The 140,809-nt window shown below is 43.1% G+C and overlaps 11 protein-coding genes across 18 annotated transcripts in view; 7 read left to right on the top strand and 4 right to left on the bottom strand.

Moving 5' to 3' along the window:
• prkacaa (protein kinase, cAMP-dependent, catalytic, alpha-a) overlaps positions 1–15,260 on the top strand; it is a 16,688-nt gene extending 1,428 nt beyond the window's left edge. Inside the window, exons 1-10 of one of the 2 annotated variants that reach the window (XM_083978181.1) lie at positions 4,090–4,521; positions 7,830–7,891; positions 8,412–8,540; positions 9,380–9,478; positions 9,573–9,655; positions 9,741–9,867; positions 9,972–10,067; positions 10,243–10,365; positions 11,080–11,244; positions 13,895–15,260. In XM_083978181.1, the coding sequence (XP_083834307.1) occupies positions 4,401–4,521; positions 7,830–7,891; positions 8,412–8,540; positions 9,380–9,478; positions 9,573–9,655; positions 9,741–9,867; positions 9,972–10,067; positions 10,243–10,365; positions 11,080–11,244; positions 13,895–14,020 (1,131 nt within the window). In that variant the 5' untranslated portion in view covers positions 4,090–4,400 and the 3' untranslated portion in view covers positions 14,021–15,260. Of the gene's footprint in view, positions 1–4,089; positions 4,522–7,829; positions 7,892–8,411; positions 8,541–9,379; positions 9,479–9,572; positions 9,656–9,740; positions 9,868–9,971; positions 10,068–10,242; positions 10,366–11,079; positions 11,245–13,894 lie in introns of those variants that run through there. The other variant, XM_083978182.1, reaches the window with a different exon arrangement.
• Positions 15,261–18,532: 3,272 nt separating this feature from the next.
• Positions 18,533–27,479, top strand: samd1a (sterile alpha motif domain containing 1a). Its single transcript, XM_083976850.1, has 7 exons — positions 18,533–18,965; positions 22,239–22,593; positions 22,977–23,116; positions 23,250–23,310; positions 25,120–25,195; positions 26,289–26,403; positions 26,637–27,479. Exons 1-7 carry the CDS (start codon positions 18,573–18,575, stop codon positions 26,781–26,783), a joined length of 1,287 nt encoding a protein of 428 aa, XP_083832976.1. The 5' UTR covers positions 18,533–18,572; the 3' UTR covers positions 26,784–27,479.
• A 533-nt stretch (positions 27,480–28,012) lies between these two features.
• On the bottom strand, positions 28,013–33,783 carry tecra (trans-2,3-enoyl-CoA reductase a). Its single transcript, XM_083977524.1, has 11 exons — positions 33,170–33,783; positions 32,354–32,405; positions 32,209–32,253; positions 32,009–32,112; positions 30,684–30,799; positions 30,328–30,433; positions 30,140–30,212; positions 30,007–30,050; positions 29,828–29,885; positions 29,668–29,756; positions 28,013–29,390 (listed from the first exon to the last, which is right to left on the bottom strand). The coding sequence occupies exons 1-11, from the start codon at positions 33,335–33,337 to the stop codon at positions 29,217–29,219; spliced, it is 1,029 nt and encodes a 342-aa protein (XP_083833650.1). The 5' UTR covers positions 33,338–33,783; the 3' UTR covers positions 28,013–29,216.
• A 2,515-nt stretch (positions 33,784–36,298) lies between these two features.
• Positions 36,299–39,599, top strand: dnajb1a (DnaJ heat shock protein family (Hsp40) member B1a). Its single transcript, XM_083977307.1, has 3 exons — positions 36,299–36,929; positions 38,011–38,615; positions 39,323–39,599. The coding sequence occupies exons 1-3, from the start codon at positions 36,719–36,721 to the stop codon at positions 39,551–39,553; spliced, it is 1,047 nt and encodes a 348-aa protein (XP_083833433.1). The 5' UTR covers positions 36,299–36,718; the 3' UTR covers positions 39,554–39,599.
• A 3,252-nt stretch (positions 39,600–42,851) lies between these two features.
• On the top strand, positions 42,852–47,506 carry gipc1 (GIPC PDZ domain containing family, member 1). Its single transcript, XM_083977195.1, has 7 exons — positions 42,852–43,103; positions 43,559–44,126; positions 44,552–44,737; positions 44,934–45,114; positions 45,654–45,766; positions 45,875–45,956; positions 46,651–47,506. The coding sequence occupies exons 2-7, from the start codon at positions 43,827–43,829 to the stop codon at positions 46,800–46,802; spliced, it is 1,014 nt and encodes a 337-aa protein (XP_083833321.1). The 5' UTR covers positions 42,852–43,103; positions 43,559–43,826; the 3' UTR covers positions 46,803–47,506.
• Positions 47,507–49,267: 1,761 nt separating this feature from the next.
• Positions 49,268–51,797, top strand: LOC310989603 (E3 ubiquitin-protein ligase TRIM39-like; the record flags this gene model as incomplete). The annotated part of the gene is made up of 6 exons (XM_083976711.1): positions 49,268–49,792; positions 49,990–50,085; positions 50,618–50,848; positions 50,935–50,957; positions 51,028–51,149; positions 51,238–51,797. The coding sequence occupies 6 exons, from the start codon at positions 49,268–49,270 to the stop codon at positions 51,795–51,797; spliced, it is 1,557 nt and encodes a 518-aa protein (XP_083832837.1).
• A 4,557-nt stretch (positions 51,798–56,354) lies between these two features.
• Positions 56,355–92,548, bottom strand: kcnt2b (potassium sodium-activated channel subfamily T member 2b; the record flags this gene model as incomplete). Its single annotated transcript, XM_083976380.1, has 30 exons — positions 56,355–56,472; positions 56,574–56,658; positions 57,327–57,672; positions 59,602–59,730; positions 59,824–59,907; positions 60,034–60,135; positions 60,868–60,979; positions 61,092–61,226; positions 61,416–61,487; positions 62,074–62,246; positions 62,888–62,993; positions 63,072–63,393; positions 63,843–64,096; positions 64,193–64,345; positions 65,423–65,479; positions 65,608–65,716; positions 70,293–70,401; positions 71,510–71,573; positions 72,138–72,274; positions 73,715–73,879; positions 76,739–76,919; positions 77,530–77,624; positions 77,966–78,049; positions 78,357–78,431; positions 79,208–79,267; positions 79,803–79,851; positions 80,737–80,799; positions 81,135–81,237; positions 82,146–82,225; positions 92,460–92,548. The coding sequence occupies 30 exons, from the start codon at positions 92,546–92,548 to the stop codon at positions 56,355–56,357; spliced, it is 3,711 nt and encodes a 1,236-aa protein (XP_083832506.1).
• Positions 92,549–94,400: 1,852 nt separating this feature from the next.
• On the bottom strand, positions 94,401–98,089 carry qtrt1 (queuine tRNA-ribosyltransferase 1; the record flags this gene model as incomplete). The annotated part of the gene is made up of 9 exons (XM_083978138.1): positions 94,401–95,059; positions 95,878–95,962; positions 96,153–96,262; positions 96,372–96,447; positions 96,555–96,693; positions 97,068–97,262; positions 97,358–97,496; positions 97,624–97,692; positions 97,802–98,089. The coding sequence occupies 9 exons, from the start codon at positions 98,087–98,089 to the stop codon at positions 94,907–94,909; spliced, it is 1,254 nt and encodes a 417-aa protein (XP_083834264.1). The 3' UTR covers positions 94,401–94,906.
• A 214-nt stretch (positions 98,090–98,303) lies between these two features.
• On the top strand, positions 98,304–125,719 carry dnm2a (dynamin 2a). 6 transcript variants are annotated; one of them, XM_083977550.1, is made up of 22 exons: positions 98,304–98,800; positions 105,137–105,210; positions 105,466–105,615; positions 106,656–106,859; positions 107,023–107,121; positions 107,207–107,367; positions 108,005–108,147; positions 108,615–108,750; positions 108,928–108,995; positions 109,707–109,845; positions 111,935–112,021; positions 113,272–113,342; positions 114,337–114,390; positions 114,681–114,732; positions 115,932–115,964; positions 118,091–118,201; positions 120,087–120,196; positions 120,341–120,452; positions 120,643–120,807; positions 121,731–121,954; positions 122,540–122,803; positions 123,084–125,719. In XM_083977550.1, the coding sequence occupies exons 1-22, from the start codon at positions 98,640–98,642 to the stop codon at positions 123,154–123,156; spliced, it is 2,691 nt and encodes an 896-aa protein (XP_083833676.1). In that variant the 5' UTR covers positions 98,304–98,639; the 3' UTR covers positions 123,157–125,719. The 6 variants fall into 6 exon arrangements, with proteins under 6 accessions (XP_083833676.1, XP_083833680.1, XP_083833678.1 ...); XM_083977554.1 differs by lacking the exons at positions 109,707–109,845; positions 115,932–115,964 and adding exons at positions 110,517–110,655; positions 115,712–115,723 and having other exon boundaries at positions 108,928–109,004; XM_083977552.1 differs by lacking the exon at positions 114,337–114,390.
• A 1,423-nt stretch (positions 125,720–127,142) lies between these two features.
• Positions 127,143–129,566, bottom strand: LOC310990253 (transmembrane emp24 domain-containing protein 1-like). The gene is made up of 4 exons (XM_083977558.1): positions 129,331–129,566; positions 128,210–128,307; positions 127,857–128,043; positions 127,143–127,725 (listed from the first exon to the last, which is right to left on the bottom strand). Exons 1-4 carry the CDS (start codon positions 129,529–129,531, stop codon positions 127,507–127,509), a joined length of 705 nt encoding a protein of 234 aa, XP_083833684.1. The 5' UTR covers positions 129,532–129,566; the 3' UTR covers positions 127,143–127,506.
• A 59-nt stretch (positions 129,567–129,625) lies between these two features.
• tnfsf14 (TNF superfamily member 14) lies at positions 129,626–134,495 on the top strand. Of its 2 annotated transcripts, none has more exons than XM_083977559.1 (5): positions 129,626–129,766; positions 131,299–131,509; positions 132,807–132,840; positions 132,934–133,005; positions 133,161–134,494. In XM_083977559.1, exons 2-5 carry the CDS (start codon positions 131,315–131,317, stop codon positions 133,550–133,552), a joined length of 693 nt encoding a protein of 230 aa, XP_083833685.1. In that variant the 5' UTR covers positions 129,626–129,766; positions 131,299–131,314; the 3' UTR covers positions 133,553–134,494. The 2 variants fall into 2 exon arrangements, with proteins under 2 accessions (XP_083833685.1, XP_083833686.1); XM_083977560.1 differs by lacking the exon at positions 129,626–129,766 and adding an exon at positions 129,789–131,165 and having other exon boundaries at positions 133,161–134,495.
• The last annotated feature ends 6,314 nt before the right edge of the window (positions 134,496–140,809 follow it).

The raw sequence follows: 140,809 nt of genomic DNA, 5'->3' as shown, positions 1-140,809 counted from the left end.
GTTTAGAAAGGCTGCAGCAACACTGGAAACCTAAAACCTGGTGTTGAGTTGTTTTCTTGTGCAGTTTTGAGTAACCCTCTGACTACAGGACAAAACATTTCTCTGCTTATAAACATATGCAATGTTCATGAGTAATTCAGAAAAAAGGGGTAGAGATACACATATTATTACAAGTGCTTAGTGCTTAGTTGAGTGTTAATCCAATGTGGACCAGAGCACTGAGGCTCACAGACTGCGTTTGACAGTGAGTAGAGGGAGTCGGTTGTTATCAGTGAAGGGAAAAAGCCACCAGGACAGGGTCATATGATGCATGAGGGTGATCCTCTCCAGGCAGAAACTTGGAGTTGAGGAGTCTCTTGAACATCATGTGATGAGCAGCATTTAGAACAAGGGCACTTGTATGTGTCACCCAGTACGTGTGCGCAAATGTTTGTGTGCGTAACATAGAGCAAGTGATGCTCTGCTCTTGCTTAACTGTTTTCGTGTACTCAAGTTCTCCCCACGACTTTTCATTTTGTCAATGAGCTCCTCGGAGGAAAACGGAAATGAGACATTTAACTAATTAAATTACTAATTTCTGTGTTAACTGCAAAACCAGGACACATTTTCATTTTATTTCTTCATATAAAAAAACGCTTGTTAACTCAAAGTGCAAGCATTGGGGTTGCCCTTTTTCCAGTCAGTATCACTGTCCTTGGAGAAGCCATGGGCGAACACGGTTTTATGTTTTAATCCATGATGCCATAAATAACGCTCAAGTGTGCAAAGTCTGAACAGGTATCTGCAAAATGAGTGTCAGCTCCTTGTTGCTGGTGGAGAGTAGGTGTGAAGAATGGCCTCCAGTCTCTCTGTAACTTTAACCCATAGCTGGTAACCCGTATAACAAGGCCCATGACTTTCAGGTGTTAAAGCTCAAGGCTGTGTGTGTGTATATGCCTTTTTTAATGCTTTCAAAGTAGTTGAAATTGTGGGATTAGTGGGTTAAAAAGCGAGGACATAGGAGGCCCTGCCAGTGGGAGGTTTGTTAACATGCCATGCTTCACATCCTTATCAGCCTGATCACACTGGACCCACCCTGATCCCCAGAGACAGGTGCAGACCAGGGGTCCGCAGCCCACACCCAGGAGCGTAGTTTTCCACTGCGCAGCAACATGGCAGCTCATTTTGGTTTCTATGTAAAATGGAAAGAGAGCGCCGAGGGTTGTTTCAGGTGCGCAAGGTCCGTTTCCTCTGAACTTTCCAGGCTGGAGAAGACGAGCGGAGAGAGCGTTGCCGCTGTTAGTAGACAAAAGCTGATTCTGGCCCACAGGAAGAAGCAGGGCGGACAGATACTGTGAACTGCAGCAGGAAGTGAAGGAGCAAGGAAGGTCCAGCCCAGGCTCTGCACAGTTGGTCATCGTCTCCATGAACAAAAACACAAGGCAGCTAGGATAGCTTTAAGTTTGGGCCTTAAAGACGCTGTTGTCGGCATCACATATTCTGGATTTTCCCGCTTGTTAGAGCATCTGGACGTACCGCAGTGCTGAGACGCTACACTCACAGGCCGTCAGCTGGCTTCCTCCGGCCTTTTAGGATGTATGCTATTCAGAGGCTGGCAGGAAGGCTGTTACACCGAGCCGGGCCCTGTTTAGGGGACACAGGCAGTGGCGAAGGCAGATATGACCAACCACAGGAGGAGCTAGAGGCTTGCTACTGGAGTGAGTCTTCATTCTGGAGCCCGACAGGAGCAATGGGGGTTAGGGGTGGAGCTGTGGTTCATGCTATGTTATGTCCCACCAGCTTAACCAGTCACACGCTGTGCTCACACTCATTTGTGCAACAGATAATCAAGCTGTTATCTTTTTTTTTCTTGATAATGTTTGTTACTAAATTCATCTCATGATGACCTGGTGAGTTAAGTGTCTATTGGCTTTGGTGGAGCGATCTTTTATGCTGGCTGACTTAGGTTGAAACGTGTGTGCGTCTGCATGCATATGTTGATGTATATAAACACACACACACGCACACAGATAGCAGCTTTTTGTCTATCTCTCTTTCTCCTCTGATAGCCATTGTTTTCTAGTTTCAGTTCAAAGGAAAACATGTCTCAGTTATTGTTAAAGTGTCTGTCAGTCACCATGGTGTACAGTATAACGCAGTCAGCCCTAAACTGTTAACGCAGTGCGATGATGAACCTCTCCAAACACACAGAGACTTTATTATTGTTACACTGCTCTTATGTCATCGTACGTCTCACTTGTGCGGCTACTGTATGTCTGCCTGATTGTGTTATTGTTTTATAGCTTGAAAATATTTTTTATTATTTCACACACTTCAACATCTGATTAAGCCAGTCCCCACAACCAGTATTAACACAAGGGATGACTGTATCGAATCTTGTACGTTTTGGATTTGGCCATATAATGAGGTGGCACCCTGTCAAAGTGCAACTCCCTCAGTCTATAAATAACCTACGGTTCATGTCCTGCCCCTGCTCTGCACGCAGCTGGTTTGTGTAACAGGGCAGGTTTGTGTTTGGATCGCTCATCACTTCCTGTCGCCAGTAAAAGGGGCTTTGTTATAAGCCTACACTGATTACCAGTGGACCTTACGCTTGAAATGCCAATCAGCCACCTCAGATAAGCTTACAGCACTGTTGGCAAGCTAACATGCTGCCTTGGAACAATCCTGAGATTGAAAATCCACCAGTGAGCGAGGCAAAACCCAGGAACACTAGTTTCCTTTTTGATTCTCACCTCAACTGGTCGTAGTGTGTATCCTCGTGTCTTTTCTGTTCAATCTTCTATAAAGCTGTGGCCACACAGGTGGCGCTATTAAAATAAGTCGTCTGTCCTAAATATAGCAAAGTATGTTATAATGTCATGATGGAGAACTGCAGAAACGTTATGAAACAATCTTTGTTGACAAAGTAGACGCAGTGTGAAATAGCTTTTAGCCTACCATCAAAATAGTTAGGCAGTTAGTTGAGAACAAACTAGATCTGTAAAGGTGGAAAAAACAATGTTATGTTGAGCTGAGCTCTGCTGAACCGGCTCTGCTTCAGGTCAGCACATTCATAAAGCTTCAGTCATATTTGTTGTGTTATGTTTACTCTTTAGTCATATGACTGTTTGAAAACCACTCTAGACAGTCACAACGTTTGACTTTTTCAACCTAGGTGTCAGTGTGATATACCAATTTAAGTAACTAATCATTATACAGTAATACAGGTATACATAAGCCCTTTACTGGTCCTAAGCCTGCATTTGAATAGCTGTGAGTGGACCATGCAAGTGCACAATGACTCGGTTACATACAACAGTTGTATACAAAACCACTTCTCACTGGTGGTGTAATCAAGAGATGCCTGCTCACCAGTCACAGTGAAATGTTAATCGACAGTTTTTAGCTGATGGCCACCATTTGTTTCCCACGTTTACACGTACATAATCACCTTTCTAGTTCAAATCCATCACTGGCTGTTTTTCTTATGTGGCACATGCGATCTCGGCAAGGCCTGGGTGTAGATCGGGGACTTGATTTGGCGCGCTTTGCGGTTAAATGTCGGTCAGCTCGCCCCAATATAACCCTTCTGTTCCTGCGTCAGAGTGGGGCAGTGAGGCCCAGGGGAGAGATGTAGGATTGATTTTTTTGGAGGATCAATTCAGCACTGGCACTACACAGACTCTCTGGTGCATTTGGGCAGGGAGAAAAAAGTTTCACAGTGGTTTGCGCGCTCCTGCTTTTGCTCGTGTCTCCGGAGAGAGCTACTTTTTATGTTTCTGAAAACACCCAGATCAGCCCCTGAAAGTTTTTCATTGCAGATGTGACATCTGATTGGTTCTGCTAATTAGGGAAAGTTTCAGTTGCATCTAGATGTGTCTCGTTCATCTCAAGGGTCTTCACTTAGGCCTAGTTTTCCATAGGACTTTCTCTCTGGGTTGGATAAATATACCAGCTAGTGTTTTATGCCCCTCCCCCGGATGATTATGCCCCTGTTTAGATCAATATATAGCCTCTGTGTGTGCATGTGTGTGTGTGTGTGCTTGTGTGTTGTTCTATGTGTGGTTGACATGAGAGGGAACAGCAGAGAGGACTTTGTGTGCAGAATAAATATTGATACAAACCAAGCAAGGGTCCAATTGATCTGTGTAAGTATAACGGGAGCGCTGCTCTCCATGCTATGTCTGACTGCTCGGCGGAGGTGGATGCGACTTTCTGAATTGGGTCTCCAGCGCAGCGACAGTCACGGGAAAGACTGAAGACATCCCTCTGGCAAGGACACTTAACTGGTTTCTGTGGATGACCGGGGCAGCTGATCTGACCAGAGCGCTCTCAGAGAGGGAGGATAGGTCATGAGTCAGTGGCTGTGAGGGGGGAAGAGGCCAAGGAAGAAGAACCGGGGAGACTTTACAGGGCTAATGTGTGACAGGAAGAGCTCCAGAAGGCATGCTGGGAAGAGGGAGTCATCCTCGCGCTCAAGTGAATCCGGGTCGCGCTCAGCAGACGCAGCACCAGAGGTACCAATAGTCATCCCAGATGGTAAGGAATTTGGGCTCAGAGGAGAGAGAGTCAGGGCGTTGAACATTAGCTTATCACCTGATCCTCCCCTGGGTAGTCATGGTGGCCTTGTAAATCTAAACAGAGAGAGAGTCTGAGTGAAGATCATGATATTTCCTTTAAGACAGCTGTTGATTCGGCCACTTAGCTCGCAGCTACTTTTGCAGCAGCAGCAGCACCCACGTCTTTCTTCTCAGCGGCTCCAAGTGATGACAGGAATAGCTCCATTTGTGGCTCATTGTGCTTGGAAGTGGGAGTTGAGCGAGTTTCACGGGAAATGTTTTCTCCCTGGCGACCGGTCTGCTTCCACTTGCTCTCTGTGGGAGCAGCAGCACTCTAGACATGTTTATGCGAACTTTGGTCTTTGCCGTCCTCGCTGGCTTTCTCCCATCCTATTGTTGGAGCTGCCGGTCTTTGGAGAATTTGCAGGAAATCACATTAGCTAAATGAGGATTAAGCTTCATTTAGTTTTGAATGTATGTGTGCAAGAGATGCAGAAATGTTCTCATGAGAAATCTACATGCAGATAGTTGAATGTATCACTGCAGAAGCCCATTACTGTAAATATTCATACCAGAAAGTTGATGAATAAATTGCTATGCGCTTCCACTATTGACAGCTGACTGGCTTTATTTAAACTGTGCCCGAGGCTGGTTTGCATCGATTACCTTGACAGATAGACATTCCACATTATCCAGAGATGTTTTGTGTTTCCACAATTTTAAATCGGTATAAATATATATATTTTTGTATTATTGTAATAATTCTTCCTTTTACTTTGAATTCAAATCAATATTGGTAAAAAGTCTTTTGTCCAAACAGAAGTTGTTTTTCCAGTAGTTCTACATCTACAACCACAGTCACATGAGTTGAAATGGCATCGCCTCGTCAGCTGCAAGGGAGGTGAGGGTCCTTAGAGCGGGTGCACAGACAGTAAGGAGGAATGAGGAAGAACTGGTTATCAACATGTTCCCACAGACCTCGGTGATTAACCTCATAAAGATAAGGACAAGAAAAGTGAACTCGTCCATATGACACCATGTGTGCCAAGCTGTCAAAATGTGTTCACAGGCATGTAGCCTATTGGCCTGCAACAACACGCATGTGTGTACATGCAAACTGTTGCATGTGTGTTTTCGCAACATTGCCAAGTCATAACCTGTGTTCACCATGTGCAGATTTTCTTCTGAAGGCGTTGTAGGCTCATGCTAAACCGCACTCGAGTTTATTATTCCAGATCAATGTCTTTCTTCCACAGTGGTTCACTGATAATCGGAGAACCCTTGACTTCAGAGCTAACAGCCCGTTTCTGAGGACGTGTTCCTCTTGTGTGGGCCTAATGAGAGTGGACAGTGTCAAACCACAGAATATTTTGACCATATATGTAAAAAGATGGGGAAAAAAGAATTTTGTTTACTAATAGAGGTCAACTTTAACCTGGCGCACCAGATGGTTTATTACATAGACCCATCTGGGAGAGCTTTGTAGGAAACCCAGTGGAAAAGAGGCAGGCACTATCAAAAAACAAAACAATAAAAAACATTATGGCATTGGCTGAACCATCTGTCTATCATAGGCTGACTTCAACCAATTATATTCTGCATCCTTGCTATTTTTTTCTTACAAGCACAGCCGGTTTGTAAATCAAACTCTTGTGGCTACCTGTCAGGTGAGGAGTGAAAACATGTTTTCCACCAAAACAAAAAGCCTCAAGTGCTGTAGTCAGCTTTCCTGTCCACAAAGAAACTCTCTGTAGTTGAGATATAACCGAGGCTATAGCAGCATCTGTGCTTATCTTTGTAGGAGCCGCCATCATTGTAACCAACAGTCACTTCTTGGTGTCGTCACACCCAAGACAAGCCTGTAGCTGCCACAAGACACTGATTGGTCTTAATCATTGGTTCTTGGAGCCTGAGAAACTTGTAAGAAATCCAGCCACCTCCTAATTTCAGATCAACTTGGAATCTCAGGAAAAGGATCACAGTTTCATTTTTTGTCATGATGCACAAGCATGGTGTTTTGTAGCATGAAAGCAGTGAGTCTAAAGCATATGCGCTCCTCATGTCGTATTTGCAGAGCTGCTCAGGTTTTTCTTTTTTTTTAGGACATTTTATTGAATATCAAGCTCCACAAATTTTAGAGAAGATTTATTTAAGGTCTACATGCTGACGTGGCCACTTCAGGATGTTTAAGACTTTATGTTTAGCTTTGAATGTTGGTGCCTCTCTTGAAAGTGAGTCAGAGTCACAGATTCATTGAAGGTTGTCTTGCAGGATTTCTGTGTATTTTTTTTTTCGCTGCATCCAGTTTATCTCATAAGCCTTTCCTGCCACGGAGACGTTTCCCCACGTCATGGTGCTGCCACTGTTTTGGTCTGACTGAACTTAGCATTTAGAGTGATGGTTAAAAAGCGTGATTTGTTTAAAAAAAATTGTAACACTCCACTGAACCTCTGCACTTTGTCTCCCACATACTTACTGGTAAACACCTAGCTAAGATGCCACACAAGTGGATTTCTCTTTGCCACTCTATTACAATGCTGCGACCTGTGAAGCACCCAGCTAACTGTCACACACATGAGGTTTTCCATCTCAGCCATGAGACCCAGAAGCTTCTTCAGCCTGTGAGCTGGAGAAAATCCTGCACAACACAAATTGATAACTGTGTGTCTTATTAAGCCGTGTTTTTTTTTTTTTTGGGGGGGGGGGAGAATTTGAATGTTCTTTTGTCTTCATTTATTGTAGTTTATGCAAGGAAATTGACTCACCAGTTGTTGGACCTCACAGTTTCAGGTGTATTTAATCTTAAACACTTCGACTTAATTTCGGCATCTTCATATCTTTATTTTTTTTTTTACTTGCGTGCCTTTTTAAACAATTCTCTGCACTAGATGATTTAAGTGGGCCAAAGGAAAGGAGGGGGTTAATATGAAGTAATTTGTTCTATGTAGAAATGTTTTAGGCTTTTTTTTTTCTTTTTTCTTTTTTTTACCTTTTTGAGCCTTTAAATTAACTGTTAGGCTACTACAGTCGCATGTTTGCAATAGAAGCAGTAATCTTGATCCCGCCATCAGAGGACGCCGACGTTGACAAATGCAGACTGATCAGCTGATGTTTTTTATGCTATGGCTGGAATGTGTAGAAAATTCCTCCACATGAGTGTAAGACGCAAATGTTGTGGTATTCTCTGGGTCCTGGTGATTAGGTGTGAGGTCAGAGTCTGGACTTTGTGGTTTTCAAAACAGAAAATATTTTCCTCCTAATGAATGTGCAATTTGTTTCTAATTACAGTGAAGGAGTTTCTTGCCAAAGCCAAAGAAGATTTCTTGAAGAAATGGGAGAATCCAGCACAGGTGAGAGACAGACTGTGAATTATTTCTCTTTTTCTGTCTAATCATCATCAATTTAATAGTTTTATCATTAGTATTCTATGTTTTGCAGTTTTCTTTTAATGTACTTGTGCTTATATTGTGTGTTGTGATACCCGAGTGTTGTAACGCACCTTTATGATGCAGCTTGAATGAAACAGATGATGTTTTGTGTTTTTTTTTCACCTGCTTCTTCACTCTCAGTGGACTCATGGGAGTCGCCCCGCCCATGATCAAATTAATTCCAATATATTTTAAAGGCGTATTGCACCCTCTGCTGGGCTAATCTGGATACATATTTATTTCTACAATGGCTGCACTCCTAATATCAGCTCAATGAACTTAATGGCATGTTTAATTCAGCTCATTTGGTTCACATTAAAACAACAGGAATAACACTTGTTACTGATATGATACATTTTAGCTGGGCTATAATTTTGCTGTGTTCTTCATGGTATGTAAAATGATATGCGGCCTACTGACATCTTCTTCTTCTGTCCCTCAGCAAACTGCGGCATTGGACCACTTTGAGCGTTTGAAGACCTTAGGCACTGGTTCATTTGGTCGAGTCATGCTGGTTAAACACAAAGAGACGGGCCAGCATTTTGCCATGAAAATACTTGACAAACAGAAGGTACAGTGTTTAAAGCAGGATATTCAAGAGGAGTACGACTTAGTAAACCAGAATGCTTTACTTGGCTACTCCATCATGTAATGTATGACTAATGCAATGATGATATGACGATATTATAATTGTATTTGATAAGCGATATTATCATTTCTTAAGTACATCTGTTCTGATCTTAGAAATTGTACGTCACTGTCGACGTTAATGTCACTGTTAGCCCATTCAGATATACTTCGCTGGCTGAACGAGGCTTGAGGAATGAATAAAGAAAGGACAAGTGATTGTGATCTAGCGCTGCCAAAGATGATCATCCTTGAGTGAAATCAGCGAAGCCACAGCCAATGCTGATCACTTTTAATTGATTGATAGAATAAATTCCTTTATTGTCATTTAACAAGGTACAATGAAATGCCAATAAGTAAGAGAGGTAAAAGGATACTTGAAAGAAAAACATATGAAAAAACTGTATTTTGACCTAAAACAGAAGGCTCAACTTTAGACTCAGACTGCTACACTGCAGATAAAGTACAAAGGTTTGCAGAGGCATGCAGTACAGATGGTGTACATTATTCGTAATGAAAACCAGCTGATAATGATCATTGGTCAGTCAATCAGGGCATCCCTACTCTGATCTGCTGTTTTCTAGCACTGCAGGTGTTGTGTTTTAATCCTACCATACCGTCTGTAATCACTTAAAAGGAGCCTTAATTAAAAATGTCAGTGTTACAGATCATAAGAAACAAACTCGAGTAAGGCAACAATCCTCTTTTGTTCTAAATACGTCTGTTGAATCACTTTGATAACCTGTGTTTCCTGAATAAGCTTCCAACCTCTTCCCCCTCCAGGTAGTCAAGCTGAAGCAGATAGAGCACACACTGAATGAGAAACGTATCCTGCAAGCTGTCAGCTTCCCCTTTCTGGTGCGACTGGAGCACTCTTTTAAGGTATATATTACAGAGTTTATCTTGTAAGCATGTTTACCTCTTGTCTATGTGTTTTGCGTGTCAAAGTGGAACCTCTTCTCATTTCTCTCTACAGGACAACAGTAATCTGTATATGATAATGGAGTATGTACCTGGGGGTGAAATGTTCTCGCACTTAAGGAGAATCGGTAGATTCAGGTAAAGCGACCTTTACGTTACTCATCCTAAATATTTCCATCTGCTGCAGGTTGACTGTAAATATTATGGCTGATCTGTTTTGCAGTGAACCACACGCCCGCTTCTACGCAGCCCAGATTGTACTGACCTTTGAATACCTTCACTCACTGGACCTCATCTATCGAGATCTGAAGCCGGAGAACCTGCTTATCGACCAGCAAGGTTACATACAGGCAAGGATTGCACGTTTTGCTACTATTAGCCATCGACAGTTATTGTTTGTTTGGCATCTGTTTGTGTGTGGTTAGCACTGAGAGCTGTGCCCTTGTTTCCTCAGGTAACAGATTTTGGATTTGCGAAAAGGGTGAAGGGCCGAACCTGGACGCTGTGCGGGACCCCGGAGTACCTGGCACCAGAGATCATCCTCAGTAAGGTCAGTGTTCAGCTAGGACTGTGGCGAGCAGCATTGGTTTTTATGTTCTGAAATCTACATGAGGTTTGGTACTCTGGTACAATATGCTACCTACTCTCTATTTTTAGCATTGTGCTGTGTGAGTTTTCTTTGAGGTCATACCTGACTGCCCTTTATTCCCTTTTGTGTTCTCCAGGGTTACAATAAAGCAGTGGATTGGTGGGCTCTGGGAGTGCTAATATATGAGATGGCTGCTGGTTATCCCCCCTTCTTTGCAGACCAGCCTATTCAGATTTATGAGAAGATTGTATCAGGGAAGGTGAGTTTTGGGAAGCTTACCTAAATAATCCCTTTTTTATCTCGCTTTCACTCTTTTTTAGTCGTATGTTATCATCTCTTATTTAGACAGTAAGTGGATATCTTTGTAGGGAATGTTGCCATAGAAATAAACCGCTACCTTATCACAGGTGTTCAGGTAATCTCAGCCCGTAAACACAGATGTGCTACTTTGTCAGATGCATACACCAGTTGTCATATAGATTGTTCGCCTCAGCAAGTCTTTTGTGGTGTGACTACAGTAAATGGTACACATCAGGCAGTAAGTTTTCATTAATGCACTGGAATTAAACACGTGCCCTCGGAGTCTTTGAACATAGCGCCATAGTTTGTGTCCGGCGGGTCTGCTGCTCCAAGCACCTCCCAACTGGCTGCCGTCTCTGGCAATTGTGCACAAACTACTAGTGGTAAGCGATCCTGTGGACAAAAATGGCTCATACCATCGGAGAGGTCAAAGGAAAAGCGGAGTGGCGCAAACAAGCAGTCGTGCCAGAACCAGGCAGATCGCATCCAAAATCAGCATTACTGGGCACACGGTCATTTAAACAGCACCACTCACAACACTACGCGCCACTCATTGGCTTGCACTAACGCACAGCTGTAGGCCAGGCGCCAGCAGTCTATTTAAAAATCCTAGCATCAGGTATAAAACACTTGGCTGATGAACGCGCACTCACACCACTTTTACTGTTTGCAGGTTCGCTTTCCCTCCCACTTCAGCTCAGACCTGAAGGATCTGTTGAGGAATTTGCTGCAGGTGGATCTGACCAAGCGCTTTGGCAACCTCAGGAACGGAGTCAATGATATCAAAGGCCACAAGTGGTTCGCCACCACTGATTGGATTGCCATCTACCAGAGGAAGGTGAGAGACCGGCCTCCATATGGCATTAATATGTACAAATACAGTCCACTTACCGTTTTTGAACTACAAAGGACAAAAGAAAGGCGATGCTGACGGGAGGATAGTTTGAATGAGACTTTGGTCAGTGGGAGGGCCTTTAGTCTACATCTGTGGTTATGGGCAATTTCACACCATCTGTGCTTCCTCCTCACAGATGATGTCACATTAGAGGCTAATGGAAAAATGTCTAAAACGCACAAAACATGTATTACCCTCCATTTTCACTGCAGTACTGAAGCACAATTTAGATTGAACTAAAAGTAGAATTCCTTCATTTCACAAAAGCCCCAGATGTTTATTTGAAAACTGTGCCTGTAAACCAGACTTTGTACAAAATATTTCACAAAGGTCACCCAATTTAAGAAGAAAGAAAAGGAAAAAAAAAAAAAAAAACATAGACTTTGAAATGAGGCCTTCCTTTACATTGGAAAGCAGAGAGCGGACCCCCGCCCCCTCACAGGGCAGCCAGGCTCATAATCTGTGCTGACAGTGTGTATACAAAGGTTAAATGTTAACAAGACAGACCTCAAGCACAATACACAGAGTAAACACTATCATAACATGTCATTAGAAAAAATAACGAAAGAGGTTTTGTTCTGCTTTGTATCTGTTTATTTTAACAGACCCTGCATTGAGCCCTTTGTTTTGATCTCAGAAATACTTTTCTGTGTACAGTATGTGTGATGCATGTGAATTCAGAAAATCGTTTTTTAATTATTATTTGTTTGTTTTCCTGGTCTTAAAATTCATTCTTAGAAGTCTAAGAAATTACCAGTAGAATCAGAAATAGAAGACTTGGCTTCAGGAAAAAGCAAATGACAACATGTGATCACCAGAAATTAGTCCTGCAGTTTGACCACAGACAAAATGTTAAAGGAAGTGCCGTTTTTTACAACCTTGACTTTATTTCTGGCATAAAATACGGTTGTTTACTCACCCATATAACCCATATAACTTTAAGATTCCTTCAGATGATATTTGGATCCATTTGAGAGCCGCATATATCCATATACTGGGAGTGATCGGGGCACCGAAATGCAGCCTCTAAATAATGCATTATCTGCCACAAAATGTTTTCATTTTACCAATATTTTGTTATGATTCGCTAGTGCTATTCCACAAGAACACCACCAGTTACCATCTATTCGCTGACATGCAGTAGTTTCTTCTCTGGCCAGCTGTTCCTCTTTCTGCCTCCACATCCTCCTGTAAAAGCTCCTCATCTGTATACCCTGGCTCAAAACAGTAAGGACGTCCATCATATTCAAAGTCATCGTCCATAACCTCAAAATCTGACAAATATTCAGCCATGTTGCACAAAGCTAGCAGTAGCAAATTCCAGGTAAAGAAGCTGAACGTCGCAAAAAAAAAAAAGCCAACTGTCACAGAGCGAGTTTTTTTCTTTCTTTTTTTAAAATTGCTTTATTAACAATTGTTTCGTCGTGCTGCGGCTGCACATGACACTATCCAGTTCAAAGGTTAGTAGGTCAATCTACAGACCCTGGATGATGACAATGGGTAACTCAGGACTCAAAGGGGAGTAGCAATAGCGAATCATAACAAAATATTGGAGTTTCGTGGCAGATAATGTCTTATTTAGAGGCTGCATTCTCGGTGCCCCGATCACTCCCAGTATATGGATATACGTGGCTCTCGAATGGATCTAAATATCGTCTGAAGGACTCCTAATGACACCAAAGTTATTTGGGGAGTAAATGACCGTAATTTATGCTAGAAATAAAGTCCATGTTGTAAAAAACGGCACTTGTCCTTTAAAGTGACATTTCAACATTTTGGCAAATTCGCCATTACCTTTAATTGTCAGTGCAAGCTGTTTTTAGATCCATGGGGGAAAAGGATGTAAGCTCTGCAGGCGCGTGATATTTCTGGGTTTCCCTCATCAAACTCATCAAATACACAATCCAACAAATCCAAAACACTCTCATGGACAAGATGGGACCTGCACATTCACCGCGCTATGAAATGATAATGGAACGTTACAAGATGGAGTTGTTTTCGAGGAAAATGCTTAACCGGAATTACATTGCCAACACGGCTGCAGGGCGGAGTGACTTCAGAAGCAAAAGTAGTTTAGAGTATTTGCTTCATGTGTCGTAATGTTACATAATTACACAATAATTTCATAGCGCATTGAATGTGCAGGTCACAACTTGTCCACAAGAGCGTTTTGGGGTTGTTGAATTTAGTTTGATGAGGGAAATGTAAATACCATGAGCCTCTGTTGCGTTAGCTGAGCAGTTCGTGTCTCTGCCCCGCCTATCTAAAAACAGTTTGCACCGACAATTAAAGGTAATGAACCTACCCCTAAGACTATAGCAATTACAGCAATAGGTGAATTTGCCAAAATGTTGAAATATCCCTTTAAAGCATGATTTCTACATTGTATAACACATTTTACTCCATGTTTAATCTTCTTAACCTTCTTTGTACAACTATGAATGAATATAAATCTGTTTTTAATTGTCTTCCCATCTCCTGGGACCTATTCCAATGTCATCCAGTAGTTTATTGAGCGTGCTGTGCCTTTTGGTTCTCAATATTAGACCACACTGCATCATTCTCAGCAACATGATTGTCCTGTGTGTTCCAGGTGGAAGCTCCCTTTATTCCTAAGTGCAAAGGCCCCGGTGACACGAGCAACTTTGATGACTACGAGGAAGAGGAAATCCGAGTCTCCTTCACAGAGAAGTGTGCAAAGGAGTTTGCTGAGTTCTAGATTCCAGCCATGAGTAGTGGAAAGAGAGAGAAAGAAAGAAAGAGAGAGAGACAGGGATTAAGAAAAGTCAACGGGGGTCTGAAGACAGGAAGCGCTAGGGTGGACTGCTAACTTGCTTATTTGTAATGACGACAACAATGTAAAATCCCCCCAGTGGACAGGTAGGCAAGGTGAAGAAAGATCCAACAGAACCAGCAGTGTTGCCTTTTCTGATTGTTTCTCAACTGTTACCTATTCATTTTATTTATCCCTCTTGTGTTTGTGGCAGGGGCTTGAGGAGAACAGGCCTCGATTGTGGCTGTTCAGCTAGACTTGTATCTCTCTGATGGTGTAATGACACATTTTCAGTCTTTGCAGGTTGAGGCATTGATTTTATGTTAAGGTACCAAATCTGCTAGGCTCCTTTTTTTTCTTGAATGGGCCCTCTCTACAAGCTTCTCAAAGAGTGATTGTTGTATCTTGTCAACCTGGTCCCCCCACCACACACACACACACACACACTCACACGCACACACTCTCCATGTCTCCATCATGAATCTGTCCAAGCAATACCAAGTCCAACAGATGTGCCTATCATAATGCCAACTGGTTGGAAAACTGTGTCGAAACTGGTGCAGAGCTTTGGCTGTGGTGACATCGGCCCGTGTGACCGTTTCTTTGGTTGAAAGCTTGAAAACCTCTCTGCGCCTGCCTTTGTCTGCTCAGTGTGGCATGATTATTGGGTAAATGACTCGCTCACTGCCTGCAGTTGAAGCGGCGGTGACTTTCTTTGATCAGAGTGAAAAATGATTTATCACAGTAAACTTCATCTAGGTCTTATTGCTTTTGGGGACCTGTAAGAAATGGTAACCATGAGGTCTGCATTTAAGTCTGTCTTTCTCTTAGCTGAATTTATTAGAGCATTTTAAAAAAAGAAAATCCTATCGGTGATCATTTTGTCCTTTTATGTCAATCTCTGTGCTTGTGTGTTATTTAGTGCTCAAGGGTGGGTTAAAAAGCTGTGATTTAGCAGCAACTAACATTGTGGTCACACTCCTGACTATTGTTTATTTAATTCATAGTACATTTATATATGTATATTGATATTATCTATCATATATATGAGATATATGATATGATATATATATGATAGAGAAAGTGAAATATCCATCTTTTTTCAACATTGTCTCATAGCTGTGAAACTGAATTAAGATTTCATAAATAAACGAATATAAATTCTTTCAAATTTGCAAACTGAGAACACTGCAAAGTTTTCTGTATGTAACTATGATGGTGGTGGATTTTAATACGCAAAAAAAAAAAAAAAGTAGCAAAATGTTTCAGCAAAATGTGCATGTTATTTTTGTACAATAACACTTTTAAAGATGGCGGAGCATTAATTGCTTTATTCGTGCTGAGGTACCCGAGATCATGGATAACATGCTTAACTATTTAAATGGACTCTCGGCTGCTCGATTTTGAAGACGGAACAAGACCCAGATAAAATGTCAAAAAGCTCTTCTGGCCTTTGTCCGTTGTCCAGCTGTAGGTCAACAGTTTGCTGATAATTGTCACTGAACTTCTCACCTTGATGATTGTTTTTTTTCCTCCTTCCTTCTTCTCTTGTATATACCTTTACATTTAACACCTTCACATAGATTTGCGGTCCAACCAATTTTTTTTTTTTTTTTTTTTTTTCGGACTGTGGAGATTGGATTGTTTTGTTTCCCGTTTTTCCAGCTTTCTATGTAACAAATTAAACTAAGGAAGCTATCCTAAAGCTGTCCCCTTTTGCCAAGTTTATTTCTGTGGATGCAAGACAATCACAGACCAAATCTTATTGCTGGTTTGTTGACTGAACACATTGTTTTGGTTTGATGAAGGATGTTTGCTTTCACCCACCCCCCACCAAACCCTCCTACCCCCCCTGCCCACCACCACCACCACCACCACCTTCCATAAAGGCCCCTAGGTGCTAGACTTTGTCCATCTCACTGAAAAGCTTCTGTGAATTGTTTCATGTGCATCAAAAATCGATCTGTCAAGTCTTGTAACCTGACATTTTTGAGAATGTTTTTCGATGACTAAATGATTTTGGTAGGCTTGGGTAATTATTCTTTTTGGGGAGTCTCTTAATGTAATTGAGCTCAAACGCCAGGATAATTTTTTTTTTTTGAATGTCTTGAGCTGTCTGATTGAGATGCTTCAATGCTATTTGGAAACATGAGGCGAGATTCTTTATAATACGTGCATCTCTGGTGAGCTTGGTTGTTCTTGCATGTGGTGAAGCAACCCAACGGCAAGACGTCCACTGGACCCCGAGACATGTCGGAGAACCGGTGGTCTCCGCGGCCGACAGCCTCGTCACCATTTAACCTTTTTGATTCATGAGCATCACATTCAACAGCGCAGTGGGTCGCCGACCAACTTGTCCAAGTCTTTTTGCAAATAGTGAAGCACATGCCACACCTTTTTCAAATGTCCTATTTAATTGATTTGTGCAAAACACTTAATGCTTTTGAAGAGAGCACATGTAATATCTTTGATGTTTATGTTCTGATAAATGACAAAATCAGAGTTGGTGGGGTAGAAGGCAACGCCATTTGGTCCACTACAGACACTATAAGGCCGTCACAATGCTTTTGTTTTTGTTTTTTTGCTTCCCATCCAAAACTTGTTGTCAACTGTCTAATTCTTTTTCTATCAGCTAAACACTATCAACTGATCTGTGCTCGTTTTGAGTTTTTCCTGTGTTTGCCTTCTATTTTCATCAAGTTTTCACACTCTTCATTCAGACATAACACTTTTTACATCTGAGATGTTTTGCGTTCATATTTTCTAATTGTATTTTCAAAAAAAAAGAGAAAAAAAATTGCAAAAACAGAACATTAATCTTTTCCTCATGACCTGGGTACAGTGATTGTGTAGTCTATTGTACCTTTTGGGAAACAATACTGTATATCCTTGCCTTTGACAGTCTTAACTATCTTAGCCTCTGGAGAACTTGACAGATACCCTTAGAACACAATGAATATGTTAAAAAAATATACATAAAGTAATATTTTGCAAAATGTATCATTCCAATAAAGTTTTACTTGTTAAGACTAATATGTCTGAGTTCTATATAAATTCCGACTTTACCCTGCATGATGTCACACTCAAACATGTTTTTCTTTTTTTCACTGTAAATGAAAACATGAATGGTGATAGTTGCAGTTTCAGGTCGCTCCCATGGTGGAGATAAAGGAGCAAAATTGTTGGTAGGTGTTATTTTCACTGTCCTGACTGTTATTGTGAATGTTTTAAGAGGCTGGCAGGTGCGATTGAATAATGCAGTGTTATGTTCATCCTGTCACAGTACAGGATCAATTACCAGCCAGCTTTTCAGCACCCTCTCTCCAAATGTATGTACACCCTCGGAGCACTCTTTTTGAGGATTGCATCAATCTGCATCACTTGTATGTGAAGGACCCAGATGGTTCCAAAGCAATTAAGATAAAGTGACAGACCACATAAAAAATAGACCCATTGAAGGATTAAGTAATTAATTGATAAAAACAAATTAACAATGAACGAGACATAAAAAGGATACAAATGAGTAAAGCAATCAAAGAAAGATGTAATGAAATGTTGAAGCATATTAAGGCAGATTCTTAAAAGGCCCACTAATCTCTGGACTGCATACATTACTGATATATTTACATACACTTGAAAAGTCAATATATAAGTATAACCTGTTTTCACAGTTGATAATTGAGAAGGTGGGGTAATAATAATACAATTATTATAATAACAGCATCCCCAAACAATTATTTACATACAGTAGCCTACAGCTGTACAATGTAAACCGCTGCTTTGGGTCCTTCATTTAGTAGGCTAATCACTGCAGGTTCATATATTTTAGTTTAAAGAATGTGTAACCAAGATAGCAAATGGTTCAATTTGAGAAGAAGACCCCAGATTTAAAATGCACAATCAACAGCGACGTTTTTTGAATTGTATTCATTAAAGCAGTATGCTGTTTCTCTAAATAATCTATGTTAGCCTAATACTTCTTGACTATGTGATTAATTCATTCTTCCTCAGTTTAATCTTAGATTGGGGAAGCACATGGGCTGTGATTTGTAAAACTACATAAAAATAGACCACATGCGAACTAGCCTCAGTTACTTCATCAAGTGTTGAGCCCAGATGTTCGTTCGTACTAGCTCCACTACTTTCATTTTATGTAAAATACCACCTTAAGCATCCATTAGGGACGCACATGGGGCCAAGTGCGCGCGCACACGCTCCCCGTCCAGCCAGGACTGCCAATTCCACCTTAAAACAACCCCTCTCAAGTGAAACTTTTCGCTGAGAAACACGTCGGTCCACCTTAAGCGCACACGCAAACGCAGGAGGCGTTCAGCGAGGTTTCCGCTTCTCAGTTGGGCTCGAACCGCGGCTCACGAAAAAACGCCGTGCAAACGTGCAAGGTTGACGCACTAAAGGTGAGGAAAGGGGGGAAGAAAAAAAGAGGAAAAAAACAAACAAACGAAGCAACCGAGCAAAAAAAAAAGAAGAAAAAAAAAAGATGTCTGAATCCAAGTACCGCGAGTGGATCCTGGACACTATCGACTCGCTGCGGTCGCGGAAAGCCCGGCCGGACTTGGAGAGGATTTGCCGAATGGTCCGGAGACGACACGGGTCCGAACCCGACCGAACCTGCGCAGAACTGGAGAAACTGATCCAGGAACAGACCGTGTTGAAAGTTAACTACAAGGGCTCTATCTCGTACCGAAACGCCGCCAAGGTTCAGCGGAGAAGCAGAAAAAAAGACGATGTAACGTTAGTAACGACGTCTGCTCCTGCTTCTTCTGCTGCTGGTGCTGCTGCTGCCGCTGCTTCTGCTGCTGCGAGAAGGAGCGCGGCGGTGGAAGAAGCCAGTCATTCCGACCTGAGCAACGATTTGGATTTGGATTTGGAGGTATGTGGTGGTGGTGGTGGAGGAGGTTGATGCTGGGGGAGAGGGAGGAGAGGGAGAGGGAGAGGGGGGGGAGACATGTTTTAATTTAACGAGCTCTCATCTCATTGTCACATCACGTCATAGCAAATTAACAGGTGGAGGTAAAAGAAAAGAAAAGGAGAAGAAAGAAAGAAAGGAAGAAACACGTTGCGGGCTGTGGCTGTGTGGCTTGCCATTATTATTATAAACGTGTTTTTTTTTGTTGTTGTTGAGTGTCTTGTACACGGGGAGTGGTGGTGGTGGTGGAGGTGGTGAGAGGGGAGTGATTTGCAAGTGCACCCAAAAAAAAAAAAAAAAAAAAAAACTGCCGCAGACGGGGAGCGGCGGTTGTTGGACCTCGCATGAGCGCTGTGTGCCGAGAGGTGGAGGAAGAAGAAGAAGAAGAAGAAAAGGAGAGAAAGAAAAAACAGAAGGTGCGCGTGTCTACTCCTCGGAGTGTGGTGGCATATTTGACGTAACGTGAGCCGCCGGTTGGAGAGAACGCGAAGAGAGATTTAAAATTTAAAAAAAAAAGAACTCTTTCAACGGCCGATGCGCGGACGAGTCGAGCCGAGCGGAAGACGTTGAAAAGTTGCACCGTCCTGTCCGCCCGCAACAGCCCCGACCGAGCCTCCATTATCAGCAGCAGAAAGCGCTTTTCAAGCCCCAAACTCGGCGTTGAGCGAAGAGGGAGGAGGGAGGAGGAGGAGGAGGTGGGGAGGGAGGGAGGGAGCGAGGGGGCTCTCGGTGTCAAACTCACGAGAAACGAGGAGTCTGACACCGGAAGTGGGGCTGAGGTGCTTTCCAAAATAAGAGCATCGCGCTTCGCTTTTTGTTAATGATGGTTTTATTATGAAAGCCCGCGGCTGGAAAGACGTGTTTCCATTTTCAGGTACTTGTCGATGTGGGAGTGGGTGAAGAGGTGGGGGGAGGAAAAAAAAGTCTCAAACACCGCGGATGTAGCAGGAGCCTGATGGGGGGACTGCTGGGACATTGTTGGGTTGTTGTTGTTGATTGTGTTATTTTCTTAGCAGCCATCCGAGGCGACAGTGTAAATGTCACCAGAACCATGCCTAGACATAGGCTACATGTACCTATCATCTGCCCGCCCGTGACGAGATGTAACCCCCCACTCCCCCCCACCCCTTCCTCCTTCCCGTCTGGACTTTAAAAAATAAGCCCATCACTATGTTTCGCCCCGTCAAACAGCGAGCAAATCGATCATTATCGATGCCAAAGTTCCTCCGGTGATCGCACATCCAGTTCATTTGTGCAAACTGCGCCTGTTTCTCGAGCGATGTGCGATTGCCGACGCAGTGCATAAAGTCAAAACCCCTGGATCCATTGTCGGACACGGAGCCAGCCAAGCCCGGTCACGTCTAATGCTTGGTGCTGTTAGCTGTTTTTGTTATGGCCTCTCTCTCTCTTTCTCTTGTGTCCCGTGCAGCAGCAGCAGCGGTTTGCTTTCCTTCCCCGTGTGTGTGTCCTGTCCACTGTTTAGGCTAGTTGTCAGTATTTTTTTTATTTTATTTTTTTTACGATGGGTCGTCGTAGTGCTGCAAAGTAATGAGACACAGGAGCCGGTAAAAGCGCGTGAGAGCTGAAGTAACGTAAAGCGACCGCAAACTGTCCGTCCAGCAGCAGCAGCAGCAGCAGCAGCTCTTATACCTACTAGATGGCGGATGCGCCTGTGTCCGATTTGGGTTAAGCTGCGATCAAATTGACTTTGTTCCCTCACTGAAAGGCGTGTGTATGTGTGTGTGTGTCGCTACAAAAAAAAGCGGACGCTCGGTTACTTTGGAGCGACCGCTTGTTATTATCCAGCAGCTTTTAAACCGACTATGAGGGTCAAATGTAGACAGTGACGTGTCCGATAAAGGACTCATTTTGCTTTACTCTTTCTGTTCCGTCTCTTTTTTTTTTTTTTTTTTTACTACAAATCGTTGACCCGGTGCAAAGTCAAAGTGGACTATAATCGAAGCGGGTGGTGCTGCTCTCTGTGCTGCGTTCATCTTCCTGTCGAGTTAAAGCTTGTGTGTGTTTTCTTTTTTTTTTTTGCGATCTGCTTTGCCGCGGCTCGGCTCAGCCCCGGGAAGCGCTCCGGTAAAAGAGCAGCACTGTAGTGTAGACACAATGGCGAGGTCTTTTACCGCGGCTCCACAACTCCATGCGCACTTTGGAGGAAATTTGAGGGAGAGAAAAAAAAAAGAAAAGAAAAGAAAAACGCCTCCCATCGGCTCTGGTCGTGTGTTACAATGATCAGTCGTGAGGCCCAGGCAGCTCTCTCTAAAGACCGGGCGCACCGAGCAAATACCGGCTACAGTGTGTTGCGTTGTGTTGTGTTTGTGTTTGTGTTTGTGTGAACCGAGATGAGGAGGATCATGATGGATTGAGATCCTCCGGGGTTGGGCTGCGTGTGTGCGTGCGTGTCTTTTCTTTTGCGACCGTGTCTCGGTGAAAGTTATGTGAAACGCAGCGCGATGGGGTGAATGCCTTACAAGCGGCTCCTCTCTCTCTCTCTCTCAGTCAGGAGCGGGGCGGGCTTTAGTGCGCTCTTGTGCTCGACTGCTGGGTCTTGGACACGCAGTCGCACACACACAAGGTAATTTTTCACTCAGGGCGCCGTCGACAGTGAAAAAAAAAAAGAAACCCTCTAACAAAAGGATCGAGTGCGTAACGTTGAAACTAGTAGTACGCCGCCTGATAACGTTATACAGTACAGCCCTGCTATTGTTGAATCCCGTGGCAGCTCATTTGGAGGTGGCGAGCAGGCAAAGGCTCTCAGTCAGACTGTCTGCGGAGTACACACACACACACACACACACACTGCACCGCGGAAAGGGACGGAGGCATCCAAAGGCAATAATTTACCACCATAGCGGTCAAATTGCGACATCTGTACGAGCGTGTTTTTCACGTGACACGTTCAGCCTGCAATTAGCGCTCAGTTATGACAACAACCTCTTGTACCCTCCTCGGGATGCACCGGCCCTTTTCTTTCTTTTTCTTTTTTTTTGAAGTTTCTGTTCAATTTTGAACTTAAATCTTTATATATAAAAAAAATCAGCCACTGAATTCAGTCTTGCTCATACACACCAGAAGCTCACTCTCCAGGGGTCCCAGCTAAGATAAAGGCATACTTGATGTATGTTTGTTTAATTCTGCACCCACCTTTTGATGGTTTTAAATCATACATCATGTAATTATCTCATAGTTCATGCGGTGGGATGAAATTATATGCTTCTGTTTTTGCAGGCTGACACCTCCATGGCTATGGACACAGACAGTAATGCAGATGAGGAGGGGGCCGACGAGAGCCGGGATGGGCAGGACGGCCCCTCTCCACCCCGCACGTATGAAGATGCTGTGGTGCACTGTGCCTCCGCACGAGCCGCCTCTGCCCCCTGCTCTCCCTCTGGCGCTCGGCCTGGCCCGGGCCCTGGCTGCAGCCCTGGCTCGGGGTTGGACTCGGTCTCTTTCCAGAAAGCTGGTGAGAGGCCCAGCTCCTTGCCCCCCTCCAGCCCCAGGGCCCTCGCACACAATGACTGGGCTTATGATTCTGCTGTCTGCCCAACGGAGCGCCAGCACCCAGGAATGCAGAGAGACAAAGGTATTCACACTGCTAGACACAGCCTAATATGCACACGGGGCATTATGGAGCTCTACAATATTGTTTTATGTGCATGCTGTATGCACAGTCCTCTGGATATGAGATAGGGACGGGAGTCGGGATAATTAATTGTTGGGTTGACAGTAGACGTGCCTCAGTTAATGTATGCTAGACACACTGATGTTGGAGAAAATAAAGCATTTCCGAAGCTTAGCAGCACCTTCCTGCAATTAGAAGGCAATAATCCATTGGCTTGTTTGCATTAGTTATTGAGGTTTAAAGAGCGAATGTCAAAAACATGTAAAGTAATCATTCAGGTGAATTTAAATCAGTATGGATGAGTTTAATACCTGACTTTGAAATGTTTCACTCTCTGTTTGCAGCAGTCACAAAGCCAGCAAACAACTCTGTAACCAGCAGCCCCTGTGCTTTAAAGAACAATGTGAAGAAAGAAGATGGAGGCAAGGTGGAGGATAGCAGCCTTTCGTCTGACCAGTTGGTACCAGACTATGCAGTGCGACCGGTAATTGGCCCGTTTTTCCCTTTGGTGACAAACGGCACCAACCTGTATGCCTCTCACGCTTTGATCCCCGCTGCTTTCTACCTGACATTTTCATGTTTTTATTTGTTGTCGTTGTGTTTTGTTTGGGCAACAGGATGAAACCAAGAATGTAGTCGACGGAAGACCACAGACACTGTCTCTGCCACCTGAAAACTGTGAGTTACATAGCCTCCCATTGTTATTTTATAAAGATGCTGTGTAGTCTCCCATCTGTTCTGCAAAAAACAGACGCTCTCTCATTCTAGAAAATGGTTTCCAATATAAAAACACACACACACACACATGTTAAAGGTATTATCTGGTGATTGTTTATGTTTAAAAGACCATCCTGGTTAGTGTTTGTAGCAGGGGTGCCTGGAGGCTCACTCAAGATTTTTCGAATGCTTCACAAACTTGTCTCCCGCTCGGATCCATCCAGGTGGTGCTCACTCGTATTGCGAAGAGTCGTCACTTTAAACATGCTGCCCTCGTGCAGCGCTGCACCATTACAGCCAGTGGCTTGTAGAGGTGGAAATCTGCAGACTTGATACAGTTTTATTCAGTCTTGAAGCTGATGCATCTTGATATCCAGTCAAAAAGAATCACTAGTATGACGAACAGAAAGCTGCAGAGGGGTTCTGGAGCTACTTGTCTTTTAGAGCTGCTTGGTTGAACATACTATATGTATCCCTACAGATGATACTCAATAATTGTGAATGGGTCAGTTTATATTGGTAAATATTTGTTTGATACTGACTTGATGAAGTCATACATACATTTTCCATGCACCACCTCACAGATTCAGGGGTTGATACCTACTTGGTCTCCTCTACCTGGTTTGTTTGACAGTCATAACTATTTGTTGTGTTTGGAGGTGGAGGTCTGCAGAATTTGTTTCTTTGTTGAGTCTGAAATGAAACAATGCTAACTTTAATACCAAGTGAAGTGGTTATAGATTTTCCCTCCTTGGTGAGACATTAACAAGAGACTGAATGACTTGTGCAGCATAACAGAAAGAAACATCACATTTTCACCACTGCACACAGGATCCATGTGTCTGTTTGCTTTATCCATGAAGATGTAGTTTGGTTGAGACGAATCCCCATGTTATAATACAAATGGTGGTTTTCATGCTTGTAATGTGTTACATGTATGAGAAAGAGTCCTGGCAGCATCCTGTCTGTGAAAGTGGACGGGTGGACTAGAGTAAGGCTGCTGTATTAATACTCAGCCGCTGTACCGTCACTGTTCTGAACCGTGAACAAAGTCTAATAGAAAAACATAGTGTGCCGTGACAGTTAGAGGTCTCACTGTGGAATATCGGTGCCACGGGAAAAGCATCATTTCCATTTTATCAGAACTCTGCTGCTGTTTGTTCAACATCACACCAGTGAGTGTCGCGGTAGAGAGGCGGCTGATATGGAACTCAGAAAAGATTATTTGTTTTTAATGCAGTATTTACCAAATGTGTTGATTTGGCAAAAATTAATCCTCCTCTTTGCTCTCACACTGAGTCTTATGAATTGGGCACCCCCTTTTTTTTTGGGGGGGGGGGGGGGTGCATTGGAGTAGGTTGTGTTTTTATGATGTTTTATGAATGATGTGAGACCTCTGGATAGACATGTGGCTGTGGCGCTGGTCGTTGCATGTGTCATATTGTTATGACAAATACAAATGGATGGATATTGCTGTGAGAACTAACAAGTGCAGAGGACTCAGACAGCAAGGAAATAGTAATGTTCCCTGGAAAGCACCGTTATGTTCTCTCTCTCGCTCTCTCTGTTGGGCCAGGCAGAATACTGATGTGTTTCTCTCTCAAACTGTCACTGTCATACAAAGTGAAATCAACTCGGTATTATGATCCTTAAAGAAATACAGTCAGTAATTAAGATTTTCCCCTAGAGCTTGTTATAATATCCATTAATTCAATGCTTTTATTGTCATACATTTTTCATATTTAATATTTTCTTTCATTCTGGTTACAGGTACATTGAAAAAGAAGATCGATATATTGCCCTTTACTGAGGATGGTCTTCTGATCGGTGGGAAAGTGGATGACATGTGAGTATCTTGTCATTCAACAAGTCTTTACATTAATAGCATTACTTTACCTTGATGACTACTAATTTCTGAGGGACAGTGCTTTGAAGTCTGTGTAAAGTGAAACTAGATTCATTTATTAATCACATCACAGACATATGTCTTATAAACCATCATTCCAAATTTGAATGCTAGAAAATTTTATTTAGTATGTGAAATTAGGTTTTCATGACAAAATCAAGTCGTTCTCTCAGCTCTGGAAGCTGGGGGCGTGTCTGCTGCAGGGACTGAAGCCCCGCCCATTTGCCAAGCTTCGTCAAATTTCAACTGTCAATCAAATACCACCCAACATTAATGCTAACTGTCACATCATACCCAAGCAGAGACTGAGTCCAGCTCTGATTCTGAATGTTTTGGATACACACACTTAGCAGCGAAAAAAAAGTAAATACAGTCTGAGTGAGGCGCTCGAGCCGCCACCATTAGCACGGGAGTCTCCACTAGCCCTGATAGTGCGACTTAGCAGCTATCAGGGCTAGCGGGGCCTGTTGACGGCTCCACCAGCCCCGATGGTGCAGCTATCAGGGCTAGCGGAGACTCCCTGATGGCGGCGGCCCTCATAATCGTCACGGCATAGCCCTCAAGGCTCCTGTTGCTAGTGGTGGTCAGCTATGGGCCCAACGCTCCACCGCCTCACCCAGGCTGTGTGTCCTTTCCTCGACTGCTAAGTTTGTATCCGCTGCTAAGTTTTCTATGCGCATTAGTGCTTAAATGGTGCTGGAGTCAAGCCGTAAGGGGTGGGGTCACAGCTAGCTGGACGCTTAATAACATCATTTGGCATCCTCTTAGTCCCGCCCAAAAAAGCTGAGAAATCTGTGTCCTCAGAAACAGTTTTGCCCTCAAACTCTACAGTTCAGTAGAATAGTAGTATATTTACGATTTTTTTCCACTTGTTTTCAGCAACCATACTGATTACACACATTATTTCATGTTTCCAATAAAATCTCAGATTTCACTTGACACAGTCTTTAAATGATTAAATTATAAGATGTTGAAGTTAGAAATAATGTGCTGACTGAACGCTGTTGTGTGGTCGTTGTTTTTATTATTTTAGCTCTGTGAAGAAGGAGAAGATGAGCCAGAACCTGTTGCAGTGGACAGTGGCAGATGTGGCCAGTTACTTCTCAGCTGCAGGCTTCCCAGAGCAGGCGGTGGCGTTTCGGACGCAGGTTAGTGCACCAACCACCAGCTGGCCACAGAGGGCGCCACATGTATGCTAAGATCCAAACAATAACATCCCATCAACTTAAGCATAGTTTGAGGCAGGTGATTGGGGAAAATACACCTCCACATGATATCAGGGGTTTAGTAGCTAATAGTATTCATAAGAAACATTGAACAGCCCTTTAGAAACTGAAGTGTGGCACTTAACTGAGACGCATTTTCTTTCTCTCACCAACAGGAAATAGATGGGAAGTCCCTTCTACTTATGCAGCGCAGTGATGTGTTGACCGGTTTGTCCATCCGACTGGGCCCCGCCCTCAAAATCTACGAGCGCCACGTAAAGGTGCTGCAGAGGACCCACTTCCTGGAATATGAAGACCTCTGAGGTGTGGGGGGGTTCACGTGGCAGAATGAAAAAATGCTGCATTGACCCAAACATGCATGCAGTGCCCTCTTCCATCTGGATCCTACCACCCACCTTCATATACAGAATATGTAGAGGGTGAGTGGAGGGGGAAAGGCTGCGGTGGAATGAACTTTCACTGTGAGAATGACCAGAAACTGAAAGACAGTCATCCTACCTCTCATTACGGTCTTTGGTTTTCAAGTACTTGTCATTTCTCCCATGTGTGAACTGAAGAGACTGCTCCACTCGGAGCGTGCTGTAAAGTGGAGGAGCAGTGACCTCTCTGCAGGAGTAAAAGATGGGTAATGCAGCCAGAGACGAGGACTCAACTTTGCACCAAGTGCACCACCTATGGGCTACTATAGTCACACAGACCAGGCTGCATAGTCCTGTAGCAAAGTCTTGTCACAATTTTTGGGGTCCACAAGAAAATGTTGGTTTGTTGCAGTTCTTAAATCCCTCCTGGTGTCCTCCCTCTACCTACCAGAGCACTTTCTGTCAATCTAGAAACAGGTTTGTAACTCACACAGATAATAACACAAAGCACACCTGTTGTGTGTTTTTCCTTTTACTCATAAAATGAGTTAATTTAAATGTCATCAAAGTGCTGGGGAAGTCAGACTATCTACATATCTGCATCCAAAGCCAACAGTCTGATTCCTGACTTATCATGTCACCAATAGCTGCTGATGTTGGATTATATCCTCAGTGTCTGTAACACTGAGATAGTATAACCAATATGATATACTACTACTTGCTGGCAAGGCAATATAGTGTGTATGTGTGTTGTTGTTTTTTTCTTTTTGTTTTATCTTGTTTGGGCCAACTTAACACAGTTGCATTCTGGGGAACAATTTCAGAACGACATGACCAGAAAATGTGCAGCCTGGTGGAATTTGCTTTTATACATAAGCAAAATAAAGTAATGTCATTGTGATAATGAATATATTTGTTTTAAATTCAATCCAGCTGCTCAGTGCCTGTTTACAGAGCGGATATGTTGATCAAATGCAATATTTTATGTTGTCATCCATTTATAATTTTGTCTTGTTTTTTCCGTGTTTTTCGATCCAAGCCAGCCACTTGAATTGTAACATTCCATATGATGTAGTCTACATCTGCAATGTATCTCCTCCCCCCTTTTTATCTGTAACACTGACACTTCTTCCAGAGTCACAAATAAAGCTCGTGTCTCTCTGTTCAGCCGCTTGTTTTTGTGACACAGTTTATTATCTTCGTATCAACAGTTAATCCTAAAAGCAGTTGTTTCAGCAGGACGGTCCCTGGTGGCCCTTTCACACTCAAATATTGTAAACAAACTTTGCGCCGCAGGTAAAAATTCCTGCTCGAGACTGAACGCTCTCCTCACACATGAAGATTGCAGCAGGAGTATTTTCAATAACACCAAAATCCCCCAATTACTCTGAAGGTTTAGTTGACGCAGCCTTCTGTGAAATACACGTTTGGTGAAAATGGAATAGTAATGATGAATTAACTTGTCTTTTTGTGTTTTGCCGATGTCCTGTATCCAATCTTTTTAAGCACCAAACATATTCCTACTTGTTTTGTCACAGCATAAATTGTCGGATTGGAAAAAGCATTGACTGCACAAAAATGTACAAAAACACAATGATAATGGTTTGATGACTGAAACTTGGTCTTTTGGCTTTTTCAGAGGAAACCCTTCTGCGGTACAATCATCTTTGTGTAAATAAGAGGTGTATTCTTTTTTATAGGACGCATATCTGTGCATGCAGTTTTCCCTCTATTATTTTCCCTGTGCCAAAAATACCCTCGATCCATTTAAAGGCAAAAACAAAAGAGTTCTTCTCACCCGTGGTGGAAAACATGGGAATCGGAAAACGATTTCCGATCCAGATCTTATAGCGCCACCGTAGAACAAAGGTCACCTGGATCAGTCAGATCAGTCGTGAGCTGAATGAGGCTGCACAGTTGTCAGCTCCAGGCTGCATACCTTGACAATGCAGATTAGCCTCTTTATTTCCCAGCTCTGTGGGTGGCTTCACTCACGAGTCTGCCAAAAGCTATGAAAATATTTAAATTTTTAAAGACTCTACATTGAATATTTTACATCTTATGAAAGTAGCACAATAAAAAGAACATTTTTTCAACTTTCTCCTCAAGATCATATACAACGTTGAATTAAGACTTTGCTGTATTTCACTCTGAAGGCTTCCCTTGCCAGTATCAGTCCTGCATCCACCAGTCCTGTAACTGCCACTCCTTTGATATGCAAGAAAAATGTCAAAGGGACTCCATATGACCAAAACGTATCCATGCTGTCAACCTCAGCGCACACTCACACTGACATCCAGATGGATGGAGGGGCCCTTGAAAAAAAAAAGGTTACCCACTCAGTGAGGGGTTGGATGTGTGTAGCACTGCCGGGCTCTACAGGATGAAGGGGAGAATGGAGGCACGGAGGGTTGGATAATCTCTGAACTCCTTTAAATAGCTTCGGTGTTTGCCTCTGGCCCACACAGTCATCTGGATGAAGGCGACCACAGTGAAGAAAGCCACCGGCACACACTGGGTCATCACCGTGAAGCCGATCCAGGAGCCCACCTGTGAAAGGAACACACACACACACACACACACACATTGAGGGATTGGAGGACTTCAGTGTCACCAGTAGATGGCAGCAAAAGTGCATCTTTTCATTTCTGACTCTAACCCAACAGATTTGTATTCATAAATACAAATTATTGACAAAACAATAAATAAAATAATCATTTATTCATAATATGTCCCTTCACCTTTGGTTAAATCTTTATTAGAACATGTTTTTTAAACAAATCTAAAACTGTGTATGAGTGTGTTTGTGTTTGTGTTTTCTGCTCACCTCATATGTGTAGTTGGGACAAGACACCAGCCAAAAAATCCATGTGAATGGATTTTTCGTTGGGTAAGGGATCTTCTTGGTTTTCGAACCTGAGATGAAAGAGAAACAGCAGTGAAACTTTGCTCAGAAACACCATCTATCACTGTTCCAAAACGCTCACCTGGAGGTTTGAGGTTACGAAGAGCAATATGGATGGAAAAATTCCCCAATTGGCAGAACTGTGAGAGTAAAGACATCCAAAGGTGAGCATCCATAAGATATCTTAATATATGGTATATATAGAAAAGTATTTTACTGACCGAGTCAGCAGAATACAACTTGTGCATATCTCAAACTCACCAAGAAGATGTAAAGTCCTATATTGATTTGCTGCTGCCCGTAAACTGTTGATGTTTTCAAAGAAAAACAGATTAAGATGGAGACTGACTGCAACTGATGAGTTAAAGAGAGAATTGCAGTGGTCAGCACTTACAGGGTGGGGTGTAGAGAGGGTGGTTAATGTAGTATGCCATCCAAGCAGCAGAGCACCAGTAATAGCCACAGTTCTGGAATAGAAAGTGGGCTGTCACAATAAGGTCGCGCGTGCGTTTGATTTAGATTTCTGAGAATGACAAATGACGAATACCGTGTCCAGAAGGTCAAAGTATGCAACGCACTCACCTTAAATATGTTTCTGAGAGGCATGGTCCCGTGGGAGATACGATGGACAAACAGTGTCTCCAAAATCCTCTTTGCGTAGTGAAAGGAGTGACACATGCAGGCCAAACTGCAACAAGAAACACACACAAAACACACTTAGACATTTAGCTGTGATTCATACATTGCCCCCTCTGGGTGGCCATTACACTTGGCCTCTGACTCAGTATCAACACAGCAGCAGAATAAGCTGCACAACTGTTTGTCATGTTGAGGGGTGGACAGGAGGAGAGAGGTGCGGGGCATCTGTGCAAAGCCTTGGATTGTGTGATTCACACTGCAGCCACATCGCAAACAGATCCCTGCAAGCTGACACTCACTGTACGACCCACTGCTTGCTGCTGGTGAAGTCATACTTCGGGGAGTAGATGAAGGGGAGGCGGAAGTAGAACATTAAATAGATGACCAGTGGACCTACACACTCTGACAGGAACACCTGGAGCGAGCAAAGAGAAATACACAAAGGGCTTTAAATCATGTTTTTCTTTTTTTTTTCTTGATTTGCAGCCAGATGCATGAGACGTGCAAAACTTTCAAATGGTAAATACAATAACCAGTGAAATTCCCATAGTCTAGAGCTCTAGAGCTCTAGAGCATCCAACTGGCACCAGTATCTAACTGTTTAACTGCCTCTCTTAAGCACTGACAACCGGTGAGTGAAGCAATAATACTTTTGAAGATGTGTCAGTGGAGCGAATGAGAAACCAAGACGGATTGTAATACCAGCTTTGCACAAATGATGCGATCGAGTGAAGCCGCAGTTGACAGTGAAATCGATCCCTGAATCAGCACAGTGAGCAGAGACCCCTGCTCAGCGTGCCTGACCAATAGCTACTGGTGATCTCAGCTGGGATGCCTTTATGCCCCCCTCCTCTGCCCCCCACACTGGCATAAAGCCTGGCAGAGGGGAGGGGGGGGTTCTGTCAGGGTTGGTAAGGACAGGGTATGCGGAGAGAGGTAGTGAAAGGCAAGTGAGAGGTCATGGGGATAAACACCTTGGGGAGAAATGGGGCCACGAGATTAGATATCCTGAGACAGAGGACAGGCCGAGCGGGAGGTGGGAGAAAAACGAACCGCTGCAAATCACCTCTATCTGTCACAGTGCAACGACATTTATATTCAAGAGTTATTGAGTGGGTGAGAGAGCGTGTGTTTATATTTAAGAACACAAGCACATGTACTTGGATCCAAACTCAAAGACCATACCAGTGGTTTTGCATGCTTTTAATCCTCTGAATGCAAATCACACTCCGCAGAGCATTTTGAAAGGCAATCCTCTTTCCCTGCCAGTCATCTGATAATAAAAACAAACAAAAAAAACACTGAGCTAGTTTGTTGTAGCCAGATCATACCCAGAAAGCAAACATGCAAAACAGGAGGACCATGGGTAATCACAGTTTCTTGCAATGTAATTGTTGATGTTTAGAGGATTGAATCTTGAATGCCGAGGCGTCCTCTATCAAAACTGATTTACCACACTCAGATCTTGGCAAGGCCCAGTGGATCTGTACCGCTGCCGGATACCAAAGTGAGGTGTGAATAAATCTAAAACACTGATAGTATATTTAGAAAATAGCTCACAGTAATGTCAAACATCAGCTTTAACATGTAACACTCTAAAGGTCCTAAAATAAACTGTACTCACGGTTCCCCATGTGAGCTGGGGTCCCAGGTCGGTGAAGTAAAAGCTGGCTGTGGTGCCCACAGGAAGTGTCTGGAGAATGTCCTCATCCCTGAGAGGATTGGCCTCTGAAGAACACGACACATGAGACCAGACAACATGACAGATTATCAATGAACCAGGTTATTGTCACTGAAGAGAGTTAAGGTGAAAATTGCACATACTGGGATCCAAACGCAGGCACTGTCTGGCAGGATACCATTTTGGATCTGTCAAAATTGAGAAGGACTTTACTTATGGGTTTCATTTGGTTTAATTGGCTTTCATTTTGAATAACAATGACTGTCTAAATTCCTAAGAGTTACTTACATGACTTATGAAACAACGCTTTAATATCCAAAATAGTGGCAGTTGGCTCCACCTGAAAACAAATTGTAAAAAAGAAAAAAAGAAAAAAAAAAAAGCCAACTCAGCAACAGAAGACTCCCACACTGACATTTACAAGTCAATCCACAAGATGCCGGGAACTAAAAATACAAACACATAAGTCACCAGTAGTGCACGCTTTCCAGCAGAAGTTTTCATTTGTTTTGGAATTTGTCAGACTCACATTGAGCCACTTTCATCTGCAACACGATCCCTCTCGTTTTTTGACACGACTCTGAGCATTTGCACAAGCTGCTAATCATATGTATGCCCGGCTGCCTCGGCCTGTTGGCCCTGGTGCGGCACATGGCACGTACTTTAGCTGGAACAGAAAATTCCTGCCAGATGAAGAGGGATTTCTCACCTCCTAACAGCACCCATCGCTCAATAGGAACGTAACTGATAATGGCTGCACTTGACCAGGGCTGCGTGTGAAGTAGATTATTATCTGTAAAATTACCCTTCTGCTGACAGTGATGACTCTGTGGTTCCTGAGCTAAAACAAACACGTTTTCCTCTGACATCACTGCAAAGTGATCAGCTGTGTTTTTTCCTCATGCTACTTTTAGCACACACACACACACTATGTTTGAATCCTGAAACTGGGAGGTGAGAAAATCATGAAATCTCAGAGAATAAAGGGCTATTGTGACTTGTGTATAAGATTACAATATCTACGATCATAAGGTATTGTTAGTCTTCTAAAAATCATTATGGTCAATATAAAAGGTGAGTGTAATCAGAGACGCTGACGCTCACCTTATCCAGCAGTAAGAGTTTCTCCTTGGTCTTTTTGTCCAGGATCTCCACCTCAAAATAAACAGTCCTTTTGGCCTTTTTGGGAGGTTTTGGTTTTGGCCTCGGTGTGGATTTCTTCTCCTGTTCTGGTCCAGTCCCAGTCTTCGCCTCTAAGGCCAGAACATCCATGATAACGTTTGATCCTGCCCCTCAGTAGCCTGTTGAAATAATCTGTGTCCTGTGTCCTCCGCTGGTGGTCAAACGCAGCAGCTCCCTGCTCTCCCCTCAACAGAAGTGACAGTCCAGCTGAAGTGTGTCTTCTTCGGTGTCTTTTGGGCTCTCGGAATAGCACTCCAGTTCCACAGGAAGAGTGACGGAAATATGTGAGACCATAAACACTTTCTTTCACCCCCTCCCCAGGATGGATGTGTATGTGTATGTATGTATGTCAGACAGAATGGTGTGATGGAAAGTGACAGTGAGAAGGTAGCAGCAGGAGAGATCGAACGTGAAGTGAACCTGCTCCTCACCTGAATGGCAGCCTCTTCATGATCCACAACCCCCACCCGCAAGCCCCTCATGCAACAAAACGCACCGAAGACGAAACTGGAGAGCCCTAAGACATAATCCATAGAGCGCCATTTGCAAGGCTAAATATAAGTCGCCTGATTTGCTCTGCAGTGGGCTTGGTAACCTTGGGAAGCCACATACAGCCCTACCCAGTGTCAGATGCCAGTGTGCTCTCATTAGACCCTATAAGACACATCTCCTGTCCTGTCCTGTCCACTCTGCTGCTCCTCACTTGGTTACACACTGACGGGCCCCCATTAAAAGCCAGATCCACGGGATGAAAGACCTCCACATGCCAACACCTCCCACCCACCTCTCACCACCACCACCCTCCCTCCGGCCAGACCACCTGTGAGGCTGGTATTCTTTTCCCTTCCTGACCTCCACAACAAAGGCAAACATGTTTATTTCAGTTGCCCGCGCGTGGTGGTTCAAGGTTTGTGCGCTGAGTGAGCAACATCTCTTCCAAAATACTTTGGGGAAGGTTTGTGGTGAGAGGAGGAGGAGGAGGGTGTAGAACAGGCTGATTGGGAGAAGATCAGAAATGCCTTTCATCATGGCAAAGGGTCAACTCAATCATTGCACACAGCCAACTGCATATCTATACTCTGTGGTCTATTTATAACTGGTAGCCCAAGCCGGCACCGAGCAGTGGTAGGCTATCACTGAGATCGTCTTTTTTACTCTTGCATGACAAAAATACCTCTGCTAATGCTAATCCTTTTTCATACAGATTATCAGAAACATTAACGTGCATGCATAAATACATCTGAAACATATGCTGAACTGCACCTGCTTCTGTGTCAGAGCTTGTAACCCTTAAATCTGACATGAGGGGAATGCTATAACATGGAGCTCCATGGGATCAGTGATCCTCAGGGTGTTGTGGTCAGACTTTTTACTCTTCAGTGGAAATGTACATGAGCCTTTAAAATACCCTGTCATTCCTGCTGTGCTTAGATATTTGGCATTAAGAGAATATATAAATGTGGGCTAATTAAGTAAATTTTTGCACATTCACAGATAAGTTTGAAGTATAAAACAGATCTGAATAATTTCTAGTCATTCATTGTAGGCTATTTATTATTTGTTTGCTTTAGCTACATGATATTAATCCAACATGTTTTATCTTAGAGAAATGTTTGTTCTGTTTTTGCTGAAACTGTGTCACAGAGCTTTTGATTTAGGCCTAATTCGAATGTTAAATCTGAAAGTTATGAAAAGATTAAGTTTATAGATTTGATTAAAAAACACGATGATGTCAACCTTCCCACCCCTGCAGCACTTGTGGACATCCTGAGTCATAACAACAGGCTACATCAATCTCACCCTGGTCATAACTTTGTTTATTCATTATTTCACCATGTCGCCTCCCGTGGGCGCTATAGAGCACTTTGGTCCATTAGTTTTTGTTGAGTTTAATTTTCTTACTTTCAGATTGCTTTTCTACGGGCCACAGTGAAGCCACGTCATGCTCGCTCATTTATTTTAACTTCATTAAGTTTTTTATTATTATTTTTCGAGCAAGAAAGAGACTGTTTAGACTCGTGCTTGGATGTTCATGGGGAGATGTGAACACCACCTTCCCGGGGAATAGGGTTTTTCTGAGTTTTTCTAACTTTATTGCAAAGAAGTGAATGTACCAGTAAGGCAAATAGTAGCCTACACTTCTGCAAAAATAAAAACAAAAAAAATCAACAAGAACAGACAGAATAAATCCAGAGGCCTATACAAAACATAAGATATAAGGGAATGAAATAAAACAAACACTAAATAAGAAATAACAGACAAAAAAGAAAGTAGGCTACATACACTTAAAGTAAAGTAAATAAATTAGAATTAAAAGGTTGATGGAAGAGTGACACTGTTGAAAATAAATAAAAGGCCCAGATGGCATAGTGCCAGTGAATTGTTTGTTTCTGCACTCCAAACCGTCCTGAGAAACATCGTGTGTAAGTTCATCTGCCGTTTAAATGATTCTGACAATAAAATTGTTTTGGTAATATAATTATTGGGTAGCCTACAGTGCCACAGGCTAGATACATTGAGCTATGGAGGCACTGGTACAAATGCCTTTTAAGTATGAATTTATCTTTTTACTGTGCTCTTTTTGTTTTGTATTTTGTTAAATCTTTGTCTTGTGTGTTTTTATATAGTGACCCCGAGTCTGGAATAAAGTTTATCTACCGGTATCTATCTAGTGATGGAATAGTGGATTGTGCTTTGCCGTATCGGCCCTAAACGCAGCAAGCAAGAGCCAACGCACTTGCGCATGCGTACTCGAATCGAATCAAAATTGATTAGATGGGTCAGCAGCGGACAGCTGATATTGCCCTTTAATTATCTTTTATTTTACACAACCAGACTGGAGTTATCGCAATCAGAGATGCGTCTCCTCTCCTTGGCAATTAAAAAAAAAAAAAAAAAAATTTAAACACAGACCTGAGTGAGCACTTCTTCTCGGTGTGGAAACCACTGAGCGGTGGCGGTGTGGTGGAAACCGGAAGTAGCGGAGGGTGAGTGCTCTCGGCGCGGCAGTGATGATGACACACAGCAGCAGCAGCAGCAGCAGCAGCCGCAGCTTCTTCCAGAAGTTTCCTCGCCTGGTTTTGCAGCTCGGCGGCGGCGGCGGCATCGCCCGGAGGACACTATAACGTTACTCCCTGTACGAACAAGTTAATAGTGGCGATGTGGATTAAGTTAAAGAGTTAAGCCAGTTTATTTAATTCCCTTGTCGTCGAGTAGAAAGTAAAAAAAAAGTAGAAAGTGTGAGAGGCTAACGGTAAGTTAGCTAGCCGAGCCGCAGCTACAGCTACAAGCCGCCGCAGTGACAGCTGTGTGGAGGAGCGTGTGTGTGTGTGTGTGTGTGTGTGTAACCTGTCCCGCACAGGACAGGACACACTGGATGTGAACGAGCAGAAACTGAAAACGACTTGTGAGAATAATGCTTTTGTAAATAAAAGCCGAGTATAGGACAGTGAATCGGTCATTGTAACAATAATGGGTAAAGATTACTACAAAGTGTTAGGGATAGCCAAAGGTGCGTCCGAAGATGAGATAAAAAAGGCGTACAGAAAGCAGGCCCTGCGCTACCATCCCGATAAGAACAAGTCTCCCGGAGCGGAGGATAAATTCAAGGAGATCGCAGAAGCCTATGATGTCCTCAGTGATGCCAAGAAGAAGGACATCTATGATCGCTTTGGAGAAGAAGGTAACTCACTAACTCTACTCTCTCTCTGTGTGTGTGTGCACCGTCCTGTGTCACTCACTGTTACTTTTCGTGCAACTCCTGGTTGTTATTTTGTACTTTTATTTTTCAGCAAACCCCTCAGTTTTGGGTTTGCATTGCAATCTCTGAATGTGTTGCATCTGGTGGTGCATCCTCCTAATCGCTCATTGCTGCGTCTGGTTATCTTTCTTTCTTTTTTTTTAACACCCCAGTGACCGCACAATGAAGAGGGGTGTGTGTAGTGTGTGTGTCTGTGTGTGTACAATAGGAGTAGCTGCTAGCTGGAGAATTTACTGGAAAGTACTAGTTCTTGCCTGACCTTTCAGACTGCCACTGGAGTGATTATGAATCCTGTTGAACAGGTCCAGAAAGGCACAGATTATCCTCCAGGGCTGTGACAGAGACCTGACACAGATTTGACTTTTGGAGGTTTAAAAGCTTGAAAAAAATAAATTGTAACTTTCCTCCTTTGCATCATGGCCAAGTCATTAATATTTTCATTAGCAGTTTATAAATTGAAATTCTGTGGAGATGACTGGTCAAATTAAGCATGGGTGTTACTATTAGCACTTGTGATATTCTGTTTCAAAATGTTAATAATTATGCTGTAATTGTTTGATAAATGATTTTTTAAAAAGAAAACAGCAGCAAACAAACATGATTGAGGAAACACTCTGCACCCTGATCCATTATTTCAGCACTGTGCTGCTGAGTATTTAATTGCTTCATTTGTGAAAGCTTTTGGTGGTTCCACAGAGACGTTTATTGATTTCTAACTTGAGCTCAACTCATAATGGATTTTTAATACTGGTGTTTGTATTGAAATCCAAAAGTCTGAAGGGTCAGGGAAAACCATTTATCAGCTTGTGTGTGTTTGTTTGTTTTTTCTCAGAGATATCGAATAAAGTATTGTGTTAATAATCTTTCTGTCAGAGGCGAAGCACTTTATTTTCTTTGTATCATAATAGTTGATATTATACAGTGATATTGATATCAAGATATAACAACATTGAAAATGATATTAAGGATCCCAGCGATGTTTCTCTGTGTCTTTTCTGTTTAGGATTAAAGGGTTCAACTGGTGGTGGTGGAGGTGGAGGACACAGCGGCCAAAGCTTCAACTACACCTTCCATGGAGACCCTCACGCGATGTTCGCCGAGTTCTTCGGCGGCCGCGGTCCGTTCGATCACTTCTTCGCGCAAAATGGGGAGGACGACATGGACATCCAAGACCCCTTCTCAGCGTTCGGCATGGGAGGGATGGGAGGGATGGGAGGGATGGGCGGCATGGGCGGGTTCCAGCGGTCCTTTAAATCCCACCCAGGAGGCCCCCGCAGAGCGCACGAGAAGAAGAAGGATCCGCCCGTGGTGCACGAGCTGAAGGTGAGCCTCGAGGAGGTTTACTCGGGTTGCACCAAGAAGATGAAGATCTCCCGCAAGAGACTCAACCCGGACGGCTGCACCATGCGCAACGAAGACAAGATTTTAACGGTGGACATCAAGCGTGGCTGGAAGGAGGGGACGAAAATCACCTTCCCCAGGGAGGGGGACGAGACTCCCACCAACATTCCTGCAGATGTGGTGTTTGTGGTCAAAGATAAACCCCACCCAGTGTTCAGAAGAGAAGGATCCGATATAATTTACCCTGCAAAAATATCACTCAGAGAAGTAAGTGAACGAGGATATCAGGACTTAACTTAAAGGGATAGTTCACCCAAAATTAAAATTTCACTCATTATCTACTCACCATCATGTCGACTAAGGGCTGGGAGAAGTTTCAGGGTTCTCCGTGGCTTCTCTGAGTTACAGGGGGTCTCGGCGTAGCAGTGCATGTCCATATAACGGTTGCAAATGGATACCAACTGTCTTCGTAACAAAAAGACACCAAAAAACATCCAAATACCTCCATACTGCTCGTGTGTAATGTCCGTCCGAACCGGGAAGAGGAGCTTCCGCTACAAACAAGCTTGAAATATAGACTTATTTAATTTTTTTCGGAACAATTTCACATTTCAGGGCTTCAATACAAGACGGACATTACATACGAGCAGCATGGAGGTATTTGGATGTTTTTTGGTGTGTCTTTTTGTTACGAAGACAATTTTGGTATCCATTTGCAACCGTTATATGGACATGCACTGCTATGCCGAGACCCCCTGTAACTCAGAGAAGCCACAGATAACTCTGAAACTTCTCCCAGCCCTTAGTCGACATGAGGGTGAGTAGATAATGAGTGGAATTTCAATTTTGGGTGAACTATCCCTTTTAACTTAACTTACTGTTTCAGAAACATTTTGAGCAAAGAATTTGATTATCACAACTTTCTCACTCTCATTTACCTTGTCTATTCTCTCTCTCTCTCTCCATCTCTCCAGGCGTTGTGTGGATGCACTGTCAACGCCCGGACACTAGATGGCCGGACCATCACTGTGACCTCCAGAGACGTTGTTAAACCTGGAATGAAAAAGCGCATAGCCGGAGAAGGACTGCCGCTTTCCAAGTGCCCCGAAAAGAGGGGCGACATGATCCTGGACTTCACTGTGAAATTCCCTGACAAACTAGACCAAAGCACACGTGACGCACTCAAGCAGATCCTTCCACCGTGACCATGAGACGATGACACAAAAAAACATAACAAAAAACATAAGGCAAGGTAACATTTCCGATGACACTCTCCTAGGCAGATTTGGGTTGCGGCTGGGTTTAGTTTTACTGTCTCTGATCACAGAACCCATATTCCTTACCAAGTATCCAGTCAGTTTAATGAGTGTCTTGAGACTTGGAGACTGACAGGACAGCTGACTTTTGGCTTTGTGTGTGCGCATTCAGCTGAGGTTGAGTAACAGTGTTTAGCAACGGCCTGTGAAAATGTCAAATCCTCAAGATAAACAGTAGGAAGTATAATGGTATGTATATAGGTAATCATACAGTGTGTCAAGTCATAGGTTTGACTGCAAGAAGGAGAGTGGGAGTATTTTTTTAATACTTCACTGAATTCTACCACTTAAAATAATTTCAATCAGCAACTAAGGATTTGGTTTCACCGCAGCAGTATTTGGAAGTGGTTTAACAGAGCAGGGAGCGAGCTATGTAACTATTACCTCAGGTTCACTCACGCATGCTTGAATGTAGCTATAACTACATTAATTTAACAGGATATGATTTTGGTTAAAACTGAGGTTTAAATACTGTGTGTGTGGGGTCCTGAGAGGTGAAAACATTGGGGCTGTCAGATAGGAATACACAGATTTAGTCATTAGCATCGGCACTAATATTAAACATAGTGAAACCCCATCAGCATTAGCGGGATGGACAGATAGATCGTCTTTGTCAGTGTCATAATACAACTAAGTGTTTAGTTACCCCTATTTGTAGGGCTGCACCTAATCCCTAACCCAAGCCTACAAATACTGGGGCGCAGACATCTCCAGTTATAATTAAGACGTGTAAAGTTTCAGTGACGTAACCTCGCGTATGAACGATCCCACTGAGTTCCCCGCAGTGATAAAGCATTATAGAGGTTTTTAAATATAGGACAGACAGAGCACTTGTATCAGATCAGCATTACGTCAGAGGATGTCTGAGTTAATGGATTGAAAAAGAAGCTGCATCCCCTGTGTTTAAAGATGGCACTTGTTGCGAAATGTTTACTTTTACTATCTCTCATACTACATCACTTTATGTAAGATATTCGACTTCCTGTGCCAAATAATAGTCCCTATGTATTATAGTATTATGTATGTGCGACGTGTGTCTAAAAGTATGTCGAGAGCATGTGCGTGTCCTGTCACGTGTGTGTGACCACCACCACCACCACATTACCAAAATCTTATCCTCTGAATCGTACCCTTCTGAAGATACACAATGTGTATATGATATTTTAGTTATTATCATATATTGTTCCTTTAGTCTGTTGACTGATTATTTCATCTAAAGCCAGTCTGTGTTCTATGTTGTTGTTTTTTTCTTGTATAACCCTGGTGAATTATTAATGGTACCAGGGTCACTCTTTTCAGAGATAGAGATGTGAAAACAAGTTTAAGCCCCTGATTTAAAGGCCTAAATATATTTTTGTTTGATTACTCCGTCTTATATTATTATGCCTTCTCTTATCGCTCATTACCTGACAGCTTTCGCACCAGTGTTTGGAAGTATGACGAAGTTACACAGTTCAATGTTGAACTCTGTCACATTAAGCCCTGTGCAGCTTCGACTGTCGTGAAGATGAAAGCTGGTTAACCACTTGGTTCATTTGCACATTTGATTTTTTTTTTCTTTTTCTTTTCGTTTTTGTTGATGTGATTGTCAAAGGAGACGAAGCAAACCTCATGACGATCATTACTTGCCTCATCCTACTCCTGGTGGAGTTTTAAGTTTCAAACACAAACATGTGGTTTAACATGAATGTAGAGATGTGTAATCTCTGTAATGTTTTACTTTTTTTGTTTTAAAAAAGAATATTTTATTTCTTAATGTCTTCCTTTTTAAGGAAAAAAAAGTGTAAGCATTATTTCTGTTTACCTATTGTTTATGTAGTTATGAAATTCTTCAGGGTGGGATTCAGGATGATTTTTCACAATAAAGCTTTTATGAATTGATAATGGGATGAAAACTTTTAATAGATCTTTCCTAAGCTGTGATGATTTACATTTCCACATTAATTAAAGAAACTGGCAAATATCTCATTGATTATAGCCTGTATGTTTTAATTATTGAGGACATTTTAACAATTAAAGTGTTTCTCCCAAAATCTCTATCTTGTCTCGGTATTGTTGATCTATTACTTTTTTTAAAAATTCTTATTTTCATCTTCATTCAATAGTTTGTCACATAAAAAGAACTTCAATTATCTCTCAAAAGATAATAGACATGTAGGATTCACCACTTAGACAAACACAGTCTGCATTAGTAGTTGTGTGGAAACAAAATTGTAGTGACATCTTTGTGCTGTTGACTACACACTCATGACTTCAGCAGTGGCTGAAAAGAGACAGTTTGAGACTTATGCATATACGTATATATATATTTTCTCTTTAATGAACAAAGTGTATATGAAGTGCACATATCCACAATATGAACGTTACAGTACAACATATCACACTGAATTCATAAATTCCCTTCCCTGTTTCTACAATGATTATTTTTAACTCCATTAATCAAACGCAGTTTGATATTTAGCACCACTGGCTGTAGTTGCACCCTGTGGCCACCGGAGGGCAGTATATACTCACCACTACTGCAGAGGTTAGCATACAGTCGACTAATGGGTTGTACATTGGATTTTCAGAAGGGGAAGTCAATAGCCCACGACACACAATTACAAGTTTTTTTTTTTTTACCCCACTTTGTTTTAAGTCACATTTACCACTAGCCTATTAGTTAAGATTTTAAGATATGATGTGATGAGGTCAATCAATGAACTTGTTGACAGAAAAAATAGGGGTGTCTATTTTGATCATAAAATGTAAAGATTTTCTTCCTTTTCTTTTGATTGATGCTTTTGTAATTAACCAGTCAACCACTGATTGAACTAAAATAAGAAAGAAAGAAAAAAAAGTCAGAGGCCAAAAGTACAACGACAAAACAATAATTTAAAAGTTTGCTTGCTGGATTGACAGCAGACAAACTAATCCAGCCAAAAACTGCAGCATGTGATTTACTGACAGCATGTTATACAGATTATAGGCCTATTCCCCTGTATTTCCATCACCTGGTGGTGAATTGTGTCATTTAAGGCAATAGAGTAGGTGTAATAGAGTATTTGTACAGTACAATATTTGCACTTTTACCTCAGTAAAGGGCCTGAATACTTTTTACACCACTGTTACCGCTTGGAAACAATCGCTCCACTGAGAAGTGCGGTTTTTACGAGGGACCCTGAAGGCGTCACAGTGACCAACCACCCCTGCTGGGCAGACAGAGATAAATCTACCCCTGCATACCGATACAGACACACTCAATTTACCCTACTACAAATCTGCCCGCTGGATGAGCCGGCCTGTCCCGCAGCGGAGCAACAAAAACACACAGGACTTCTTCCTTTTCTGCGGCCTGACGTTGTTATTTTTTCACAACAACTCCCAGCAGCAGCTCCGTTAGCAGGCTAAGCTAGCAGGAAGAGGTGGCTAACGACACTTGGCTAAAACTCCTGCTCCGGTAAGAAAACAACCGGCCTGTACTGTGTTTTACTCCACTGTCTGGCCAACATTCACAGATTTTAGGTAATCTGGCTAACTAATCTCCATATGTCAGGTAAAGAGTAAAGCGATAATTTCACTACGGGGATAAACAAGTCACTGATTTAGCTTCCGTTTTCAGTGGCTAAATGCTAAGTTGGTGGCTACATGAGATGAGTTGTGTCTGTGTTGCTGCTAGAAGTGAAAGATTAAGAAGTGTGTCAGCACTACCTGCTAACATTAGCAAGGTGCAGTATTAAGAAAGAGCTATGCTTACTTAATTATAATTTGTCATAGGGTTAGCACTAGTACATGCTGCTTTGAGGGGATACATGCACCTGCACAGGGTCTAAGCTACGAGCTGCTGCGTTCATGAAGATGTCATTGCTGTGGTAAATGTATGAGTATTAACCAGTGTGTGTTTGTGTGTTACAGCTGAAGACCTCCCTCTGCAGGGTGCTGGACCTCTCAGACAGACAGACAGTTATGTGAACTGCTCTGATGTGTGCATGTGTAAATCCTCACAGTGCCTGGCTGAGACAGCTCTGTAGCTGGTCTGAAACATCCCAGCAGACAAACCTGCAGCTGCTTCGGCTGAACAGGTGTATGGTGGCCTGGATTGTAGCATAACTCCCTCCCCAGAGCAGCCTCCCTCCCCTCCTACCCACCGCCCCCACCCCCACCTCTCTGCAGGACTACTACTATGCCTCTGGGTTTGGGAAGAAGGAAGAAGGCGTCCCCGTTAGTGGAGAACGAGGAAGCAGAGCCCATCCGTGCAGGTCTCAATGTGCCAGGTATGGATGGCCTAGATGGAGGTGTCATCGGGCTGGGAGAAGGCGCCACCTCCGAGGGTCTGCCTCCTCCACCCAGCAGCATGCGCCCTCGCCTCATCTTCCACACCCAGCTCGCTCACGGTAGCCCCACCGGCCGCATCGAGGGCTTCAGCAACGTCCGGGAACTCTATGCCAAGATTGGTGAGGCCTTTGGGATACCTCCATCTGAGGTGAGTCAGCCTGTTGACCAGGACTGGATCAATTAATCGCAGTTTTAATAATTCATTGGAAAAATAAAGAAAAATGCTCCAGATTCTTTGGTCCCAGCCTCACAAATGACGGCTTTCTGTTTCTCTTTGCTTCACTGTGAATCACGGTTAACTCTACATCTTTGGGTTTTCTTTTGGGACCCTTTAAATATTTCAGCTTGAACTTTGCTTAGCTGTGATTGGCACAATCTTTCCACCATTCCTCTGTGTTTTATTGACTAAACAATCAATCAATAAATAGGTAAAATAACTCAATCTATAAATAATCATCAGCTGCAGCCCCACTGCTGCATGTGGTGGATGTGAGAATCAATAGGTGTGCTGCGGTCGATTGAAGCCGAAAACATCATTTGTAAATGCCATTTGTCTGTTGTGTCCCTCCACAGGTTATGTTTTGCACACTAAACACTCACAAGGTGGACATGGACAAACTGTTGGGAGGTCAGATTGGACTAGAGGACTTTATTTTTGCCCACATTAAAGGCCAGAAGAAGGAAATAGAAGTGTACAAAGGGGAGGATGCACTAGGGTTGACGATCACCGATAATGGAGCTGGCTATGCCTTCATCAAGGTGAGGAACATTAAGATGTCCTAGAAAATTGATTTGTTTTGACTCAAGTATCCACAGGGGGGGAACATGACCCTGGACTAAACTTAGAAAATAACCGCTGCACTTTAAAAAAAGAATAGATTGCATGTATTTATGGGAAACAACAAGCTGTGTTAGTAGCTCACTGAATTATTCAATTGATGTTTACCGCTGACAGAGAATCCGCGAGGGGAGCGTCATCCACCAGATCCAGGTCATTAACGTGGGCGACATGATCGAGTCTATCAACGGCCATCGCCTGATCGGCTGTCGACACTACGAGGTGGCCAAGATGCTGAAGGAGCTGCCCAAAGGGAAGGACTTCACCATCAAGCTGGTGGAGCCTCTCAAAGCCTTCGGTGTGTGTGGGAGGGAGAAACAGTTTAAGTTTAATTGTGACATTTGGAAGACAGTGGTGTGGTGTTTTCAGCCTCATTTACACACCCTGAAACAACCATTATGCTCTCTGAGGTAATGGAGTAGCCTAACAATCCACTAATGGCCAGTAATATTGTCACACTTGTGGCTGTGAAAGCTTCAGTTTAGATTTTATTCTACAATCTTATCACAGAAAATCATTAGACAGAAGCCAAACCTAATGAAATAAGTGCTCTTGCTGCTCATAGTAAAACACAGGAGCAATTAAGCCATTTTCAACAATTAAAATGTGCAACAGCCTGAAAATAATTTTATATAAGTTGGAATATGAGAGAAGATGAAAGTATGATATAGTCAAATGTTTAGTTTAGTTTAGTTTAGTTTAAACCTTTATTCAGAACTTGGGGCCAATTCACAATTAACCAGTGGTCAGCACTGTAAAACAACAGCTGTAAAGTAAAGAAGGAAGCATTTTTTCCCAGTCTTTATAAAGAGGTGTGATTTTTTTTTTTTGGTGTAGATATGATCAGCCAGCGGTCTGGAGGGTCCCGGTCGGCATCGGGGGTTCAGCTGGGGACCGGCAGGGGAACTCTACGACTGAGGTCTAAAGGTCCTGCTACTGTTGAAGAACTGGTGAGTGTGTTTACAGCACCTGTTGGTTCAGAACAGGTTTCTGTGCTGCTCGGGAATGTGTATGTTGTTCTCTCCTGAGTTTGTGTGTTGTGTTTATTTTCCCTCCAGCCTTCTGCATTTGAGGAAAAGGCCATTGAGAAAGTCGACGACCTACTTGAGAGTTACATGGGCATCAGAGACAGCGAGCTTGGTAAGTGTGTGTGTGTGTGTGTGTGTGTGTGTATGTATGTGTGTGTTCTGGCTCTACTGGTGTCATAAGTAGTTAGTGTTATTCAACAACGCCTGGAGGAAAATTCTTCAAATTTGGCTTTGCTGTGCATGTGCACTCCAGGATGACCTGGTTAGAGTTTTGTGGTCAAAGGGAAAAAGGTGGAAGCCACAGCAACCACAAATTATTTATTACCTCCTAATAATCTGATAATAGATCAGTCTCACAGGACACAGAGGCCTCAATAGCAGCCTGCAGTGACCACTGAAAACAAAACAAGATTTTAGCTCTGGAGTTCGAAAAAGGAAATCCAGTTTATGATGATCACAACACAATAAGAGTAAAAGAACAAACCGAATAACAGCTATGTGGTGAGCCATCACAAGAGGCATCAGTGTCACAGGAAAACTATGAAGGACATTTTTTATTTCTTTAATGGCTCCGTGCTCTCGACAGCTCGAGCCTGAGGCAGAGTGTTTTTAACTTGTCTGTACTGGTCACTGTAATCTCAAGAATTCATGCACTAATTGCAATAAAATACTCAAACCTTTTATTAAATTCCTACATCTCCAATATAAAGAGTATTACACTTGGACAGACGTGGTTGTGAAGGACAACTTGACTACAACTATGTTCACTAAATGTTCTCTAACCCCTCTCTCTCTCTCTGTCCCAGCTGCGACCATGGTGGAGTTGGGAAAGGACAAAAAGAACCCTGATGAGTTTGCCGAGGCTTTAGACGAAACCCTGGGAGACTTCGCCTTCCCTGATGAGTTTGTTTTCGACGTCTGGGGTGCCATCGGCGACGCTAAGGTTGGGCGGGTGTAGCCGCAGAAGCGGGACGAAGCGGAACGACTTCTGCGCGCGACGCCCTCAACATTAAGCACTACTAGGAAACACAACACTACCGTCATGAGTTTGTTTTTATTCCAGTGTATACTCCTACTATTTTTTAATTTAAAGTGTACCCATATGGGGAGACTCCTGCCTGACAAAGAGGATAACGCCAGTTAATGGAAGAAGAACGCGACTGTGATGACTTCCCAAGTGCTTTTATTCATCTTCCGGCTTTATCCAGACACTACGAGCACGCCGATGAGCATTCCCTGTGACCGCCGCATCACACGAACCTGCATGTCATTGTTGTAGTTGCTGGCAGTGGAAGTACAGCACAAGTCTTTAAATATGGGAGAAGTGAGAGACAACGGCTAACACTAAGTAGATATTTGATACTTAGCAAAGAAAAAGGAAAAACAAAAAACTGAGTTTTCTTTTTCCACATTGCACTGTGTCGCACCGCGCTGTAAACCAACTATAGGAGTGAACAGAGATTGCACTGTACCTGGTGAGCGGCACAGTTAATGCACAGTACAAGGCGTCGGCCTCCCTGCAGTGTCATCCTGAACCACTCGATGTTACTGTTACAGATCCGTTTTACAAGCATGTGCTGTTCTGTTTTTATCCTCCATGAATTTCTGCTGGTTTAAATTTTTTTTTTGTTTTTTTGTTTTTTTGTTAATTTTCTTTTTTTTATGGTAAAAGGAAACAATGCGATTGCAGCAAGGTCATTGTAAACTGTAGCTCCTGACTTAAATATCAGTGGTGTTTACTCACTGTTGACACGCTCCATGCTGTAATGACGTCAACTGTGCAGAGGGCAACACATTCCAGTCTCGCTTCCATACATTTGACAGTGTTAAGAGAGAACCAGTGTTAAATTGAACTTTTTACTGAAGGTTAGTTTGTTGGAACGAGAAGCAGATTCATGGATTGTGTCCTTTTTTTTTTTTTTTTATAGTTCGTGTTTTTATATATGAAGTGATGTGCTGTCTATTTTAAAACAAGGTGTGTGTGTGTAACAGATGAAGAATTTGTGTTGGAACTACTTACTTGTTTTCAAGCATTACAGAGAGCAGTATTAAAGTAAAGAGAGATGGAGTAGTTGTGAAAGAGGAAGAAGAAGAAGAAAAAAAGAAAAGAAAATGGGTCCACTGAGAACAAAATGCCTTTATTTTATTTTTTTCTCATTTCATGCATTTTATACATTTTGTTAGAAGAAGTATGGTTTCTGATGCATGGTGCTGAAAAATGAATTATCTACTGTCACTGGAGCAGAATGATACCAAACTACTTCCATCATGTGTCACAGTGACTTCAGAGAGAAGCAGGCAGTGTCGCACCAACTACACAGTGTAGGAAAACACGTGTCTTACAAAAAAAAAAGAGAAAGAGAGAAACCTTTGGTGTTAACCTTTTCAGTATATCCAAATGTATGAAGCTATTTTGTAGTTTTGTTTCATTCTTTACAGTTAATGAGTATCTAAATGGGATTATGTAATGAAACTGATGCTAGAACACTGTAACACTGAGAAGAACACATTATTTTGATGGCTTTGTATTACACTGTTGTCATTGTCCAATTATAATGCAATAATAACATTGACATGGCACTTTTCTCTCTGTTTGGTCTTTGACACACACATACACATTGCACCATGGTTAAGAGATGAAGCTGTTTTTCTGTTGTTGAGAATAAGGAGAGATGTTCTCCAGTATTATCCTCTCCTGGTGTGTGTGTGTGTGTTTCTGCTCCCTCCTGTGTCCTGAAATATAAATGACATTTAACTCGACAGCAAAATCACTGTGTGAGTGTCAGCAGGCTGTCGGAGGTAATGAAATAAGAGCTCCCCTGGTAAACTTGATAGTGCTGGTTAAGCTCAGCGGGGTCATTCTCAGGCCTCACACCTAAATCAGAAGAAGGTGGCAAAGTGAAGATCTCTGTCCCAGTCCAACACCAAATCCACTTGGTAGTACGATCAGACTATAAATGTGTACAGTAACAGCAATGTTTTGTTCAGCTGTTCTGAATTCTGTTCACCTTATAAAACCAACAGCACCCCTCTGTACACAGCTTCTACCTCCTGCATTTGCTGTTCTTGTCACTTAAACAAAATAGACGAAAATCTTCCCGAGTGCTCTCAGCAGCCCATGTTCTTTCTTCTGTGTAGAAGAATAACATCCCTTCTGACTCAGCTGGAGTCTGTCCTGCATCACAGAGCACCGGTGAGGCCGGCAGATGAGGGGTGATGACATGTCCTGTATTTACTACAAGTGAACCAAACCTGTTCTGCGGGTCCCAGTTGATCTATAACCCTGGTTGCCCATGAACGGGCTCCAGATTACTCTGTGGACTGCAGTCAGAGAGGAGTGGTGCTTCTTTTGTAACAGAGAGCACTTTCCGTAACAACACAGCCACAGCTGTAAAAGCAGACGCCTGCCAACAGGAACCTGCCATGTCGCTGCGCCCACGAGCTTCCTCTCAACCTGGGAAACTTTCTTTCCTCCAGAGTCCCAAGGTAGCTCTGGCCCTTCGGCCGCGGGCTGCTTCCTCGCGCTCTGGCTCCGTGCTGGAGGACGAGCTGTCCTGTCCTGTTTGCTGTGAGATCTTCAAGGAACCCGTGGTGCTCAAGTGCAGCCACAGCTTCTGCCGGGCCTGCCTGCAGCAGTTCTGGAACAAGAAGAAAGCCAGGCGAGAGTGTCCCGTCTGCAGGAGGAAATGCTCCCTGACGGAGCCCACGGTCAGCCTGGCCCTGAAGAATGTGGCCGACTCCTTCCTGAGGGAGCAGGAGAGCAAGACGGCCACGACGGGTGCAGGAGAGGATGCGGGGACTGTGGAGGTGAAGTGCACCACACACGGGGAGGTTCTCAAGCTCTTCTGTCTAGATGACTTTGAAGCTTTGTGCTGTGTGTGTCACACCTCCAAGAAGCACCAGGGACATCAAGTGTGTCCCTTAGAGGAAGGAGCTCAGGACCTCAAGGTGATGTGCTCTCCTTTATCAGCAGTTTGTTTTTGGTTATAAACAGACTATGAAGCACTTAGGAGTTAAAATGCCAAAACTGAAAGTCTCAAGTCCTTACTCTTCATAAATAACTGCCAGGAACATGAGCATGATCAATTTTTAACATCGGATGGGCGATTTTCTGTCATCCTGACACTTTCTCTAACCCCCTCCAGGCAGAACTGAAGAAAGAGCTGATTCCTTTGAAGAAAAACCTGCGTCACCTGTATGAGGCCAAGCAGGAGTGTGATGACACAACTGTCCACATCAAGGTATCAATAAACACAAAGATCCACGAAACACTGGGGGACCTGCATGATCGCTGAAGCTGTTGGTGTGTAAACACATCGACCGTGGCATTAAAGAAGCCACCTAGTTTTCCTTCAGGGAGGCTCTAAGGTCACAGTTTGGGTGGAGTTGGGTGGCTTTGGACAGTCTTAATTTGTTTTTTTGGTAGAAAAAATGAACTGAACCCAAGAAATATATCATAGTGATTGCTCTAAGGGAGAAAAAACAGAAACAGAAGATTACTATTGGGGTTGTATTAGGGTTATGATTGTTTTCTTTAAGGCCTGGGAATTCAATTAATCAAGGTTTCAAGACCATTTTGAATAAAAAAGCTGTGACTCGTGATCTCCTATTGCTCTTATATTGACAAAGGACAAGCTGTATAGTAGATCAATAGAAGATATGAGTCATGACACAGATGAGGCTTGTTTCTACCATCTAAGAGATTAAGACTGCACAGCTACGACTCGGCATCAGCGCCATTGAGTGTGTTTTCTTGTTGACCACCTGTGCTAGAACCAGACCCAGGTCACGGAGAAGGAGATCAAGGAGGAGTTTGAGCAGCTCCGTGAGTTCCTGCAGAAGGAGGAGGAGGCGCGACTGGCCGCTCTGCAGGAGGAGGACGAGGAGAAGAGGGAGCTGGTGAAGAAGAAGTCGGACGGCATCACCAGAGACATCCTCACCTTCTCCCACGCCGTCATCGCCATCGAGAACGAGATCGCGTCCAGTGATAGCCTCTTCCTTCAGGTGAGAGAATTCGAAGTGTTACCACTCCACTGAATTTGTCTGACCTCGCAAACCAGTATTTGTAACACTTCTTCTCTTCATTTCAGAATTATGCCAACACAAAGAAAAGGTGAGAAACATTTACTCCTGTGCCGTATCTGTTTATAGCAGATTACTGACTTGTTATCTTTCTTTCTCAGGGCACAGATCCCACACAAGGACCCAGGGAAAGTGTCAGCAGGTGCTCTCATAAATGTGGCCAAGCACGTCAGCTCCCTCAAGTACCACGTGTGGGAGAGGATGGTGGAGCTGGTTCAGTACAGTAAGTGACCTGGATGCTGGCCTTCAATTCTGAGAGGAAGTCGTCCCCTCGATCCTCTTCATCTGTTTCTTCTCTCGTCCTTTTTCAGCGCCCATCACCCTGGATCCAAACACCTCCTACTCCTTGCTGTCCCTCTCCTCAGACCTGACCAGCGTGGCCAACAGTGGATCCCTGAGGCAGCTCCCGGACAACCCCGAACGCTTCGGCCACTTTGTGTTCGTGCTGGGTTCGGAGGGCTTCACCTCGGGCCGCCACGCCTGGGAGGTGGAGGTGGGAGACAAGGCGGACTGGATGCTCGGCGTGGTCAAGGAGTCCATCGACAGGAAAGGCCGCATCTCGGGCTGTCCCGAAGGCGGCTTTTGGATGATCTCGCACTACGAGGGCGAGTACTCGGCCATGACGAGGCCCAGCACCCCGCTTCACCTGAAGGGGGATCTGACCCGGGTCAGGGTGCAGCTGGACTACGACTCCGGGGAGGTCACCTTCTCCAACCCCATCAGCATGATGCCCATCTACACGTTCAGCGACTTCTTCACCGAGAAGATGTACCCCTTCTTCTGCCCCGGCGCCAACATCAACGGGAGTAACCCCAAGCCCCTTAAGATCTGCCCCGTCAAGGTGGCTGTGTGGAACAGTGCGTCGTGGTGATTGGACACAACAACACCCTCACAGAGAACATAAACACTGGAGTGTGTATCAAATCATTTAAGCGGAGTGATTAGAACAACAATTGGATTAGTTCACTGGGGTTCATTTAGTGATTAACTGCAGTTAGCGGAGCTCAGAGCAGCTGTTTAAAGCCGCCAGGGGACGGACCTGTCCTGATAATCCGCCATTCTTCTTCTCAGTGAGAGAGGCCATTAAGCCCAGCATCCTCTGCACACACTCCTCTGAACATACATGTCCCCCTAGTGGTCACAAACATGAAAGTACTGCACAGGACTTGAATTTGTCTCACTCAGACCAGTCACAGACTCTAATACACAGTTATGTTAAGAATCTAAATGATAATGATACGCATGGTTCAAATCTGGCTGTTTACAAACAACCTTGGGAGGGAGGAAAAAATGAATTTGATAAATGGTTTGAAACCCATTAAAAGCCAGGAGAATTTTAAAGGCTTAAAACAAAGTTCAAATTACTACTTGACTAAAACTGTGTGGGATCATCCATTTTTACAAAGATCAATACAGTATATAATGCATTATGTGTTCTGTGATCCTGGTGAGCTGGGTTTTAATCTGTGCAACAAACTTTCAAATTCATTTCTTGGTAACACTTTACAATAAGGGTCCCTTAATTAACTTTAGTTAACATAACATTATTAAGTATTAATAAATAAACTAATGTGTTAATTAATTCTGAGTAATGCATACATAATGATAACTAATTACATTATTCAACTTTTTTAATTAACTGCTTACTAATAGGCTACATTAATTAATGTGTTTCCTAATCCTAAGTAATACATAATGATTGTTAATATATCTGTAAACAGTTAATTAATGCTTAATAATGTAGGCTAACTAACGTTAATTAAGGGACCCTTATTGTAAAGTGTTACCCATTTCTTTATGACTGACTCTGGCAGATTCATCACAGTTGTTTCTTTGCTATCTTCAGGAATCAAACAGTCACTGCAAAAAACCTTCAGCCATTGTACGTGAAATGTGAAATCATGCAACACCATGTCAATATTGTGCTTCTCATTTAATAAAGTAAACATTCAGATTCAACTGCGGTTCCTCCACATTGTTTCGCTGTACTGTATATACTTCAGGGATGAACCAGTGAGGTCAGTGGAAACTTGCTGACTCACCTCCTGCCTATGCTACTCAGTGTGTGCGTACGTGGCCAGGGCGCAGCACAGAAAACAGGATCTCGTCCTTCTTCGGCCCAAGAGCGTCAGTGCGTACAAACCTTCCTGCGAGCAGAGGAGTGGGAGGAAAATGGGAGGCAGTGGAGAAAAGAACAGAGACTGAGCAGCTCCCCCTGAGGAGTAGCAGGTCACAGTGATAGCAGGCTGTCACGAACATCTTCTAAGGTGATGGGAGATGGTGGAGATAGTAGATGCATGAGTGCTATACTGATAAACCCAGAAATGAGAGGATGCAAGAGGCTGCTTTGTTGCTGCTGGACAACGTGGTACCTCACTGGGCTTTGCTGGTGCACGAAGGTCAGACAGGAACTCCCAAAGATGACCACGGGGAGGAGGAGAGGAAGCCAGAAAACTTTCTCGTAATAGTGATGTGGCACCACCCTATTTCCTTTTTTATTTTGAAAAAAAAAGCACTACTATTAGTTGGTCCTCCCTTTTCCTCACTTTGGTGCATGACTTTGGTGTTGCCTGTCCTCGGTGCAGCTGCCCAGGCACCCTGCATTGTTAATCAACAGGGTGAGACCCCCCCTGTCCTGACTGGAAAGCCCACCTGCTGGGTAAACTGTTTTATGCTACAAAGGTCAGTGGCGTCTGACAGAGAGAGAAAGAAAGTGGAGCATCAGCAGCGGTCAATGGCAGACAGTCAGATAAATATCAGAGACTGGCCTCTACTCACAGAGCGAGGACAGAGCGTGCCTGGATGTGGGGGACGGAGGGTTTGGATAAACAGAGCACAGCTCATACCCAGACGGATGGTGCAGATGATGCTTTCTTTGCCAGTGTTTGCATTACCTGTAAACACAGAGAAAAACAGGTCTGGTCAATTGTCACCCAGGAAATGCAAAGATAAATCTTGCAACACTTTTATCGATGCAGGATTTGTTCTCTTGTAAATCACTGCAACAATGCCAGGGGAACAAACTCTCACCTCAGCTCTGTGTCCATGTGTTCCTGCAACAGGCAAACAGATTTCTCACTGGATGTGGGTTGGTGGTGGGTATTCATGTGGCTCAGTGTTGTTCAGTGACAGAGTGTGAAGATGAATTTCCTTTATGGGACAATAAGGCATTTTATCTATCTATCTATCTATCTATCTATCTATCTATCTATCTATCTATCTATCTATCTATCTATCTATCTATCTATCTATCTATATTTCTACCCATCACCAGGTCCGGGCCTCTGCTTCATTTTACACATCTTCCTTTACATTCAGCCTCTGTTTGGTGTCCAGTCTCGTCTCGTCTCTAGCCTGAACACTCCCGTGCTTTCACATCATGTGGTGTGTTTATTATGTCTTCTGCTCTACTTCACAAATGTAATTTAGATGTTATGTAGAGGCAGCTAACATAAAGAGCTAGATGAAGCCTTTTCATAAATCGTCCAGGAATCACAAGCATTAGCTCGCAGCAAATGTATGATGATGACGATAATGTTTAGACATGCTCAACAAGAGAGGATGTGTGGGTCTTGTTCAGTTTTTCCAAGCTCTGAGAAAAACAACGTAAAGCACAAACAGCAAAGGAAATGTCCCGTGACTTCGATCTTGTTAGACGTAATTAAACTCACACATGTAACATGTGTGATCTTGGGGGGAAGTAGGGGGCAGCACAATAAATGAATTAGAGCCATTTAGTGGGAGTCACACCCAACTGTTGGAAGCCAAAATAGCTCATGAACGTGAACTAGAGGCACTGGTTCAAACAGTCAGCTGATTTTTTTTTGGAAAAGGAAATAACATGACTTTCTTCAAGTAGTTTCACATGTGTCGATCTGTACATGAAGCTATGGACCTCATGACTGAAGCTGTGTGAGGAGATCCTGCTTCAACGACAGCTGCACAAACTGACACTGAACCAGTAAATAAAGCAATGCCAAGCTATAATGACTGACTTTAATATGTACATATTTCCATCTGTTTTAATGGCACTGGAGCTACAGCAGTGGTGTTTCGGTGGGAGGTGTCTGCCTGTTGGCCCACTCCCACCGCAATGGCTGCACTGTGTGAAATGGCACCTTCAGGACTTCTGACAAAGGATTTACAGAGGCTTTTGCAAAAATCCTTGGTAAACCAGTGGCATAAATGTCCACCCTAACAAGTGATTGACTCAATAATACTGAAACATAGTGAGATCTCATGTTTCTTTATGCAACTGAAAATCTATTACATAAATACTATATAAACAAGCAAAGTAGTCTCACTCGACTAGCACATTTTTCTCATTTTCTATTTCGAAAAACAAGATTTTTTTAATCGAAACCCAAATGATATGATATATTTCTACAGTAATTACTTGTTAAAGTGGATATTTATGACAGTGCACAATAAATACTGCAAATGTGTAACTTGTAAAGCCTATAATAGTTTGGCAGTGGGTCAACACCTCTCACAAAACGGTTAAATTATAAGCTTTACAAAGGTTGTACTGTAATTATTGCAGGGCGATAATGTCATGATAGGTTTTTCTATTATTTTGTCACATTCCCTGTAGCTCTAACATGCATGTCAGCAAAAGCAAGCTGGTGATGGCTCATACCGACTGGCAGCAGCAGAGGGAAGGGGACTGTTTTAAGAAAAAATGCCCTGCATTTGACTATGTGTGCTCACTGTCTGATTTATGTCCATCAATGCTCTTTGGGTTCCTCCGCTGCTGGTGAGCGTAAAAACAAATCAAATGAGTGCAGTTGAGGGTGTAAGAGACAGTTAGAAAGTTCCCAAAAGGCTTCATGAAGATAAAATAAAAAAAAAAGAAAAGAAAACCTCACAGGGTGTCTGCACTGTAGCGTCACTTTCAGATACGTCAAACAACATTAAGTGTGACGAAACACGCCTACGACACAGAGAAGGACACAAAAAAATACACCCCCCCGACTTTCGTTTGGCAGCAGATTCCTTTGGCCGTCCGGGTTGAATTGGCAGTGTCTCGCTTTTGTTCCAGTAGCACACGTACACACTCGTTCGCGCAGGTACACGCATACACGCCGCAAAGTACATGATGCAGTAACATGCACATACACAGATATAAATACATACAGTTTTTTTCATTAAATGCACTTCTGTGTCCGCAGCTCTCTGCTTTGAAAATAGGAAGGTGCATAAATAAAACATTCCCATCGTTATAGAAAAGGTCCATGCATGTCCGGCACCTCTGAGTTCAACTAGACTGAATGTGGAGAAAATGTGAGGGCCATGTGCCATCCGGCTGCAACCCACTCCGTCTTGATTTCTGTTCCTCCCTGTGTCTCCTCCTTTCTCTGGCAGTGGTTTGACAGTGTGACAGTATGGTAGTCTTTTTTTTTTTTTTTTTTCCTTTTTTTTGTGTCTCTCACAGATGAGTGCTGTCCTGCATATCGAACCTGTGGCTCTCCGAGAGCCCGGCGTTGCACTTCCTGTTGCTCCCCTGGTTAGGAACCAGAGAGAGGGGATCTGGTCTGATCAGGTACCTGCAGAGAAGGGGAAATGGTATCCTGTATCATTTCGCAGTTTTCACGCTGTGTGTTCATTTTTACAGCGCTAACAATTACTGTTGCCTTTGTGTACTCACACGACATCATGGAGCTCCAGTCTGGTATCTGGAGAGGGGTTGATAAGGATGTACGACAGTCTGTTCCCTTGGTCTGTCATCCCATCTGACACAGGAAGAGAAGAGGTGAGTGGGGCAGGAAATAAAATAGGCACAGGATATACAGCAGGCTGTGCTGCATCCGTACTACACACACACAGAATGGAGGCTACTTTACAGTGACTCACGAGACAGGAAGACAGATTCAGATAAAAATGGACACCGGCAGAATACATAGAGAGTAACAGACGGTAAATAAACAGTGGAGGAACAAGAACTCGAGTCCTTCACTTAGATGAAAGCACCAATACAACAATGTAGAAATACTCCATTACAAAGTTCCACATTTATTCTGCAGAAAAAGTCTGTTACTATATATAGCATTATTAGATTATTAGTGCCAATAGACTAATGTCCACCTAGCATTTTATTATTAAAGTAGGTCCACATGGAGCTTTAACTAATTTATAGACAATAATAATAAAAAAAAAGATGAAACTGCTGGGATGCACCTATAATTCAATGCTTTAAACTTCAAAGTCAGGTTCATCACCTTTTCCTGGATACCCTTCTTTGGTGTGGACAGACTTTGCAGCATGTTTGCCTTGAATTTCAGGGCCACTGTACAAAAAGGTTTGGAATTGCTGGTCTAATTTTTGATGTACTTCATGAGCTCATCATTTGTGTAGTAAACCAGTAACAGCAGATGTGCACTGTGGAGTGACTCAGACTCACTGAATCCAGTCGGAGAAAGGCCCAAATGTTTCATCCTCGTTCGCACCAGAGCGTTGAGTTCCTGCCTCTCCGAGCGCCTGAACAAGGTCAGCCTCTGCTGGCTGATCCGCTCCGCTGCGCTGCCCGGACCCCCCTTGGCCCCGCTGGAGCTCCGACCCCCCTTCCTGCTCAGCCGCCGTGCCCACTGCATGCTCTTCCTCCTGAGCAGCGGGTGGTCCGAGGAGTGGGACGAGGTGGAGATGGGCTCCGAGGAGGTGGAGTTACGGTGCGCCCCGGTCCGGGACAGCAGGGGCTCTCTGGGTTCTCTGGTGTCCTCGTAGTCCTCCACCGTGATGGACACCTGGGACTGAATCGTGCAGACATAACCACATGTTCACATCCACAAACCTTTCATTTCCTCACAGTGTAATCAACCTGTTATCACACAGGTTTTATTAAATCAGTTCTCCCAGCCCTGCCTCTGATTTCTCACAATGAAGAGGAATTAATACTTTCTTATCATGGTAGAAATGAATGATGAACAAGATACACTCTGCTGCATATATTGCACAGTCCAACAGTCTTTAAGTATCTTATGTGCCACCGAAAGAAGCGTCATGCCAGAGGTTTTTTCTTAAAAGAAATTATTAGAAAATTCACTGCTGGAAAACTGACAACTCTGCACCATGCTTAATATATACCATGACTTCTGCCTGACTTATGTGCATTTATTTATTTATTTTTCACTAATTCCGCAAAGACGTGACTGTGTCTTCATAGCAAAGCAATGGCAAAGCATGGACAAGTCATATTAGCATTATGTAGAATCTAAATGACTGTAGCAACCAAAAACGTAATAACGGCCAATAACGTAATAACAGCCAATAACGTAATAATTTTGGCCATTTTAAATGTAATAAAGCCAATAATGTAATAAAACTTTTGAGCCAATAACGTAATAACATTTTGCCAATAATGTAATAAGTGATTACATTATTGGCTGGTTATTACGTTATTGACCTAGTATTAAAAAAACCTTTGACAATGTAATAACTGGTGCCGATAATGTAATAATACATAGATATGACTGCAGTTCTTGGAAATAAAAGGCAGTTTTGTGCAGTTTGCTAATCAAAAATAGGTATAGTGGATGACATAGTCGTCATATTTATTCATCCAAGATGTACCATCTTTCACCTCTCTCTCTCTCTCTCTCTCTCTCTCTCTCTCTCTCTCTCTCTCTCTCTCTCTCTCTCTCTCTCTCTCTCTCTCTCTCTCTCTCTCTCTCTCTCTCTCTCTCTCTCTCTCTCTCTCACTTCTACCATGCTTAATGATATGTTTGCAAACGGAAGAAGTAAGCATTGTAGGCTATCAACAACCTCCAAAACATAACCAAACTTGTGTATTGAATGGTGTCTGCCAGCCAGTTTATGTTTCAGTCATGTATAACTTCCTGCCTCAGACAAACCATTGGGAATAGGTAATGTTAAATGTGATAATCCCAGCATGGCTCGGAGGAGCAATGGCGTTGATTTGATTTTACCATTGATTTTTTTTTAATTAACATATTTAGCCATCATTTGTCCAAGGGTTAGGGTTATAGGGTAGTCATCCACTTACCTATTTTTGATTAGCAAACTGCACAAAAACTGCAAAAAAACCTTTTATTTCCAAGAACTGCAGTCATATTTATGTATTATTACATTATCGACACCAGTTATTACCAGCCAATAATGTAATAACTTATTACATTATTGGCAAAATGTTATTACGTTATTGGCTCAAAAGTTTTATTACATTATTGGCACGTTATTACATTATTGGCTTTATTACATTTAAAATGGCCAAAATTATTACATTATTGGCTGTTATTACGTTATTGGCCGTTATTACGTTTTTGGTTGCTACAATGACCCTTACAGACATTTGGTTGTCAATGAGTGAAACAGAAACATTTTACTAACTGAGAGCAAGAGTGTGAATTTTTTTTTGCAGCTGAGAAAATATAGAACCTAGAAGGTGTTTTTAATTGTGTTTAACAAAGGAAGACATCTGTGTGTATAGTATCTCATACTCTATGAAATATCAGTCATCTTTTTTGTCCTTGTACTCTAACTCCTTTTTGTGGGTGTAATGAACATTATATCCTCTAGGGGTCTACTAGGGCTTCAAAGTTGAGATGCTCAGTTATCTCTGCAAGTCCACTGATTTAAATCGCTGGATTTTTGGCCACAGTTCTAAAATAAAAAATAAAATAAAAAATAAAAATAGAAATTGGATGACAGGAGCGGCTGACCTCAGAGACCGGAAGCTTGTGGGCCTCGGTCCGGTAGATGCCTATGGGTATGTCTCCAGTGGAGGAGCAGAGTTTCTGGTAGAGCCTGCCGTAGGTGCGGATCCACAAGTCATCCTCTGTGATTTTCATCTCGAAAAACAAACAAAAGCAATCATCAGCCTCAGAGGCACTCAACCGTTTGCAGCACAGACCAAATTTGTGTTAGAGCTATAGTATACTCACTGCACAGAGGAAACCTGAGCCAGGCATGGAGTCCAAACCGAGCAGCAGCCTGGTGATGGAGATCATGTAGTCCTTCACAAATGACTGTAGGGACAGCACAGCAAAACAAGTCGGCAAGAATAGACCACATTTGGTGTTTGGGTAAACACTACAGAGAAGTGTTTCTTTTTGTGTGTGTGTGTGTGTGTGTTACTCAGTGAGAGGAGATACCTGGTAGAGCAGAGTGTCCAACATGCTGACACTGAACACCTTCCCCGCAGCGAAGGGCAGGCGGAACATAAACACCAGGTTGGACCCCTTATCCCTTTCCTTCTGCAGAGCAATCACACACACACCCATACAGTATACACACACACGGATTACACTAGCCCCTGAAGAGATAAGATGATGTAACAGAGATAGTAGAGATGATGATGTGTTGTGAGCTCAATCAATAATTCATTTTTTCATCTTAGAATTTACTTACAAAGCCAATGGATCGTGTTTTCCCAGCATACACTGGGCAACTTTTCCTCTAACATCTTGACACTACATCTCTACATGTGTGTGTTTTTGTAATAGCTGTGATTGCACATGAAATGAGGAAAAGGCTGAAAATCTAACAAAGGTCCCTCCTGCTGTGAGGAAACGCTGCCAGAAATTTAAAAACAGTCTCTTCATGATAATGCTAAAGTCAAGAGAGATTAAAATTCATTCTAAGCAGCGGTGTCAAGCAGAGACTAATTTACAGAATTGTTGATAAATGTTATTGATGCCCAGGGGGCGGGGGTTCATTAGCCGCCACACAGTGAGCAACAGTTGTTTAAAAAAAGCCAAGTTTTCAAAGGGTAAAGAACATAGAGGCTGTATCAGTCACCAGTGTACTGTAAAAACTTTATTTTCATTCTGAGATGAAAGATTTCTGCTGCTTATCAGTTTAATAGATGTTTCTCAATGCGATCTGAATGTTGAATGAATGGCTTTAAGAATGTAATACAGTTTCTCCTCATTGTTCTGTCATTGTAACCATAAAAAGTGGAGTTTCTGCGAGTGTGAAGCTTTTACCTTTTCTAATCTGGACAGCGCCAGAGAGTAATGGTCTTTGACTTTGAACTGCATGAAGCGCATGTTCGCTGGGTGTGTGAGCTCCGTGATGATGCTGAGAGCAGGGAACAGTCTGAGAGGAAGAGGATGCACACAGGTAATGAGTTACAAAATCAAAAAAACACTACTACACTATGAGTCAGCGTGTGTGTGTGTGTGAGAGAGCAAGTTGTGGCCAAGCAGACCTGAAGAGAGTCTGGACATTGACAATAGTCTTTGCATCGGCCATGTAGTCCTCCTCTGCGATCATGGAGCTCTCCTTGTCCACCACCACCATGGTGTCGGCGAACGTCACCCCACAGCGAAGCAAACTGTCCAGACTGAAGAGAGAGTGAGAGACAAGAAAGAATAGGATCAAGTTGAAGGGCGGGAAGGAGAACCTAAAGAGCATCCATGTCATTTGAGAGGCGAAGAAGCAATAGAGATGACAGAGACACTGTAGTAGAAGACGATGAAGAAGAGGAAGATGAATAATAGAAACGGCCCGTGGCTTTGGTGGTTTGTCTTACTTGTCGATGGAGCCTACTGTGTAGAAAACCATGGGGAACCAACAGATCGCCTCCAGGAAGTCCGCTTCAGGTCTGAACCAATCAAAACACAAATAGACTTCAGATTCCCACCAGTGGAGAATGCATACACACACACCATGATGAAGAGCTACACACACACACACAAGAGAGAGAGAAAGACAAGCCACCCTCATCCCCTTCCTCGCACAGCCTGAGAAATACAACACAACCAAACTGCCTTCAGAGAAAGCTGAAAATAACAGCACTACACTTGAGTGACTCAGCATTTTATTGCTTTTTTATTGGATTCCACTCTCATTTGGACTGACTTGCGCTTGTATACCAGCTTACAAAAAAAAAAAAAAATAAAGAAAAAGAAAAAAGAAACGATAAATGGTGGGTTTTTTGAAAGTTTTGAGCTTGTTGTCCTGAAAGTATTCAACATTTCACAAATCTTTTTACTGTGACCTCAAATAGCAGAGCCTTTCTCCTGCACTGGCTATTTCAGGACTAACCTGTTGTACCTTTTGTGTTTTCACAATTTTCAACAATTTTGCCCACGCTGCTTGCTGCCTTTCTGTTCACAGTCAGCTGGGGTTCACAATCACGGCCACCACATCTCCCCAAATAACCTAAATGTGTACAGTAGGCTACTTACACACTCTCCAGCAGCAGCACAATGGGGTTGAGCTCCTTCCTGGGCCGGTAGTAGGCCCGGAGAGGCACGATGAAGTTGTAGAGACCGTTCCCTGCGCTCTCTGCAGACACGATGATCAGTTTGTTTTTGAAGCCGTAGGAGCGGGCGTCCTCGAAAGGGATGTGGTGACAAGGCTAAGAGAGACAGACAGCAGAGGATGATGATGATGATGTGTAATTTGTGAATTAAAGATGGTTTTCAATACGTGGAAGAGAAATCAGAGCTGCATGAAACAATCTAATTCGGACAACCACTGGCTCTGCTTCATTTATTTGACGACCCATTCAAATTATACTCTGTTTGTACTGTTTGTTTAGATTTACTATTTATTTCTTTATTTATTTACTTTTGGGGTGGGAATTCTGTTCTTGGTGTTTTTGTATGTCCTTGTTTTGTTCGGAAAAAGCTAAATAAATATGTTGTGCTGGTTTTTTAAAGAGGAGATCTATGCTCTCGCTACATTCATTGATGGAGCTTGGAAATTGAGACAGGAAGGATTATATCCCACATAAAATCATGGTAGTCTGTCTGTTTGTTTCTTATTTATTGTGCTCTGTTTGTTTTTTTTTGTTTTTTTATTCTCCTTTCTTTTCCTTTAAGACGACACACTATAGCCACTCTTGAATGTATGCATTTAAATGTTTAGTGTCCTATAAGCCCATGTGGGCTGGGCACAAATAAATGTGCATGACACTTAAATAAAACAATAAATCAAAAATAAACAAAGCTTTAAAAAAAGAAGAAAAAAAGTTGGTTTTCAATTTGAATCCAATACCTTGTCCATACGCAGGCAGCAAAAAGGCATCTTCTCTTGGAGGAGGTGGCACAGCGCCGGAGAGCTGCCGATGTACGGTGAGTTGAGTGGATACCCCTTCACCCACCTGCGGCGCAAACCCACAGTTAGCTCTACTGTACGTCAGTTCACACGTCAACATACAAACAGCGTCCTCTCTGCTTACTCGCACTGTCGGCCCCACCAGTGGGCGCTCTCGTCCCTGTCGCTGTCCTCCTTGCCCTCCTCTCCGCCCTCGTCCTCCGACTGGTCTCCCAGCAGGTCAAAGGTCGTTGTGCTGACCCCGTCTACCAGCTCCAGGACGGGGGCGATGCTGTGCCGTCGCTCCTCGGCTGAGTCTCCCATGGCGGGCAGAGCCAAGGTGTTGGCACCTCCCATCTCCGTCCTGGAGCTGCTCCTGCTTCCTCTTCCACCCAAACCCGCGCTCCCCGGGTCCTGGCCTTCTGGGCTGCTGTCGCTGGAGTCCTGCAGGTCGATGGCCACCGTGCCTGAAAGACACACACACACACACACACACACACACACCAACACCCATCAAAGTTCAAACTCATATTTCTGCACAGAAAAAAAAACACAGGGTGCTGAGAGCTTTGAAAAGCAGTGAGAGAACAAACACTTTCATTGTTATCCAGCAGGTGGTGTGTTTGTAAAACCACCACATGTGACATTTCAGTTTGGCAGGCGCGGTGGTCAACTTGGCAGTTGCTCTTATCAAGGTGACTTATAATCAGATACATGATAATTCCTCTGTAAAGCCATGAATATTTTTAGTCACCTGGATGGATTATTATGAATGTGAGAACAGCATATTTCTGGCACCTGCTGCGTAGGACTGTTTAATGAGAGGTTTCCGTGTTTGACAAACACAGAAAATGGCAGAAAGAAGGTCAGTGTGTAAATGTTACACAGTATTTGTGCCCGTGCCCATCTGACTGACCCATGCTGGCGATGATGCTGTGGACCGGCAGGCGAGTGAGCCCGTGGTAGATGGTTTGGGGCACTCCCCTGGCGTTTCCTCCCGTGCCACCCCATGACGGCTCTCTCTGGCCTCTGACGAACGCTGAGTTCTCCTCTTTGGAGATGTTGATGTAAAAGCAAATGTCCGAACCCCCCATGATGTGGCAGGGCCCGGGGTTCAGCAGGATGTTGGTGTTGTCCAGCCTGCGCACTCCGATCAAACACACTCCATACCTGTGACCGCAGAGGAGATAGCAGATTGGCTCAGAGAGACACGCAGGTTGGTGTGTGGTGTGTGTTCTCCTTAACTCGCTTCATATTATGACTTACTTTTTGTGAGCGTGGAAGGAGGCGAAGGTGAAACTCTTGCCCTGGTATTCCCCAAAGAATTTACTCTCCTCCAGGCGGATGTGATGCACCTCATTGGCTGAGCAGCGGCGGTAGGTGCGATGCCACTGGTCCGCCGAGCATGCGCCACCCTCCCTGAGACATGAAGAGGATTGATTGGCTAATATGTGGCCATTGACATTTGACAAAACACACAACTCAAGGTTTCAGAAGTAACATCTGAGAGCTGTTGATCAATACTTCAATCAGTACACAGATGCAGGCAAGGACACCCCAGCTTGCGCGAACAGATGCACGCCGCATTCATACGGTTAAGTAGACAACAGCTCTCTCCGGGGGATAAGTCTTTAGACGTGGAGGCTAAAGGAGGTGACAACAGGAAACAAGGTTGTGGGGGCAGTGTGAGTGTGGGTGGCCCGGCGACAAAGACTGCATTATATAAACAAGTGTTAGAGCGAATTTGCACTTTTGCAGGAGCTAAGCGCAAGGCAGGGGAGGACGACAGATCCTAGCCACGTAGCGTTGTCACAGCCAATAAACCAAATGACACCAGGTCCAGATATAGCACCGTACTTATGAAACACCCTGCATTTAAATGTTGAACTTATTAGCCAGTGACTCTAAAGTCTTTCATTTAGTATCATTTGCACACATCTTAAGAGATTCACAAATACCAAAAAGCTGTTCTACTCTATTGAGATCTAATTTAAATAGGTGTTTAATAAGAGGTTATTTCTGCTATAATGGTGAAACGGGGTAACTGGCCGTGGTTATGGCCACGAAGAAACTGAAACTGAACTGAAACTTGTAAATGCCCCGGCAAATAAAACAGGGTCTGACTCACATTTAATCTTTAGCCTCTCTGGCACGGATCCGTGTAAAGCTTCACAAACATGACATGCTGTCGGCAGTTTACCAATGTCACATGCCCTCATTTTCATGCAGTTCGTGTATTTTTTGAAAATATAATTTCAAACAAGTTGCGTTGCTCGTTTGAGCTTTGCCATTTTCATCAGCATAAATGAATCTTCAAACCGCATTTCCAAAATAACAAGCTTCTTTTTTTTAATTTTGACAATAAATGCTGCACACACAGTCACAGAGGCCAGCATGCAAACTGTGGCAGCTGACAGGGGATTTTGGGGGAGTGTACATTGAGCATAAATGTGGCACAGAAGTCCTGAGTGTGAATACAGATGAGATGCTTTCTACCTGTTGAGGGCTTGAAAGGCTCCTACACGTTGCTTGAAGGCTTCTTGGGGTGCCGTTCTGAAAAAAGACCCCCCCCCAAAAAGAGCAGAGTGATGGAAAAGGAAAGAAATGAAAAGATGCAGTCTGTTCTGTTCACTTCAACGTTTGGATATAAAGAGAATGAGAAAGGGAGGGAGAGCACTCACTGTCCTCTAGAGGAGTGGATCAATAGAGTGATGAGTGTGGAGGTACCCGGGCACACACAGTTTAAAGCCAGCATGGCGTATTTAAACTCCTCTTCACATACAACGTGATCTGCAGACACAGGAAACAGAGAAGAGGGTCACAGGGAGCGAGGTCACGCACGCCTCCGCAAAACACAAAGAGTCACATGCTCTATAAAAGTTTCAACTATGAACCCGAACAACTGTGAAGTGAATACAAATGTATTGTTGGAAAAACTGCTGCTGGCCTTGGTTCAGTGTGTGTGTCTGTTTGTGTGTGTGTGTGACAAGGGAAGCTGGCCTAATTATCATAAATGGGTCAGGGCGTAAGATTAATCAAGTCCCTCAAAAGGTCAATTAACCAAGGACACACATACGCAAACCCACACCCACACACACAGTTACTCCCAGGGGTATTTGCCAGTTGTCGAGAGTAAACAGAATTTCTTTGGCAGCGCTCGAGGTAGAGCTGCAATTCTACTTTGATTTTGTCATTCACGTTGGAAAAAGTCCAAGGTGAGGTGTACAAATAAGCTTTTTTTAAATCCAGCTGAGCCATCAGAGCAAAACTCAAAGATATTCATAAAAAATGAAAAGGAGCGCATTACGCAGTTGGTGGCAGCTCTAATTGCCATATTTGTTTTGGCTCCAACAAACACTAATCATCAGGGGTATTATTGGTTGATTACTTTTCTGCTAACTGAGCATCGCTTCATTTGGTATGTGTTTCATCAGAGGCTCAAATCACTGAAAAACAACAATCTGAAAAACTCAACAGCAACAGGGTCTTTGCATGATCAATATCCGGGTTAATCAGAATAATCTATAATATAGACTGTCTGGAAATACAGTAGGGAAAATAAATATTTCATCCCCTGCTGATTTTGTCCATAGTTTTCATGGTAAGTTTATTTTAACAGAGAGACAGAAAAAATCCATAAATAATCATATAAAGGTTATAAATTAGATGTACATTTGATCAAGTGAAATAAGGGCAAAAGGGGATCAAATACTTATTTTCCCCAAGAAGGAAAAACCTTGCTTGAAAATCAATAACACACTTTCTGTTGGTTTTGTGGTTGTGGATGTGCTTTAGGGTGTTCTGCTGGTCCAATAAAAGGTTATGGATGTCCTATAGAAGTTATGTGTGTCCTTTAGGGGGTTGTAGATGACGCCCTTCAAGAGGCTGTAGTGTTGCAATGACAAAGTTGCAAAAGGTTTTTTTTTAAAGAAGTTTTCAGGAGTCAAGATCTTGAGTCTCTTTTAAATTCCTTTAGGAGATTTGGGAGGTCGGCCTTCCTGGTTAAACACCTGGGAGGTTTCGTGGCTATAATGTGTTACACAGCAAAGATGTTCTGGAGGCTGGTGGTGGAGCATCACATGACTGACAGACAGCTTTTTTTTTCCATCTGTATGTTCCATCTGTTTCATGCTGCTAAACGTCTAAATGTCACTTGATGTTTATCTAACATGACTGAGTTAAACAGACAGCCGTGTCAAAAAAATCCTCTATCATCCTCCTGCCCCACCCCCACTAATGTTGACACATCCCCCCGTTTCCTCCTGTATAGGATCAATTTTGTGTCGCCGCTGTGCTTCGCCTCATAGTTGTCAGAGGTGAGGGGAACACCTAGCAACAGGCCAGCGATTCACCGTCAGCCTTATTGAACCACCTTTCACTCTTTCACATGATCGAACAACTGACGTAGCAGCTAGCAGCTAAACAGATGACAGTCTCTCATTCACCTGTTGCTGCACAGCCACCGGCCTTTGAGGGGAAAAAGAAAAGAAAATCTATAGAGTGATTAATGTTTGCAGTAAGCCAATCAGTGAATCAGACCAAGGGAGAATCTATTTCCCCTGCTGTTGTAATTCTTGATTGCATTATCTTAAGTGATGAGCACACAGGCAAATTAGGGCCCGAGCTGGGTCCTAAAAGGACAATATGTGCTCTGCATTAGGAAATAATCGGTGACAAACGCCAGAGCCTGACATGAATTATCAAACTTAATCAGCTGCAAGTCTGAGTAACATGAGACCGGCTGAATGTAAATGCAGTTTTGAATTGATTAATGATTTATACAGGTCTGTTAGTGCTGAAGCTGCACAGGTGAGAGAAAGTACCAATGTTCTTTCAGCTCAGAACAGTACATCATAATGCAGCACACACACATACCTTCTCTCTCTCTCTCTCTCTCTCTCTCTCTCTCTCTCTCTCTCTCTCTCTCTCTCTCTCTCTCTCTCTCTCTCTCTCTCTCTCTCTCTCTCTCTCTCTCTCTCTCTCACACACACAAACACACACACACACACACAGACTAGCCCCATGCTGTTTAGCCTGTGAATTTCCTTCAAAGCCCAAGCTTCAACAGAGCGATGGGCATCTGAAGCTCGCAGAGGAAAAGACAAAAACATTGAAGTTGCATCTATGCAGCAACGGCATTCATTATTGTCACACACATTCCACCCTCTCTGTCTGTCTCCAACACACACACACACACACACACACACACACACACACACACACACACACACACACACACACACACACACACACACACACACACACACACACACACACACACACACACACACACACACACACACACACACACACACACTCCCAAACAAAGCAGATACCCCAAAGCCACAGACCAAATTCAGTCTTTTTTTCACCCAAATATCCTATTTCCATTGTCTTTCTTGTATCTCTCTCCACCACTGTGATCCCTCTGCTTCCTGTCTTCTTCTCTGCTTTACCCTCCACCATCAGTCCTCCATCTTGCCCTCAATCCTCCAGGTGGCTGGACCCAGACCAGGAGAGAAACCAATTACCGACCTCGGCACACTGTGTGCACACATACTCCACCTTTTTGTTGCCCAGGCTTAGAAGATATGGGTTTTTGGACCTGTCTATTTGAGTTGTTTTCTACCACGGACTTATATTAAATGCGTAGTCCTGACTGTGTGTGTTACAATCTGCAAATGTGGCCGTTTGCACCCACTGCACAGTTAAATCAGTAGACCCTTATTGTTTTTATTAGTGAGCTGCTATCAATGCCATGTGGTCGCAATGAGCCCAGCTTAGGAGAGCGAAGGGAAATTGTTGTTCAAAACATAAACTGGGGAGTTAATCAATCCACACTCTGTACCCAGTTCTGTTTGGTTACTCGAATGCCTCAGGGTTTCCTGCTCTGCTGCAGCGTCTTACCCACAGATTTTTTTTTTCTCCTAATGAACGCTGAGTTGTTATAACGCTATTCCTGCGAATCAAATTAAATCTTGTATCTCTTGCTCATTAATGCCTCCCACACTCACACTTAGCGAGAGTATTCCAAGTGCTGTCAAAACGTGGCATCTGCACTTACAGTAATGCCCCATGTGACTGAGTGCAGGGTGATTTGCTCTCGACTTGCATTTAGAGAGACATTGAAGCTGGTTGATTGTGAACTTTGCTTTGTTTTTGAGTTTCGTTAAACTTCAACTGGGAATTTCTGATTCGGCGCTCAAAGGCTGTTGCATCAGTGAAGCAGCAGCTGTTGAGTACTTCAGGAAAAAGAAATATCCACATCTCCCAGCGTGTTGCAAGTGCATCTAACCTTTCATATCACACACATGCTCCAGTTGTCTGACTCCAAGCAAGAGCATGAGCTTCAACCCTGCAGGGCTAACTGATAATCATATAAGACAGAAAGCATTATAAGGGATGCCCATGAATTTATCTCTTGGCCTAATAATTCTTGCTGCCCTGATAACAAAGGCCTCAGCCCGGCAGCCAGTGGCAGAGAGGTGTTTAAACAGCAACGCAGAGGCAAGAGAGGAGTGCCTTTAGGGTATAGCTTTACTGCCAGGTTCACGCAGCAGCAGAACTCATCAGAAGAAGGGGGATTTTCTTTGCCAAGGTAGCAAAGTCAAACGTTAATCATTGATTGAGACAGCTGGGATGAGGGCGGCAAGCTAGAATTGAGTTTGACATTCTCCAGGGCTGTAGGCAGAGGGATGTGTGTGAGAAAGAGAGAGAGAGAGATAGAGAGAGAGAGGAGAGAAGAGTGAGAGTTTTTATTTCCTCTTCTTTCAGTAGCAGATGATTGACTGCCGTCTTTCTGTTGAGAAGGAGAAGAAGGGAAGCTCTCCAAAAGGCAATGTAAGAACTCGCAGAAACCCTCGGAAGGCTTACAGCCAAGCCGCAGCCAATCTGTCCGGCACTTCTTCAGGGGCGGGAGGCCAACGCGGCCCGCTGCTGCCGCTGCTGCTGCTGCTGCTCAGGAGGCGTTTTTTATAAAGTCTTACAAACTCAGGTGAAAGAAATGGCACACACGGGAGAGCTGATGACACACAATGGAAACAAAGTGCAGACAGGACAGCTCAGTTTCCCCCTCCGTGTCGACGCAACTCAGCCCTGCAGTCTCAATATAAAAATGTTTGTCTAATCACCCGTCATGACAAGTGACAACACAATTCCAGTCACAAGCTGAGCAAAAGCATCCGTCAGACTGGGCTCCCAAGACGGGTTATTTTTAGTAGGCTACCTAGGTGTCACCCCATTATTTCCTGCATCCTGATGTGATCAAACAGAAAGTAGTGGCATCCTGACGTCGCATGAAAACCTTTACTTGACACCTAAAGTCACTGCCGGTGGTGTCTTCCACTTCATGCTCACTGCTGCTCACCTGCAAATTTGACGTGGAACTTGTTCTCTGGCTTGAGGATCTGCACGTAGAGGGGGCAGTTGGGAGCAAAGTCTTTCACTGCCCAGGCTCGGAGGATGGTCTGGTGATCCTGAGAGAAAATAAGAGAGGGATTTGAGATGAGTTTGAGGTGAAAACAAGAGCGAGAGAAAGAGAGATATATATTGAGGGAGGGAGAGGTGAAAAGGACTAGAGATAGAAACTCATCATTAGCAGCATCAGATTGTGGTTTTACTCTCTAACAATCCTCTTAAAGCGCTGACGGCACAGAGCAATTGGATGGCCCACTGCAATTCAGACTAATGCAATTCAAAGAAAGAGTCAAGGCTGCACTGAATGGGTGACAGAGTAAAACTGGAGCTGAAAATTCATTTGGATGAAGGCTCATGTTGGCATGCCAAACATGTTCACATTGGCACTGCTGCTAACACACTGATAATTAGCTGTGTTTACTATGTTTGCCATTTTAATTGAGTGGGTTAGCAATGCTAACATTCGCCATAGAAATGTTTGTAATGTAACATAAAGGGCTGATGGCAATATGAAAGGGTTTGTGGGGGTTTGTTCATAAACAAATTAAAAATCTGAACCCATTTAATACCTGTTGCACCTTTTCACAGTCAAATCAAGGATTCGTCTTCTTGTGACGGTGAATGTGTGAACAGACTTATAAAATATTTGTTGTTTGATGTTTATATCTGGACTAAAGTGTCAGTGCTCCTGAAACTGACCATCACCTTTGGTTCAGTACACTGCTTTGAAGTCAGCTCTAAGTGCTTTGGTGTTTCCTATGCAGGACTTTTCAGTTCCCCATAATATCTGTTTGTAATGTCTCTTAAATGTCAAGCCTGAGTTTCTTTGATTCCCGGTTTAATTTGTTTTTACTATGCAATTAATATTTTAGTGGAAAGTCGTTAGAGAAAATAAAGCAACAAGCCAGTCAGCCGGTGCAGTGATCTAAATCCACTTGTATCAAATCCTGCTTTAATGAATTTTAATGAAGTGATGTTCTGAAATAAAGCAGTTCACTCCAGAAAAATACAACCACAGGATTTTTTCTGTTGATTTTGTGTGTGTGCTTTTTTTATTATTATTTTTTAAAGAAAAACAGAATTGGTCCAGGCAAGAAGACTTAATATACTGATTGTTTTTCAGTGTGAGGAGTCATGACGATACAGCAAAGCAGCGGGGAAACGTACAGCAGCTATGCGGTCCACTTCAAACCGGTTACTGAGGATAAAGCAGGCCTCAGCATCGTCCATCCTGCAGGCAGTTAGTAGAGCATGTGGCCACGGGAGCGAGAAAGACAGACAAATAAAGAAAGAAAGAGAGAGAGAATCAGGGAGGTGATGAGAAGAGAGGACATAGGAAGGAGGGTGTTGTCATGTTATTGTGGGAGAGGACAAAAGATAAAAAAGCAGGACAATAGAACAACACACGAACCAATGTGTCTTTCAAGCCTACGCCATTTACGGATGAGATGGTAGGAGGCGCGGAGACAGAGAGATTAAACAAACAGGCTTTCGCTGCTTTTCTTTCCGTGCGCCAAAGCCAGTCTAAGGTGCTGTATTAGCAGCAGCCTGGGGGTAAACAGTAAGCAATACATAATTGCAGCTGTTACTTCAAGAATGTAGGTGATTTGGGAATTAATTATGAGCTCCAGCATCTATGTGTGCAGCTTTTCAAGACTTATTTTTTTGCGACAGAGATTTCTCTAATGGATTTGTACACACAGACAGACAAATTGTATACACAGGGTTAAATCAGACTGATATCTTAATGCTTAACATTTATGGTTATTGTTGTTGTTGGTTCACAGGGACTCACTTGGCCCTCATCAGGTCCTGATCCTTGAGTGCAGACCCCTGAAGGTAAATGACTCTCTGAGCCCACAGAGGGACATGAAGGACCCTCCTGACCTGGACATCCATCTCTGCCGGGCACAGGATCACCACATAGTAGTCCTACACACACAGGCACACACATACACACACATACAAACAATTTGTATAAAGGCCAAGGAAGGTTTGGGCAAGGACTTTTTCATAATGGTAGACTAAGCTTATCCCTTTCCACGACATGGTTTAATCAAGCAAAAAAAAGGTTCATTCTTGACCCTTGACCCGTCAATTTACTCTCTCTGTTCCCAATTGGTTACACAGATAAAGTTCTGCAACATAAAAAGCATGACCATCATAACCAAAGTTACTAAAGCTCTGGAAAAAAACAAGAGACCACTTTCACAAATGTTTCTTAAAAGCATATCTACATGTATGACAGTCTTTTCTTTTTTAAATACCAACACAAACACAACTCATTCTACTTAATGAGACACTGATGAGGTCATCACCTGAAGCGCATCTGGTTTTATAGGAAGATTATAAAAACCACTGCTGGGATTAAACATTGACATTATCCCACAAAAACTGATTTATAAACTCTTCCTGAGTTAAAATATTCTTGCTGTGTTGTTTAGGAATAAATATGAACATGTTTTCTTTGCATTATTATTATTATTATTCAAGGTCTGAAAAGACTTGATTTTTTTTGTTATTTAGACTAGTTTAGTCATTTTCAGCCAATAAAAGCTCTAAATGACAATATTTTTATTTCAATTTTGGGAGAAATGTTGTCAGTAGTTGATAGAATAAAACAATTTTTTTTAAATTTAATTTTACTCAAACACACACCTATAAATAGTAAAACCAGAGAAACTGATCATTTTGAGAGTAGTCCCTTAATTTTTTCCAGAGCTGTATATAGGACTCAGGACATGTAATGACATATGAATAGTCTCCATGGCATCTCCATCCGCTGATGAGGACCATGAGATGCAGCTTAAAGCTAGTAAGTGGACTCCAAGTAAGCATAATCTGTCAGTTTTATGAATAGACTCTACAATTATGGAGAAACATGAAATGACACTGATGTGTATCTGACTGATTTCAACCAAAAAGATCTCTCAGATGAAACATGGGCTAGTACACTTCTCTACTTCTGACCATATACAGCCTAAACCAACTAAATATTAAAGTAAGAAAACTAAATCTAGTTTAGCTTGCAAGTTCTCAGAGTTCACTCTCACAAAAATGCCTCCTGGTGTCATACTCTTCTCTAACTTATAGCCACATACCCTACTGTAAATCCCACTACTCGAACCAATCAAAGTGATCCCACACTTTTATTGAGCGAGGACACACACACAGCCTCAAGCAAATACGCTCATCTGCTCCTACATGAATAAGAGAGCAGTTTGATCTGTGCTCATGCTGTATTAATCCTCGGCCTTAACCTCAGCTGTCTGTGCTCCTGGAGAGGATTACAGACAAGACACGTACACCAAGACCCCATCACCATCACCGCCAACCCCCTCTTGTCCTACTTAAAAAACATTTGGAAGAGACCTGTAAGCGTGGATGAGCAAAGAACTCATTGAGGAAGTCCATGAGGAGGTCGATCTTGAGACAGCTGACGCACAGCACCACGTGCTTCTCCGTCTGTGCCCGGTAGCGGCTGTAGTTCCCCCCGGACTTCTGCCGCTCCATCCACAGAAAGGCCAGCTGCTCGAACTGCATCCATCACATTCAACAGACGGAAATTGGATTAAATCAGCTGAAATGCAGGGAGGGGCCAGGTGGTGTATTGGAAAAAAAAAAAAAAAAAGACACAACAATGCCTTCGTGCTGTACAGTGTTTCCGTTTGATTAGGGCGAGTGTTTTGATGGAATTAAGATAAGTGGAGGTTTGGTTCAGGATGTGGGACACAGTGGGATGTGATAGCAGAGATTAACAGGGGAAGGGTTTATTTGAATGTGCTGGGGAGGAACAGGTGGACAGATGGATGGAACAAAAGTGTTTTTAAATTTTACAGATGAAGAGATGCAAGACAGAATATCATCCTAAAGTTTCCCACTGAAAAAATACACCAATCATTTTCACTGAATATATTACCTTAAATATTAACATAAATTTGCATAACTGTTGTTACATGTACTGCTGCAGACTCTACAGTTAAAATATCCCTTTCCAACCACTACAGGTAAGTAGATGGCGAGATAAAGAGCAAAATACACAAGCTTAAGATAACGTACCACAGTTAACCGCTATAATTGCATAGTGCTTTTGTAGAGAGGGAAAATCTGTTTTTTACCTCACTATTACTCTCTGGAATTTAACCTGAAAAAGGTGAGTGAAATAAAAGCTGTAAATTATGAGCCCCTGCCACAAAACTTTAGTGGCACAGGGTTTTTACTGTTCACTCTCCCCACCCAGCATGCACCCCTCTCTCCTCATTAACATGGACATTTGCAAATTTTCACTCTTACTTTGGTCTAGCCAGAACCATAATGAAGAAACTTTATCTCACCACAAGTATGAAAATTAAAGTAACCCAATAATCCTTTTTTTTCACCAAAGTGGTGCCAAGACTTGCACTGGTCATAACACAACACATAACATGAAGTTGTTGATGAACAGATGCTGACTTATGTAACAATCAAACCTCTGTTTTAGTGTTCATAGATTTGTTTTACGTTAAGTATCATAATTTCCTACCAAACTGGTGAAACAGAATTAAAAACAAGAAATCACCTAAATGGTTGGCTTTCATCTTTTCATCTCATTTTCAAATCAATATCCTTTTAAGGTTCAAAATGACACAAAATGACTTCAGGAGAGGCATTTCCTGACTATCGCGCTCTAATGTGTTGTTTTCAGTTACAGGAAAAACCGATCGAGACAGCAATAAGAAAAAGACAGTAGTTGAATCCTGATGTGCTCTGTGGCTCTCCTGGTGGAGGCAGGACACAGAGTCAGACAGGCAAACACACTCACAGGGAGGGTGGAGGTTGGGGTTGGGGCTAAGGGGGAGGGGGCTGGGCTAGTTTCTAAATGTCAAGGGGTATTTATGGATGAAAGATGGGGAGAGAGAGCGGGGAGGATGACATGGTGTCCATGTTGGTGATGCACAGATCGCCATTTCTGTCATGAGTCAGCTTATGCAAGTTAAATAAAAGTATCTTCATGCTTAGTAAATGGCTTTTGTTGGTGTGGAGGTTTGGGCTCAAACCGTCACATTCAATATCTGGTTGATCAGGTTCTTTGTGTGATGCCTCCCTACAGCAATTAAAAAAGACAAGCTATCAAAGTTGTGTTGTCGTCACAAAGAAATCCAATTTACAGCAAGACAAGACTGGCAGTAAACCAAATCACCTGTGAGTACTTCATGAATAGTGTGTGTGTGTGTGTGTGTGTGTGTTAGATTCCCTCGCCTATAACCGCAGGTACAGCTGATACACAGGAGGAAATTCCTTCTGTTTCAACTGTCACATCTACAGGTAGATACACCAGGGATTAAAAAAAAGGGACATCCATTAGAATAGAGAGGGAAAGACATGTTTGTCAAGGTGTTTTCAGAAGTCTCTGCACATATGTGTGTAAAAACGGTACTTGATGTTCTCCGTCACGAGCTTCCCTCCGAGGAACTGTTAAATGACAGGAGTGGGATTTGGGGAATTGAGCGAGTAAGGAAGACACTGTCGCTGGTCTCTGAATAAAAATAGTTTGGTAAATCTACGTAGGATGCAATGAGTCATCACATAATTGTGCAAAGGGGGGAAATATTAGAGTTATTAACTTGACTGCAATGGGCTCATCATGGAAAACAAATTGGATTTTGTGTCTCCCAAAGACACGGCCGTTGAGTGGTGTTCAGGGATCCTCCAATCGCCAAACCAATTTCGTTTTTTTGGGGTCAAATCTCCCTGTTAAGACTTTCTCTTATGTAGTGGTAGTGTATTGTTGTGGTGCCTGAAGCATGATATATGCTTCTCAAATACACTAGGGTCTGGTGTGACGCAGGTTTTGTCATCGGTTGTGTACACAAGGCTCTAGTGCAGATGTTGGGAAACGAGTGCTGGGAAACATACATCATTGAAGAGAAGCTGCTGCCCTCACCTCTATGATTCACCTGTATCAGAAATACCTAACATTTTTATTTGATTCATAGTGTTACTGGTCTGGAAACGACATTTTCAAGGTCTTGGTCTTGTCTCGGAATTGACTACATTTTTGTCTCAGTCGAGTTGGACGCTGATGTTTCTCTCTGTCACTCGTTCTCCTTGGTTTATGTAATGTCATTCAATAACTTTAAGATAATTAAAATTGTTCTACAAAAGTATCTGCTTGTGTAACCATCTGGAAAGCTTGGTTGCAACAGTGTCAAAAGTGGGAGACTTCAGCAGGTTCTGTGCTGTGCTAATTCTGTTCAATCTAAACTTTGTTTCAATTAAATATGGTATAGATTTTATATAAAATTTTCTTTTCTTTTCAGCTGAGGAATAATGTAAATTATTAAAACTCGGTCTTGGGTTAGGTGGTGGCGTACGCATCCGCAAGTAGGTATAAACCTTGCTGCCATTGTTTCTTACCTGGATGGGGAGCACAATGAGTGCCACAAAGATCATGATGACCACCAGGAGCTGGGAGGGCCAGATCTGAGGGGTGACGTCTCCGAAACCCACCGTGGAGAAGGTGACCACGCAGAAGTAGAGCGAGTCAAACAGGGTCAGGTTGTTTCCCGCTCTTTCGAGGTGTTGGATTCCGCAGATGCTGTAAGGTATTCGGGCAGGAGGGTGGGAAAGACGAGGGAGAGAAAGGAAAAGAACCACTGAGAAATAGACTCCACATGTTGGAAAAAGTGTGAGAGCGCCTTGTGGGAGCAATTACACACAGAGATCTGCCTTTCACGCCTGTGCAAACGTGTGTGACTTTGGTACGTGTGATGGTGGATGCATGCCCGAGCGCCTTGGTGGGACACGGTTTAGCCTGTTTGTATATCTAAGTGTGCAAGCGCAAGCTGTGCGTATTATCGTGATCTTTAAGGGATAGATGAGTCAACAGGCAAATGTCAACCCTGAGACGGTCAGAGAGCTTAATTCACGCTGTGTGTAGGATCTTCAGGATTAGCCTGGGCTTTCACTCCAGATATACCACAAGCTGACACATCCTCCGCTGCACCGAAGCAATCGCCAGTTGTCATTTCAGAGCACTATCTCACTCTCACAGGTACCAATTACCTTTCTGCTGTCTTTCTTTTCCCATTCTCCTATTTCTTTCTTTTTTTTCCTGCATGGATCAGGCTATTGCTTCCCCTTTCCCCTCTTCCCTCTCCCTGCTCCCTCCCTTCTCAGCTCAGTGTCAGCAGCGAGGATATACCCACCATGTAAACATGAGACAGACCAGCGTGCTGATGAGTATCACCACCTGGTTAAACATGGCTGAGTGCGTCCGCTGGATTGCCCTGTGGAGATCATTCTGCAAACAGACAGACAAAGGGAAACGAGAGAATGTGCAGAAATCACAACAACCCAAGTGCTGCATTCCAGATAAAATGTGAATGAGCGTTTTTTTTTTTTTTTTTTTTTTATGCACTGAAAATGAGATGAACGTGACCAAGCGATGGAATATAAAGAGCTAGAGAGCAAAATGTAGTTAACATGATGGAACAGATGTGTGGAAAAGCTTGATTACCAAAGTTGCTGTGAATATTTATCGACTGATTTACTTTTGAGTGTTTAAGATAAATCTGTTGAGCTGAAATGGGGCAACAGCGTACCAACAAAACAACATAACACAGATGTCAGTGCTTCACTCACTATCATGTTCTCCAAAGCGTGTTTGGCCAGCCAGCAGTTGAGGAATACGGGGATGAAGAGGTTTCTAAAGGAAGGCAGGATCACCTGTGAAAGGGAGGAAGCTTCTGTCAGCTGCTCTGTCTCATCACTTGTATTTATTTTTATTATTTATTTTTTATACACTGTAGATACTGTCACTCAGAAACAAAACAGAAATGTGTGAGCATGTGTCTGTATTACTGTGGCGGGTGTTAAATGTGTGAAGTGCACCTCCAGGAAGGGGGTGGGGGTGGGAATGTGGTGTTTGACAGCCAAAAGAAAAAGAAAAAAAAAAAGAGAGAAAACACAGAAATGTGAGCCTGAGAGACTCCCTGTGCTGTCGGCGCTCGGTAACGCGTATCCTTCCACTCACAGTGATCATGAAGGGAACGGCGCTGATCATCTCCAGAATGAAGGGGACACGTAATACCTGCTCCCAAACGTTGCCCTGGAAACATAAACCACAGACAGGGGTCAGGGAACTCTATTGTCATGGCGACCTTAGGGGGATTACCACATAACAGCTCGCCCGATTGCAGAAACAAGACGGAAGGAGGAATTGATCAGCGTTTTGCGCCATAGAATAGATCGAGGTGGATGCATGAAGCTTATATAACTCCCTTGTGCCCTTTGAGAGAAGAGGCAGCATTTCTCAGTTTCCACTAAGCTTTGCCATTCAATTAAGATGTCAGCCGTGGCTGTTTTTATGTCTCTGCCGCCTGCATATGGCTGACCTGAATCTGACTAGTGTAGGTGGAGAGGCACGGGGTATGTCCACAGGAATCAGTCAGCTCTAAATGCTAAGGCCTCTAGCCTCCAGAGTAATCTGCAGAGAGACCCCTTCATAGGCTTATAGTGTCAAGTACATCAAAGGCAGGGCAACCCGTTGATGGATCGGTCCCCCACTGCAGCAACACGGGGGCCTCCCCTAAAGTCTGTCTGATGTGTCGATAACAGGACGGTGCTGCTGAGGAAGGCTGAAGGGATGCCGAGGTGCTTCCCAAATGCAAGAGTCAGAGCTGCAGCGCCAGGGGAGGGAGGACAACTTGAGTTTAATGGAGACGACACACGCAGACGAGTGCAAAGTGGACAAAGACACCCTGTCCTCCTCTCCACCCCTCAGGCATACCACACACACACACACACACACACACACACAAACCCACACACCTGGACGTCACAAAAGGCATCCGACTGACCACTGAGGGGCCACGAGTAACTCACCTTGTAGCTCAGATACACGAGCAACATAGTTTCTGAAAAGCTGATGAAAGCCACAAGCACCTGCACAAAAAAAGAGAGAGAGGGGGAGAGAGTGGGAATGGGAGAGTGACAGAGAATGTAGAGATAGAGAGTGAGAGAGAGAAAGAGAGACAGAGAGAGAGAGAGCAGAGAGCAGACAACATAGCCAGAGAGAGAGAGGGAGAGAGAAATTAGGAGTCGCAGAGATGGAAGAGGAGAGCGTGGGAGGAATCAGTAGGCGTGCTGATGATTGAGCTTCAGAGGGAACAGGTTTAAGTGAAGCAACAGACAGCCTGGTGTCTGATTGTGTACATAAATATGTGTGTGTGTGTGTGTGTGTGTGTGTTGTGTGTGTGTGTGTATCGTACTTGTAAATGTGAATACATGTCAAGTATAATGGTCTGACTTCATGTATTTGAGTCTTACGATGATGCAGCATGAATTAATTGGCCATAAACGAATAAAAAGGAACACAGACAGATTTTATGCCTGTGTGTGTGTGTGCACTCATGTATGCAGAAATGTGTGTAAACACATCAAGGCCTTGTTTGCACGGGAGTGTACTGATCTGTCTGACCTGCAGTGCCCACAGCGGCAGCGGCCTATCCACCCAGATGATCAGCTTCCTGCAGAGCGGAAGAAAAGGACAGTAACGGAGAGAAGATGAGGGCAAATGTGGCAAAGAAAGACAAAAATTAAATGGACAAGATATGTATATATTTTTTAATCCTGTTCTGCCCAAAGCAATAACATTCTCAACAGGGATCATGAACACTAGTCCCGACATTGCATTAAATTTAATTATGCTGTTTACAATTGTACATCAGTGGAGTGCACAGCTGCCAGCACCCCCATATTGGAGGAGAAAAGTAATATTCACACAGTCAAATGGAAATTTACAGCCTTATTGTGAGAGAAAGACCAGTTTTTTTTCTCTAGAAGACACCCTGGGGCTTATCATGGCTGCTTGGCTGCTTGCCTGCCTGCGCTCTGATTTGCTCCTACAAGTCTGCTGCCTGGAGCAGGAGGCGGTGCGTCCCCTTCCTGAGCTCACTCTGTCAGGCTCCTTATTCATTTGGAGCCAGAGCTTAGCCAGTGTCACCAGCCACCAATTAGATCAATAGGTCCCCGAGCAGGAGACATGGCGTAGCCCAAAGTCCACGTACACTTCCTGGTTTCTCTCCTCTCTCCCTCTCTGTTGCGGTATATTACATGCTTTATCTCCACTAGATCACTGTTGATTAGGCTGCACAGGCACTACATACATATTATGCTGACAGCTAATCCATACGGTTGGATTGTGACAAATGAATGTGGATCTGTAATGCTCGATATCAACATTGTGAATTGCATCAGTTAAGTGAAGTCGCATTGATTGCCTTATACAACATTTCCGACCGGTGGGCCGGCGTTGGACATGACGGTCCTCCAGGGTGTGCGGCTCGGCTCCGTGGTCCCTGTCTGCAGGCCAGAGCCATCACTCCTCATTAGAGACTCACATAGCTACTTACCAGTCAAACTCACTCCAGGGGCGGGATGAGGTGTTTTGCTTCGTGCAGTTCACTCCGCTCACACTGTGTTGGGAGAAAAAAAACACATACACAAAAAAATTTATAAAAAAAATGGCTAAACAGCAACAACAAAAAAGCTTCTTATCAAACTTCTGGGACTGAGCCTTTGCTCGGTCCAAATATCAGTTCACTTTTCCTGATTGCGATCTCCACCTCCCTCTCTTCTCCGGCCATAATCTCACATCCAATCCTTTTACGGGATACTAGAGTCTATACACACACACACACACTGTTATCTCATCTATTGACCCTGTGCACTATCCCTGCTATCAGGCCTCCACACTTGCACAGACTTTGTTTCACCTCATTAAGCCCCCTTTTATCACCCTTCCTCTCACCAGTCCTGTCGTCCCTCTTGCGGGTTGTCCAGTAGGACTCTGACGATGTAGAGGAGGCAGCTCAGCACTTTCAGAGAAAAGTTGAACATTCGCACCCGCAGACCTGCAATCGCAAAGACAAAGACTGTCAGTCATTAAAAATGTATGAGAAAGAACTTATTTAGAAATCACGTTTTTATTAAAAATTTAAACCATTTTTATAGCTATTTCAAATGCTCAAAGTTGTGACACTGAATAGATCTCTGTGGAGTTCTTAGAAGTGGTATAATGCGCCTATAAGTCACAGCAAAGATGTATTAGAAGTCACGACACAAATGATAAAAACACAGAAGAGCTCTGGGGAACCAACAGCTCGTATAAGCCATTTGTCACCACTAGCAAAAAGAGAGACTGCTCTCCAAAACACCACCAATTCACTTCTCTTTGATGAAGCTTTCTGCAGTCATGCTTCACTGACAATGGTTGGTGCTTAACGCAGCAGAAAATATAAGGTTTTATCTTTATCTGCTCAAAGTTAATCTTGCATCCTTTACACCTCAAGTAATATTAATATTACAGTGTGTTATTCAAGCAATGATTAGCTGCTTGTAAAAAAAGGTTGAAGGCTATAATTATCTGTTAATATTAAACTAATTAAGTGCAAAATAAAACTGACATATATCCGTCGCTCCACTGTGAGTAAAGGTTTCATGAATAAATATTTTAATTACTTTAGTCGTGTAGAGGAAAATAAAGGTGTGACATTTGAATAAATGAGTCCAAAGATCTTTTAAGTCATCTACACAGACATATAAACCAGTCAGAGAGAGGAATAGCGGGCGAGTTGAACCACTGGTGATGAAACGCAGAGCAAGCGTGACAGCATCACACACATAAAAATGAAACAGATCTCTTCAATCAAAAAATTAGAGCAAGTCGTGTGGAAGAAAAACAGAAAGCAAGGTGAGGAAATCAACCCCAGAATAAACACAGACAGAGGAGGCGTGATTCCCAAACACGGAGGCAACTCACTGGATCTTTGGTTTTTGATGAAGAACAGCTTGAGGCGCTCCTTGAACGTGTTCTCATTCACATAGAACTCTACCTGCACCCTGAGAGAGAGAGAGAGAGAGAGAGACAGAGAGAAGGAGGAGAGAGAGAAAGGGATGGAGAGATGGGCAGGAAGAGGGTGAGAGAGTAGCTGGAGATAAGAGAGAGAGTCTACAGGAGGCGCTGCAGGTGATTGAGGAGATAAAATACTTTTTTTCATGGAGTCAAGTCAAAGGACAAAAGACAAGAGAAATCAAGCAAAACGGGGCGGGAGACAATGCAAAGAAGAATAAAGGTGACGAAGAAAAAGTGCACAATTGAGCAAATTGGAGATAGAAAGGGGGCGATAATGATTATTTGAACACTAAGAAAGTATGGAAATAAGACAATGTGACTGGCTACATTAAAGACTAATGGGTTTTGGAGGAAATGGTGTTCCTGCTTGTCCTCCTGCCCATAGGCCCAGACAGCTGCAGTCAGTCTCGTTATCTCCACTGATTAAATATAGAGCAACAAATTACTTCCCTCTGATGTTTCTGCTGAACATGGGAGGCCATAATTACTGCTCTTTCTCCCTTTTCATTCTGGCACCATCCTGTTAGAGGGACACACACACCTACTGTACGTGCACACACACACACACACACACACATACACACACACTCATGCACGCAGGCCTAAAACACACACCTGGGTGCAACCAGGTCATTAGGATTATTAGACCATTCACAGGCCAATCTGACATCAGCGCGTACAAGGAGAGGACATGATGGAAATGACAACGAGACACTCTTCAGACGGCTCTTACATGCGTGGAGTCACATAACCAGACACACAGAGGGGTGACTGTATTTCCTGTCTGACCACCTCAGGAGAGAGGGGGGGGTAGTGGTGGGAGTGGGGGCTCTCAGTGGCTCTTCTTTCATGCTATGGAGGGAATGAGTGGATGACTCAGGCATGAGGATGAAAAACCCCAGGCCTGGCTCACCGGTGGTCTCCTCACAGCACAGACAGATGAAAGAGAGGCAGAACAACTGCAATCTATTCTCCCGTCTGCAGGAAGAGGAAGAGGCGGCGGCGGTGTGGGGGTGTGGGGGCGGGAAGGCGGTGGGAACGCGGTGGGAACGCGGTGGGCTTCCCAGGGTTCCACAGTGACTCTTCTACGCGTACTCACGCAAACCAAAAACCAAAAAAACTGCACCATATTCCCAGCAGCATTTGGGGGTGGGTGGGTGGTTGGGTGGGGGGTGTATATGTCAGGGGGGGTGGGGGTGGAGGGGCTTTCCCTCAGTGTTGCTATGGCAACACTGGATTCGTTGTCTTTTCCCCTCCCTCTCACATGAGCAGCTGTGAACAAACACAAGTAGCCTACAGAAAGTGTGTTATTGAGCCATCGGAGCCGATAGCCCTCGCTCCAACTTGTTGACGACCCCGCCCCCGCCCCCGCCCCCCTCTCGCTGTCTGAGCAGCCCACTGACAATACTACATTTGCACACATGACAGATAACAGGAGAACGTGCAGATACACACACACACCTCCCCTGGCTTGAGTTGGGGAAAAAAAGCCCATGGGTGTGTAATTGCACCTTTTGATTAGAAAATGACTTTGTATGAATTGCTGGAGACATTGTGTCGCCCTGCAGGACTTACTGGTATAGACAGCGGGGAAAGTAAAGAAAGATTGTGTGTGCTTCCTTCTGAATGTGATGAGTCGAACTGAGCTAATCGACTAGATGACTGCATGAGTTCTTTCATGCACAGAGCAATCACACAGTCAATACCATAGTGGCAATAAGCACGGGGTGACTTTTTTTTTTATCAGTTCCTGCAGAGTATATTATTACTCATCCATAGAAAAAAAAAGCAGGGTGCAGAATACCTGCTGTCTCATTATATCATTTATTAATAGGATGTGCTAAGCAGAGAAATGTTAACTGATGTGTAAAAGTTTGCAACAGGTGAGATAAACTCCAAAAAAGTAAGACTTTAAGAAGGAAGATGTGATGTATAACGTAGAAATATTACATTAATTTATTTTTGTTTCAATAGCATGCACACTACTCTTATGTCAATTGAATTATCAAAATTATAATCAAATACAACTCTGTTTATTACAATATAATACTAAGTAAACAACCATTCCTGCAAGCTTCTAGAGCCATCCTATTTCTAAGTGCACACCCAAACATGATGATAATATATTATGATAATGTATTTTGTTGGATTTCCCACAGCTACACTGTGCTACAGCTCTGCTGGATCCAGTAGTCTCAAAGTTTATGTGTTGACTTCCTCTGAAGAGCTCCTCTGTGGCAGGTTTTTAGGTTATCATCTCATAAAAAAAGTGAAAATGGTACATGCTTAAATGTTTGCTTTCCATCAAGCTAATGTGCGTTTTACAACCAAATCCATCAGACACCGCACCTTAACGTCCGACCGATGCCGTAGGACACTTAAAGTGACATACATCCCTAAATCAAGCCGTCCCTGGATTTCTTTTCTTCATCAAAGTCCTTAAAGCCTCCTCAGGCTCTGTGAGAAGATAACCTCTTCCTAAGGGAAAAGGTTAATTTCAGAGGTCATTTTGTCCTTGATGTGTTTCTCTAAGTAAGAGCTTTTCCACTTGAGTGTACAACAGAGGGTGAAAAGTAAAGTGGAAATATAGCCCAATAAAGAGAGTTGGTAAGACAGATTGACAGTTGAGATCTTTCATCTGGTGGGGGAGAAAACACATTAAAATATCATAAAGAGCATTATTTCAAAACAAAAGACACACATGCTCATCACGACGGCACCTCTGGACTAACAGCCACATGCCAACAGCCCTCGAGCTCCTCCAAAAGCACAAGGAAAAAAGATTAAGTAAATGTCACCGGAATAAGGAACAACAATTTACAGTAAGTGTATCATTCATCACCATGGGAGAACAACCCCCACAGAGGTGTGTTTCACTCTCCTCGCTCAAAATACATGTTTGTCAAACTAATTATTTCAAACCAGGCAACTAAGATAATCTGAGGGGCTTAATAAAGCAAAGCCAGCACGTTTAGCAGCTGGAAACTAGACTACATGAAGTAAGGGGGCATGGCATAGCATTTCAAACCCAAGCCTGGGGAAAGGATTTGCATTTGCATATTTGCATGTTGCACTCTGAGGGTTGAAAGGCTGATAGAAGAGAGAGACACGGAGAGGGAGAGAGAGACAGAGCAGACAAAAATACAGACAAATTAATAGACACAGACAGATGGACAGACAGACAGGGACATGCGGAGGAGGATCTTTGAGAGGGAGAGAGAGAGAGGGAAAGAGAGATAGAGAGAGGGAGAGATGAACCTTGTTCTCCTGCTGCTTCCACCCATGCCTGTGCTCCATAATGACACAGCATTGGCCATCTAATGACACAGTGGAAGAGACTACAGAAAAAAACCAAATCTGTGTGTGCTCAGCAGCACAACACTTGCTCATCACAACCTCTAAACACAACGCGGAAACAGTGCATGCTGGTGAAGTGGGAAACATTCCACCTGGTAAACCTCAGCAAAATCTATGATATCGAGGTTTGCATGTTAATTATTGGAAAGCAAACAAATATCTGAAGTATGCCTTCAATAAAGAAATCCATAAAAGTGTTAATCCATCTAGAAAAGACAATCGTAAATATGGACATAAATTCACCTAGAGGCTGCAGGCAGGTCTATACTGAGTAATGTGAGCTGCTGCAATATGGAAACAAAGACGAACGACTGACCTGGCATATTCCTCAAACCTTTTAAGGTGCACCCATTAGAAAAAATGAAAGATGAATGGAAAGATTTTGAACCCATAAAAGAAAGGAATGGACACGAGTGCACAAGTAGAAATGTTATTTTTAGAGAAGCCGTTCCCATCGAATGAAAGAAATGTGTAGCTTCAGAGGAACCATTCGACGGACAATTCCCATTGCCCATAAACCAGTCTGAAGTTTATTACTCAGCATAGTGTACTGCTCAAGACGAATGGGTAAACAGGAGATCCTCTGTGAAAAAAGAGGATATAGGTAAAAGAGAAAAGTCTGCGGGGAAAAAAAGCAGACAAAGACATAGAATAATATGGGGACTACAAATGAGGGCTGTGGGAATTCAATGGGACGACAAGAGGCAAATAAATTGCACATCACCATGAGGCCCCCTGTTACAGCTTAAGAGAGGCAAGGTGCACTCTGCCTCATTCAACCAATAGTCGAAAGGACAGCTTGTCCCTGACCCAGATACACAACCATCGCACAAATTAGTGTGTGTTGATGGGAGGTGGGGAAAAGAAAGAAAGGAAGAAAGAAAGAAAAAGTGTGTATATATCTTCCCTGTTACAGAAAGAAGAACCTTTTCTTCTGGTGCATTTCTCTCTTTTCAGTGCACAGGTTTATGCTGACTGAACGGTGGGATGAAATGAAGAAAACATCCAGTGATTTTAATAGCACTCATCACTGACACAGAAATTGATTTCGACACTCCAATAAAACAAGTGCTTTCATTGTAACTCAACAATTACTGAGACCTTTTAAGAGTCGCTTTCAAACCAAAGGGGGAAACTTAACCGGTCCATGTCAGGGACGATTAATGTACTAGTTCATCTTCCATTGTCTATCGCCTCCTACATTCACTACATCTCCAACCTGAGCTGCTCAGGCATACTGCAGAAGCAAAGTGACACTCATCATTTACAAGAAATATGTAATGCATCCCTCACTGTAATGACAGTAAGTAAACGTGTCCTGTAGCTTTTTATTCAGAGCCATTTCCTGAACAACCTCTGGGTTCCCATGGATTAAAACTTTCCATATATCATCAGTGGAAGAGCTCCAGCTATTCTCCACCACCACCACCACCACCACCACTCTGCTCCCTGACGTAATCAGCCTTGCCTCATCCCTCCCTGACATTATCATTCACGACCCGGGAGCATCTGCTGACACGTTTACACAGTTCCTCTTGTTTACCTGAATGTGGACTGTATACATAACACAACTGTTGCTGCAGAGGTTCCTCTCACCTGTTGAATTCACAGAAACTGGCAACTTCAGAACACATTTGTATTCATCCTCCTATAGCATGAAACATAATAAGGCTTTGAATTGGTGCGCAGCTGCATTTAAAGCCACCCCATGACATTGTATCTCCCTGTCCCGTCAGATTAAATTAGCCTCACATTTGCGCAGACATTTCAGATTCGATCAAACCAACATGAGATATCAATCTGTTTCAAAGTCGTCTTCAAATTACCGCTCTGAGGGCGATGCGTGCAACGCAACAAGAGTGAAACATGAGAGGAATCCTCTCTATTGCCTGTCTCTGGTGTCTCTGAGGCTTGCATGGATTGGAAAGCCAACTCCTGTGGTGTATTAGGCTAACTTAGTTTGGGAATAGGGAGCTGCGATTAGCGGACAACTGTGTTTGTGATCTCCCCCCCCCCCTCCACCCCCGTACTACACAACATCAGTGCGGCACAGCAGCAGTTCCTTGCTCCTGTTCTGATGCCACAAGGACCTTCCGGCAACATCCAACACCGCCAGAGCTAAGGAGTGCTCAGACACATGCATGGCTGTGTTAGTATCCACAGCAGGAAAGCTCATAAAGTATTGACAGTGCTCATCTAACCCAAAGACTGGTTGGGGAATTAAATGCCTTATTAAAGCTGGTGGGCAGAAAGACATCTCTAAAAATAAAACTGCAATGATTCGGGATGACCGGAGACACACCCCACATTGACTCTGCTCTCTCTACAGCCTTGGGCTATTTCTAATGTAATGCTATAACAACAACAATAAATAAGATACAGTTAATATATATCCAATTTGTTTCTATGTCTTTTTACTGTATATGTATACTGTATACTAGGTTGTCTGCGCCTTGCCACAGGATGCAAGGGGTTGCTGGAGTACAAGGAACAAAGAATGGGATTTAATAAACTCTGGCTGTGCGACAAAACTGAAGTGTCGCTCAATCCGCCTTCAGGTAATGTCCTGTGTGTACTTTACACAGAGAAGCAGCGCCTCATGTTCACCAGACGTCATGTGCAACTGAAAGATCTTGCACAGGCTGTGATGTGAGCCCTCCATCTTCCCACCATGGCCTCTCATTTGTTCTCAAGCAGACGTAGCTTTAATGTTCTACCCTACTGGAAACCTTTCCTCATTTGCCAGTATTAATTAGCATGTTGTCTTTAGAAGGCTTTTCTTTTCTTTTTCTTTTTTTTTAATTAATAGGAGTTGACCTTCGTAAGGCCTTATGCTTTGGTTTTTATCAGAGAGTTTGCCCCACCCCCACCCAATTAACTCCCATCAGCCACTGAGTGTCTTTAAGTTAACTCAACTTAGATAACTTTGAATTATGGGCTGTGCTATGAGGCTGGAGGAGCAGGGGGTGTCATGACACAAGTTATGAGGCCTGTCTTCTTCCTCATCACCGTTCTCTCTCACCCGGTTTCAAATCTGATAAAATCACCTTTTCACAGAGCGACTCTTTTCATCACACAAGCCATCTGTATTGCTAATAACTTTCCTTTATGTCAGCTCCAGCTCTGCAGACATGAGGTGTAATACATCCCTGGTTCTACAGTTCTTGACAGAGATTAGTATCAGCTTTCTAAACCGTCTTGTAAATGGTATGACTGAGAGTGAGTTTTGAAAGTTTCCCTGAAAGACTCTAACGTCTAAATCAGAGTACAGTCCAAAAAAAAAAAAAGGATTGGCAGTATTGACAGTATTGATGGATCATGCTCTTCATTGACCTAGACTACGGCTTAGAAGAACCAAAGAGGAGGCAAGATGAGCAGGAACATGTGTAGGGAGCGGGTGGCAGTGCAGACTGAGACAGAGATTGATTGAGAGGAGATGTGGAGGCGACAGCCAATGAGAGATTGTTTTAAGGACAAAAGCCTGTCATTTGTATGGTAATCCTGGACTCTGAGGAAAACCCCTGCTGAGTTGGTCTATTGTGGCACAATGGAGGCTCTGCTGTATTTCATTTCACTTGTGACAAATTTGACATACAAGTGGAGCTGTGCGGGGAATCCTGTGTGTTCCTAGGCTGTTATGAACATGCCACTGACTCTGATTGCCCTGCAATTCTGTCGTTCAGTAACTGCTATTCAATAAGCCAGAAGAATCACTCTGCTAAGTATTCAGAAAATGCAGGAAATAAGTTAATTTGTCAAGAAAAGGTGCTGCAGACAGGCTAGCTATTTATATTTAACGCAGCTGTGGGAGGATTTGCACAAAGTCAAGGATTAATGTTAATATCAACCAAAATAATATTCATTCATTTCAGGAGTTGATATTGAGTTCATTTTTGTGAAAAACACACAATCCCCTGACTGCTAAAATCCTTATCATCAGCCTGAAAAAGATCTGTATTTAATTGTTTAGTCATTTGGCATTTCCTGAAAACACAAGCCTCTGACTCACTGCCAGAAAATATAAATGGTGTCTGTGTGTTCGCAACAGTGGCATTAACATGCTCCTACTTCTCTGTCCCCGACACATTTCTGTAAACAGAAGACACACTTTCACTTACTGATCAATTACCAGCTACAATCTTGATATAAGTTAAGAGTGCTACACACACAGATAATGATAATTGGCTGTTCTGACTGCAGACAACCGTTCAAATTGTGTCTGGGAGAGAGACCTTGTTTCAGTCGGTGCAGAGAAAACAGAGAAAATTTTAATTTTGCTTGGTTTAATATTTGCACTTTTGCATATTTTAGCCAAATATTGTTTCAATACAGAGTGCAGTGTCAAATTAAAGTATAAAACATTCATGAGGGAAAGGGAACTCCACCACACACATAGTACAGTACAACACCCCAGGACACAGGTCTACTAAAACTAGAAAACACTGCCAGAGGTTTAAAAAAAAAGGAGGGGGGGGGGGACTGAGGATCTATAGATAGCAGCAAATCAGGAGGAGTGGCGATCTGTATGCGTGAAATAAATTATTAAATCAACCCCTCGCCTTTAAAAGTCTGTGCTGAAAATTGCCTCACCTGAGAGCCTTTCAGTGGCTCCCACAAAACGTATTCCACTGAGGTGCAGGAGAGCTCTTCAAAGGGGGAAAAGCATGGTATCGGAGGCACTTCAATCAAGACTAAGATGCAGAGGAGGGTTAAAAGAGGGCAACATATGGACACACAAAAGCACTTCCAACACACACACACACACATGCACTTGTGGAGGATGCAGGCTGAGAGGCTGGGAGGACAGAGAGAAGGCCCTCCAGAAAGACGAGTGACAGAAGTGGGATTATACGACTCAGTAATATATGTTTTCCCAGAGTGCAGCCATACGTGTCAGGGAGATAAGTTATGCGCACACATGTTGACATACTGATGTGTGAGGGCGTTTTTGAGCTGGTATACGGCGCTGTCATACGGTGGCATCTGTGCACCTGCGGCCACTGGTGGGGAATGGGGGAGGGGGGAAGAGGGGGTCGGAGGTGTTACTTAAAGTGCACTCCCAGATTAATGGACCATGGCAGACAAACTCTGTGTGATTCAGGCATAATTAAACTTTCTGTCACTATCAATCACTGCTCTCGCTCTCCTTCTAATCAGTCCATTTTATTGCAGCTAATATTCCCTGGGCACTGACATCAACATCTTGACCCTCTGACAATTGCTCTTTCTCTCTCTCTCTCGCAAGTGTCTAGACATTTATATAAAAGCATGCGAGCGCACAGATGTTCACACACAGATAGAGACATAATTGCACATAAATTTCTACTATATGCCAGAATCAATTGCTCCTAACTCGGATGCATCTACTGTATGAAACAAGCATGTAAGCAAAGGATGTTACAGCTCTGCAGAGTGACTAAATAAATGTAACACACACAGCCCACACAAGTTTAATTGGAACCTCGACGCCTTGCAGAGCCGTCAAAGTGACTGACATCAGGATATCCCTGAAAACACTCACCCACATCATGTGTTTGGAGATTATTACAGCACATCTGTGGTGCTGACACTCACACACTATCCTTTCCAACTGTCTCAGCAGCAGCCGCCAAACCAAACGCAACACACAACACACACACATACAACACACTGCCACTGCCACTGCCTGTTTTCTCTCTGTGGCATTCATTTTAGCGAAGTCATCCGCTGTGTTGTCAGCAGCACATTCTTGTCTTTGCTCAACCTCTTTTAGAGGATCAAGATGATAAAAACAAAAGTCTCATGGACCTCTACAGGGTAAAAGCTGTGCCTCCATCTGTCTTAGATCACATTGCACTCTGGTCCTGAAACATTAGTCTTTAGGCATCAGCTGACAAATTACAGAGGGCCAGAGGAGCAGGGGGCCTGCTTAGACTCCAGCTTTGTAAAACCTGATCATTTGAGAGGTTGAGATACAGATACGTGGTGAAATAGTAGTAGAATATAAATATTCAGTATAGAAAATCCATCAGTCAATTAATCACATGAATGAACAAACTGTGGCATATTGGGAGGTTTCAATATATTCAAAAATACAATAATTTAATTTATAATATTATTGACAGATTGCAGGTATGGTAAATGTCAAAATCCTGGTTGGAATTGAATTGATCCTTTCTTCCATGCTCTCAGTGGCAGGTTTCCCCAATTATCTGATCTAAAACACCCACTCAAGTCCACAAGCATTTTGGTCCTCATTTCCACCTAGCAACGGGAGACACCACTCGTGAAATGAAGGTTAAGGCTTTCCATTAGAGCCCATAATGAAACGACCAAATTAAGCAATACCTATCACATGGCACGTCAAAACCCACAGTCCATGTAAATGGAGTGTAAGCAAAGGTTAATTGCCAGTAACTGAGAGCACCCACTTGAAATTGCTTGTCCAGGTGGCAGATGGTTCACAGCAAATCTAAGGAATTATATGGCAGGAGGAGTAACACGGGGGCCTACTAGAGGTCTATCTGGTCACTTCTCATTTCCTCCCTGGAGGATGCCACCAAATGATTTTAAATTAAATACAAAATAAATTGAATGGATATTCCTGCATTTGTATTTAGTATTTGGATCTCTTTGGGTATCTTCTCTCTAATGGTGTGATAATAGTGCATTATTAAAGCTGCTGCAGCTTGTGCACAGCTGACAGTAAGATACCCTAACACATAATTAGCTACGGGCGAGTTCATGAGATGAAAGGGAGAAAATTCAAACACAAAACAAATGAGTACTTTTTTTTTTAGACATGATACGTTGCTCTCATGGCGCACAGATGCGCAGAGGAATCAGCGCGCCGTGCGTAAACGGTGCAAGCAGCTGCATCCTTACCTGTCATCGGTCTGCCAGTCCCCGAGCAACAGGTCTCGGAACCGGTACCGAGGGGGCAGCGGGAGCACCTCCTTCTCCAGTTCGACCATGGTCCTCCTCCTGCTCAGACTCCACAGGCAGAGACAGATATCACGGCAAACCCGAACCTCCACTCTGAGGAGGTGGACACCCCAATTCCGGCTCCGTTTCCCCGTTTCCCTCTGCTATTCAAAACGCAGATTAATAAAGAACACATTGATACACCTCATGGTATCGTCTTCGATCTCCCTCCTAAACAGAAGAAACCAACTTCTCTCTTTTTCCACCCGTCTCAGTGCAGCTCTACTTTTCTCCCAGCCGAGGCAACAGGTCGAAGATGTTCATCCGTCGGTGCGTACAGGGGAGGCTCCACTTTTACTGTGACAGCTGGAGAGCAACTGGTTGGTCTCTCTCAACACCAGCATCCTCCCCGGCTGAGCTCCGCATGGACGCACTGACTGCAAATGTTTAACCAACCGCTGAGGAATACTCACTATCTTACTGTTGCGACGACTTTTAATTTTACAAATGACAAGTAATAACACAACAATTCCGAAAAACTAGACTCCAAAATGTGCCTTCTCCATCAACATCTGCGCTGCGTTATGCACAACACATCCCCGCAGTTCACTGTAATCCTGAATAATGATGATATTGTCAACCATACACACGTGATCCTCACACATGTCCATCACACTTCTGAGGAAACCTGCGCGCATCTGTCACCACGAGTCTCCAATGACGCTTCCAGGCTGTAGATTCATTATTTCTTGCCTCAGTTTGCCTTATTTCAGCTGGGCTTCTATAAAAATAATAAAAAAGATATGGCTGTAGCTCTTCTTTAAAAAGCCAATTAAAGGAAACAGCACGTGGCATGCTGGGAATTGTCTTGCTGAGCTATAGAGAGAACACATCCAATTTATTTAGCACAAAGCTGTGGTCGTGCGCGTTCATTTTCAGACACTTAACGTGATTTTACACGGCTTGCCAACGAAGCTACTGAGTGCTTTTGTCGTCTCACTGAGCATCCATATGCTAAATATAATCAAAACACACTGTGGAGCAGCGGATACTCGAGGGAAAAACACAATAAAAGCAATGCAATCATCACACTCAAAAAAAATAAAGAAGTTTCTGTGAACAGGAGAGGGGATTCATAATGTAAAAGAGCACAGAAAGCTCACCATGGACTCACCATTATGATGGCATATGGCATAATTCTCCTTATGAATGTTTTTAATCAAGCTTGCAACCACTTGTAAACTACTTTCATTATACACCAAAAGCACAGTTTCTATTGTGTGCACTCACTGCTGTGGTAAATATTAGTCTGGCTGCCACTCAGTGCATGTCACAGGTTTAATCTTGTACAGCCTCTGGTCACAACAGAAGCAGTAATGAAATTCAAATGTGGTGCTTGAGAGGGCTGTTGACTCAAAGCCATGGACAACAGGTGTTATTCAAATTAACTCTCAATGATTAATATTAATCGCACACAAAAGAGCCTTGATAAACCGCCACCTCTGTCAGCTCCTGACAAAAACCTTCGCTCAGGAGTTCAGAGTGGACTGTTGAGTGACGAGAAAAAGAAAAACAGACAATAGATGTCAACAGCGGTTTAGCTATACGCACAATTTAGCATGTGAATAATTTATTGTGTTTTTCATATAGGTGACGTTATCTATCCACCTGTAATCATGTGTTGTTCCCACTCTGAGGGAACTGAACTGCTGTTTGCTCCATTAGGAAACTTGTAGTGCATTATCATTCAGTTTTACTGTCACTGGTTTTGTCTACTTTGCCCTCTGGTGGTCATCATGACACAGGCACACAATCTGCAGCCAGGCCAGGTCCATTCATCTGATCAAACAGATATGTGACGACTATAGTGGTGGTCAGTGTTAAAACAGCAGCCGACAGATGGATTTATTATTAATGAGCATTAGGAGAAAACAAAATATCTCTGGAAGATGCTCAGCCACAAAAAGAAAAGAACATTTTAAAACACTACAAAGACGTTTGACAGGAGGCCAAAAAAAAAAAAAAAAAAAAAAAAAAAATTGGTTCCAGTGGGTGGGCCTAGCTGTGTAGCCATGGTAACAACAAAAAAGTGTCTGAGCAGATCGGAGGAGATAGTTCATGTGTTTCAAACCTCATTTCAGCGCAATTCAATCTCACATTATCATAATGTGTACTCTGACAACAGTTTGCAGAGGCTGAGTAAAGAAGCTTGTGGTAACGGACAATCTGACTTTATCCCCTCATATCAAAAGCCATTCTCCTCCTCAACACCAACACAACAGGTGACGCAATGTACAAACATAGATACACAGAGTAGAAAACAATCATCCATAAAAAAAAAGGTCATTTAAAAGATATAAAAAATCTTTGAGTCACCGTTTGACATTTATCTTTGGAGTAAAATACTTCTAGTCCAGTGTAACATTGACAGAGGCCAAAGCGTCCACAGCCCAGCTGGGGTACTGCTCACGAGATGGAAACATTCGCTTCATGAAAGTCCGTATGAACTCAGGAAATCGGTCCTCCACAATGCTCTGTCTCACAGAGCGCATCAGGGTGAGCTGTAAACAGAGATGTTTGATTAATTGTGGAAGAAAAAAATAATGTGATTACTGATCTTCAGCGGAAAAACACTTTCTCTTCAGCGTGTGTGGGTCAGCTATGGGTCAAGACAGCATCAACACAGGATATTGCTCAAGTGTTTACATGCTAATGGTTAACATGGTAACACATTAGATGTGGTGTACACATTTCACAGCAGTGAAATATTTGTTGTGGAGTTTCAAACTGGTTGAGTGGCCCACCCAACATGGACAGACAGTATCTGTTATTGCCTCTTCACAAGAACAGGGTATTCTGGGTCTAATCTGTCACAGGAGGAGACTCTTCATTGTCCTGATAATGCCAGAGCAGCAAAGCAAGTTTGTGCCATTTTGGAGTGTGTGGGGTGTGTCTTGAAGGATTTAACTGGTGTGACTGAGGCGATGATAAAAATTTCATCACATACATTTGAAAAGTTCAACATTTGTTGCTGCGTTCCTGTCAGATTATGAAACACTTTATGTAAGTGGCACAACTGCAGAAAACGAATAGTACTCGAAAATGAAACAGTGATGTGTAGTTTTCAGATAAAAAAACTAAATGTAAAGTAAACCGATTAAAAAAGGTAAATGTTAAATATATAAAACTGTTTTAATGTTTCAGTTTTTAGCAATCAAACCTTCTGCCTTCCTTATATAATGTGCAATACCACCACTGACTATGATCTAATAGGCAAAAATGAAATGTATTCACACATTTCTGACGGAAATCACCAAATACGGATCATTATAAGCTTGAATCATATGAACTTTTCTGGTCAATGACCTGCAGCACTTACCTGGTAAGCAATGTTATGGATGGTGATGTGATGCATGGCCGCGGTGTCACTCTTAAACAGAGCGTGCAGGTAAGCTCGACTGTGTCTGGAACAGAAGATGGGCATGTTGTTTACATCTCCCTCCCACTGATGAAGTCTTGAAACATATCTACGGTCTTCTACAGCGTGTTAAGATTTCCTGCATTTGTTCTCAAGAGAAAAATGTTTAGACAAACGCAAACAGGAACAACCTATGAGACAAAACCTCCAGACTGACAGAGAGATTTTTAACTTACCTCTTGCAAGTTGGACACTGGCAGTCTGGGTCTATAGGCTGGAAGTCCTTGGCATACTGCTTGTGTTTTACTTGGAGAGATCCCCAAGGCACCAAGGCAGAGCCAAACCTCTGAGGTAAAGGAAACACAAGCGTCTGAAATCAGTTCTTGATATGGAATTACAACAGTCTGACTTTTAAATGCAATTTTTTTCTGCTCTGTGAGGCGAAGGGAGCTTACAGCAGTGCGGGTGGGGAACACGCAGTCAAACATATCACATCCCAGAGCGACGCACACCACCAAATCCACAGCATACCTGCAACATGTGAGGATCACACACATTTTTATGTCAATTAACATCACGGCTGATGAGCAGCGCAGGTCTTGATTTAGGTTTTACTGCATAAAAAGGTTAACACATACCCTACACCCATCAGGTACCGAGGCTTCTCTCGCGGCAGGTGGTCAGTGCTCAATGTGACCATCCGCCAGAAGTCATCCTTCTCCTCTCCTCCACTCAGGCCGCCGATGGCAAAACCAGGAACATCACGCTGGGTCATTTCTGCAGAGAGGGGGGAGAAGATACCTAAACGCAAGTTCAACCCTGTCTCGCAGCCAAAATGTGTGTATAACTTTCTGTTAGCTATCCCTTCCTGTCATCTCCCGACCCTTTGAACAAGACTGTTATTATCCAGGCAGGCAACCTCCCACCTGTTTGATTCATGCATACTTTCTGGTTGGATCAGGAAGTAAAAGATTGTAGGACAAGTCATGCAAACTTTACAGATAATTATTTTACATTACTGGATTTTCAAGGTGTTCAAATATGTGCTTAGGATCTACAGTATACAAATGTGATCCAACCATCCAGGTAACTCCAGATAGCCTACAGGTAGGTGAACAGAAGTAGAAAAGCACTGCTGAAGAGTAGTTTACCATCAAGACAAGCCTTGCGCAGGTCTGCATTCAGCCCTCCCTGTATGATGGCAAAAAGGTTCTGTTTGTCCGGATGTTTATTGGCTCCAATGCATCGGTCCAGCCAGCGAATAGATCTGTGCATGGCCTCCTCCACCCGTGGTCCTGTAACCGTACTGCTGACAACGTCATCCAGCTGCATCATAATGTCCGATCCTGGAAAAGCACAGAGAAACATGGGAGAGGTTGTCTGTTAGCCACTAAAAAATAAACCAAAGGGAAGGTCCAAATCTGTAGCCTTTAACACCGACCCAGGCTGTTCTGTATGCCGATGGACTTCTCAGGAGTCAGGAGGATCTCTTTGCCATCGTAAGGGGACTTAAACTTGACCCCTTCCTCTGTGACCTCTGAGAGTTCAACAAGAGACACCATCTGAAAGCCTCCGCTGTCCTGTTAGAAGGAGGAAAATGAAACACAAAAATAAGGTCACCACAAATCAACAACAGCAACAACTCACACAACTTCAGTTCCTTTCATCACCTGTGATTGATTGATTTAGGGGTAGCCACACACTCACAGTTAAAAGATTTCTCTTCCACTTCATGAACCCATGTAAACCATTGGCTTTCTCGATCAAATCAGGTCCCTGTATGAATGAAATTGGAAAAAGCATGTGAGAAAATGCCACGAATTGGTACAGCCTTAACTAAATCATAAGAAAATATGGACTGGTTGATATTAGTAGTGTCCCCTACCGGTCTCATGCCCAGGTGGTATGTGTTCCCCAGACAAATCTGACATCCAAGACCCTCCAGCTGATCCACAGTGATCCCCTTCAGGGTGCCCTGAGTCCCGACTGGCATGAAAACCGGGGTACTGACAGCGGAGTGAGGCAGTATTAGATCACATGCTCTTGCTTTCGTCACTGAGCATTCACCAACTATTCTCAAACTCAGGGGAGAAGCGGCCGACAGAGCTTTCTTTAGGGACATGTGGTTTTCTGAAGTATTTCTAACTGCTCCACACTCTACGCTGGCAGCCATGTTGTAGCGAACATATGACGCGAGGCGGATGAAAATTGACGGCCCGCCTCGACCAATCAGAGATCAGCAATTTGATCAGAACGAAAGGCACGCCTTTTGTTTATCCAATCAGAGCCCTGGTTCTGTGGAGAGGCAGTGGAATCAGCCAATAGGATCGCAGGGTTTCCTCAAGAGGCGGGCCTATACGACACCGGTCGTCTTCCCTGACCGGATGGTGGTTTTGTAGAGGAAGTTTTGTTTTGCGAGTTTTCCGTCCGTCTCGACTGACTGAGTATATTTTAGTTAATGTATGTACGAGAACACGAAATGATATTAGTGTGAGTTGCATTGCCGGTGACAGCTCGAGTGTTTTAAGAGGGAGTAACAAGCCCGAGCTGTTTTGTTTGAAGCGGCGGAAACTCAACAGAGTAACCCGAGAGCACCTTGCTGCTAACTAAGCTAACGTTACCCAGCTAAGTTAGCGCGGCTATCGGTTAGCCTCTCCTCTCTGGTCTGCGTTGTGTTGAGGTGGTGTTGGAGGGGGGAGCTCTCTCTCTGAGCCAACGAAGCCATGGGGAACCGGGGCATGGAAGACCTGATTCCCCTCATCAACAAGCTTCAAGACGCTTTCAGCTCCATCGGACAGAGTTGCAATCTAGACCTGCCTCAGATCGCCGTGGTCGGCGGGCAGAGCGCTGGAAAAAGCTCAGTGTTGGAAAATTTTGTTGGCAGGTAAGTGAGTTTAATAGTAACGCTAAAGATGAAGTTAAGCTTTAATTTGCAGTTAATACATTAGTTACAGCTTTCTAATTTGTCATAAGGATAGACCAACGTTAGTTACTCTCCCCTGTGCGTAACGTCAATATTATTTTTACGCACTTGTCGTAACGCTTGACAGAATGGAGGAGGCTGCAGGTTCAACTCTACTCAGCGTATAGGTTCACCCTGCCTGTACTGTACGTGGCAAAAACATTGCGCCAGCCCAGGAGCTTGGTATAAACGAAATGTTATTTTCATTTCCAGTTCTGTGTACTTACGAGTTCCCTGTTCAACCGAGACTGTCTCTAAACAATGATGTGTGCACAAGTTTAAGATATTAATACATAGCGGAAGTAGAACTAGATTGGGTGCTTTGCTCTGGGGTTGTCTCTCTGGTCATTGCCAAACCTTTCCACAGTATTCATGCCTTTATCAAACTGTGAGAAAGTATCTATCTGTTGACATACTCTCCTAGGAGGTCTATGCAAATTACATACATCAAGGTTTCTGTCCCACCATGGCAGTTTTATTCTCAGTAAATCATAGTGTAGATGATCTTGTTATGATTTTGAACAATTTGGCCTCAGATCTGAATGGGACATGTTTCCTATGGCTCTATTTATATCTCCAGGCCACACCCAGAAAATCCCAACAGTAGTCACGACTAGTAATTGTTATCTTGTTGATTGTGGTTTCGTTGTGTCACACATGAGAGTTTGTTGTTGGTTTTATGGTGCTCATCCTCTTTGATGTGCGAGTACAATTATGTCACTGGGTGGGCTAGTAGGTGGAGTGTCAGCCACCTCCTTTCCTTTAGAGATGTGGCCTTTAGCTGCTGACTTTGTCATCAGAGGGGTTGATATAGCCTAATGCACCACGCAGTCTCTTGTTAAGATTCGGTCAAACAGTGCAAGTTCACATTTTTCGCCAGACACAACTTCCTTTACTATCTTCCTCTTTTGCTGTCTCGTTTTTTTTGTTGTTTTCTTTGGAAATCAAGGAAATGGGGACAGTGTTTCTCCATTCTTGGTGATCTGAAGGTTCAGCAACAGTGCTCCTCAACAGGCCGGTCCAGTTGTCCTCAACAGGCTGGTCCTGTTGTCCTCTCCCACATCAACAGTGAATGAGAGCACCGTGCAGATAAAGAAACAAACCAAGCTTGATCTGAAGCAGCTTGTTTAACAGGTTTCCACCGCGTAACCCAACCCACACGGGGATCGAACAATCACATACATGCGTGCAGGCCAGCTGACAGAGACGAGGAAGTGCATTGGCTAGTAAGAAGATGGCATGCAGACAGGCCTTTTGTTATAAACACACTGGCGAGAGCATGTCATAACTGCTCTCGGGCAAGAATACACATGAAGATTAGACCGCCAGACAGTCAGTACACATTAATTCAGATCAGTGGGGTTTTGCTATGTGAGAACACTTGACACACATCCGCTGTATTGACGACGAAACATTTCCTTATGACCTCAATTTCACAGTGTTGGCCGTCCACTTTCTGCCAGTTGACAGGACATGCATGCATCTGGAGGAAAATTACAACCCCAGTTCAACTTCACTTTCATTCTGTAGCATGACAACATGTACAAGGATATCTGTAGGTGTGTACCGTAGCTGTTATCACACAATACAAAGTACACCACCTACTCTGTATGCTCCTCACTGTGCAGGTGGACTTTAGGCCGCCTGACAAGGTGGAACAGTAGAAGCGAAACTCGTAGCTACAAGGTCGAGTCTTACTTCAGCCTAGAAGGTCATGGGAGTTTCTGCATTTCATTATAGCGACAGGCGTGTTCTTCTTGTAAGGTTGACTCATTGTTGATCTAAGGATTTGTTTGAGTACTGTACAGGAGCAGGCAATAATACCTAAACCCTTTACCTTTATGTCATTTATTACACAAGAACTACGAGTGTTCAGCGTTGCAGGATAATTGATTTTCAAATTCTCTGTTGTGACAACAGACTTTTAACCACGAGCAATGAGCCACTGTTGCCACAGTCAGTAATTGCTGCTCTAGCCCTTTTCCCCAGTGGCTGAATGTTTTTTTTTCCCCCTGATGAGCAGTAGTTGTGTGTGTGTGAAAGGCTGGCTTCATCTCTTGTGTCCCTAGGCATGAAAATAATACCTCCTTCTCTTTCTGTGGCACCAATGACAATAGACACTGGGCGACTAAATGCTGGGAAGAGACACATTTCAGGCCATAAGACTGTATGATTCACAGAGCGTGCATGCTCCTCCTTTTACTGTGTCCCGCCTCAACTCCACGCTGATGTCATGATCTGATGGCTGCCAAGTGACTTAACGTACTGCTTCACTCTCTTTTCGCTGGCAAATTGTCTGCTGTAACCGTTATTATCTGTATTTCTGCAGCGGAGACAAAGGGGAGAAAATTAGGGGTTTATCATATTTGCTTTGTAGTGATTGTCTGTCTCACAGAGTTGACACAGTCCTGATTCTCAGCCCAGGCATGTCAGACGAGATTTAGATTACACGCTCGCTCTGTGTGACCCGTTCCTGCTGATGTGATTTGGTCCATCGTTCCCTCCATGTTTGTTACTGGAGACGAGAACGCGTCTGTCAGTCGGCTGGTCCACTCCGCATACTTTGCTGGAGAGAAGCTAATCAAATCACCCTGGCTCGTCAGCCTCATGTATTTGTGAATGTTTCTGTGTTTTTGGTAGGGGTTTGGGTGTGGTATGTGTTGCCTCCGTGGTTTAGACTTGCATCAAACCACTACTGAGGGAGCTAAGTCTTCGCTGCCACAAGAATCTACTGTACATGACATCATTTTACAACAAGTATGAAGTCTGTGAGTGTTTAACACCATAATAATAAGAAAATGAGATTGATGAAAAGTATTAAGAACTTGATTTCAGTTACTCAACTTAACTCATTCAAGTTATTCTACTACTGTGTATAGTTCAACATGTTGTGGATCATGATTAACTCTCGGTTCAAAGATTACTGTGCTGTAGTAGGGTGACGTCTTTGTCCCAGAGGAAAGACCTCATATCTTGCGCTACAAGCTGGCCTGGGTGGGGGAGGCTGTTATCAGATCTGTGGCAAGTAGAATTTGAAGAGAATAGAGGATTTAAAGTGTTGGGACAGTTCAAGCTGTACTAGCAAGACGGATAGAGAGATGAACAGTTTCACCTTGAGCATGAATGAAATGTTCTCCAAGGCTGTATTTGGCAATAGACTTACACCATGACAGTGATAAGGATATACAGTATAAAGGAATTCAAACAAAATGTCAAACAAAAAGTGTATGTGTGCATGCAACACCTTGGACATACAAGAAGTACAGCTGAGTGGCAGCAAGCAAAGAGATTTTCGACTAAGCAGCTGGATTTTTGGAAGTGCTTGAAGAGGCTTTGGTGTCTGGTGATGCCTATGTGCGGGAATGTGGGTAGCCATAATTATAAGTTCGTTGTCACACCACATGCCCCACAAAACCACTACTAACATGTTTTTTTTGTGTGTATGTGTACTGTTCCCTCCTACTATCCTCAGTACTATGACCTCTGAGTTTCACACGCTGGTTCCTATGTTTGAAAACACAACGGCCTGGTCTCCGTAGACCCAGATGAAAAGGGGAAGATCAGCTGTAGGCTACGTACGTACGGCTCTTCAGAGTTGCGCTGCCAGTTTGTAACAGACAGAGGCTGTTGGGCAAGCAGGCAGGTAGGGGGAGGGGGAGGGGGGAGCGGGCTCTCTTGCCCCCCCCCTGATCACTTGCTTTTGCTTTCTCTCGTGTTGTGTTAGATGGAGGGAGGCTCACAGACTGATGCTCTTTGCTCGGCCATCCATAATGCATGAAATGATACACAATCTGCTCAGCCTCGTCTATCATTTACAGCGCATCAATAATGGAATCCCGGCCTCTCGCTTCCTTTCAATATGCCACTGCTGTTTATCCAATTCAGTAAATATGAAGACTGACTGGTTGGATTCTGTCTCTGCAAAAAGTGCTTTTTTCTTTTCTTTTTTAAATTTATTTTGGAGCAATTTCTTTGAAAATGTTTCCATGTAGTATTTTATTTGAGCTTCACTTGATCACTGCGTGTCCGACCGGCAGCCACTTGTTGAGCTGGCGAGACGGCATTTTATTGCTGAAAATCCAGTGAGAGTCACCTGTAATTGGAGACATGCATCAATACATTAGCAGTGTCTTGAAGAGGTCATCCTTGCTGTGAGCACATCAACATCCAGTCTAATTTGTCTGCCCTATCCCTCAGCCTATATATCAGCTTTGTTTTGTTTTTTTTATCTCCGAGCCTCCCCGTGCTGCTCCCATTCCTCATCCAGGGCTTTCTATACTGTCGCCCCTGTAGACAAATGCCTGCATGCTCCACATTATGTGCATGACACAGCAGCAGCAGCACTGAACCACAGACCTGTGGGTTTTTTGCTGATGCAGGGAACATCCAGAATGTTCCGCACTGTTTCACCGCACCACTACACTACAACCTAGGAAAAAGCTGGCAGCATGTTGGTGTGTGTGCCCCCCCCCCCCTCACTCTCAGTCCTGTGGCTGACATATCTCTTCCAATCTGAAGTCAGCAGGCAGCCTGAGCACCACCAAAGGCCCGTAGGTCTGGCAGCGGGGAGGAAGAGGCAGAATGTGGGCTAGTGACAGGCTCAGTTCTGCGTAGATTACTCCAGGACCGAGGCTGGTGATTACCACCAGATGTAGCATGTTTGCAGAGCAGCAGCACTGGGGCCCACCAGAATGGGAGGGAGGGGAGTAAAGAAAGAGACTGGGTGGAGTAGCCTTGTCTGAAGAAGGGGCTGACTAAGCAACTTATAAACATGTGGTGAAAAATTCTTCAGGTACCATGTCACTTAGAAAGCAACACACAAGCCAGTTTGTTGAGCTTCCTGTCGGCTGGTGGTGTCTCAATAACGCCCTGTTGCATCAGTAGCATTTTGCCGTTGTTTGTTTTCCCATCACCTCCTGTTTTGGGCAGTGCATGCATCATTATGAAGCGTTAAGTTTGTCGGTGAGAATGTCCCCAGAGCAAAGCAGTGGCAATTGTCAGTCCTGAGTCTGTTATTGTTGAGCTAATATCATGGGTGGGATCTCTTGTATTTATTGACACAGCCTGGGTTCATGCAGACGCTGAAGGAGGCCAGCTGTAAACATGGCCTTTGCCCAAAGCTTTATAGACAGTAAATTGAGCATTGCAGGGCTCCAGACTAACTGTTTTTACTCGGAGGAGCACAGTGGCCCAGAAAATTTAGGGTCGCACACTGTAAATCGCAAAGCAAATATTCACATTTCCATTTAATTCATGATCCTCACACACATTGGCCTGCCACCTGCAATGACATATTTGCACCTTCCATGTTTCACCAGTTTAACTTTACTGGTTGCAGATGCACAAGTGTTTATGAAACGTCTACTTGCACCGTCTCAAATTTTAGGGGAAGTCCGGAGCCCTGCATTGTTTGTATTACACAGAAAAAGTTCATCTACTGAGAAACACCACAAATTGCTGAATCATAGTAAACATGAATCCACCCTGAGACAGAATTTATATCGTGTCTCTCTCTCCAGTTTCTGTTTCTGTGGATAATCTCCTCCCCAACTCTGAGATATTTCATCAAGACTGACATTTTGAGTCTGTGATCCTGTTACTCCTTTTTGAGATGTTATGTCAAAATAAGTGTCGTCTGACTGTATGCCATCGAAAAAATGAATTCATATCCTAGTCAAATCACCGCAGGTGCTGTCAGGGTGCGCTTGTAGTTGCTCCATTATTCATCTTCTGTGCAACAGCAGCTTTACGATTTGTCCTTGGATGACATTATCTTTACTGCCTGCTTCAGTGTGAGAATAGATTTGTTGAAATTCATAAACTAAAAGTCAATTGAAGTGTAGAATATGGTATATGTGTCAACTGTGAGTTATATTCAAAGGATTTACCCCAGGACAGCAAGAGTGGGAGTGCGTGAATTGATCTTTTAAAGCTCTAATGATTAGAGAAAATGACTTTGTCACGTTTGATTTGTTGTGCAACAAGTTGGAGGCGTGAAAATCGCCCATGCCCATCAATTAACTAGAGGGCACACTGTGAGGAAATGGACATTGAGTGTAATGAGTAACTGATCATTCTCCTTGTCTCTTTCCCTTTTCTCTGTCTCTCTCTTTCTCTCTGTTGCTTTCTTTGCCCTTATCTGCTCCTGTTTTGTCTGACATGCCCTCTTCCCCACCCCACCCCCCACCCCTTTTTTTTTTTACTTCTAACAATCCCGTTGTTTGTTTTTCTTCCTCTTCCTCTGTCTGTCTTTCTCAGGGACTTTCTTCCACGTGGATCAGGCATTGTTACCCGCAGACCCCTCATTTTGCAGCTGGTCAACAATAAAGCAGGTGAGTGTGTCTGTCCAGTGCACAGCCCGCATCCCTGTCTCCTTTCATCACTGCCCTGCGTATGGCCTCTCTGCCACAGTGCCTCAAGCTATGCACCCTGTCTGCTATTTGCTGCCTTCATCTCTTTAATTCAATATTCTCTTTTTTCCTCTCTCTTCCCTGCTATTTCTCCCCCTTTGTCTTTTTCCATCCCCCGCCCTGCCCCGCCTCCCCCACCCTCTCCTCCTGTGCTTCACATTGTCCCTGTTTGTACAGAATATGCCGAATTCCTGCACTGCAAGGGGAAGAAGTTTGTGGATTTCGATGAAGTGCGGTCGGAAATTGAGGCGGAGACGGAGAGGATAACAGGCTCCAACAAAGGCATCTCCCCCATCCCAATTAACCTGAGGGTTTACTCACCAAATGGTAATGGACACAAGTCTCGTTGTCAAAGCACTCATCCATAAACATGGATAAAGATTTCTCATGAGGCAGAATAAAATTGCCATTCACCAGAGATTCATGGTTAACACAGTATGTATTCCTCTAATTGGCATCATGTTGAATTTAATCATGTTATAATGCCAGGATTCATAACTCCACGTTTGTTTGTTTTGACAAAACAATTTCACAATTGCATTTCAAGAAAATTTAACCGTGTATATTGCTATCATCATATGATATTACCTCAGCTGCAATTTTGTCTGTATTCCCCAAACAGAGCTACAGAGATGTATACAAAATGAGACCCTTGTAAGATATCAAAAAGACAAACAAACTAAATAGATTTCTGTTGTTTGGACCAGTGTGATGTTCTCTGAATGACTGTCGTATCTATTCGTCTCCGTGTTGGAGCTGTTGCAGGCAATTCACAATCAAAATTTAGACATTTTCATGTTTATTTCTTTATTTCTAATTCAATTTAACGCTTATAAATATGTAGGTATTAACGGCGCTTACTATTTGACGGGGTAAAATTAGACTTGGCTATACAGCAGAGAAAATGTCTTTGATGCAAGATGAAAGCTTCCCTTCCCACCACAGACACCATCAGCATGTTAAGTTGATAGCTAATAGTCACTGTCTGCTGGTGTTTTTATGAATAAGAAGGAAAATGGAGTTCATGTACAGCTCACGACTCTAGCTTTTTATTTAAAAACAACAACAACATATGAACGACACAATAAATAGGCTGTTTTCTCAACCTAGTGACTGCTCTTGATTAATCAAACATTTATTTGTGTCACATCCATCACAACCTGAGTTTTCATTTCATTCAAATGTTGTATCAAGCAAATGATGTGTCAAATTAAAAAGACTAAATGAAAATAAATAGTTTCTCTGTAAAAAAAAAAAAAAAAAAAAAAAAAATCTGAAATACATTACCTGAATGAGGAATGATATATTTTTTTTATATGTAAAAAATGCGTTAAGCCATTTTATTTCTCTTTGTCCGCATGGTTTAGTGCTGAACTTGACCCTGATTGACCTACCGGGAATGACTAAGGTCGCCGTGGGAGACCAGCCCGTGGACATCGAGCACCAGATCAGGGACATGCTGATGCAGTTCATCACGAAGGAGAGTTGTCTGATCCTGGCCGTCACCCCTGCCAACACTGACCTGGCCAACTCGGACGCTCTGAAGATCGCTAAGGAGGTCGACCCACAGGGTAACTGTGCATCACTCTAGTAGTTTGTGGCTCAGAAAACAGATTAAATGTTGAATTTTTTTCCAGTTGTCTTCTGCCTGTAGTATTCTGTAATACATCTAATAAGTAACAAAAGATGAGTGCGAGGTGTTTGAAGTGATGCAGTTTCTGTTATTTTCTGAAGGTCTGCGCACCATTGGTGTTATAACCAAACTGGACCTGATGGATGAAGGAACAGATGCAAAGGACATCCTTGAAAACAAACTGCTGCCACTGCGTCGAGGTGAGTATTATATAAGCACCCACACAGAGAGACACTTACTGTAGAGGCTATTTCACTCATTGACTGTTTGTGGTGCTGCGTGCAGGCTACATTGGTGTGGTGAACCGCAGTCAGAAAGACATTGATGGGAAGAAGGACATTCGTGCTGCTATGGGTGCAGAGAGGAAGTTCTTCCTGTCCCACCCTGGCTACAGACATATGGCAGAGCGTATGGGCACACCGCATCTACAGAAGGCACTGAACCAGGTCTGCTAACACCCGTCTATGTTTGTTTGATTTTCTATTGTAAAATACACCCTTCTCCCCTTGCCATGTTTTAGTTTAGTTTAGTTTATTTATTTAGCACACATTTAAATTCACTGGTGCACGGAGGGAACAAAGCCGGTTGGCTTGTACATACTGTAAGTTCCATCCCTATAACAACTTACAACAAGACAAATTTCTATGGCTAACAAACACACACTGATGAAGACTGATTGTCGAAACCGGTCTGTGGTAGTTGCCTGTACCAGTGAGACAATAAAGACATCAGAAAGACACTGAGTGTTGCTGGCTTTTTGTTCTTTTTATATGGCTAACAAATAAACATAGAAAAAGGAGATAAAGTGCATACATAATCAATTTTACATGAGCAAAATGAACAAAAATGAGAAAAAATGGAGAGATAAAGAGCAAAGTGATCAGTAATAAGGTACAAAAAATTCCTTAATTGAAATCATAAAAAGACAGTACGGATGTGGGATATGGAGAGAGTGGGAAATTCAAGAGAAGTTGAGATGTATTTTTAGCTGGTTTTTAAAAAGTGGATAAGAAGAAATAAATCTTAGTGAAGGAGGTAGTCCATTCCAATTTAATATTAATATTTCCTTTTGTTTGTTTCTAGCAATTGACCAACCACATCAGAGACACCCTGCCTGGTCTGCGCAGTAAGCTGCAGAGTCAGCTCCTCTCCCTGGAGAAGGAGGTGGAGGAGTACAAGAACTTCCGTCCAGATGACCCGACACGCAAGACCAAGGCTTTGTTGCAGTGCGTGTTTTTGAAAATCACTCCTCATTAGAGATTCAGCTTACATGTAGCATTTGCAGTGGTTCATTTAAGGTTAACACAATGTTTTGCAGTCTTATTAGACGCCCACAGGTTAGGAGTCTTAAAAGTAAAGAGTACTGTTCACTGACCTTCTGTTGTTTTGACTGAATTACATCATTATCTTTGAAATAATAGTATGTTTTTGTGTGTAGAATGAAGCTAAACTGAGCTGAAATATATCTCACATATCACTCACTCTGTCTTTGAGTAAATCTAACATCAGTTACTGCAACACAATGACTTAAAATAAACATTTTACTGGTGTTCAGCACTAGCATTGCCGTACAGATTTTACTGCATTAATGTAAAGTAATGTTTTACAGTGAATCTCAAGGAAAGCTCTAGCTGTAGCTGCAAGGAAATTATTCACTCCAGCTGTCGTGTCTTTTGTGTTTCCTACTTATCAGGATGGTGCAGCAGTTTGGTGTGGACTTTGAGAAGTGCATTGAAGGCTCGGGGGACCAGGTTGACACCAATGAACTTTCAGGCGGTGCCAAGATCAACCGCCTCTTCCATGAGCGTTTCCCCTTTGAACTGGTCAAGGTTAGTGTGCCACGGAGAGCAGTGACATAGCAATTTGACCCGAAGATTGATCTGTAATCTTTATCAATTATCATTTGGCTCTGCGATAACACTTGTTTGTGACTTTGTAAACGTGTGTTTTTAAAGGTGCTTTTTAAATTAAGTTACCGGCATTGTTATTTGCATTTTCTCTTTCAGATTGTGTTTGATGAGAAGGAGCTGAGGCGAGAAATCAGTCACGCAATCAAGAACGTCCATGGTGTCAGGCAAGTGGAGTAGAGCCAAAAACAAAACAAAAAAAAACTCTCCCCGACTTCTGAAGAAGCCACTCTCAGAACTAAATAGAGCCTTTACTCTGTCAACATGAAATAGTCCCTCTACCTGCCTGCTTTGCTTTCTTCATCCATCAAAGCTTTTATTCTACTTTAATTAAAGTATTTACAATCAAACTGTACAATCACAGACCAAAAGTGCCAGTTAGGTGTTGGTGTATTCAAAAAGTGTTTTCTACTGTATGTCAATATTTTTTCCTCTGCTACTTTCAGTCATTGTTCTTCCAATCCCCTTATCTCCTCACTGCAACACCACCCACTCCTTTTCTGTTTCTGTCTGCTCAAGCGTTTAATTTACAAGGTTTTGTGTTACATGTATCTTTGTCCACTGCATTTTTGTTCTTGTGTGTTCCTCATTGATACTCCTCTGTCTGTCATAGCTCCTTTGTGGCTGTTTCCTGAATTACATTTACACCTGTGCCATCTCTGGTGCTTCATCTCTAATCCCTTATTGTGGCTGCCAGAGTGTTGATTATCTGTTTCTTTCCCTTTTTGTCTATAATCTCAAATCTCTTCAGTTACCGTTTTGTCTTTTTGCATACCCAATCATCATGTTTTTTTTTTGTTTGTTTTATGTTGGTCAACATGTCTGTTAACTGTCCCATCTGTCTGCCACTGTGCCTCTGTCTCTCTGTAAATCCTCAGAACGGGGCTGTTCACTCCAGACCTGGCGTTTGAGGCCATCGTGAAAAAGCAGATCGTTAAGCTGAAAACGCCCTGTCTCAAATGTATCGATCTGGTCATTCAGGAGCTCATCAACACAGTCAGGCAGTGCACCAACAAGGTACTGCAGGTGTCCAGCATCTCCCAACCCAGCTGAGACACAGGGCACGGGCATCCATGGGTGTGGCAGAGGGTATTTCTGACACAGACCATTAGCTGCCAGCTTCTCCCCAACACCTCTAACTCATTAGTTTCATGCATTTGCATTTAAAGAAAGAAGCAGTCTGTGTGCAGGTTTGCCCTCAGCCCAGCCCAGCCCCCTCCTGCCCTGTATGAAGGCGGCACTGTCGTGTTGTGGAGTGTTGTGACGGTGACGTGTCGTCGTGGATATGAGATGTTTCGGGGGCTCGATCTGTCTGAGCGTCTCTGCTCTTCTCCTGGACAAGCTGCAGGTCTCACAGCTCAGTGCACCGAGCCAGGAACACAGGAGCTGTAAGATGTAATCTGGCCCCGAGCTGGAGGTGACTCCAGTCTCTCTACCATATTGATCCAGCTTTAGAGGAACTGGCTAGTCAGGGATGAGGATGTGAAAAACCTGTGGCTTGTCTCTCTCCATTGCTTGATTTTTCTGTCAGCAACTACAAATGACTAACTATACAACCCCTTTTCTCTCTTTTTTTTATTTCCTCTCTTTCTCCTTCCTGCCTGTCCTCTTTCTCTTCTTTCCTTAATGTCTACCAACTCCTCTCTCCGTCACAACCAAAACGCAATCTGCCCCCCGCGACCGTTCAGAACGGGGCTCTTCACCCCCGACCTGGCTTTCGAGGCGATAGTCAAAAAGCAGATCCTCAAACTCAAAGAGCCCAGCCTCAAATGTGTGGACCTTGTGGTGTGCGAACTCACTGCACTCGTCATGAAGTGTGCTGTTAAGGTAACCGGGAACACGCCTGTTGGGATGATGATGATGCTGGCATGAAAAGACAAAGGGCTTCCTCTTCTCTCTGATATGTATCTGTCATCCCAATACAATGGTCACCACCACCAATCAGCCCCTGTCCCCATCGCCACCACACCATCCGTGCCGAGTGCTTCAAATTGTGTGTATTGTCCCATCCCTACTCCGCACCCACTTTCTGTGAAACCTCCTTTCCATTCAGATCGAGCATTAATTTAGAAACTTGAAATTTTAAGCACAGCACCGCTTAAAATTTCCACCAGCCAGCCCCCTCATGGTATTTCACCTCAGCATCAGTCGTTACAGTATTTGTTTTGTTTTTCCCCCACCTCCACATTGCATCCTCCCTCCGTGCCCGCCCAGGACCCCCTCCCCCCTCCCCCCTCGCCTGGGTGGAGCAACGCCCAGCGTCTCTCCCTCCCTGACCCCCCACGCAGCAAGACTTGACATTCACCTGCTGAACCCGGACAGAAAGGGAGTGATGTGAGGGGCGGGTGGGACGATGCTAATAGAACCACCAGTTGCCTCTGTGGGTGCAGCAGCAGCAGCTGCCGCTTGAGCTTGAATGAAGTGTTTCCATAGCAACGGCGCTCCACTGCCATCGTGTGGGCAGAGAGAGGCGCTGCACACCATGAAACGACTCCGTATCCCAGTCATCCTTCCCCCTCCTCTGTCTCTCAGCGTCACCTCTGTCTCGTCTCTCACTCTTTCACATTTCACTCTTCTCATCCAGTCTTCACTAATCAGAAACTCCTACCTATAGTCTACCATCAGCTACAGGTGACTGTTGTAAATGTATTGACGACATGGCGCCAAAGTTTATTTGACTGTTCATTCCTCTTCCTTGTTTACTCCAAATACAGTCAGTTCCTCTTTTTATATTCTAAAAACAAATGGCAAACTTACAGCTCCACCTCATTGATTCTTCGTCATCCCTGGCTGATGGTAAATTCTCTACTCCCCTGTAGAACAATCACTGTGTATTTAAAGTCTAATGTGTGTGTGTGTGTGTGTGTGTGTGCGTGTGTGTGTGTGTGCGTGCTGGGATGTAGTTGTTATGTGTGACGCTGAAATGTCACTTGACTATCTCTTTCCCTTTTCTTTGTCCTTTACTTATTCTCACTTCTCACACCTGTTTCTCTCTGATACTTATTGGTAAGTCTTACTAAGCTCAAGCTCATATGTATGTACTGTATGTGTGAGTGTGTGTTTTCTCTGTTCAGCGCTGCAGTTGTGCGTTTGTGTTGCTTTTCAGCTCAATTCTTACCCCAGACTGAGGGAGGAAACCGAGAGGATTGTCACAACCCACGTCAGAGAAAGAGAGGGGAAGACCAAGGACCAGGTGAGGTGCTAGGATCTTGATGAAATACACCAGTGGCTCTCAAGCGCAGCTCGGGTCAGACATGTTAATCTTTTTCATATGCAGAGAAAATAAAGAAGAGCGACTGTCCTCACATGTTGCTCCACTTCAGTATTATGCAGTGATGAGGTGGGATAAAGCTACGCCTCCTTCCAAGTGACAAGATCTAACATTCGGTCAACTCGCAACTGTCACCTGAATACCTTTCACTATATTGAGTAATGTGTTTTGTGGGTTGTGGGATCGGCTACATCTGTTGATCCTACATCCTCATCACTAGGACACAAACATTTGCATCCTGTCATCCCTCAGAGTATCAGATAACGTTTTATTCCATTAGCATTTATGAAATGGAGAACAGTCAAAACTCACAAAGCCATTGCTGGACACAGCTGCAGTCCTCTTGCAGTTTATTGCCACTAGTGGTATCGCTGCTATGTTAGCTTGTGAGCTGGTTTTCAGCGTTCTTGACTGCCAACAGAGCATTAACAAAATGTAAAGTGTTTTCCTTCAAGTATGTGATGTGTTGTTGTAAAGCTTAATGATGACGGCTCAATTCTGCAAAGCGTGTGATGATGAGATTAATCGAAAACAAACCAAGTTGTTTTTAATAAGAATAAGAATCTGCGTTTTGACTCTCTCGTTTAGTCATGATTATTGTATATGACAGCATAGCAGATTTCTGGGTCATGATAAAAGAAACGGCATTGTTTCAGGTTCAGTTGACAATGTCAGCAAGTTACACTACAGTCAACACGGCAACATCCTCTTAATAGATATGTGATAATTCAGCCGTTTGCAGTTTTGATTTCAGGATATGGAAAAGAGGGGAATTAATCATCTTCCAAAACCTGATGTGTATTGATTTCAGTACTTCACCTTCCTGTGAGGGTGAGGTGAGGAGCATTTACTCCACATAAACCAAGACTTATGAAAGTTTTAGATTTGGTAACAGCCCTGCCAGGCAGGATGTGAGCCAGGCTGAATGAACTGAAACCTTTGAGTAACATCATCACTCTCAGCTCCACCACAGTTGCAATTTGCTGTACTGGTGATATAAGATAGAGGGAGGTAATGAGTATAGCTATTTTTAAACATGGCTTTTTGATTTAATCTCTGTCATGGTTACTTTCGTTTCACAAGTGTGAAGTATCAGAAGTGAGACTGTCTGGAAGTGGTGTCTTAATTGAGACTTCTCCATCCTAATCATGATTTTTCTGCTTCGTATTAAGGTCCTGCTCCTGATTGACATTGAGCTGTCCTACATCAACACCAACCATGAGGACTTCATAGGCTTTGCTAAGTACGTACCCCCCCTCCTCCCTTCCTCCCTCCCTCCCTCCCTCCCTCCCTCCCCTCAACTTTTTCTAGGCCAACTTACAGCTTGTTGCCGGCATCTTCACATCGTCACAGCACAGGAATTGTGTTTTCCTGATTAACAACGTGTTGCCTGTTGTTGTCTGAGGTGCACTTGTGGTTGTGTAGATTCTGCAAAAAGGAAAACGCAACTCTCAGCCATCATCAGTACGTAGTGGAACCCAGCTGCTGCTCTAAAAACCCAACAGAGCCCCCCTACCACTTCACTGCCACTGCATCAAAGTGTTGTTTATAATTAGCCACATGTTGTAAGCTGCTGTGCATCAGTGTGATGTGGCATGCCAGTTAGTGATCCAGCCACATCAGAGCATGAGCATCTCCCTGTAGGGGAGGTGGTGGATGCTACAATAATCATTAGCTGGCATCCCCCCATCCCCCCACCCCCTCACCGCCTCGCCCTCTCTCCCTGCATGTAGCAGTATCACCTCCCACTACAAACAAAGTCAATCAAGCATGACTGATTGCTGGATAGATAAACTTCCTGTCTGCTGCAGGCTGTTTGGCTGCCATTACTGTAGAAGGAGTGTTTACTGTACTATACCAATGGACAGTAACCAGTTCACACACCACAAGGTCGACAGTGCTAATGTGTTGCTGCTATTTACTAGTAGCTGCAGTGGGAAATTCATTCGCACACTGCAAAACACTCACAGTTTTTTTTTCTTTTCTCGGTGCTGTATCTCTAAGTGGTTTAGAGGTCGTGGTTGAATTCACGTAGTCCCTAGTGTAGTGGTTACAGCCCCGCCCCCCCGCCCCCTCCGTCTTCCTCCGTGTGGGTTGTGCCATTGACTGAGTAACAACGCAAACCTCCGTGTGTGCGCGCGTGTGTGAGGGTTCTTCTTTGCCGAACCTCTGCATGGCACGTGGACTATCTATGTGTAATGTGTCGGAGGTAACGGTTCTCATGACGTCACTTTCAGTCTTGACTACAGAAGGCTGGATGATGGTAGCCCCCCAGGGTACGGCAACAACAGGTGGGCTGGCAGAAACGACGTAGGGTTGTGTCTGTGCGCAGTGTGTTTGTGAGATGGTAGACTTTCTCCCCATATTATCCAGATTTACTCTTACCTTCACGTATGTATGTGGTAGTATAATAATAAAAACAACACACTTATCTGAAGTCCACATAGAAAACTGGAAACAGAGTCTCACTGATACAGAGGTGCCACATGAATATCAAGTCTGAATATTTTTAAATGAGGTGTTGTGGTGCGGTGTCATCAATATTTATTATCTCTTCTCTCCATCTCTTGTGTGATGACAGTGCCCAGCAGAGGAACACAGCTGCTAACAAGAAGCGGGCCATACCCAACCAGGTACATTTTAATCATTCAGCTCAATCCCAGATTTAATCTCCACTGACTGATGCCTCCCTTACTTAGCCTATTAATCAACCATACAAAAAAAAAAACTGACTCCGGCAGCAAACGATTTAGCCTATATCCCCTAATCACTCCTGGCGTTATCTAACTGTTAATATAATAACAAATCCCCTGTACATTATTTTGGCTACTGATTGTACCCGGTTTTGTCTTCAGTGTTTCCCTTTTTCTGTTTTATTCAGACTGACATTTAGACAAAGTTTTGTTGAGTTTCTGTGTGTACTAGAAAGAAGATTGTAATACTGCTAATCAGCTTTAGAGATTGCAGTCTCGGTGAGGGGAGATTTGAGCCTTAGTTGAACGTAAGGAAGACCCCGCTTCCCCCCGCTTTTCTGAAACAAGCATTTGTTTCCATGGCTGTTATTAATTGCCGTTTGCATGTGACCCAGGCATGTTGTTCGAAGCAAAGCAACAATTAATCACAGAGTTGATTGTTTTGTTGCCTTCCCCATTAACTCACAAGCATCTTTTGTATTGAGATTCAGAGTGTGCATGGACCTCGCACCTATCGACTGAGCAACAAATATGACATAACCAAATTGTGGTATACTTGAAGTAATTCTAATTGCATGTAACTCTCTTGCTCTGTCTGTCCCTCTCTCTCTCTCTCTCTCTCCCTCTCTACCTCTGTTTCTCTTTCCTTCTTCTCTACATCTGTTTTTCTCTGGTTGTCTCATGGACTTCCTGTTTCCTACTGTTTTTCCTCCTTCAAACCTTTCACTCTTACCTTTCCCACCCCCTTTTTTTCCAACCTTTTCTTTCCCTCAAACCTCCCACCTGTCACCCTCTCCCCCTCCTCATACTTCTCATCTGTCCCACACCTTTGCTTGCCGGCTTTCTCATTTCTGTTGGCTATGATTTTATACTGCCCCCTCCTTTGCTTTAATTCCCCCTCCCCTTCCTATTACTGCAGGGTGAAATTCTGGTAAGTACCCCACAGATTTAAACCGCACCCTGCCAGGGGGCAGCAGTGGTAGGCCATGCAGAAGAACTGAGGCCATCACACACAGGTTAGCCAATATGGTTAGGGTGGAAAGGGCAGACTGCTGTGAGTAAACAGGATAAACATTTGACTACTGCAAATACAGGAGTCGATACCTCTCACCATAATGAGATCTTCTACCCCCCTGCAGCTGGTCGGACTGGGAGAGGTCCACGAGGAGAAGGTAGAGTCTCCAGACTGATGACAATGATATCAATTATAACTCTAGCACAGTAACCAATAATTTGGACTGTCTTTACAGCAAAACGTGGCACAATTGCCCCCGTAATCCTCGGTGTCATTTCAATACGACAGTAATTGTCTTTAATTATACGCACCTGGGTTGCTACTAACATTTTTTCTCAAAAATTGTAATGCTTTATTCTTATAAAATTCTTTTGTAGCATTGATATTTGTTTCCACGAAAAAACTACAGAGAGATCATGGAAGTCTCCCACCCACCACCAACCGTGAACGGCATCAGTTCTGACTTGTCTCTGGTTTTATACCTCTGCTGCTGCCTTGTGCACGGTGACTTGGAAGTTTGCCTTGTGAGAATCATCCTAAATATCACCGCAGACAAAATGGGGGAGGGAGTGGGGAGCGATCAAATCAACAAAACACACAAAATGTTATTATCTTAAAATTTTTGTGTAAATTATAGTGTTTACTTTTTTCATTTTAGATTGAATGCATGTTAAAATACTTTCCTGTTGGATGGACTTTAAGTTCATATCCAACTTTCCTTGTTGACTCAAATTATTATTTCTTTACTCAGAGCTGATCAACATTTATTTTTTAACATAGTGACTGGTCATGGCTTTGGGATGTATTTCACTGTTTAAATCAAATTGTCAATTATTTTAATGGAGGCAAATTTTAATTAACAAATTCCCTTTTTTATCATTTTTGTTTCTATCATTTCAAACCTCAGAGTTGATCTCAAATGTAATCTAACAATGATCTAACACCTTTAACTGACCACAGCATCACTTACCTTTACAGAAATGGGTTGAACGTTGTATTGTGTGCACAGTTGTCTACCACAGGCAGTTGAACAAAAATAATCACATTCAAAGCATCTTAAAAGTGACACTCACATCATTACCTCTTTCCTAATGTCAACTCAACTTGGTTATGTTTCCAACTGACCTGACTACAGAGGATTTAAAACTCCTTGTTTCTGAAAACTTAAAGTTACTTCCTCTTCAAGGCAAACTGCTAGTTTAGCTCCTTTGCTCTTGCCTCCTCACCCATGTTTATGTTGGCACTTTTGAACTAATGAACCTTTTTTTTTTTTCTCCATAACTCACTCCAGTGCTCTGCTGGATGGAGAGGGAGCTCACAAAAGAGGCTTTGAAATTGACATTTCCACTTAGCTTCCATTAGCACGAGAGCACACGTTTCATAAGATAGTTCCCCCTATTGTTCTTGGAAAGGCCTGAGAGTCTATTTGAAAAGAAAATGAAGCGACAGTTGTGAATAGGGCTCCTCAAAAATGCATTGCTTATTTTCTTTAGAGTGATTCACTCGGTCCAGCCTCAGACTGATGTATTTCCTCCCTCTCCAGCTCTCCTCTTCAAATTCTCATTTAGCTGTGTTGTTTTCTGTTCTAACTCTATCAGACTACTAGCCCCTGCATTTGAACTCTTTGATTGCACTTCTCTCGTCCTCCTTTACCCCCTGTCTTTAACAATCATTTCTCCTCATCTTTTAATCATCCAGGTTTTGATTTAACCCGTCATGTGTGTACCCAATTAACTCAATAACCCAGCTAACGTAGGTTAGCTTTTACTGACCCGTTGACACTAACATACCACTGCCGACCTTTGTCTCAGACTGTGTGTCAGGGCTAGCATGGTCTGGACACCATCTGGTCATGTTTGTTGGTTTAAAGACTCTTTTTTTCTGTTGGTGTGTAAAAAAAAAAAAAAATCTTAAGTGTTTTTTACTAAACCTTCTGATGCTTCTGCATACATCTGGCCATATAACACAGTATGTATTACTGTCTCTGTGCATTTTACTCATTAAGTTTCACCATTAATCCATGCTACTATTGGAGTCAAATGCAAAAAAAAAAATAATAATTTAAGCTTAAGATAAAAAAAAGACCAAATTCAGTGACCTTGCAGGTAAGTAGGTAATATTTTATTAATCAGTCACACCCCAGTATTAATGGTGCAACACTTAATGGGACCCTCATGTCACCAGTGCATAAACCTGATTGTTAAAGCTGTTCCTCCGTCCTCCTGGTACCCCCCTCTCCCTTCCACCCTTCTCTTCCTTCCACACGGTCTCGTCCCTGTGCAGGTGATCAGGAAAGGCTGGCTAACCATCAACATCAGCATCATGAAGGGAGGCTCCAAAGAGTACTGGTTTGTCCTGACTGCCGAGTCCCTGTCCTGGTACAAAGACGAGGAGGTGAGAGGAATTTTTTTTCTGTTCTGTTTAAATTGCTGCATTTCACTGGACACACACATGGATGTGGCTAGCTAAGATAGATGACACAGCACCACAGGAATGCATAGAGATGAAGATACTGTCTGCCGCCGCTGCTGCTGCTGCTGCTGCCGGGAGATCTGGTGCCATCAGCCGCTGTTGCTGGAGGTGTGTGCGTCCCAGCCCAGCCTAACCAATGTGCAGACTACTGTTCAGCTGTAGCCTGATGAACAGGTAGTCTGAACACTGGGCAGGCGGGGGGGTTAGGACTCTGATAGGAGGAAGGACCCTGAGGTCATTGCAGCTGCAGGTCGCTACCCTAGGACAGTAGTACAGAGGACATGGAGAGCAAATATTACCTCAGAGAAACAACTGCACTCATAGAAAGAAAAAAAACATAAAACCGTGTACATGAAAGTGGCTACTCTATAAGGACGGATACTTTTTTATTTATATCCAAAGCTTATACATGAAAAATAAAATATGACCTTGTTAGAGCATTTCTCTCAAATGACTCGAGTTAATAAATCCAGACATGGCTGAACTGTATTCCCTCTCGACTGAAGAACAGAAGTAGAGTACATTCAGCAAACTCAGCTGTATAGTTTTATTATATTATGGACTTTTCAGTGGTTCTGTTGAAGGACACAGTAACATCCAGCACAAAGGACGTGCACTGATGGATAAAGTCTACGTGATCTAGAATCAAATCATGCAGTTTCACTGACGACTTCCAGACTTCAGACTAAACCCAAAAGTCTAATTAAACTAAATTGGAACATTTGCCTCTAATGATCTTGAGCACATAAAAAAAGCATAGTATAAAATAGCATTGCAATGTCTCACCGCTTGATCTTCTTCCCAAGGCCTCAATCATCAGAGTCATTCCTCGCCGAAATAAAAAAGACCACTAAAAGATAGCACTAGAAAACCACTGCTGAAGATGAACTCCAGTCCAGTGGCCTCCGTGTGCCCGAACACCCACTGGAAATGGTATATTTTTCTGGCGGTCGTCTTTTGCGAAAAAAGCCAAAGAGAAAGAAAGAAAGAGCGAGAGAGGGAGGATGGTGGAGGCAAACTGACGTGGCAGGCGGGCTGAAATGTTCCAGCCGGGATCTGACTTTGGAATTTGCAGGAAATCGTACTGGGTTACGGGGGCCGGAGGGGGGGTGTGATACTGTGTGTGTGTGTGTACGTGTACAAGCGTGCATGTGTGCGAGCGCTTGTCCACATGAGTCTTCTCGTATCTTTTTGTGGTTGGACTGTTAGTTATGTCTGTACGAGTTAACGCACACACCCAAATCTCATGATTCGTGTTTGTTCAGTTCGTTCAGGCTCACGTATGTTTGTTTGTCTTTGCACGTGCAGTTAAGTATTTGTCCCTTTCTGTGTGTGTGTGTGTGTGTGTGTGTGTGTGTGTGTGTGTGTGTGTGTGGTGGGGGGCAGGGGATTGTGTGGAACTGTGAGTGATGTAACCGTTGGGCCTGTGCCGCTCTGTGTTAGTGCAGACGTAAATGCTTCCAGATGTCTCTGCTCCACAGTGAAAGCTGGCACCCCATCCCCCCAAGAACTCCCTCATGCTCCTCCTCTTCTTCCTCTCCTCCTCCTCCTCCTCCTCCTCCTCTCCGTCATCATATATTTCTCCAGCTCACCATCATGGTGGTCGTCCACACAAGAGGAAATGAATTCCATTTTATCTGCTCACTGGCGAAGAAGTGTCAAAACTGCTGTCGGCTGTTTTCTTCTCTTGTTGCTAAAATATAAACCCGCTCGGTTGAAGATGCGGTTTCTCTTCTAGGTTTCAGGGTTGTTTTAATTGTGCGTCTGCTGCTGTAATAAACGTTTCCTCTTGTGTGTCTCTCTGTAGGAAAAGGAAAAGAAATATATGCTGCCATTGGATAACCTGAAAATTAGAGATGTGGAGAAAGGCTTTATGTCCGCAAAGCACATCTTTGCAATCTTCAACACGGAATCAAGGTCAGGGTCGTGTTTTTCGACTGGTCTGAATGCACGCCGGCTCTTTTCTTTGTGCTTTTGCGCGCATTCAAATCTTTTTCTACCGAGTTAAACCTACACACACGCTCACTAGCATGTGTGTCTCTCCATTGTTTATCTATGCAGGAACGTGTACAAGGACCTTCGCCAAATTGAACTGGCCTGTGACTCTCAAGAGGATGTGGACAGCTGGAAAGCATCCTTCCTCAGGGCGGGGGTTTATCCGGAGAAGGACCAGGTATGTGGGTGTAGCTTTGTGTATCATTAAAATGAGTTAATATGGTCTTTTAATTGCACCTCCCTTTTTCTCTGGTCGCACTTCAGTGACTACCTTCACGGTGTGCGACGACAAAGAGTGAGTGTGTTTCTGCTTCATCTTTGTTGCCTGTTTGTGTATGTGTGTGTGTTGTTGTTGTCGTTCTCGTCAGGCGGAGAATGAAGAGGCTGCTCCTGCAGACACATTCTCTATGGACCCCCAGTTGGAGCGACAGGTGGAAACCATCCGCAATCTGGTGGATTCGTACATCGGCATCATCAACAAGTCCATCAGGGACCTTGTGCCCAAGACCATCATGCATCTCATGATCAACAGTGTGAGTCTGTCAGTCCTTATAGCAACCAGACATAAGCCATTAGCAGAGTGTCTGCAGGTTCTGAAACAGATTTTAAATGAGTTCAACACAGTGTGTCCCATCACAATGAAGCCTGTGTGCTCTGCTGAATACTGGATCTCTACCAGAACAATGAAAATGTGAACTTACCAGTTTTGCGGTTCTCTGCTTGGCCTTAAGAGTTAATATTATTATACTGCACAGAGCCCATTATCCCAGCAAAGTTAACGTAGCAGACTTAACTCACAAAAAGTACTCGCACAATCTGATAAACCAGTGATCTGAGCCGAGTTCAAATGAACTGCCATGTAATTAGCTCCAAATGTCACCACGCCACAGAGCTGTGAAGAATAGTGTTTAGTTTTGCTGTACATTTTTGTAGCAGTGTTGGTCGTATATTTCATGTTAACACGAGGTCATAAACTTAAAGACACTAATTAACAGAGTTTATGATGCGTGCACACAGAGACTTGGCCACTGTCCATTTATTATGTTTTATTGTTCTAGTGAGCTCACTTGATGTCTTCCAGAAAACCAGCAACTATATACACATGCACGCACACACACACGCACACACACACACGCACACACACACACACACACACACACACACACACACGCACGCACACACACAGAGTCTCTCTCTTAGCCAGCATTTCCACCACTTAACAGCCCCTTGGCCAAGATTTTGTAATATTCAGTTTGAGGACCAGTTATCTCCAGTCTCTATAAATCATTCCCTCTTGTGGTTAATTAGTTCCTTCCTTTCCCGTCTCTAGCTCTTCACTTCTTTCAACCACATTTCTCAATTTATGAACCTTTTGATCGTTTAATTTTTGGCCTTGGATGCCCCACATCTAAAAACTGTTCAGTGTCAACTTTAAATAATCCACTCTTCCATTCAGGCGAAGGATTTCATCCACTCGGAGCTGCTGGCCTACCTCTACTCCTCTGGGGATCAGAACAGCCTCATGGAGGAGTCGGCTGACCAGGCCCAGCGCCGAGACGAAATGCTGCGCATGTACCACGCTCTCAAGGAGGCACTGCTCATTATCGGCGACATCAGCGCCAACACCATCACCACCCCGGTACCCCCACCCGTAAATGACCAATGGATGGCAGAGGCTAGGTGAGAGGGTGGAGGGGGCATTGTAGATGTAACAGCTGGAAAACACAACACACATTCTTGACATTCACAGTCAGAACTAGACATATTTTCACCTTGTGATATTATGTTTGACTGTCTGAATAAAAATAAAAAATCTATATATTATATATATATATATATATATATATCTATATATTCAACATTTTGGCAAATTGGCCCATTGCCATAATCCCTATAGTCATAGCAGTAGGTTTGTTACCTTTAATTGTGGGGGCAAGCAAACGGCTAAAAATAGCTTGCACCCACAATTAAAGGTAACGAACCTACTGCTATGCTTCTGTTTTATGCTTCTCTTTTTTTTAATGTTTTGTCTTTATGTAAAGCACATTGAGTTGCCTTGGTATGAAATGTGCTATATAAATAAAGATGCCTTGCCTTGCCTTGCTATGACTATAGGGATTATGGCAATGAGCCAATTTGCCAAAATGTTGAACTATCCCTTTAAAAAAAAAAAAAGAGGAGTAACTTATTACAGTTTTTTCCTAGAGTGTGTACAGATAAATGAATCAATGATCCATGATTCATCCTCATATATTCTCCTCTCAGCCCGACCCCTCAGCGCCGGCCGCCTCCTGCAACGGGCCCGCCCCCCAGCCGTCCGCCCACTGTCCGGGGCGCAACACCAGGACCACCCATGAACCCTTCCCCTGCCTTCGGAGTCCCCCTCAACCCTTCTCCCGCCTTCGGTGCGCCACCCATCCCCTCTCGCCCGGGTCCACCCATCAACGCCTACAACAGCGGCCAGGATCCCTTCAGCGCCCCCCCACAGATCCCCTCCCGGCCCGCCCGTGTCCCACCCGGTGTTCCCAGGTACGACTTAATTTCTACGATGTGATAACCATTGATGTTTGTGTTTCTAGTGTAGTTTTGCTCCATTTTTTAAATGTTTTGTCACTGGGCTCATCATCCAGTGTCTTATCTCGTCTCTAGATTTAACGTCATTTCTTTGCTTACATTCTCCTCTCCCTCGTAGTTCTCTCTCTGTCACTCTCTCCTTCTGTCCTCCACTTCCAATTTTCTCTCTGTCGGGTTGTTGTAGTTTCTCTATGTGAGCGTGTCTCACTCTCTATATCTTCTCTCCCCGTTGCAGCCGAAGACCCCCCGGCGCTCCTTCTCACCGGCCCACCATTATCCGCCCTGCTGAGCCCTCCCTGCTAGACTAGACCTGTGGCAAAGCCCACCTATGTGTGTGTGTTTATGTGTGGGTGTGTATCTGCACACTGTAGGGCGGGGGGGGCTCAAGGGGAGGGGCTGAACAATATTGGTGCATAATGTGCACCGTCCAGCTGTATTCATGTCTATTCAAGCAATGTTAATAAGCTGCTAATACCCTCTTTATCAGCGCACATGAAAGAAAGACGGCCCTTAACCACTTGAACATTACATTTGACTGCTGTGGAAAACGTGTAATACAAAATAAAACCCAGCTGATAAGAGGGATGCATCATCTTCTATCAGTAGGAGACGATGTGTCGAATTCAGTCCAAGAGCTTTTTTTCTAATTGTAATAACTGGTTTATTTCCTCTGACATGGTTCTTGGCAGAAGCCTTTGAAATAACTTAATAACTGTTACAGGCTGGCTTTCCTCTCCCCTCCCTCCACCTTTGTAGATCGACCCAGACGCCCAAGTCTAGATCACTGTGTAATATACACACTTAACCTGTTGATAATGTTTTACTTGGTTTTCATTTCCTAACTGATTTCATACTGAAAACCAATAGCTTATTATCACTGTTGTTATTTTGGTGGTGTCTATTACAGTTCCCCCCCCCTCCCTTCTTCCTTGTGTTATTTTATTTGAGCGACTTTGTCCTTTTTAATGACCGTCATAAATGTAGCTTTAAAAATGAAAACCTAATCTCAGCAACAACAAAAGAAAAAAACAACAAACAACAAAAAGAAAAAGAAAAAACAAAGTGTAAAAAGACACAGGGCAAGGTTGTATGAGACTGAGAGAGAAGCTACAGCTCCCCCCTCTGTACAAAAAACATCCTTCCACAACAAAAAGACGTCGGCCAGATTGACCGTTATACTCAAAGCACTTGGAACCCATCTAACCTCAGAACAAGCCACTCATAGCAGGGATGTTGTAATCCATTACCAGAACACTATGCATGAAAACCCAGGAGAGGGAGAGAGACAGGCCGAGGGCCGCAGGAAGCTTTTTCTCTTCTAATTCTGAGTTATTAAAGCCTTGAATCTGAATCCCTTCAGTCTCAGTTGAACCCCAGCGAGGCCTGTAGCCTTTGTTCATTTCTGGATTAGCTGATTCATATAGAGCAGAGCACACAGTTCAGTACAGTTTCCTCTCAGAGAGGGGAAAAAAAAACTCAGCGAAGCAGTGGGGTGTGTAGATTAGGACAGATCTGTGATGGTAGAGAATAAAGATGGTATTTAGCATTTAGAAATTGGCACATCTGAGTCTGGGCTCAGTCGTCCAGGATGTTTATTATAAACTATCAGTTCCGCTTCCATGCATTTAAAAGAATATCACTGTATATAGCTGGCCTATAAAGGGGAATTAGCACTTGTATTTCATTTAATCGCAGGGGTGACGACAAAAAAGTGTAATTATAATCAAAGCCCAACATGTTAAAAATCCAACTGTATAGACGTGGTTACAGGAAGCACTAACACTGTCAACTCATTAGCTTTGGATGTATGGAAAAAGAGATCGGTCATCTCCAGACGCATTATTTATAACCTGGGCATTTGTTTGTTCTTTTAATGTTTTGGCTGCAGTTGTATCAGCTCTGTGTAACTATCTGCTCCTCAGTCCCCCAGGCCTCTACTGGACTGTTAATTGGGGTTCTGCTACAGGGATTAGCTGTGTAAAAAAAAAAACGTGGTGTATGTCGGGAGGGCACACGGGGCTGTGATTATTTGATAATGAATATCTTTTGATTGCTCTTTTGACCATTTAAAAAAAAAAACACCTTTTTAAAAAAAAATATCTTTAGGGTGGTAAGGGGGAAATCCGGTCAGGCGGGGAATGACGTTGGGTTACTTGGATGTTTTCCATTTGTGGTTTGATCAGTAGAGATGGTGAGCGGGTGGTGGGAGTTGTGGTGTATGAAGGCACATCCTGTCTTAAAAAGAATCTGTCTAGACTCTTCCCTGTTCTCACTGCAGAGGGATAGAAACTTAATGAGCCAACACGACAAGACAAAAGAAACGGCAAAGGTTTCAAAAATGTTCCAAAAAAAAAGACAGACTCTTGAGACAGAATGTGCTTCTTTTTTTTTTTTTTTTTTTTTATCTTCCCCTGCATTTCTCTTCAGGTGTGGCTTTCAGTGACAGTGCCATATGGAACAAAAAACTGAATCTAAATCTCTGTATTAAACTGCACACACATTAGAGCTTCCACACGAAAATCAACAGCTCATGTGATGAGAATTATGATAAAATAATAAGAAAATACAACTTTTTATTGGCCGTTTCCCTCATGCCTGTCACTCAAGCCTGCCCTTGAGAAGCCCAGACTGTAAATGCCCTGTAAGTCATTAGGTTGTACCCTGCCTCCTTCCTCTTTCCCTCCCTCTGTCTGGATCTGGTGAAAGGGGTCGGAAACCAACCTGCAAAAATCTCTTTTTCCTTTTTGTTTTGCGAACCCTTGTCAAGTGCCTCTGTAGCAATTAATTGATTTGAATAAACAAAAATGAACTAATTTAGAAAGGAGAGTAAATAAAGAGGTGTTGTGTACAATAAAGGGACTGGCTCTGGTGGTTGGTGTCTCCTTGTGTCGTGTGTGATCCTCTCTCCATCTCCTATGCTCTCTCTCTCTAGGATAAAGTAGAGCCCCTCCTGGGTTTCCTCTCCTCACTCGCCTCCCTCTCTACATCTAAAACCAATACAGACTGACATAAACCAGCACTTGTTCCTATGGCAACAGCCTGCTGGAGAGAGGCGTTGCTCAAACAATAGTCTCCGTTGTACCTCACCGTATGTATAGTGATGAACTACAGACCGAGCACCTTCTCGTAGAAGTAGTCGACTTTCCTTGTTTAAGAATTCACTCACCACCTGGTTTTCACATTGAACCAAAGCAATGAACCGATTCAATTGTAAAATATAAGTACAGGTTGATTTTATAATACAGGCAGTAAAAGAAGGGGTTACTTCATGTTTCCTAACATCCTTAAAGATAGATTTTTGCTAAATAAACCTCAAATCTTCAGTGCAAACAATGTAAAAAGCTGTCTTTATTTAAATGTTAACCTTGTAGAGCTGCTGCATTAGTTCACATCCCTCCAGTGAAAGTGGAGGATAGTCCCTCTGACTGACAATGACTGCCTTTTTGCGATGAGTGGATCCTGTGGCTTTGGCTGTCAGAGTGCATGGCTAACACATTAACATTGGCTGATTGTTCCTGAACAGGCGCCCGGCTCCTCGACGAAACCAGTGGTGACCTCGACCGGCTTTGAAGTGGACGCGAAATTGACTTCCATCAACAACATCATTGAGATCACAGAAGAAGTACTTCCAATTTCAAGTTTGCTCCAAAAGCTCCAAAAATATTGTTACAGGCCTACTCTCAGTGAAATGTACACTATTATATTATGGAGGTATCAAACTTTAGACCAAAGTAATTTTTTGTGTCTATAGTGAGTGTTATCTAAAATGTCTTTGAGCACCAAGCTGCAACAGGTTCAACTGACTTAATGCATAAGTCTGATATCTAGTTTCACCTTTGTCACACAGTTCCCCAATGGACTGAAAAAGACAGATTTTTACGATGATGTGGTTTAACTCTCACAGATAAATGAGTAGATACTAGGACAGGGGCAGTTTGACTGGGAGTTTATTATCACAGCATCTGGTCTGTGATGACAGAAAAAATGCCTTTCAAGTGGTGGAGGAGATTTACAACCCAGAATGTAAACGATGGTTAAAGAAGCTGAGCGGCCTTAGCAAGTTCCTCAATGGTGTGAGAAAATGTGTGAGTACGCAATCAATCTTAGTCTATTGCGTACCAAACAAAAAAGCAACTTCCCTGTTTTCTGCCCATTTGACCTCCAGATGGAGAAACCAATTAGGGAGGTTGTTTGTCCTTGTCATATTTATCCCAGTAAAAATTGTAGGCCTAGTTGTGAAACAGCTCGAGGCCCGTTAAAAATGATTTTATACAGTCTTAGGAGAGATTTCATATATTGTTCTTGCTTTGGTTTATTGTTCAGCTTCTGGTTTGATAAGATGTAATAACTGAAACTCAATAAAACAACATTGAGAACACCTTTGGTTTTCTAGCTGACACTAATCACAAATATCATTGCTGAGGGTTATTTTGGGTGTGTGTGTGTTTGTTACATAAACCTATGTGAGTAGAATTCCTCAGCATTTACCCAATACTTTTTGCACACTACAACAAAAAAAAGTTCCCAGTGCATGGAGAATGAGTTTTCCAAATGTGTTAAAACACTTTCCCTCCAAATCATGGGGAAAGTCAGTGCCAGTGAAGGAGGCCCCCACTCTCTGCCCTGAGCTGGAGGTTATACAAACAGTTCTGCTGTGACTATGTACGGGTCTTCTTGGTGCCATCGAACAGGCCTCGCAGGGTGTAGATCTGCATGGAGGCCACGGCGAGCATGACGAGCAGGTTGAGGCAGGACCAGAAGGACACCCGCCACAGGTTGTCCTCCAGAAGGTAACGGTCCCTCGCCTCAAAGGCCCGCAGCGAGGCCTGGATCTGCCGGGTCCTCTCCAGTTGCTGGTACACAAACTCCATCCTGGCCTGGAGGTATGGAGATGAAAGACAGAGAGAGAAACATGAAAAAGAATGGCTCTGGATAAATCAAGTGATGTTTGGAGGGAAATCATAGCTGTGGCAGATGTAACAAGCTCTTTGTGTTTTCCCTCTCTCACCCTGATGTCCTCCAGATTGTAGGCCGTGCTGTCCTCTGTGGCGACCATGTCTGCCCACTCCTCTCTGCCCCCGACTGTGCCGCCCTGGCTGTAAATGATCACCTCAAAGAACACCATCTTCTCTGACAGCTTACTGAAGCTGTTGTCGAAACACAGCCGGTAGTCTCCATCCACTGTGGCATCCACACTGTTGGGTGAGGGGGGGGAAATAACCTTCATGAAAGTACAGAAACTGGTGGTTTTTGATCACAACCTGACCTGACAAGAGTGTTTTTATGCAAGAGGTGGTTAATTGGTAACAAAACACAAAGGGATGGAGCATCACATCAAACAGAAACATTTAGGTGACCCACACATGGATGCCGTCGGATTGCCTGAAGTCAGAGACCAGTTTGTGTCCGCTGGGCGAGATGAGGGCAAAGCCGACGTCCAGGCCTGAACCAGCAATCACCTGTAAGAGAGGTTAACGCACAGGGTCAGTCAAGTAATGTCTGGAATATCCAGGTTACCCAGAATCCACTCACACACATGCACTGTTATCTTCTCATTTTCATTCCAGACGCGCAGCTCGCAGGCTCAGGCTTTAATCAGGCCATGCGGGCAAACGGCTGTCTGAAATTTAAATGAAAGGCCTGATAGTGCACTGAGTTGAGGAGCAACAAAGCTAACACTCTGGTAACAATACAACAGCTTGGGTCTGGAAATTATTTACCTCAATGTAGGGCACTGCCCCCACTTAGACCTTTAGTTAAAGAGCTGTATGGATGCATTGAACCTGAGAGAATCAATGCAGTCAATGCATGATCTGTTGTTGTGTCTCAAAGTTAAGCTCCACATCACACAACAGCAGGAGAAACAGACAGAGACCTCCACATCCGCACAGCATCGTGTGTCAGCTGCTCCAGTGAAGATGCCCGACAACTGTGGTGCCTAATGGCTCCTTTGTATCCTGACTGAGACTGTGACACATGCACAGGCTGAGGTGAGATAGCAGCAATGCAAAGGTCATGACCATAAAGTCACTCAAGGACACTTGATGACACATGATGGGTGACTTGAGACACGTTTGCCTTTGTTTGAAAAAGCCTGACATTACTTTGCAGTTAATTTTTCTGGATGTGACATGTTTTGGTTGTGTGTACAATGTTGCCATGTGAGTTTGTGCTGCTTCCTGATGGATGTTGAATACTTTATACATGTATTTTTGCAGTGCCTTTGGAACCAGCTGAATATTTTTTTGTGTGCTTTTCTGTGCCTCATGTCAAGCGTCTTCAGCAGCAGAAGTGAAGGTTCTTATCTCTCTGCAAGCAGGTACAAAGTCCACACTGTTCAGTTGTTTTTTTCTTTCAGTTAGGCATTCGATGATTCACAAACTTAAATAAACAAATCCGAAAAGGTCAAACTCAATACTACACTGTTACTGTCACTACAAGACGGACAAGAAAGAGAAAGATAGATAGAAACGTGTATTAACCTGATATTCAACTTCCATGCTGCCGTTCTCCGTGGTGGTTTGGTAAAAACACTCTGTGGTGCCAGCAGGCAACAGAAATGTAAATGTCATGCCATGATTTGTCCCCAAACCCAAAGTCAAGTCCACACTCAGAATAACACATGCCAGCAAACACAGCTGTGCAGACACATCCTGATCTTTCATCCTCCGGTGGCAGAGCATAGTCCATTTACTCCACTTTGTGCAAAATAAAACAGCCACTCTGTAGGTCACTTTCTTTCATACTGGGGAGAGGAGCCTGACAGTCACCGCTTCCTTGATCAAAAGCTGAATGAGTGGAGTCAGTACCTGTGTCGACCAATAGAGCTCCACATGCAAAACTGAAAAGCAGAAGGTGTCAAGGTGCAACAGGATCTGTTAACACCTGGAGGATAAAGCCCTGCACAGTTAGAAAGAGGTACTTTAAATTCTTTATATACAATTTCATCACATTTTAAAACGTTTTAACCCTTCTTTATAATTGTATAATGTATAAAAACTGGTATTTATATTCACTCTACTGATTACCTCTAAGGAATTACTGCAAATTGACTTGTCATGTCCTATTATATCCTTTAGGTGGCGCTGTGGGTGAAAGCAGGCAAAATCTAGGCCGTAACCTTGATAGGATTGTGGGTGTTGTGTTGGTCCATGTGTCAGTGGCAGGATTTCGCAATAGTGATGTATGTGTTAGATGTTTTTAATCTACATGCAGGACAGGTTTTGGAAGTGTAAGTTAGGGATCCAAATGCAGACAACAACAAAGTGAAATGATTAAAAAAAGAAAAGAAAAAAAGATGGTTTGATAAAAGATGAGAAGGATGTATTAAAAAAAAGAGTAGAACAAGACCAAAAACAAAAAACAAACAAACAAAAAACATGGAACCCACAAGGTAAGTTACTTAGAAATAAAAACCAGAAATGACAATTACCAAAGTAAACTGTTAATCACTGATCTCACGCCTATACAACAACCACTTTATCAAATGTCATCCAAATGTTTAGAAGCTGAACTTCCTCCTTCTCCTCCTACATTAACCCTGATCCATTTGGTGTCAGAGGAATCCACTACAGTAAACAGAAGCTGTATGTTATTGATCAAATACAAAGTACTGTGATATGTAAGCATGCAGCCCTTCCAGAGCCTTTACTGCTGATGCATTAGAAATCATTTCTCACAAGGCCTGTAGCTGCAGAAGTTTTGTTCACTTCCAACTATCACATAAAACCACATTTCTTTACGAGATGAATAACCTGTGTCATATCAGCTCATCACAATTAGCATTTTAAATGAATTAATCACACTGGCCCCAACGCATGACTCACAGCTCTGCACAGTCCACTGCAACAACAAGGCATACAAGATAAACATTTTCCACAAAATAATAAGATAAGCGGCTGAGATTTTAATCTTGCAATACATTTTGGGTCATAACTGTTGCAATCACGCGTGAGACAACCCACAGACAGTGTGTAAGCAAGAGAGGAAGTGTGAATGAGATGTTTCAACACTGCTTTTACAGTGAAGTGGGAGGGTTTAGAGGGGAGCTTGCTTGCATCTAGCTGTGTCTTTCTTTTGTTGCCATCCACCTTGAGGTTTTGTCACTGATCGCTGGTCAGGTTTTTGCATCTGTGTTAGAAGTACTGACACCAGCGAGTGTCATTTCAATGTTTGCAGCTGAAGAGTGCAGACAGACAGGTCCACCGCATCTCGGTCGGCCCCCTTTTTGAAGGTGTGATACAGCTCAAGCTTTCTGAATCTGAGTCTGTTCTGCATCTGACTACTTATCAGCCATCTCCACTTGAACCAACCGCAAGTGAGCCCACCCATTTTGTTACTTCTTCACACTTCTCCGTCTCTCAGGTCTTAAGTTTCCACAGTCCCCTTTGAAGCTGCGCCTTCTGACAACTTCTTGAGGATACTTAGACTCTTTTTTTTCCCACTTACAGACAGAGCGCTGCTGGTATGGCCAAGGATGAGCATCCCCCTGTGTTTATGGTGGACACCCATGCCACGAGGCCTCCATTGCCACCCAGGCTGGGGCAGAGGAAACAGCAAATAGGGCCAGCACAGACCCTGCTGTTCATGCTAGTGAGCGTGGCGTTGTGCGGCATAGCCATAGAAGCCTGCCTCCTCTACAATCTGTACCAAAAGGGATCTGTGAGTATCAAATATCTGTTTCTATTACTTCCTATTCAATCCTGCTGCTTCACCCAAAAATGAATGTCACGGTTTGTGCTTTTTTGTTTCATCACGATTCTGAATGTCACTGCCCTCATGAGATCTCATTCAGCTTTAACAAGCTCATTTTCACTTTCACCAGTCTTTTTTTGTCTCACTCTTTCTCTTTCAGTCACGCTCTTAACTGAACTCTTTGTTTCCATGAGTCTTATGTATCTACTGAAATGCACAAGTATAATTACTTAAAGTAAATTCACATTGTATAGACGCTAGTGAGGTACCATGTATAGATGGAAATATCAGAGTGACCTTGGAACATATAACAATGTCAAGAAATATTTTCACAAACTGTGTTGGTGATGAGAAAGTTACTCTGTGGGTGTAAAATTGATTCGTTTTATCAATGAAATGTACAATACAAGGAAGAAACAGTCACATTTGGGTTTGCTGCTTTACTTCTTCAATCAAAGCCAAAGTATTTCCTGTCCAGCAGTTTGTTTTTTGATCACAGAGTCTGCCAAAGTTTCACGATGGAGTTCTGGTCTTTGGCATTTGGTCAGATTAAAGCAGGGCCACACCTCAGAGCTTCTTATTGCTCATTATTTATTTGTTTTGTGATGCAAGACAAAATGCGTATCCATTAGTAAAAGCGAAGGACACAAACAAGACTGACATTTACTCCAAATATTTGAAGGATTGTTTCCCTCCAAAAACTGCTGACAGTGAAATTATTTCACTATCATGGGCAAGAAAGTGGAACAGAGATGGAGAAGTAAATTTAATATCCGGACCATTTAATAAGAACTTCATTGACGTACCCAAGAGGGGCGGGGGGACAGTTAATTTTCCATGATGGTCACTACTTTCTTCGTATCGTGACTCAGCCTCTAGTTTCCCTCATGTAAAGGCAGCATTCATGGGTTTGGGGGGAGGGGGAAGGGGACATAGTGTTCTTGGTCTGACACGGTGAAGCGCACAAAGGTACATGAGCTGTAAAAGCAGGGCATGGTGTAGAGAAGGAAGTGGTCTACTTCCTGTCATCTAACCATTGCCCGTTACCAGAAACACAGACCTGTCCTACTTACTTACAGTATGCAGAAAGATTAAACCATAGAAAAAAAGTAGCCTGTAATTGCAATATAGGTTTTATAATGAGAAGATCTGATCTAAAGGTCATGATTGCACCTGCATACGTGTGGTGCATGTTCGCAAAACACACATGCACACGACGCACACAGCTGAATGGTTTTTTTTTGTTTGTTTCTTTGCATTGCAGGACGCCTCAGCCTGGTCCTCAAAGCAAAGCGGAGGTACGTCTCAGCACCTTTTACCGAGGTCACTTAAGTGAATAACTAATTGTTACTTAATCCACATTAGAGACACTGTCTGTGTTCCTCACACAGGTGCTGATCTTGTTCCAACTGCGCTGCCTGGTTATGATATTTCTCCATCCAAACCAGTTGCACATCTGACAGGTGAGAGCAGAGAGTTATTGTCATGACCATCACACATTTTTATGTTCAGTAGATTAATAAGGCAGCAAATCAAGTTTTTCCAATTGTCACAGGAGTTGGTGTAATTAATTTAAAATCATTAGACCTCACAGCTGTTGTCTTCTTATTTTTTGCAGATGGTCAAGATGTATACCATAAACCACACATCATGGCATGGAGCATGGTCTCTGAACCCCTCGTCTATGAAATGACCTACAATAAGGATAATGGAGCTCTTATCATGCAGAAGACGGGTTTTTACTTTGTTTATACAAAGGTTTTCTTCAGAAATGATAATGTATTCAGCCATTCTGTTGTTAGACATACTGTAAAGTATCCTGCTGCAATCACCCTCCTGCGGTCCAGGACATACTCCAAAGGACATGATCACATATTGTGCTCCAACAGTTATCTGGGTGGAGTGTTTTACCTTGAAAAAGACGATTCAATTTATGTTAATGTCAGCAACACCACAAAGATTGAGCGACACGGATCCTATGAGAATGTCTTTGGTGCATATATGATATAAACATCACACTGATAATCATCTCCATCACTTTGAAGTAAGAATAACTATAAAATGGTATAATCTTCTCAGGGATTAATCGTGATTCTTTGTAATGTAAAAGCAGGTCCGCAACTTCAGCAAGAGCTGAAGGTGTGAAACCTCCTTGGGCTCAGAGTGCAATGAAAGTGTGCGGTGTAACAATGGAGGCACGTTTTATATATTGTTTCATATCATGTATTCACATGGATCAGTTTTTCTAAATTTCATATTGTTATTCAGTATATAGGCACTGTGCTAAAATTAAAAAAACATGTATATTTTTATTCTTGCTGTAGCTAACGTTTCTGCACATTATTAATTTATTCTTTTACTGACACAATTGTTTTGATTCTTCTGTATTTATGTACAATATATAACAAAAAAATAAACAAAGATCATGTATATAAAAAAAAAAGAAAAGAAAAGAAAAAAAGTCTGCTGGTTGTGTCAAGCTCTCTCAGGCCAGTAAGTAGCTCAACTCAGCTCATTTCCTGCTCAGGTGCAGGAGCCTTTGCTGAGGGGTCTCGGTAGCATCGAAAGTCACACCAACTCAGTCCGACCACACGACTCACACTGTACAGAAGGGTTTTTTTTAATTTTTTTTTATTACCACAGTCAAACAATGAGGACATGCTATAATAGTGGTTTTTGCAGTGCAGCAGTTAGGGTTACCTCTATGACGAAGGTGCATGATGTTCACATCAACATGTTTACCTTTTACTGTAATGGAATGCTGAATGCTTTCACTTCGTCACCATGGCGACAGGCGTGCATGCTGACATGCCGTCGTACAAAAGCCTCATCACTCTTTGAGGCTTCTGTGAGTGCGTGTGTCATACGTAGCTCTCATGCAGTCCCTGGTGCTCTTTCCCTTCAGCTGTGACTGTTCGAAGAAGCCGCTCTTGAAAAACACCCACAGAGTTGTATATTTGTAAACTGGGGAGGAAGTGGCAGTGGGGGCCGCTGGGGTGGGGGAAGGTGGTGGAGGGGTGTCAGCGGCAGATTGCCTGACTCACTTTCCAACCCCAGACCTAGGTAGCAATGACTGGTGAAAATGCACTGCGGTGTAGGACTCTCTCTTTCTCTGTGTGTGTATGTAAGTGTGTTCACAGGTGGGAGTGGAACTTAAGCGAACATCACACTCATTTTCCCTTTGCCGTGTGCTTGTGTTTTGTTCAACCCTGTAAAACTGTGAGAGTTTAGGCTGTAGTTACAGTCTAGAATCTGGCAAACATATGGTAAACAAATTATCCGTCAAACCCAATAAACCCTTGAATGACTTGACCTCGATTCTGAATCATTTTAAAGTTCGATGCTTCTCATACGTGTGTGAGTCATTATCTTCCAGCGGTGGCTGACCTGCAATGTGTGAGAGAGACAGTAGTAACAAAAGAGGGGGAGATGTATCAGCTGTGTGGTTGAGTTTCATGTATTTGTCCTTTTTTTCTTTCTCTCAGCCTTAACTTTGGTCTAGACGTGACTTTTACAGAGAATGTGTGTGGGATGAGAGTATAACAGGCTTTAATCACAAACTAATTATTCACAATTCAACATACGAAACAAACATTTTCCAGTGAAACAGCTGAGCTGTGCTGTCAAGATATTAATCTCCAGAGATGCTGTCATCTGTCTAAACGCAAATTTGGAAACAAACCACCAGATTTTTGTAGAAGGCTTCTTTGTACAGTACGTGATGCTTAGAGCAACAGTTTTTTTTTTAATAAGAAAAGTAAAAGTGAAAGAGGTGGGCTTGGTACGCAGCTAAATGCTGTCCCCTTGTGTTTGCCTCTAGATCAAGTAGAGAACAGTAGAGTAATGATATGTTAATTATCTGAAAGCAGGTGGTTTGTTTTGTTCAGTTTGATAAAAGAAACCCAAATCTTGTTCTCATAGGATAGATAGTGTATAATGTCTGCAAGGTTTGAAATCCGGTGGTTTGGTTTTGATTTTGCTCTGTGTAACAGAAATCTTGCCTCATTTCTTGTATCATGATGCGATACAAGCCCGCAGTGACTTATCAGTCACCGAAAGCCACTGACAAATAACAGCAGTGCTTGAAAAAGTGTGTTTCTCAATGATTACATGGTGACAACGTACACAAGATGTCACAGTGATGGTGCAGTGTGGGAAGCCAGGGCAGGGACAAAACAATCTATGCAAATGTTTCTAATAGATGACAGACAGAGTGGGTGGCAACTGGGTAGGTCTGTTATCTGCATTCGAACTCAACATCTCGGACCTTCTCCATGGTGTAACCGAAAGCTGTGGTGGCAGCAGCTAATACAGCGAGTGGTATGCAGAGATATGGGACTATGGGGCTGAGGTTGGAAGAGTTTTCAGATGAAACACATAAGTTGGAAATTATGTATCTTGTTTGTAATGACTAATAGCATGTTCCAGTGACCTTTAAATGTTTATTGTGTTGATGTAGGTCAGTAGATATGCTGCCTGATGTTTGGATAAAGAGCAGAGTTGGGTTGGTTTTGGTTTTTCAGAATCTGGTGGGCATATTCTTCGAGAGCATAGAGCAGGGAGGGTCCCGCTGTATCTGCCTATTGGTGATTCAATAATTGCGGGGTCCCACAGTGACCTTGTGCTCTCTCACTTTCACTTTTTCTTCAGGGTCTTGAAAGTGACTTAATTAATCACCGTAGTTTCACTCACTTCACATATTATTAAAACAAACAAACAAAAAACAAGAAGCGGCATAAAGTAAATATAGATTTTAATTCAAAATGTTTTACAAGGGGGTAGTTATGTTGATGTAGTCAGATGAAAAATACTGTATGTTGAATAGCTTCAAGGGCAAATGGAAATGCCATTAAAAAAAAAAAAAGGAGCATAATCATACTGGAAATATGCACATTACCAGGGACACAATAAGCAACAGTGAAAATCATTTACAAAACCAGATATTTCTTTCAACATCTCTTCACACGTGAAACTTTCCACATAAACCACCATGACTCGTGATTTCATGTCTCATTATGTGTGATGCAAGTAGTGAAGAGGAATCGGAAGTCAGTCCTGTCAAATCATTTCACTTTTCATATCAAATCCTGATCCTGAAAAAAGACACTAACATCTGCAGGCAACTCGGCTTCTTACTTTTACATTGTTAATAAAGAAATGAATCCTCATTGTTAGTTTGTTACAGATTAGAAAAAATAAATTCACACTATGATGTTTTGAGAAAATATAGATATGTATAAGTCAGAACTTTTTTTTTTAACACTTGATATACATTATCATTGCAATAACTGATAAAGAAATCACTACATATACTTTCCAGAGACTTACTGACAATATAATGCATGTTAGACAATGTCACACAGTGACATACATTCATGGGTTATTGTCTGACATGTACATGGAGTTTTGTTAATCCCTTAAAACCTGCTGGCCCACCGGCAGGCCCAGCATGCAATGGAAGCAGCGCAACCCACAGGCCGGTGGATTTTAAGGGGGTTAAATACAGTATATTCCTGCATACTGTGTGTATTGATGGTCCAATAAATAAATACAACATAAATAGGTCATACAGTTTAAAACATCATCGAGTAGCTATTAGGAGCTATACATTCTTGGAGTGAACTACGACACATTTCCAATGTAAGAGACTCCAACAAAGAAATACATTTTAAACAATGACCACTGGCAAAGTAGTTTGAATTTTTAAAAAAAAGTCCTCCATCAAGAACAAGAGCAGAGAAACAGATTTGTAGTGATGACTTCCACTCTTGACCAATCCTGGAACTGCTGCATGGTATATTTTGTTTACTGACCAAAACAACTGGACATTGAATCAGTGTAAATTCTCTTGGTGTGGAGTTTTATTTTTAATAGACCAGAATTTGAAGGGGTGAGGTGAGGCTTTTGCCCAGTTCATACCATCATTGCATCTCACTAGGGTCATTGGATCCTGCAGAGGAAGAGCTTATCAGAGCTGCATCAAGGCCCGCTCATGAAGATGACATTCATGTAGGTTAAATATGCAATATTATTAAAAGGTAGAGTTTTCGGGTGGACCTCCAGTTCTCCTCCAGCAGACAGCGACCCTGCTTTGCTGAGGAGGCCTGTGCTGCATGTCTTGTTATTGATCCAGCCCTGCATGAGGTCTTTTCCCTTCCACTTCAACGAGACTGTTTGACTGTCTTTGCATGGAGATTTCAGTGTCACCTGAAGAATCAGCAAGTAGTATCCGTCTTTATTTATGGTAAGAGCTTCTCCTTCTTCTGCGATCAGGTCTGTATCTCCTTCCTCTGCACGCCATTTGGTCTCATTTTCTTTGACTTGGGAGAAAAAATGTTTTATTATATATTAAGTACAATATCAAACATTATGGGTTTGGAAATACATTAAATAGGTCAGCTTTACCATAAGTGATCTCATAGGTCAGCATTTTGCCAAAGGGGCGGTTGGGCTTAGAGGTGGGCTGTAGGGAAAGGAAAGAAAAGAAGAGAAAAGAAAATCTCAATCTCAAAATATGAACATGAAATGTGGTGCCAGCATGGCTCCCACAGTGACTCACAGATCAGCAAAACAGAAGCCGCTTTTATTTTACGTGTGTTTCACGCGGTGATGAAACAGGTTTCTCCAGCTTAAAAGTGAGAGCAAAATAGATTGTGCATAAACTTCAGAGGGAAAATAAAGACACAACATTTCAGTTTAGTGGCATTTCCCCGAATGTGGCAATGACGTCACTGTGCTTCCTCCAACAGATGAGGAGAGCGGTTAGACTGACTGACACTAACGCAGAAGAAACAGAAGGCATGTGAGATACTGGATTTGCATATCTGGAATACTGGAGTTTCAAAAGTACAGAAAAACAAAGCAAAAAAGACCAAACAAACAAACAAACAAACAAACAACAACAAAATATTTCATCTTAATCACATTCATAAAACATAGCACAACAACAGTCAGGCCAACAGTAAAAACACAAACTTCGAAGCTGTGGTTATCTTACCGAAGTTGCATTGTTTATCTGGTAATGCTTTTTGTACTCTGCTTCTCCAGCACAGTTCTGACACTGGAGAAGGAAACAAAATATGCTTACTGTATGACAAATATTACAAGAAGATAGTAAGTGCTGGTGAATGTAGTTTGATCAAATTGTCAAATTGTTGATAATATAAAGCCACATGGTATTTGAAAGTTATTTTATTTAATTAAAAAAAAAGTAACACAAAGCAATGTCTATTGCAGGGATTCCCCTGTAAAATACTTGAGCTAAACATTTTAACACATTTTCATAGAAGTCAAGCATAATGCTAAATATGCAGTATATAAATTATTGTTTTCTATGTTGTGTTGTTTTGTATCAGTTCTGGATTAATCAAAAAAAGAGAAACTTTTTCTGCCGGAGAGTGACAGGGGTCGGTATGCAGCTGTAGACCACAGACAGAGGTGTCTCTGTCACCTGCCGAGCTACTATCAAAACCACAAGAAAGAACAGAAGCGAATCTGAATATGTATGTGAGCCAAATGTATGTTTGTTTGTTTGTTTGTTTTGTCATAGGGGTTCCTGATTATCTCTTGAAAATTTGATAAACATATATTTAAAGAAAAAAAGAAAGAAAGAACAGAAGTACAGCTCAGGTATTTTAACATACCAGCGCTCACAGTCATCTTCCATACTCTACATTGTCTCAATCATTCAAAAGTGAGAGGCCTGCTGAAGGTGTATTCACACAAGGTTATAAAGTTTAAGCCTCACTGTAAATGACCTTAAGACTGAAAATTCAATCTGTCTCACCGGGCTGTGATGTCCAGCTGTGAAGAAGAAGATGATGAATGCAACTTGAACAATGGAGAGGACGGTGGCCCACAAGAGGAGGACGTGAGTCAGGGAATGCTGGATATGCTGTGGCATTGTCAGTCCGACGGCAGCGCTCAGAGTTGCCTGAGCCTGGGGAGAGCAGGAAGACAGATGATAAGAGCTGACGAATGTATAAGTCCTGAGTTTCCTCTGCTGTGCACCAAAGCAAAGTGTGCGCGTACGCTTCCTGAGCTCAGTCTGTGCATATGATGAGGACGTCTAGATGTGTGAGGGTGTTCTACCGTGCCCTGAGTATCTATTGAACAAAGAGGAATCCAAGTGGTACTTCCCCCTGTATGTTACTGTAGTGCTGAAAGCAAATAGCAAGCCCAGATTCTATCTGCATCTTGGGGCTGGCCCTTTTATTCTACTAACCACATTGACACAAAAAGAAGGAACAAGTCTCACTATCAGGGAGAGAAGGAAGGATTGAAGAACTGACCTTTTCAGGGTGAATCATTAAGTTCCTTATTTATTTTGAGACTTTATAAAGACTTTGTGCTGCCTTGCTGTTTTCGCTCCAAATTTTCCCCAGATTTTCTGCAGATTAGATTTGCAGATGACTTTACATAACATGTTGTTAAGTACTACACTTATAATTCATCTGGAGTAGCATAATGTACAGAATGTGAATAAGGGTTGATTACACCAATTACCACACAATAATAAGATTTATTAATTTAGCATTAATATATTACTTCACTTTTAGGGTTAGAGTAGCTAGATTTTGACCATGTATCTCTGTACACTTCTTCCATTAAAAGCTTTGTGGGAAAAGTTAATAAGACCAGAAACTACAGAGATGAAAAGACACCTTTAATATTACCTAATTCTATATCCTTTAATATAATATTATTAGCCATGTATTTCTATTTAAATAATCAGCATGATCTCACCTGACAGATGGTGACAGGAGAACAAATGTCACAGTTCATTTAGTAGTTGCTAAATGTCATCAGATGTTGTTTATTATTTGCACTTCTTGAAAATTCCCACCTCTGTCTAAATTCTAAGTTGAGGTCAGTAGCTGTGGTTTCACTTTCTCTGTTAGCACTTCACAGGGGGAAAGTTTCGTGGCAGCAAAACAGGATGAGTTTTGGTTCAGGTATGTGTCATCACAGACAAAATGACACCTGTGGTAGGAGGACATCTGTACAAATGGCAATGGTCACATAGCACAGCAGCAAGAAACATGCCCTGACTTGTTACTGACTTTGGTAGGATTGTGTTTTATTGAAATAACGGTGGACAGGATGTAGAATACCATGTGACATTGAATGAGAAAATAAAAATAGCAGTTGGTTATTGAGAACCAGTAGGCCTACTGTCCGGTGTTAAACTCACAATGGAGAAATCCCTGTTGTGTTTCATGGCCTGTAATGACACATGCCATGGTAATACAGTGGGAACTTAGATTG

This window comes from Trachurus trachurus, assembly GCF_905171665.1.
Source record: "Trachurus trachurus genome assembly, chromosome: 8".
Classification (NCBI taxonomy): domain Eukaryota; kingdom Metazoa; phylum Chordata; class Actinopteri; order Carangiformes; family Carangidae; genus Trachurus; species Trachurus trachurus.
The sequence above is the reverse complement of the archived record's forward strand: the minus strand, read 5'-3'. Positions and strand labels throughout refer to the sequence as shown.

Coding starts and splice junctions, on each gene's coding strand:
- samd1a (XM_083976850.1), top strand. CDS start 18,573: ATGTCTGAATCCAAGTACCGCGAGTGGATCCTGGACACTATCGACTCG. Junction 23,117..23,249: donor CAGACTATGCAGTGCGACCG/GTAATTGGCCCG, acceptor TTTGGGCAACAG/GATGAAACCAAGAATGTAGT. Junction 26,404..26,636: donor CGGTGGCGTTTCGGACGCAG/GTTAGTGCACCA, acceptor TCTCACCAACAG/GAAATAGATGGGAAGTCCCT.
- tecra (XM_083977524.1), bottom strand. CDS start 33,337: ATGGATGTTCTGGCCTTAGAGGCGAAGACTGGGACTGGACCAGAACAG. Junction 30,434..30,683: donor AGCAAGCAGTGGGTCGTACA/GTGAGTGTCAGC, acceptor TTCTTGTTGCAG/TTTGGCCTGCATGTGTCACT. Junction 30,213..30,327: donor CTCTCAGAAACATATTTAAG/GTGAGTGCGTTG, acceptor TTTCTATTCCAG/AACTGTGGCTATTACTGGTG.
- dnajb1a (XM_083977307.1), top strand. CDS start 36,719: ATGGGTAAAGATTACTACAAAGTGTTAGGGATAGCCAAAGGTGCGTCC. Junction 36,930..38,010: donor TGATCGCTTTGGAGAAGAAG/GTAACTCACTAA, acceptor TTTTCTGTTTAG/GATTAAAGGGTTCAACTGGT. Junction 38,616..39,322: donor CAAAAATATCACTCAGAGAA/GTAAGTGAACGA, acceptor CCATCTCTCCAG/GCGTTGTGTGGATGCACTGT.
- gipc1 (XM_083977195.1), top strand. CDS start 43,827: ATGCCTCTGGGTTTGGGAAGAAGGAAGAAGGCGTCCCCGTTAGTGGAG. Junction 44,738..44,933: donor CTGGCTATGCCTTCATCAAG/GTGAGGAACATT, acceptor TACCGCTGACAG/AGAATCCGCGAGGGGAGCGT. Junction 45,767..45,874: donor CTGCTACTGTTGAAGAACTG/GTGAGTGTGTTT, acceptor TTTTCCCTCCAG/CCTTCTGCATTTGAGGAAAA.
- dnm2a (XM_083977550.1), top strand. CDS start 98,640: ATGGGGAACCGGGGCATGGAAGACCTGATTCCCCTCATCAACAAGCTT. Junction 107,122..107,206: donor ACTGCTGCCACTGCGTCGAG/GTGAGTATTATA, acceptor TGCTGCGTGCAG/GCTACATTGGTGTGGTGAAC. Junction 113,343..114,336: donor GACTTCATAGGCTTTGCTAA/GTACGTACCCCC, acceptor CGTCACTTTCAG/TCTTGACTACAGAAGGCTGG.
- LOC310990253 (XM_083977558.1), bottom strand. CDS start 129,531: ATGCTCTGCCACCGGAGGATGAAAGATCAGGATGTGTCTGCACAGCTG. Junction 128,308..129,330: donor GCATGGAAGTTGAATATCAG/GTTAATACACGT, acceptor CCTCTCTTACAG/GTGATTGCTGGTTCAGGCCT. Junction 127,726..127,856: donor ACAATCTGGAGGACATCAGG/GTGAGAGAGGGA, acceptor CCATACCTCCAG/GCCAGGATGGAGTTTGTGTA.
- tnfsf14 (XM_083977560.1), top strand. CDS start 131,315: ATGGCCAAGGATGAGCATCCCCCTGTGTTTATGGTGGACACCCATGCC. Junction 131,510..132,806: donor ATCTGTACCAAAAGGGATCT/GTGAGTATCAAA, acceptor TTTGCATTGCAG/GACGCCTCAGCCTGGTCCTC. Junction 133,006..133,160: donor ACCAGTTGCACATCTGACAG/GTGAGAGCAGAG, acceptor TATTTTTTGCAG/ATGGTCAAGATGTATACCAT.